The sequence below is a fragment of the Danio aesculapii genome, chromosome 11 (genome assembly GCF_903798145.1).
Source record: "Danio aesculapii chromosome 11, fDanAes4.1, whole genome shotgun sequence".
In the NCBI taxonomy this organism is placed as follows: domain Eukaryota; kingdom Metazoa; phylum Chordata; class Actinopteri; order Cypriniformes; family Danionidae; genus Danio; species Danio aesculapii.
The window spans coordinates 33,977,591-34,121,769 of record NC_079445.1 but is presented as its reverse complement, the minus strand read 5'-3'; the positions used below and the strand labels follow the sequence as shown (position 1 = coordinate 34,121,769).

The 144,179-nt window shown below is 35.5% G+C and overlaps 1 protein-coding gene and 1 long non-coding RNA gene across 3 annotated transcripts; both read right to left on the bottom strand.

Moving 5' to 3' along the window:
* Positions 1 to 27,314: 27,314 nt before the first annotated feature.
* thsd7bb (thrombospondin, type I, domain containing 7Bb) lies at positions 27,315 to 138,655 on the bottom strand. The gene is made up of 28 exons (XM_056468854.1): positions 138,529 to 138,655; positions 117,727 to 118,606; positions 112,112 to 112,360; positions 110,584 to 110,744; positions 108,581 to 108,736; positions 104,636 to 104,836; positions 89,431 to 89,622; positions 82,215 to 82,455; positions 82,018 to 82,133; positions 78,785 to 78,917; positions 75,514 to 75,617; positions 73,291 to 73,482; positions 71,070 to 71,378; positions 68,132 to 68,310; positions 64,482 to 64,487; positions 64,210 to 64,367; positions 60,349 to 60,502; positions 58,390 to 58,528; positions 56,097 to 56,212; positions 55,910 to 56,024; positions 54,312 to 54,457; positions 52,134 to 52,308; positions 46,406 to 46,579; positions 42,351 to 42,446; positions 42,182 to 42,264; positions 39,374 to 39,566; positions 30,778 to 30,865; positions 27,315 to 27,851 (listed from the first exon to the last, which is right to left on the bottom strand). Exons 1-28 carry the CDS (start codon positions 138,653 to 138,655, stop codon positions 27,773 to 27,775), a joined length of 4,962 nt encoding a protein of 1,653 aa, XP_056324829.1. The 3' UTR covers positions 27,315 to 27,772.
* Positions 33,632 to 37,713, bottom strand: LOC130237612 (uncharacterized). 2 transcript variants are annotated; one of them, XR_008838560.1, is made up of 9 exons: positions 37,563 to 37,713; positions 35,528 to 35,725; positions 35,400 to 35,444; positions 35,083 to 35,124; positions 34,657 to 34,836; positions 34,378 to 34,565; positions 34,144 to 34,232; positions 33,986 to 34,051; positions 33,632 to 33,710 (listed from the first exon to the last, which is right to left on the bottom strand). It is a non-coding gene; the product is annotated as an uncharacterized LOC130237612 (long non-coding RNA). The 2 variants fall into 2 exon arrangements; XR_008838561.1 differs by lacking the exon at positions 35,083 to 35,124.
* Positions 138,656 to 144,179: the final 5,524 nt, after the last annotated feature.

Below are 144,179 nucleotides of genomic sequence, written 5' to 3'. Positions count from 1 at the left end.
TAACATTACCAGCGATTCGATATGTACATTTGATAATGTTAAAAATGTATTAATTAGATTATAAACCTTACCATTTTGTTGGAGTGCAGTACATGCACTATTCTGTGCTTCTGAATAGCTGTATTAAATTTCTGTCGTGTTTTGTCTGGTGCAAATAGCCAAATTGCTTATCACTGCAAATCTAGTCATGTAGCGTGTTGTTAGGACACAGAAGACACCTTATGTGGAACTCTGAATCTGTGTCTCATTTTGGAGGCTGTTTTCAGTCATGGGCACATGCTTTGAGAACCTTCATGACTGAATTAATAAAATACACTGTTTTCCACCAAGGCAAGTTAGGATGCTGAAATATAATGGGCTAAACTGGCAGTGAGCGAGTTAGAACCAACGTAATGCACATTTCCAAAGCAGAATATCTTATTTCAGCATTGTTTTGCAGATAAACAAGAATGTTCACTTAGCATGTTTCTTAAATATCAAATATCTTAATAGCATATTATGATGTTTTTATGCTTTAGAAGAGTCCAAAACTTACATACAGCACCTTTAAAGGACCATTCATACACAATGATGAGGACAGAAATGTTTAAAGGTGTCAAATTTTTGCCAAAAGTGTTGATATTTGAAAGCACCAAACAAACCCACCTATATCCCCAAAAGACCTCGCCGGTTTTTGATATTTCCTCTATAGCTTACAGACACATCTCTTACTGATGATTGGATAAAGTTTTAGAGTAACATGACATACATTTACGAAACTTCATTCTTCTGAATTACCAGCTTGCACCATGTCATACGCCATTGTGACATTTTTTTGCTTCATTGCACATCCGATCAAGTGTTTAGATGTCCTCTCAAACTGATTAGAAACATGTCTACACCAGTCCAAATGAAATGTAATTTGGTTTAAGCTCAGTCAAATCTATTAAGGTGTTTATATCAGTCTGATTAATCTGTCAATCTGATCACTCCAGTTATTGATTTGATTATTTGGTTGCATGTAAATATGGCCATACAATGGCATTATACATTGCTTCAATAAAGCAATAATACATTTTCAATCCGATTGCATCACAATGATAATTCAATGTTTACCAATATTCGCAGTAGGAATACAATTGGTTCACATCAAGAGAGAGAACTATATTAGTGTTGACACAATCACTATATTACATTGTTTTTTATATGCACACTGTGCGACTTTAAAAGCTTAAGCTCTTTAAAAGAATCATCAACTGTTTTTTTTTTCCATTCTCTGATGTCCACTTATGATATTATCAAGATTTTTACATAAAAAAAATTACAGTTTGTTAGTATTTGGGTATTTTCTGTTTTGTTTTGACCTCCCTCACACAGTTTGAATAGGCATGGCAGATTGTAAATGCTCACAGCTAATAGTTTTGCATATTTTTAACTTTTCAGCATGCTGTTTATAGGATTAGGTTCCAATATAAATATATAGTAACCTGTAAATATATCTGTAATGCTGAATGCTTTTCCCCAGAAGTTACTTGGAAAAAAAATTAAGCTGACATTTTACTTACATTTTATATGCTTTCTGTGTATCACTTTTGTAAATCTAATTTAATGTAGAGGCCAAGGTGGGATGTGCCATGTTGTTTAAAAAAAAAAAAAAAAAAAACATTTAAAATATTAAAATTAGCTACTTAAAATAAAATAAACTTGAACTGAAATAAGTTATGGTCTGAAGTGAAATATCCTATTGTATAAAAAGTATAAACTTATTCTTTTCCAAACTCATTTGATAAAACAGAAATAAAAATACGAAATGTGGAGTTTTTACGACGCGTCCAGGCATTTATATCTCAAAATTAATTTATTTTTCTTACAAATGCCACAAACTAAACCCGATCTTCTCTCTTCCTGTGTGACTTTACGTAAGCAGGTGAACTGACATGAAATGTAGGTGGAGCTAATCCTTATCACCAAACCACTCGATCCATGACACAGAATAATTCAGCATAATATTATTAATCCTAATTACTCAATAATCATACAAAAAATAAAGTATTCAACAATATTTGTGATACAGTTATAGACCAATGAAATAACTTAAATTGAAATAAAATGAACAACCGCTCTATTAAAATTTTTAAAACATAATAAATCTGAAAATAATAGTCTTAATCATATTAATTAATGTGTTGAATTAATATTATAAGAATGCTCTGACATTACAATTTATTTTAATGTTAGTTTATTACATTTTGTATTTAATAAAATGTCTGTATTTTACAGAAGAAAATTGAGGTGAAATCTGCTTTTTCCTTCTCTCGCTCTCTCTGTCTCTCTGGATTTAATAGACGTTATCCTTTGATTTTGTCCTGAAATGTATCCTGGACATGCAGGTTTCTGTGTGATTCATCTTAAAATGCTTCAGCTCTGCTGCTGGGAGCTTGAAGTGAGAGCTGAAGCCTAATCTTAATTAAAGGGCTTGATGGCAAAAAAAAAAAGCAGGGCTGAAAAATCCTGCAAAAACAGATTCGCTCCTTCATTCGTGAGCAGAGAAGAGAGAGAGAGAGACAATGGCTTCCTGAATCCCATGCCGGATTGATCTTCCAGCTTGTGGTGTTGGGACTTCTGTAATTATGGCTGAACCGAGTCCTTGACCCACTTTTGCAGTCTTATCTCTTTCTGTCTTTTCCGTATTTCCCCCCGTCTTTCTTCAGCTCGCTAAACTGCTGAAGAAGTGCACGAGGCAGTGTAGATGCTGTTATGCGAGACGGAGATGGCCGAATGCCTGGGGTGTTTAAATGGGGAGAGTTCGCTCCAGCAGGGGAGAATTACTCTCAACGCCACGTTTGGCACCTGAGGCCTGGCCCGGCAAAAGCACCTCATCATCCCCCAAAACCCAGACACAATTCAGCATGGCACTGCAATCCACCCGCTAATGCGAGACCTCAACCAGAGGCCCGCTGGCCAGCTAATATTTCATTTGATCCATTTCTTCAGTCGATAGTCTTGCTCAGGGCGCTGTTTGCTGGTAAAGATGTTCTCTTTTAATACTATGCAGCAAATGTGCCGAGACAGAAGACTCAGATCTGGCTTATTCTAGCTGGGCTGAAGGGGTGAAACGCTCGACTTTAACTGGCAACCTCATTTCATGTATGTCATACTGGATAATTTTATGGCATTGCAGAGTTTGAGATTCAGAACGATCTTGGGGGGGAAAAGGTTTATAAAACAGCTAGGTCTTTTGGTTTTATTTTTGGGGAAGCCATCTCATAGGTTTAAACTAAAGATATTATGAAAGCTTTTTTGTGTGACCATAAAAAAGTCCCAGTTATCTATAATAAATATAATTATATATTTATTCACAGAAATTATACTGTAGTAAAACAAAAACAAGCACAATATTAGATCAATACAATACAATCATACAAATACTATATACACTCACTGGCCACTTTTTTAGGTATGCCTGTCCAACTAACACAAATTTCTAATCAGCCAATCACATGGCAGCAACTCAATGTGTTTAGGCATGTAGACATGGTCAAGACAATCTGCTGCTGTTCGAACCGAGCATCATAATGGGGAAGAAAGGTGAAGTGACTTTGAACGTGGCATGATTGTTGTTGGTGCCAGATGAGCTGGTCTGAGTATTTCAGAAACTGCTGATCTACTGGGATTTTCACGCACAACCATCTCTAGGGTTTACAGAGAATGGTCCAAAAATGAGAAAATATCCAGTGAGCGGCAGTTCTGTGGGTGCAAATGCCTTGTTGATGCAAGAGGTCAGAGGAGAATGGCCAGACTAGTTCAAGCTGATAGAAAGGCAACAATAACTCTAATAACCACTCATTACAATCGAGGTATGCAGAAGAGCATCTCTGAACACACAACACGTTAAACCTTGAGGCAGATGGGCTACAGCAGCAGAAGACCACATCAGGTGCCACTCCTGTCAGCTATGAACAGGAAACTGAGGCAACAATTCGCACAGGCTCACCAAAATTGGACAAAAGAAGATTGGAAAAACGTTGTCTGGTCTGATGAGTCTCGATTTCTGCTGCGACATTCGGATGGTAGGGTCAGAATTTGGCATCAACAACATGAAAGCATGGATCCATCCTCCATTGTAACAACAGTTCAGGCTGGTGGTGGTGGTGTAATGGTATGGGGGATATTTTCTTGATACACTTTGGGCCAATTAGTACCAATTGAACATAGACTTATACCATTAAAATATATACATTTATAATAATGCACATTCATTTATAATTTATAGTGTTGAAAAAAAAAATATATAGCACAATATAACACAATTAATAATCACGATAATATTGTGTATATAGTCAATACAATCAAATGTATAAATATAAATAAAATCGATATAAAATTGTCTATACGATTTCATCGGAACCTGGACATATTCCTGATATCATTCAGTTATGTATGTAACATCTATGTTTTTTTTTCACTGTACAGCTATCTAACTAACAGACTGAGTAGAGTTTCCACATTCAGATTGTCAAAGTAATCAACAGGCAGACGCTGTTCTGCTCGAGGAGCCATATATCACTGTCAGACATGAACACTGATCTAAACTATACCACACTTCTCCAGCAGGATGATAATCGAAACCACATCCAGAATGCACTAGAAAAATAGGGATTACTGCAGTTAACACATCTAGTGTCTGCTGTCTAAGCTTCTTTCTTAAGACGCTCTATTAAGGCTTTTAATGATTTTATCTCACAATGTTAAATGTTTCCTTCTCCGTTTTTCTGCATGTGACGATGTCCTGACAGATCAAAATTAAGCTAAAAGTAACTCTCAGTCAGTTTTTACTATGCTTCCTTATTATTTGAAGTGATTTGAATGGAAGTTCCCTATAACCGAAAGTGCATGATTTGATATCAATAACATTTTGCTTGTTTATTAAATGTACCATCAGTATCACAAGCATATCTGTGTCTGAAGCTCTTTTGAGTTTCTCATATCGTCTATTTTGTAAAGTAATAAGACTATTCAATATGACTAAGTCTTATTTAGAGTTCATAATCTCAACAGTCATGATCTGCAGAAAGTCATTTGTTAATTATAAGAAGTGGTGTGTTTAATATTCTCTGGATGAACTGCGAGGAGAATAATGACAGCTCATTGAACAAAACACCACTGATTGTTTACAGTTTAACAGAAGTTACTCTTATAATTTATGCAAAGCATTATCGCAGGGGTGTCCAAACTTGGTCCTGAAGGGCCAACACAATCTCACGGCACTTCGTAATTTTTTTATTTAGTGGCTAATTAGTACGAATTCGTACAGTCTAATTTGTACAATTTTTTGCTCATCCCCCCAATGATGGTTGGGTTTAGGTCCCACGCCTCCTTTTTAAAATCGTACGAAATTTACGACTGAACTCGTACGAATTGGTACGAATAAGCCACTAAATTGACAAAACGTAAAATACTTACGTATTCTCATGAGATCAGGCTGGGAGGGCCAGTGTCCCTCAAATCTTAGTTCCAACCCCAATTAAACACACCTGAACCAGCTAATCAAGCTCTTTCTAGGTATACTAGAAACTTTCAGGTAGGTGTGTTGATGCACTACACCGGCCCTCCAGGACTGAGTTTGGACATCCCTGCATTATGGGGCTTTAACTGCCTGCAAAAAGAGAATCAGTTGCAATAAATGGTTACATTTTGCATCTTGTTACCTCATGTCTTGCATAATATTGGCTGGGCTCATGTTGATTTGTTTGATAAAATGCTTGCTATGTTCTTCATTTGTTAGTCGCTTTGTATAAGATCATCATCATCTTCATCATCAAAAAATAAATAAAATAAAAAAAGAAGAGATGTAAATTACAATGCCCTTCTCTGCTCACCCATTGGGGGTGGAGACAGCATAAATGTTGTTTAAACAGCGCTGGCAGTCTTGCGTTTTCCCCTATGTGGACATTGACAGCACCATTTATTCTCTTCTGATGGTGCTGATACCAGGCCTGATGCTACTGCTGTTTTCAAGGCATCATGCAAAATTCCTTCGCTTAAGAAAAAGCACCTTGGAGAGCAAGTTGGTCTGGAGAGATAAAGATGCCTGTGTTATTGGAGAGATATTTTCAAAGCCGGTTACATAGACTGCATGGGGGTTTTAATGATAATTTCCAGTGACCACAACAAACCATAAAGAGATACTGCGAACAGTCTCTTTTAATCGATATATATATATTTTTATATACCTATAGATATTTGGTCACACTTATAATAAGGTTTCATTAGTTAATGTATTAACTAACGTGACCTAATAATGAACAATACATGTACAGCATGTATTAATCACAGTTCAACATTTACTAATGCATTATTAAAATTCCAATTCATGCTTGTTAACATTAGTTAATGTACCAAGAGTTAACTTGAGCTAATAATGAACAACTTTATTTACATTAAGATTAACACGGGGTGGCATGGTGGCTCAGTGGTTAGCATTGTCGACTCACAGCAAGAAGATCGTTGGTTCGAGTCCCGGCTGGGTCAGTTGGCATTTCTATAAGTTTGCATGTTCTTCTCATGTTGGCGTGGGTTGACTCCGTGTGCTCCGGTTTCTCCCACAGTCCAAAGACATGCGGTATAGGTGAATTGAATAAACTAAATTGGCCGTAGTGAATGAGTGAATGAGTATTTCCCAGTACAGGGTTACAGCTGGAAGGGCATCCGCTGTGTAAAACATATGCTGGATAAGTTGATTCCTGATAAATAAAGGGAGTAAGCCAAAGAAAAATAAATGAATGAATAAGGTTAACAAACATGAACAAATACTGCAATAAATGTATTGTTCATTGTTTGTTCATGTAAGTAACATTAACTACAACCAAAGTAAAGAGATATTTTAAGATTTCGATTTGAGTAAATGGATGAAAGGGCCTGTTGCACCAAGAACAATTGCAATATAACTCTGACAATTGTTTTAAAAAGCTTTTTCTTTATATTTCACTTGTAAAACTATAAAGGGTAATTTTTGTGCAATTTGAGGGCTGAGATTTGGCAACAGTGAAGAGAGATAGAGGCCAAACAGCATGTAGTTCATCTGATTAGCCAATATTGTCTTATATGGTCTGTGCATAATATACAGTTGAAGTGAGAATTATTAGCCCCCCTATTTATTTTTTTTCCCCAATTTCTGTTTATCGGAGAAAAGATTTTTTCAACACATTTCTAAACATAATAGTTTTAATAACTCATTTCTAATAACTGATTTATTTTATCTTTGCCATGATGACAGTAAATAATATATTACTAGATATTTTTCAAGACACTTCTATACAACTTAAAGTCACATTTAAAGGCTTAACTAGGTTAATTAGGTTAACTAGGCAGGTTAGGGTAATTAGGCAAGTTATTGTAAAAAGAAGGTTTGATCTGTAGACTATCGAAATAAAAATATAGCTGAAAGGGGCTAATAATTTTGACCTAAAATGGTTTTTAAAAAATTAAAAAGTAATTTTACTCTAGCCGAAATAAAACAAATAAGACTTTCTACAGAAAAAAAAAATTATCAGACATGGTCATTTGAAACATGAAATTTCCTTGCTCTGTTAAACATCATTTGGGAAATATTTAAAAAAGAAAAAAAAAATAATTAAAAGGGGGTTAATAATTCTGACTTCAACTGTAATATATATATATATATATATATATATATATATATATATATATATATATATATATATATATATATATATATATATATATGTGTGTGTATATATATATATAATCTTCTATAAGTTATGAGTTCTTGGCTGTTTAAAGAAGCAAATACAGGACAGAAATTCGATTAGAGTAATCGATTTTTGATGGCAATGTTAGATGTCTATTTGATGTCGTTTTGACATCAAGGTAGTCTATGTGCATTGTAGGGATACAAAATCCAGAGTAAATGTGTAAATTGAAACTTTCAGATGAATAAAACTTTATTATATTATAACATTTTTGTGTCATTATTTTGGTGGCCAAAAAGGTATCAATGTGTGGATGTCACATGAATGTCAAGGTTTTTACACCAAATTGATTAGCATTTTTGACTTGTTTATTGGTGTGTATATTGATGTCGTTTTGACACCAGGGTGGCCTGCTAGGTATTCAGTCTTCATTTTGTACATTAATGTTCATCAATGTTTCTGTTTTGTGAAAAGTAACAGCTTTATATTAACGATTAGTGTCCCAACACAGGCTTAATTGTATGCACGGTAATATCTTTGCTTAAAATTCTTCCTTAAAAAAACTCCACACTGTAAAATTTATGCGATTATTAAGTCATGACAATGTATTTTAACAAGTTAAATTTAACAATGATGAATGTTAACATACTTCAACTTAAAAGTTATACAAAATTCGACTTGATGTTTTAAATTAATGTAGTATTAAATTGAAATTACTCATAAAACACAATTTGAAGGCAGCTATACTGTTAAAAAATCCTTGTTGCTTTAAATTAAGGTAAATCAGATTAACCTTATGAGTCCTTTTAACTTAATACAGTGGTTGAAATCACTCGTAAACTTAAAAATGTAAGGCGGCTGTACTGTAAAACATTCCTGGTTGATTTAAAATATAAGTTGAATCAGATTAACATTATGCTTTTAACTTAAATTACATTAAACGGACCTAAAACAGCTCGTAGAACTTAAAAATAAAGTTAGATTAATATAAATACCTGTGTGAGTGTGCCTCAAACAGGTGAGTGGGCTTAACAAACCACCTGTAGAAAACACACTCTTTCATCTCTCTGAGACTTTAACCTGCACTTGCACATTTGCATCAGAAACGTTCTTACAAAAAAATAAAAATACACTGCATTTATGAAGTATGCTTCACACAGGTGAATGGGCTTGACAAACCAACTGTAGAAACACCTTCTCTTAAAAAAAATCCTTTACTCTAGCACCTAATTCTTTGAGCACTAACAGTTCCTTTGTATAATTAGCATTTCTTGTGTGTATCGTCTCTTCTTGTTGAATCACTGCTCCTCGGTTGTAAATCGCTTTGGACAAACGCGTTTGCTGTATGACTAAATGTAATGTAAATGTAATTAACTTTTAAGTTTAAAAAGTCATAATTAGCACAAAACACTATTGATCATATAACTGTTTATTTTTACAGTGCAGGACCCTGTTTGACCACACACTGTATATTTTGTGAAGAGCTTCATCAGAGGCTGCAGTCACAATGGCCCGTGGCAGTTTTTCTCTCAGTGTTTTATGATCCAGGATAAACACTCCATTCCCAATATCTCTCGCCGAGCTCAGAGAAATGACAGCAGGCTACAGTGACTGAATGTGATGCCACAGGTCAGGCTACTGCTGCCGTGTCTAATGGATTCACATGACATTCACATTGGCAGGTATTATTGACAAAGAGGCCGTTCTGCCATACATTTTATACGTGACACACTTGACGTGGCATTGTTGCCCATGGGCTGTGATTCTGCAGATCTTCCGTTAATAAAGAACAGCAGACAGCTTCATCATGTCCTCAGAGCCAAAAACCAGAAGAGAAATATGAAAATCAGGAAACCATTAATTGCAAATGATGCATTTGTTTTCATGAACATTTGTAACAGGTTTGTTTGTATATTTGCACAATTTCGTGTAATAAACTACAGTAGATGTTAGATTTTTGTAACATCTAAAAACATTCATTCTGAATTTTTGTTCTGATTACTAAAATAATAGTGAAATGAAACAATGAAATAAAACAAAGCATCACTACACAAAAATGACTAAAATATAAAAAACTAAATCTAATTAATACAATTATAATAGTATGTCAGTGATATTAAATTGATAACACTGGTTTACAGGTGCTGTATATACGTTTTTGACTCTTAAAGAATAAAAATACCGTAATATGTTTGCAGATATGTCACCTATGTAGCAGATCTTGTTCCGCCCACTAAGGTAGCGCTCATGCTACTGTGATGGTTGGGTTCAGGGTAGGGGGAGGTGTAGGTGATCGTCAACTATGTTCGAACCTTGTACCGCCCACTAAGGTACCACCTATGCTACTGTGATGGTTGGGTTTAGGGAGGGGGGAGGTGTAGGCGATCATCAACTATGTAGCGGACCTTGTACAGCCCACTAAGGTAACGCTCATGCTACTGTGATGGTTGGGTTTAGAGTAGGGGGAGGTGTAGGTGATCACCAGCTATGTAGCGGACCTTGTACGGCCCACTAAGGTAACGCTCATGCTCCTGTGATGCTTGGGTTTAGGGTAGGGGGAGGTGTAGGCGATTGTCAACTAAGTAGTGGACCTTGTACTGCCCACTAAGGTACCGCCCATGCTACTGTGACGGTTGGGTTTAGGGTAGGGGGAGGTGTAGGCGATCATCAACTACATAGCGGACCTTGTACCGCCCACTAAGGTAACGCTCATGCTACTGTGATGGTTGGGTTTAGGGTAGGATGAGGTGTTGGCAATCGTCAACTACGTAGCAGACCTGATCAACTACGTCATCAAATAAAACTAAATGCTTAGTAAAAAGCATTTACTTAAAAAACATTTGTAAAAAAAAAATTAAATAATAACTATTAAAATTAAATATGACAAAACACAATGCTATTAAAGCAAAATAAAATAAAATAAAAGGAAAAAGAAAAATGTGAAAAAAAAAAAAAACTGAATGGTAAAGTCAAATATTACCAAATACTATTATAGTAAATACTAAAATATCCTATGAAATGACATCACTGCACCTAAAACAATACTTTCGCTAAATGTATAGGTTGCATTACTAAACTCCTCCTCTTCAGTCAAATCCACTTAGCACATGTAGAGTTCCACACAACAGCTTCAGCAAACATCACAAGTCTGACATGCAGAGATTGAAGACTTCAGCCTATGGCTAACACACAACAGCAGCACCGCAACCTGTGGGCATTAGTGTAAAGCTGCCCGCTGAAGCTCATCTCTCAAGTGCAGAGGCCAGAAACAATGTCCCTGAGAAAGACTGACTGCACATAACTCTGGCCATTCTCTGGGTGTGATTGATAATGCCTGTCCGGCGCGAGGTGAAACACAATGGCATTTGGCAGCCACCTGATTCGAATGGATTGCAGAAAATGAAATCGATGTGGCTCTGCGGAGACGGGTTGCTCGAACCGCCTCTATCGGGACTGTCATCAATACAATTATTGATCCCGAGGGGGAAAATGTTGGCTCGTGCACTCGGCCAGACTAACTGATTAAAATTACCGCACGAGAACAAACGTGAGGTTTGATTGGGGGAGAAAACACAGCCGTTTTAAAGCAATCTGTCATCAAGATAAGGGGATTCTTATTCATGCTTCATGAGCTGCAGTGCTACGGTCCAAAAAAAAAAAAAGAAGTGACTATGGGCTTTTTTCCACTAATGATGAAAAAAAAAAATTTGCAAACCGTATTGAACAAAAGGTCAAACTTCTTTCAAATGGTAATTTACTCACCAGTAGTTTTGTGAAGTAAGATGAGTATTAAAAAGTGTTATAACAGCAATAAGTCAGTCTTCTCAGTGGGCTGTTATTTGGAATCAGTTAAAACTGTACAATAATCTTCAGACTGGTGGCTCAACCAAGAGTGATTCATTTGTAGATCCGGTTCTTGAGTCAGAAGTAATAATGAGGTGACACTTAGTGGAAAAATGTGATGTTTTTTTTTTTTACTCACTAAAGATGGGAAACACTACTGAAGTGAGTGGGTAAGTATTAAATATAGTACATAGTAGACACATATGAAACTCGTTTTCACGTGTTTACATGGACAAAAACTTCCACTTTGAAATTTGTTTTAGGCAGATTTATGGCTGAAAATGTTTTCATGTAGGCATCACGGTGGCTCAGTGGTTAGCACTGACGCCTCACAGCAAGAAGGTCGCTGGTTTGAGTCCCGGCTGGGCCAGTTGGCGTTTCTGTGTGGAGTTTGCATGTTCTGACTGTATTCATGTGGGTTTCCTCCGGGTGCTCTGGTTTCCCCCCACCGTCCAAAGACATGAGGTGTAGGTGAATTGAATAAACAAAATTGTCCATAGTGTATGAGTGTGTTTCTGAAGGAGAGTGTGTATGGGTGTTTCCCAGTATTGGGTTGTGGCTGGAAGGGCATCTCCTGCGTAAAACATATGCCAGAATAGGTGGCGGTTCATTCCGCTGTGGCGACCCCTGATAAATAAGGGACTAAGCAGAATGTTGTCATGTAAACGGCCCCTTAAAGTGTCATAAAAGTATATTTCCAGTCAAAAGTCTATCTGTTTTTTTGAGGTGTTTAAAGAGAACTGAGAGTCGAGTCAGTGAGTTGAACCAAGAATTGAATCAGTTCAAATCTTACAGACAAGTATATTGTGAAGTGGATCAATTTGAAAGTTGGGGTTGTTCGCTAATCTGTTTTGTTTGAGGCTAATGATGTGACTTGAACTGGAGGCATTTAGACAAGTTGTGGATTTGATTAAGAACTGGACTGAAAAGATCTGAGTCAGATGAACGATTCATTTGCTTATTTGACTATTGATTCAACTCATGAGAGAAGTGATGAATAAGATCATGAGATTTGTAAATGAATCATTCAGACTAAAAGGGTGATGTGAATTACTGATACTTTAAAAAGATTTTAATAAAAGAACAGTTCCTTTATAAGCCACTTTTTTCACAATATGGTTTGGCAAGGCTCAGCTCAGTTTGCATTTCATTTCCACTGCCATTTAGTATCACTTAATGTGGGTGAGATTATTACTATAGTTGCACCACCTCTACTGGCGTGACATCATTGTAAACGCCACATAAACAATATTGCTAAAAAGTACCAGAATCACTAGGGTTCACTAGGGTAAACACAGTGAAAAAGCCTCCAAAAATGGGCTGTACTGAACCAAACTGCACTTGACTTGTAAGTCTTAAATCTTTTTAAGCTGGTCTTAATTTTCCAGTGTCCATGTAAAGCTGCCCAATCAAGACAACACTTGTATCCAGTATACACCTGTACAGTATACCAGCCTGATCTCAATAGGAAACGTAACTATTTTTCGTTTGGTCAGTTTAATGGCTAATTCGTACACTTTCAGTCGTACGAAAATGTATTTTAAAAAGGAGGTGTGGCACCAATCCCCACCCCTAATCCCAAACGTCATTGGGGGATGAGCAAATCGAACTAAAGTGTACAAATTCATACGAGCTAGCCACTAAATTAAATTGCCGTGAGGTAGCATTGAGTATACAGTCACCAACAATACATCTCAATAAAGCATTGAAACAAAACTCTGTTTAACAATATGGTTCCTCACAATAACATTTGTGAGTTCTCCATGGATTTGTAGACCATATGTGGTGAGGACACCAACCTGGACAAACTGTTGTACATTTAGTTTATTATAGTCTTTTAAAGCTCGTCAAAGAAAAGTTATATTGAAGAAAAAGTGTACGTATGGTTTGCCCTTCCAGCCACAATCCAGTACTGGGAAACACCCATAGACACTCATTCACACACACACACTCATATGGCCAATTTAGTTCATTTAATTCACCTATAACACATGTCTTTGGACTGTGGGGGAAACCGGAGCACCCGGAGGAAACCCACGCCAACACAGGGAGAACATGCAAACTACACACAGAAATGCCAACTGGCGAATTTTTCAATTTCATTTATTGAAAAGAGGAGAAATATCAATAATATTGGGAAAAATAGCTCATAATATTATGATTATAGTAGAGTATCATAAAATCCCCTCTAAAATATATTACATACCAAAAATGTATTACCGTTAAGTGGAGAGAGACAGATGCTTAATTGAAAAGAAGCAATGCCATAAACATGAGAGCAACACACAATAGCACAGTTTGATTTTTGATTGAACCTCTGCTTTAAAACTCCAGCTTGTCAAGCCACACGCTCATAATGACTTTGTAGTTAAAGCAGCTTCCTCAACACTGGTTGTCATTTTATAGCAGACTTCCCTACCCTTGGGGACTCAGTATTTTAAATAGTGTCGCAAGTCGCAGACTTAATTTCCCATGCACAATTACACTTTCTCTTCAGAGTCTTCAGCCGCGGGCAGAGGAGCTGGAAAAAGCTCTTAATGGAAGAGAGAAGGGAGTAATGAAGAGATGGGAATTATCTCCTCCAACACTACTCTTTCCTTTTCTTTTATCTCTCTCATTACTGGCCTTCTACTCAGCGCTTGGGGTTTTATATTGGTTTACTAATATTGGGAAGGTGAGCTGCCCTTTTTGTTGCTGAGGCAGACTTTGTTGTTTTTTTAAATGAAAAGGATGACAAGAAAAACATTTCTTTCCAACTGTAGCTCTGTGGCCCTTTCAAAATATTGCTTGTTTGAGCATTCGTGATTCAATCCAATAGCACAAATTTAATAGTGTAGCTGCCTATTTCACTGGAAAATTTCAGTAGTATCTGGATGCAGACTTGGATTTGCAAGCTGAGACTGCATATCTCAGAGATGCAATAACAGACACAATGCACTCAATGAAGCTAGTGATGTCACAGTGAGGGGTAGGGTTAGGGATAGGCATTAAAAAGTATTTCCCCCCAAAGAATATGCCATTGTTTTGGGTGCAATCTTTGATAGTGTTATACCTTTAGTCAAATCTGGCCCTAAAGTTCTTTTCAAGCATTCACACTTAGCTGATGATTGATTATAGAGCGTGTTTGGCATGCTGTCCCAGGAGAGATCCCGGAGCTCATAAGATCCTTGAGCCCGGGGCTCCCTCGCATTTGCAGGGTGAGAGGGGAGTTTGAGCTCAGGTAGGTCTCAAGAACTCCCCCCTTTGTTAAAGGCTGATGGCAGATTATAATTGCTATGCAGAGATGTACTGCTGGTTAAGGAGCTCGACTATAGTGCTAATTTAGATTGATCAATTCACTTATGATGCATGTTTTTAGACTGTAGGAGGAAACCGGACAACCTGGGAGGAAACCCACAGGACCACGCGAACAACATGTAAACTCTGCACAGAAAGGCTTGTTAAGGATTCGAACCAGTGACGTTCTTGCTGTGAGGCAACAGTGTTAACCACTGGGCCCCCTTGCCGCCCTATAAAGGGAAAGGTGGAGGAGTAGGGTTGGAAGGGGGGATTCGTCAAGGTGAAGATAACTGTAGTAAGAAACTCTGGTTATTTATAGTGATTTTGGAATCATCTGATTGGTGAATCGTGCGTTAGTTAATGCGAGGCCAGCCATGTTCAATCATAATCATGTGCTCCTCTTGAAATTAGTTTATGAACTAATTAGTTTACTTATATTCTTTTATTTTTGACAACACAAAAATAAATTATTGTTGACCAAACTCTTCTCAGTTCGATGTCAAACAAAGATAATCGCTTAGTTATTAATAGTTCTCAGATCTCTTTACCTGCTTGCATAAGTTTTTGGAATAATATATTTGGTGACAGACCCTGACCAGTTTTGGCTTCTTCAGAAAAAAAAATGTTATCTAATAAAGGTGTTAAAGTCTCAATCAAAATCATTCATAATTGCTACCCAATTAATACCAAATTAACTAAATTTAATAACAATATTTTCCCTAATTGCTCATTTTTACTCAATGTGACGAAACACTTGTGAGTGCACTTACTGTAAAGTGTTTTGGTTTGACTTTTCCAATTTCATTTAAAAATTCTTATTCCCAAACTGTTTCTCCAAATATTGTATTCTTTGGTTACTCCCTGAACTTAGATCCCTCTCATTGTAAATATATTATTAATGTATTGCTTTTTATGGCTAAATTTTACATCCATAAATGTAAATTTTCAAAGAAACACCATTACTTTTTTATTTTTCAGAAAGGGGTTTGATTTATTTGTGAACTCCTTAAAAGACTCTAATAATTATATTGCATGTAAAACTCTTGGTGTAAATAATTTAAACTTTTATTTACATAACCCTTTTTGTCTATTTGCTCATGTTGTATCTTTGTAAATGTTCTTTCTTGCACAATTAAAAAAAAAAGCATTAAAAAGCATTGCATGCAGCTCACCTTCCAACTGCACCAAGTCTGCATCCAGACCCCTCTCACAAATTTAGAGAATAAAGACGATGACTGGAAAGGTCTGTGCATGTGTAAAGAAGCAAAAATGGCATAATGATATACAATGTGTGGAACAAACTGTTGTTGATCAACTTAAGTGTCAAAAATGAGTCAATGAGTGTCATTTCACACTATTCCTTTCTCAGTCTGTGAAATAGTGCATAGAAGTTTTGTTATGTTCACCAGATGGGGCATTTTTTACTGCTTAAATACAGTGAGGGCAGCTCTAAGATACCTAGTATTTATGGTTATAATTATTAAAACACTTCTATAATAATAATACAATTGATAGAACTAATTATAATAATAAAAATAATCATTGATATTATTAACATGATGGTGGTTATTATTATCATCTTGATATATAAATTGCAACAAAATTATGTGGTCCATACAGGCAGCCTGATTGTGCACCATATTCCATTTTTAAGTAATCTTATTATGTTCACAGACATTCAAGATGTTTTGGAGATCTCCTACAATATTGGTTAGGTTCAGATCCATCTAAAGAAAACAGTTATAATACACATTATTCATAAACTGTTTTCTCACAGTGTTTGGAACTGGTCTTTCTTAACTCCTCTTTCCTTACTCTGCTCTGATTAGTCAGTTGACCAAGTATGTGATTGATTTAATCACTGTAAAAAATGCTGGGTTCCACATAATTCCTTCATGTTGTTCCAACACAAATTGATTAAGCTAATGTAACTGTTTTTACAAGTTTAAATGTATTGAACATAAAACAATTAATTTGTCCCAAAACACTTAAGAATTGTGTTGTTTTGGCTCATTTTAAATAAGCAGTTTGAACAAACAGCAGAAATATTTTTTTTGAGTGCTGCTAACATTGCATGTCAGAAACAACCTGCTCATATCTGAAATTTAGCTCTTCCGTAGCACTTATAAACCCGGCGATATGAACAGTAATGATGAATGAATGAATATTACCATATCAATTCAAGAACTTTCACTGACAAGCTACTCAAAAATCACAATTACGATTCTAAAACTGAAGACAATCATTCTGCAATTTGACAGCTTTTGGTGTCTATCTTTGTGTGACTTATGGCTGAAAGTAGTGATGTGACGTTGTGCACCGAGGCTTCGAAGCATGTATCAAAAAAAGATACATCTCGTAGTGAAGCAGTGTACCGGAGCTTGATTCATTTTGCCATCATCACGTGATCAGTGATGTCTGAAGCTTCATTTTCGCCTATACCCACGTGACTGCTTCAAAGTTTGATTCAAAGGTTTAAACAACCTTGTGGGTTAGTATAGTGTATAGTGAGAGATTAGGCGCCGATTACATACATTTCTACTGTTTTAAAGCACTGCACCAGACCTAAACACTAGTAATTCAACTAAAATACAATAGTAATTCATAGTAAAAAGTTTTGAACCTTACTAAAGTGTATTACTGTATTTACAATTATTTTTAATGAATGCCACAACATATTGTAGTGTTACAGGGGCCACCTGGTGAGTTCAGTGCAAAAGCCTCACTCCCATTGCCTCCTCCTTAGAGCATTCGCCTACCATGCAGGAATCCCTGCTCGAAATGAGACAGTGCAGGGCTGGTTGTAGATAAATAAACGAAAATATTTTTGAATACCTTAGATTTTACTACAGTCATTGGAGGTGTAAAACATTATATGTAAAAAAAAAAAAACGCCAGCAACTGAGTAATTTGTTTATATTACTATTGTTGTATTACTACATTAATGAGTTGGTCAGCTTGACATTTCTGCGACACAGTGCTTCCCCACCATTTAACCAGCAGAGGTTCTCATTGAGCTCTGATTTGGAAAACTTGGAGTAACGTACCTTTTTCCGATACAGTTGAGTTGAGTGGTTCACTGGTTCAGAAAGCTTAATTTCACCATCACAAGCTAAAAGTATAGGTGAAAATACCATATTACAATAGCAAGGGTTTACTTCTTAACTTCAGTAGTGAAGTGTCTAAAATAAATCCTTCTGTTAGATGATTTCATAGTCGTGTCTTGTTGAGTAAATAAAAGCAGTTAAATCTTCTATTTGGTTTCCTGGGTTTCTTCTTTGTAGCATATTTTCAGTTTCCACACGATAGCGCCCTCTGGACTTCGGAGGAGATTTACTACTGATCACAGAGACATACATCCCAGACAAGTTGCGCAAGTCAATTGGAGCTTTTGCTAAATAATGCTTTAATTTCATTAAAATATATTGTGCGTCCCTACTAGATTCAGAGTTATAAAAATCCACATGTGGTGGTTTTTATTTTGCGAACAATTCAAAGATTACAAGCGTAAATATTGGCAGTGTAAGCTTTGATCTTCATGCATGCTCGCGATCTGTTGGTGTCATCAGTCTGGCAACCTGCATTTGCATGGAGTCGTTAATGTAGGGGCAGAGTGGAAAAAACCCTCTCCAGTATTTAGAATTTGGACTGCAATACATAGGTGTCAGTCCTATGTTCTGCACCTTTAAAGTCAGAATGAAATCAAAATTTACTCTACTTTTTAAAATATGTAAATAGTAACGCATGTCATTATTTTGTAACAAAAAATTATTTGCCCTCATAACCTCATTGACATCCACAGTAGAAAAAAAATACCATAAAAGTCAATAGATGGCCGAAACCGCCTAATACTCGAGTAGGTACTACATTTGAATAAAAATTTACTACACGGCCATTAGAAAAGTACATTCTATATAGTATGAGTGTGAGTATATCAGTGGAATTTGGACATACTACATTCACCATTAGTCATTATCACATACCCTCTTCAGTTGCTTCACTCCCATTCATGAATTCTCTCATGTGGCCTCATAGGATAACGTAGCCTCTACTGAATGCACACTTCAGAATTAGTAGGTCATCCAGGTAATGCTGCATTCTGATTCGCATACTATCCGTCCTAAATAGTATTTGAAAATAGAATTAGTATGTCTCAAATCGTAGTATGTTGAAAAGAGTATGCCGAAGGTCCCCGGATGGTTTACTATTTCCGGTAAAAATTCAAAGCGTAGAAGCGTCCATACTCTAACCACTAATATTGCCCACAATACATTGCGTGTTGGACGTGAATTCGATTAGAACTACAAACACGGGTGAAAAGTGTAAATAAACTACAAACATGGTAGATAGGTTTCGGTTATAGATTTTAATTAAAAAAATTCTTGTGTTGTGAAGAAAAAATCTAATTATGTATGGAAAGCATCGTCAATGCACCGAGATATCGAATTGATGGCATGATAATCATAACCGAACCAAACAGTGAGACCAGTGTAGATTCACACCCTTACTCGTTACAATTATAGACCTTTTTCTTGGCTACTGCATGGAGGGCGCCATAGTGACTAGCGTCTTTCGGTAGAATGTTTAATTAGTCCAAAAATGGGTTTCAATAGCGTTTTGAGTGGATTACAGAGTGTTTTTGTGACACACAACTTTCGAAAGGTGTGTGTTAAAGCTGTTATAATCTGTCAGATCTGTGGTTCAAGCGCGAGAGAAAAACAGTATTGTAAGTCATGTTTCTTTTCGTTCTGCTTAATCACGTGGCCCAAAAAAAGATATTTAAAATAAACAAAACAATATGATGACTTTGACTGCTGTATCCAGTAACTACATTACACAATACTTGTACTTTTACATTCAGTACTTGAGTAGTAAATTTTGAAATAAACAACTTGCAATACTTAAGTACAAAAAATGTTGAATACTTTAATGCTTCCACTTGAGTATGGTGCTTAAATAGCACTTCAACTTCTACTCAAGTCACTTTTTTGATAGAGTACTTGTACTTAAGTCTGGGTCTCTAGTACTTAACGTAACGACCTTCCTACAACATTGTACCAACCTTGTAAAAAGGTTGAGGATGTACGTTGTTGCTGAAGGTTGTCACAACAGTGTCATAATGATACCATTTACCTTCTCAATTGACGTTTTAATTTAGCCTACCCTTTGAGTTTAATTATATACAGTTAATTATTCAATAAAATCTACACTTTATTTTACACTGTTTTCTTATAATTAGACGTGTACTGTATGTATTAAATGTGAAATATATAATAAAAACGTTTGATTATATTAATTTGTGTGGCATTTTTACACTTCAAAGCTTACACATGCAGTTGTTAAATTAAAAAGGAAAAAAGAATTAACAATATTTGAAATTAAGCAATACTGGAAATATATTACTGATTATCCAGTATTCTAGACAGTATTGATAAACTGCCAGGAAAAAAGCATTAATACATGTAGTAAGAACATCGTCTCACGGTTGCTGAATGTCATACAACAACGTTGCTACAGCCTTCTCCGGTCTTACATTTCTACGTTGTAACAATGTAGCGAGCACGTAAGTCGCGACGTTACCTTTAAAAAAATGTAACATTGTACAGACATCGCTACAACATTAAATAAATGTGTTTGTTGAGCTGTTAACAAGTAGTATGTTCCAAAGCTTGCATACTCTTGTTACACTCTCAAAAGTATGTACTTTTCCTTCACAAAAAGTACATACTTTTAGGGCATAGTATAAGTATGTGAATTGGGAAGCAGCATATCAGACACACTCGGACACACTACTCAGCTCACATATACTGTTTTTAATATGCTATATGGGCAAGTATGCGACTTTGGAAGCAGCCAATTACTACAAGTTTCCAACATTCTTCAAAATGTCTTCTTTTGTATTTGAACTGAACATAAGAAGAAAATCAAACGTATTTGTAAGTAAATAAACCAGTGAACTGTCTCTTTAAGAGCAGACTCTTGGCATTCTCAGGTGCGTTCAGTAAACTGGGATCTTGATGGTTGAGTTTGTGGTTGATTCGGCCGGTGTCTGCAGTGATGTATGTGTTTGTTGTTCTCCGAGCACGTGAGGTGAATCCCGCTGGGCTGGAACCCTATTAGAACCTCAGCGCTCAAGCTTATCTCATCTGATAAGACACCCAGAGACACGAGGCAGAACGAGAGCTCTCTAATGCACTTCTTCACTGATAGAGGAGAAACTGCAGGAATGAGAAGACGAGAGGGCTTCGGTGTGACCCAAAAGTAAATTAATTTCGCAAACGCTGTCTAAAACAACCACATATCGCCAAAAAGAGAGGCCTCAGAAAGTCTGATCCGGTGTCGCAAAAACGGACATGTAAAATTAATGTCGTCCTTCAGCGGTAACCAGATTGTGAGAGACAAAATACATTTTGATGCAAAAAGACTGCTGCTGTGGGCCGCCCGTTTGCCTATAATGGGTAATTTGATCATCTTTGGGTGGATTTAGCTTGATGGGAAATAATTCAAGGTCCAAATAACCTACCATATTTTCCTTTGAGAGTAGTAAAAAGTCGTTTGCCTTCACGCGTAAATCAATGAATGCAATTCGAAATCTGGGCTGTTGGAAAACCTTATCAGTGACCTGATGCAAAGCGAGGTGTGAAGAAAAACTCCAGCTCGATCAACAACTTTCCAAATCAATCACATTTGCTAATGTCGTTTTCCTCTCATGCATTTATGCCAACTTTCCAGTATTTAACAGCATGCAGATGCTAACATGATTGCAACACAGCAGGCTGTTGGAGAAGTGTTTGGAGAAAATTAAAGAAAGGATTAGTTAAATTAATAAAAATAAAAAAACTGAAAAGATTTAAAATGATTTCTCACATAAAAAAATGATTATATATAAATGTAATGCATGATACAATGCTCAGCATATATGAGTACACCCCTCACAAATCTCTCATTTAAATTAATATTTTCTATAGGATGCTTTACAATGTTATATTTGTGATTATATACATTAGATTAGTCAGTACTGAAGACAAATCTGGAGCTAATCTAACAAAATAACTTACATTAATGGTTCAAAAATTAGTAGGCCAAATTTATCAAAATTATTATAAAATCAGATTAAACAAACAAATACAAATTAGGTTAAATTTAATACAAAATACATTTAAATTAATAAGTGTAAAAAATAGCCAAGGAAATGGATAAAAACAAAAATGTTCATATACTCATGTATATGTTGAGCACTGTATATAATAGTATACAATTTATATAATTATTTTACTTTATATTCATATAAAAATGATTCCTGTAGTTATTAGATTCATATAACTATAAATAACCTCAAATATGATTAAAAAATGAAAATCAGATAAAAAAAAACAAATACAAATTAGGGTAAATTGAATACAAAATAAATTGTAATTAATAAGTAGAAATACAGCCTAGGTAAATAAATCATACAGTATTTAGTAGGACAAAATGGGAATAACTTAATAGCAAATAATATTTGAAACCCTTCTAAAATAAGATGTAAATAAAATAAAAATAGCAAAAATCAAGAGAAACAAAAAATATCTACAATTTTGTTGAAATGTTGTAGTTTGTAATTTTATTTGCAATATTTTGCATGAATTTAAATTCATAATATTTCTATTTCTAAAGATGTTTTGTGACTAAAATATTATTTTAATAAGTATATCTGTTTTATAAATCTGTTTTGTTTAATCCACCAATATATGTTACCCATATTAAGAGAAATGGATAAAAAAATTGATTTTCATAATAGGGTGTACTCATATATGCGGAGCACTGTATATAATAGTATATCATTTATTTATATAATTATTTGACTCTATATTAATATAGAAATATTCCTGTAGTTATTAGATTCATATAAATAACCCCAAATATGATTTAAAAATTGAAAATCAGATTAAACAAACAAATCCAAATTAGGTAAATTGAATAAAAAATAAATTGTAATTAATAAGTAAAAAAATAGCTTAGGTAAATAAATCAGTATAGTATTTAGTAGGACAAAATGTATGGGAATAACTTAATAGCAAATGCAAATAATATTTGAAACCCTTCTGTAAAATCTGTAAATATGATATTTTATACAAGACTTTCAATCATTGAGTTGCACAGTGAGGGCATTTAAGCATAAACAACATGCTCAAAAACTCTACTGATATTTGCTTAGGATGCCCTAGATATTCCTTGTTATCTATTTGTACGTTTTAAAGCATTATATCAGCATCCTATAACCAAATCCTCAGCTGTTTTCTATGATTGTGTCCTACTGCCCCCTACTGCTCCATAGACACACATGCAGCTGCCCGCCACCTGTGTTTTCCTCATCTGATCTCATCTGTTGTAACTAATGCAAAGTCTAATTACAATTCATGAGAGGAATATGACAATCTGGGCGAAGTTGGCTCAGCGTGTTGATGCTGATCAGAAATGACAGCAGCTCCGTTCCAGAACCAAAAAAGGCAGAGAAATCGAAAAAAAAAAAAAGAGTACAATTAGAAATGAAGTCTCTGAGACTCAGATTTATTTAGAAACCACTCGGAGACACGGATAGAAAATATTCACAGCGTACACATTTACAAAAGAACATGGCACAACCTTTTCAGTGGTTTTAAATGCAGATCAGGGTGATTCAAATGAACTGTTTAACACCTAAAGGCTTCAAACAGGGAGGCTAGTTTTAAAGGCTATACAGGTTTTTAAAACATTTATGATATATGACAATTATGGCACTTAATATGGCACTAATGTAGTGCATTAGAAAATATCCCCCTTTTTAGGGATTATTAAATGAACAGTTGAACCAAAAAGCAGAATATTGTCATTCTTCGCTCAGTCTCATGTGGTTTCAAACTCCTTTTAGAAATTTGGCATATGAAGATTTCAGATGCAAAAACCTCTAAGGGAAACTTTCTTCTAAAATTAGCATTTTTCTTAGCCTCTTTTGTTTATCTTCAGTTATTTTACTTTAAAGGAGAAAGAAAAGAGCATATTCTTTGTCTTAAAAGTCGAACTGCTGAACCTACACTACCAGTCAAAAGTTCGGGGTCAATGTTTAAAAATAAGCTTATCCAGCTCACCAAGGCTGCATTTATTTCATCAAAAATACAGTCCAAATTGTAAAACTGTGAAATGTCATTGCACAATAAAATAACTGTTCAGAAGTAGTTTATTATTAAAATAATTTAATTTGTTATAATTTAATTTAATCATTTGTTTCAGTGATTTTAAAGATGATTTTTCAGCTTCATTACTCCTGTCTTCAGTCACATGACCCTTCAGAAATCACTCTAATATGAATTGTTATCATAGTTATTATTATTATTATCATTATTATTATTATTATCATTATTATTATTATTATGATTAATGGTAATTGTTAGTTAGTTAGTTAGTTAGTTAGTTAGTTAGTTAGTTAGTTAATTTATATAGCACGTTTTACAACACAACGTTGCCTAAATTTCTGAACACAATCAATACAAAATAAGAAAAACCTACATCACATACATAACAATTAAAACATAATGCTAACCCCTCAAATAGTTAAAAAGGCTCAAATGCTTAAGAACAAAGATGGAGTTTCAAGAACTTTTTAAAAACAGATAGAGTTGGAGCATGTCTGATGTGGGGTGGAAGCCCGTTCCAGAGTTTTGGTGAGATAAAAGCCCGATCCCCACTTCGTTTACACCGGGACCTTGGTACAGAAAGAATAAACTGATCAAAAGACCTTAGTGCCCTACCAGGATTATATACATGTAGGAGGTCCGATAAATAAGGGGGTGCCAGATCATTTAAGGAATTAAAAACAATCCATGATTAACAGGCCTAACAGGCAGCCAGCCCAGAGAGGAAAGAACTGAGGATATGTGCTCATACTTGCGAGTCCCTGTCAGAAGTTTCGCAGCTGCATTTTGGACTAATTGCAATCTATTTAGGGCATTTTGACTAATACCCACATATAATGAAAATTGCAATAGTCAAGTCTTCCCATAATAAAAGCATGGATCACCTTCTCAAGGTCATTAAAAGAGAGGAATGACTTCACTTTTGCCACAAGTCATAGATGGTAAAAACTGGATTTAACAACTGAATTTACTTGTTTGTTAAATTTCAGATCACTATTGAAATCAAACCCAAGGTTTCTAACAACTGGTTTTTGATAAGTTGATAGCTCACCAAAACCTAATAACGCAGAGAGTTATGATCGCCAAACCAGACCAGCTCAGTTTTTTCTTCATTGAAATTTGAAAAATTTGACGACAGCCAGGACATCCTCGATTAGACATCTCATAAGGGAGTCAAGCCCATTTTTATCATTACTTAAGGGACATAAATCTGAGTGTCGTCAGCATAAAAATTAAAAGCCACCCCATATTTACGAAAAATAGATCCTAAAGGCAAAATACATAAAGAAAATAAAATAGGTCCAAGGATAGACCCTTGCGGAACTCTACATGTCAGGGGTCTAATATTAATAAAAGCAATAATGACTGGAGTAATAATTTTATTTGATTTAACCATTTCTTTTACATTTAATAAATGCCACAGAAATGAACAGAATACTTTTCTTAAAAAACATTTTAGAAGACATGTATTTTTAGATGGCATGTAGAGGCTTTTGTATCTGAAATCTTCATTTGGTTTTTTGGTTTGTTTAGTCTGGACCAAAGTAAAATTTAGAAACTGATACAGTCATTTTTAAGATCATCGGAGGATACATGACAAAAAGATGCATATTTAAGAGAAAACTACTTAACATCTAAAACATTGCTGTATGTGAAGCTAAATGCACTTGTGTGTGTATTAAAGCACTGGCACTGCTGCCAATAACTTGATGGTGACTGACACCTGCTTGTTTAGAGCTGCACATTTGTTAATGATTTTAAGTTTTGACTCTTAGAAATGCATATTTGTCAGCGCCAGTAGCCTAGTGATTAGTATGTTGACATATAGCACTGAGGTGCTTGCAGCGACCGGACGAAGCAACGCAATCAAGCTTTGCTGGTACCATGATGCTAATCATCAACTTTCTCCATTAAATCGAGCTTTGATTCTGAGTTAATGAAGGCGGGACATCAGCAGCAAACAGCCAATCACATGCCTTAAAACAAACATACTGCATCTGACTTCTCACAAGAGAGTTAGCTCAATTCACATAAAAAAATATGAAGAATTTATAAATATTTGTACGGTAAGATGAAGACAGCTTGCTTTAATATTACAAGTGAAATCACCTTATAGAGTAATATAGAATAATTATAGAAATTATCAGGAAAAAAATGAATTAAAACTCACTGATTAAACTGATTAAACCTTTCATTTGATTAACCAAGCTCAGTTTTTGTATTGTTTGGTTTGTTTGTGCTGTGTTATGTAGTATTCTGACCCAAACACAGACTTTACAAAATGTAAATCATTGTAATATTTTCTTTGAATTTCTAGCCTACAAAGCTGGTTACTCTAGTCTTTTTCAGGCCTGTTCAGTGTGGTTATTTCAGCTACATTTTTTTCTCCAAAACATACCAACCAGGCGTAAAATATTTTTTTCTAAAAAAGTATTTCTCACATAATATTGTAGCAGTTTGTTTTGACTACAAAAAATACATGTTAACCAATACTATGTAATAAGTAGCGGAAATAAACTGTCAGGGCATGTCTAAACATTTTAGGGACCCCAAAATCAGACCTCGGAGGGTTAATATTTGAGCCAAATTGCCCTAGAGTTTGTTATTAAGTAAACGGAGACCTAATTTTTCAGGGGTCACAGTCCACTTGTTTGGTGAGCTCCAAGGTTCAGATGACAGTGTTCACACTTATTCAAATAAACTGCACTAATTCAGTTCACTAATATGTTAAATTATATGTTTAAATCAAACCAATCCAAACCTGCCAGATGTGAACACACCCTTAATTAAAGGTTTCTGACAATGTTCAGAAATCTTCGAACTTCAAAAAAGGACGTCAACACATCACTTGACTTATTACACGGCACAAAATGTTTTTCTTACTTACATTTTTTGTCTTGTTTCTAGTCTAAAAATGGTTTAATCAAGTATTTACTAGACAAGCAAAACATATCGTCTTGTTTTAAAAAATAATATGGCAAAATTAAGTGAGCTTTTCTGTAAAACAAGCTAAATATTCCGCCAATGGGGTAAGCAAATTAATCTAGTTTTCCTTCTGACATACAATTATTTTGCTTACCCCTTTGGCAATTTATTTTGGACTAGAAACAAGACAAAAAAATCAAAGTAAGAAACACATTTTTTGCAGTTTAAATTGGGCCAGGAATATAAAATGTCATTACTGTTTGAAACAACATGAGAGTGAGTGAAGAAAAATTCCTTAAAGGGATAGTTCACCCAAAAATGAAAACCCTGCTATCATTTACTCACCCTTCACTTGTTCAAAACCTATTGAGTTTTTTTTTCTTCTGTTAAAAACAAAAGATAGTATTTTGAAAAATGCTGGTAGCTTGACATCCACCATTTTCAACATTTTTCAAAATACCTTCATTTGTATTCAGTAGAAGAAAGAAACTCATAAAAGTTTAAAACCACATATGGAGAATAAATTGAGCTGATTTTCATTTTTGGGTGAACTATCCCTTTAATGAGTGAACAGTTGTTTTAACATACAAAAAGCATCCTCATGATAAACATTTAACAAAATGGATGACTACCACACACCTGAACTCGCACACACAAACAGACTGACAGACACACACACTCACTCACACTATGGTACATTCGGTTGATGTTTTGTCCTCTCTGCAGTTCTTCAGCACAGCCTCTGGTTCAGTCTTTGTGCTGTTTAAACATCAGTACTTCATCTAGCTCAGCTTGTGTGCTGCTGTAAACGATGATGTTGTGGCCTGAAGGAAAGCAGCCGTTTGTTTTGACATGTTTCAGGATTGCATACACATGCTGGACTCACATATCCATGTCTCCGTCATACGCCAGAGCCAGGGCCTTCTGTGGACTGCTGCTGGGACTGTCCTCAGGGTTTTTACTGAAACAGAGCACATACACATACAGTGTTTTTGAAAGAAGTCTCTTAAAGCATTACGAAGCTACATTTACTAGATGAACAATACAGAAATATTGTGAAATATTACTTTGTTTTCTATTTCAATATAATTTAAAATATTATTTATTCCTAAGATTTAAAGCTCAATTTTCAGCATCATTACTCTAGTGTCACGTCATCCTTTTAGATTTCTTTGCCATTATTATTATTTATAATTTTTTTTTTCATAATCAATAATGAAAACAGCTGTGCTGCTTAATTTTTCTTTGGAAAGCATGACACACACTGTAAAAATATCTCTTTATTAACAGTTTCCGCATTTTGTGATTCACAAGTCTTTTCCATTTATGTATGTTTGTGAATTGCATTATGGCAGTGTTTCCCAACCCTGTTCCTGAAGGCACACCAACAGTCCACATTTTCAACCTCTCCCTAATCAAACACACCTGAATCATCTTATCAGAACATCAGAAGAGACTCCAAAACCTGAAATGAATGGGTCAGATAATGGAGACATCTAAAATATGTACTGTTGGTGTGCCTCCAGGAACAGGGTTGGGAAACACTGCATTACGGGAACTTGATCTCTGCTCTGTCGAGTTTTGATGTTAAAAAAAATTACCTCAACAGTTTAAAAAAGTGACTTTTATTGACATTTTAGTAGTTTGAAACAATATAATTACAAATAATAAATACAGAAATAAGTCTGTAAAGTGTGCTGGCAGTTCAATACAAGGATTTTGTACTGTGATTTGCATCACCAACTCAGACAATATATCACGTCAAGCTATTAGTAATGTTAATAAGATTAATGTTTTCAAACCTTTTTAAGGTTACAAGTTGTTTCAAAAAAGATCAAAGATCCCATAATGGAATTCAAAAGCATAAATAAACATTAGACACAAAATAAAAACATGAACAACAAAATACGACTGTATATGAAAAAAAACCTGATAATTTATGGATATTTTTTACAGTGTACTGCTCTTTAAAAAATGGTAATGATTATTAATATTATATGGAGCATTATTATTTAATTAAATATGTAATTGTATAGGGCAGCACTGTGGCGCAGTGGGGTAGCACAAACGCTTCACAGCAAGAAGGTCGCTGGTTCGAGCCTTGGCTGGGTCAGTTGGCGTTTCTGTGTGAAGTTTGCATGTTCTTCTCGTGTTCGCGTGGGTTTCCTCTGGGTGCTCCGGTTTCCCCCACAAGTCCAAAAACATTTGCTATAGGTGAATTGGCTAAGCTAAATTGTCCATGATGTATGTGCGTGAATGAGTGTGTATGGATGTTTCCCAGTGATGGGTTGCAGCTGGAAGGGCATCCGCTGCGTAAAACATATGCTGAATAAGTTGGCGGTTCACTCCACTGTGGTGACCCCAGATTAATAAAGGGACTGAGCCAAAAATAAAATGAATAATTGTATATGATATAATTTTAATTATAATTTTAAATAATTGAATACCAAATGACCATATACAATTTTTAATTAAAGACTGTGTGACAAAGAAGACTTCAGTAATGATCAGGCATGGATTTAACCAATAAGCAAGGTAAGTGCTCTCTTAGGGCACCAGGAAATCTGAGGGCCCCCAAATAGATACCTAGAAGTATAAGTTATACCTATAAATTATATATAACATCGTTTTCTATCATATTTTGAGCCCAGCGGTCAAAATCTGTAAAGATTATTTAAAAAAAAAACAAAAAAACCCCGAAAGAGTTCATTTATTATTTTCAGCTGTAAATTCATTTTAAGAAAACAAATCATTTAAAAACTTTTACAAGATGCTTTATCCTCCTAGGGCTTGAGTGTCCACATACATGGCCAGCACAATTTAGCTCTTAAGTGGCTATTTAAAATACTTTGAATGTTTTATATTTTGTTACAGACATACAGTGACATCCTGCAACTGTTTTGCAGCATATGAAATGTCCCAAATACTATTTTTAACTGTCGAAAAAGGGAAAAAAATGTTGTTTTTACTCTCTGATAGTCAAAGCAAGTTAAAAAAAATATAATTCTATGTTATATACGCATAAATAAAAAAAAAAAATCAGGAAAAAGTGTTTTATGTCAATTCGGACCACGAGTCCACATATTTGGACATAATTTTTCTCTAAAATTACATCATATCAAAGATGATTTTTATTCTAATTAGGTTCCGATAAGCCCAAATAGCAAAGAAAAAAATGCATGTAAAAACACATTGGGCCTTAAGAAGTTAAATGTCATTATTATTTTGCATTAAGATAACATGTAGAAAAAGAGATTGAGTGATTTAAAAAAAAGAAAAAACAGCTAAATAAATTAAAGTACAAATGGTGCATTTTAGGTCTTTTGGGCCACATTGGCTGTAATTGCTTAGGGTCCCTAAATCACTAAATCCGCCCCTGGTAATGAGGCTAAAAATTCAGCATTGAATAACAGAAATAACATTTAAAAATATATTAAAATATAAAACATTTCTTTAAAAATGTAATAATATTTCAAAATTGTAAGATTTTACTCTATTTTTGTCTAAAAACATTAATATGATCAAAAATCCTAAAGTTTTAGCTGTACATGTATGCAAAATATGTAACTATAAATAAACTCGCAAACACCACTTAACAATTTGCGTCATGGTTTGTTGCAGTTTAACCATTCACCACCAGAGTGCAGAGCAAAGTCATCTTCCAACTGACATTTACCAATTAGAGAGTCATAAATGATTCTGTATTGCCTTAAAACATATGGTAATAGTTTATTTAAGGGATAATGTTCAGTCAGGCAATCATGAGCACAAAACAAGCAAGCAGGAGGGCAATTAGACCCTGATTGCTTTATTATAAAGAGAAGAAAGAGACCATAGAGGGATATGAACATTAAACTAGCAAAAGCCAAGTGAAAAATCAGCCTCACCACAGCAGGAAGGACATTACGATGAGGAGAAGAATCACAACAAACCCTGCCGCCATCAGTCCATATACCCACAGCTTCACACGCCCATCTGTCGATCAAAAAACATATTATATACATAGTTGCTAATTATTCATATTTTATTGAGACCCTACTGTAATTAGGATATTCAAATGTCATCGTCATGCTCTACAAAAGCGATCGGGCACATCAAAGTGTAAGTTGTAGCAATCTGTAGAGTCTAGAATGTTACCAAGCCGCTTGGCCACTTTTACTTAAAAAGGCTGTAACTCTTAAATTAAATTAAACATCTTTTCCAAATTCAGAATACTTATGAATTCTCAAGCCGAATTCACATTGAAACAATTGTTTAGTCTGACCATATCTATAATATAACATGAAAAAACTTTATTATACAGCTATGCAACCATTTGTACAGTTGGCTTGAAATATGGAATACAGTATCTATGTCTGAGGTGTCGGTCATATCTATGAGGGCACTGGTTTACCTCGAGAAACATGGATGCCAATGGCCAAGGAAATCAAAAACTAATAGTCAAGCAAAACAAGCTGATTAGAAGGAAATTTGGTATGCATGTTTGACTCGTGGTCTGTGAGGTCTGTGAGAAATTTGAAAAATACTCAGCCATCAGGTGGGGCTATTGAGGCTTTTAAAAATCATCTTGTGTATATTCATATTCAAATTATCAATATGAAATAATAGATAAGCGAGAATAGTGATGCAATCTCAGAATCAATGTTCATAGTGAGCTGTGTTTACATTACTGTGTCTACAGCTGTGTTTACACATCTCGTGACATAAAAAGCAACTTACAGGACTCTGCTGCCAACTTTGGCATCTGCTGTTCTAGAGCGCCATCTGCTGTTAAAAGCTATTCTAGAGCGCCATCAGCTTTAAATTCTTAACCAGAGCGCCATCTGCTGTTAAAGACATGCCTAGAGCACCCTATCATGTTAAAAGCTAGGCTAGAGCACCATCTGCTGCTAAAACATGCCCAGATTTTTATCTGCTGTTAAAAACTGTACTAGAGCACCATCTGCAGTTAAAAACTTGTCTAGAGCACCATCTGCTGTGAAAAACTAGGCTAGAGTGCATTCTGCTGTAAAAAACCTAGTCTAGAGCACCATTTGCTTTTAAAAACTTTCTTAGAGCGCCATTTGGTGTTAAAAACTTACCTACGGGGGCCATCTGCTGTTAAAAACTCGCCTGGAACACCATCTGCAGTTAAACTAACACAGAGCCACATCTGCTGGTAAAAATTTGCCTAGGGTGCCATCTGCTGTTAAAAATTTGCCTGGAGCGCCATCTTCTGTTAAAAATTTGCCTCGATCGCCATCTGCTGTTAAAAACTCACCTAGAGCGCCATCTGCTGTTAAAAACGAACCTAGAGCACAATCTACTGTTAAAAAACTGTTATAGAGCATCACCTGCTGTTAAAAACTAGCCTAGAGCGCAATCTGCTGTTAAAAAGTTGCCTAGAGCACCATCTGCTTTTAAAAACTATCCTAGGGCACCATCTGCTGTTAAAAACTAGGCTAGAGCATCATCTGCTTTTAAAAACTAGTCTAGAGCACCATCTGCTGTTAAAAACTAGGCTAGAGCATCATCTGCTTTTAAAAACTAGTCTAGAGCGCCATCTGCTTTTAAAAACTAGTCTAGAGCATCATCTGCTTTTAAAAACGAGTCTAGAGCGCCATCTGCTGTTAAAAACTAGTTTAGAGCATCATCTGCTTTTAAAAACTAGTCTAGAGCATCATCTGCTTTTAAAAACTAGTCTAGAGCGCCATCTGCTTTAAAAAACTAGTCTAGAGCATCATCTGCTTTTAAAAACTAGTCTAGAGTGCATCTGCTGTTAAATACTAGGCTAGAGCATCATCTGCTTTTAAAAACTTGACTTGAGAGCCGTCTGTTGTAAAAAATTTTCCTAGAGCGCCATCTACTGTTAAAAACTCACCTAGAGCGCCATCTGCTTACTGTTAAAAAACTGTTATAGAGCATCACCTGCTGTTAAAAACTAGCCTAGAGCACCATCTGCTACTAAAAACTAGCCTAGAGTGCCATCTCCTGTTAAAAACAAGACTAGTGCACCATTTGCTGTTAAAAACTAACCAAGAGAGCCATCCAATAGTATGATCCTGCACAACTGGAGTGGCTGCACTTTCAGGACCGTACGTTTAGGACCGCATCTTTAGGACCCTAGTTTTTTGTGACATCGCCACCTACTGGATTGGATGACATTGTAAAACTGCATTTCTAGGACCGCATTTCTTTTCGGCAGCGCCACATACTGGATTGGATGACATTGTAAAACTGCATTACTAGGACCGCATTTCATTTCGGCAGCGCCACCTACTGGATTGGATGGCACGGTGAACTGCATTTCTAGGACCATATTTAACAACGCCACCTACCGAATTTAATTATATAGTGAAAACTTCAGTTGCAGGACTGGATTCCCAGCGCCACCTACCTGATTGGATGATATAGCGGAGACTTTTAGGAGCTTTTTTTTTTTCAAATTGTGCTTTTTGATGTAAAACGTACCAGAAGTTAAAGTGTGAAACACCTGTTGTGAGTAACAATTTTAAATTAAAACAAATGAATTTACAGATAAAAAAATAAATTAAAAATGTTTCTTAACTTTACACAAATTAAAAAAATGAGTGCCTTAAAAGACTTGCATTTCTTGAAAAATACTGTATATGGATGAATCCCCTTGGATTAAACTAATTAGCTCAGTATCAGGACAAATACATTGAAATAAAATGTAATCAGCATATGCAGTAACTAATTTAAAACCAGTTTGTAAAGGATGTAGAGAGACATGACAGAGGATTTATTCAAGAATGTACATTTATTTAAACATCCACACACAACAGCCACAACAGCACAAAAAGCAGCATTCCTTTAGCTCCTGTGAATGAGAGAGGGAGAGAGAATCTATATATATATATATATATATATATATATATATATATATATATATATATATATAAACTATGAAAAAGTTGAACCATTTGTTATGCAATTAAATTTAAATTAATATTTATTATAAGTAATAAAAAATATATTTTACCATGTTTAACTGTAATATATATTTCTGGTTTAAACTTATGCACTGTTAGGAGAACCAAAAAGGACACCCAACTGCCATCTGCAAATTTTTAGGTATATAAGAGCAATACCCACCTATTGAATGGTCTCCCTTCTTTCCTAGATTTTTTGTCAATTTTTCGACTAAATTATTCTACTTCACTGAAATAGAGAACAAGCACTGATGGGTTAATGTAAATATCAGTAACAAAAAGTTTCTCTGAGCATTGTGTCAAAATAAATCATATTCTGACCTGTAATGATATTTTGTGCCAGAAAGGTAGACCTGCTCAGCATCATCTAAAGACAAACCCCTCAAGACCCCCAGAGCATGTAGGATGGCCTATGAAAAAATGATTCATTTAAATGAACTAATATACCACCACTGAACAGCAAATATCATTATACATGGGTCGATAAATGAGTAACACCCAGCATGCAATTTATATACAGTAGATTTTGTAAGTGCATTATTTGGTCTGGCATACCTCTGGAAAAAGAACATCACAGATAAGCTGCACTTCATCTGTAAACCTCAGTTTTGTTGGTGTCCTGTGCAGTACGTCTTTAAGATAAGCAAAGGGATATCTTGCTCTTCCTCACTGTCTATGTAGACAGGCACCTGGAAAGATGCTTGCTTACGCAACCACTTAGAGGGCTTCCCGTTGAGTACACCCTATGGGCAAACAATGGTATAAAAACAATTATTTAGAGAAACGTATTACACTAAAGACAAAGATGGATAAATGTGAAGATCGGTGAAGTACCATCAAATGCTCCTCAGACCCCTTTAACTTTACAATAAAGTCGACAATTCTTTTTTCCTCTGTTGTGGAACAGCCTGAATGTGAAGTGGGATTTCCTCAGAGATAGCACACTTTTTTGTACACTGGCTGAAGTTTTCCTTGGAGCAAGTTTCTGGCCTCATCGGTCCAGAAGGCAAACCGCTGATTAAAAATAACAAGATTACTCTTAAATACTGCATAGCTTTTCCCTACACTACACTACCTTACAGCTGCATATAGCATGAAACAACTATTGCAAATATTTCCTATGTATCTTAAGATGACGATGACAGTCATTATACTTTATTATACATTATCCAGCAAACACATATGATAACATCCAATATATATATATAAAATGGAAAACAGCACATGAAATTTTTCAAAAGTGTTACAGAGGTGCCATACCCTTCTATTTTGAAGTCTTATAATTCATGATGTGTCCATTTTCTTCAAGATAAAGAGTATACAAACAAACATTTAAAGTGAGAATTTTTTTCTAACATTTTCTCTAAATCAGGGGTGTCCAAACTTAGTCCTGGAGGGCCAGTGTCATGCAAATTTTAGTTCCAACCACAATCAAACACGCCTGGGCCAGCTAATCAAGCTCTTGCTAGGCTTTCTAGAAACATCTTTACAGGTGTGTTGAGGCAAGTTGGAGCTAAAATCTGCAGGACACCGGACCTCCAGGACCGTTTGGACATCGCTGCTTTAAACAAACTTACCTCCTGGAATTCAATTGCCACACCAGTCACAGAGCAAAGGGTATACTGCAATAGAAAAGATGGAAAAGCTTTTATTCACAGTGTTGACAAAGGCTTGTTTATACTTAGTTAAAAACCTTAGACCTCACCATAAGCATAAAAACCCCACATTCATTACCACAGCTCTGGCGTGGCAAGCCCTAAAAGTAACAAAAAAAGATACAGATAAAGCCACTGTCTATCTCTTGTAGTTATATTTGTTTGAAATAGCCATTTGTTTAGTCACAGCAACATCATGCCCAGTCTTCTCAGTCCAGTTTCCAGGATCAATTTGTTGTGCAAGATTTCTACAAAAAAAGAAAAGGATAAGAACGCAGGCTGAGAATATCAGTACAGTCTATAGGAACGTAGGCAAAATATACCAGTACAGCCTATAAGAACACAGGCAAAATACACCAGTACAGCCTATAGGAACGTAGTCAAAATATATCAGTATAGCCTATAGGAATGCAGTCAAAATATATCAGTACAGCCTGTGTACTGTATCATACAGCATGTGTACTGTATCATACAGCATCTCTTCAATTCAGGCAGGGATCTCCCTTGTTGGATCGTTATATGCATCTTGAAAAAGAGAGAGCCTAATAGTTAGTGTATTTGGTAATTAAATAGCTGCATACTATGAATAATTTCTTAAGAATTAACAAATAGTTAGTTCATCATTGCTAAGCATTAAATCTACAATAACAGACATTAGTAAGTAGTTTAAATACAGCTGCAGATGCTGTATTCTTTATTTATAATGCGATTCTTTTTTCAATAATGAAGTATTGCATTATTTACATACCAGTTATTTAAGAGTAATTGGTGCTTTAGTGATTAATGAACATGTATCTTATTTTTCAGGCATAGAGTAATAGTTACTCTGTTAATTAATAAATCTGGTATTAGCTCAACTTCTTAGTTTTGTGACCTAATCTAAAGTGTGGAATATTTATGATTTGTAGATCTCTTATAAATGACAAGGCTCAGTATCAAATGAAAAAAAAATCTTTGCTATTTTTAAGTAAGAATAACATTACATTTTAAAATTTTAATTTGATAAAACATCAAAATATCACTATTTCGCAATATGATAAAACATTTTTAATGTTATGCTGTGGTTTAAACTGTACAGTAATTTTATCTTTAGATTGCAAAGATTTGCTTTTTATTTGATTTTGTAAAGTTTTATTTTTTATTGTTTTGTTTTAATCACTGTCATTTATTTGCTTAAATAATACTTAATTTTGTAATGAAACAAAAATAATGAAATGAAACAAATAATTAATAAATACAAAAAAACAAGCAAGCACATCATAGAGGTGCTATTAATTCAAGAATACAGCTAGCATTTGTAACTGTATTTATAAACTGCTTAACTATGTCTATTAATGTAGATTTAATGCTAAACAAATAATAAAGTAATAAGTTAACCATTTGTTAATGCTTAATAATTTATAGTATGCAGTTTTTATAAAGTGTTACCCAACAGTTTGAGATAACCTCAGCGAAAATATTCCTATAGTTTGTTTTCAATTATATTGGCCATCACTTCATATTGGCCAGGTAGATAGACATTAACATGCCTACACAATAAACATAGATATTAATGTGTAGACATAATACATGATAATAAGACTCTATATGGTCAAGGCCTGATTTATACTTGGCTAATGTGATAAAACAATGAGTAGAAGACGTTTTCACACAAAATATAGGTAAATCTGAAACATCTCACACATCAACGTAGTTTTTCAAATGATTAGCCGTTAAGTCAACACGCCATTAAATCTACAGTTTCATTAAACCATGGCCACGAATTGAGAACGTTGTAATATTTAATACAATTAGAAAATGTATTGCCAATTCGTGGGAATAATTGATTAATAGTTAGCAGCTCTCATTTTACCTGTGTAAACTTCTCCACACTCAATATTATTAGATTTCTTCTGGAAAAAAATCGTCGCATATCGTAACATAACTTTCCACAATTTTTGTCCGAGACCCTTGAAACTGGGGTAAATCGTGCGGGCTAATCGGGCATTTTTGCATAAACTTTGCACAGTATAAAACAATAACAGTACTAAATAAACACCTTCTTTTACAGTTTAAAATAAAACCTAAAAGAAAATCGGTACTCACATTATTCTTGCCATCCATGTCGTCCATCTTATTAGAGCGTCTATGATCTAATCCGGCAGGTGGCGATGTCACAAAAAACTAGGGTCCTAAAGATGCGGTCCTAAACGTACGGTCCTGAAAGTGCAGCCACTCCAGTTGTGCAGGATCACCCTTCTCGAGCCATCTGCTGTTAAAACTAGCCTAGAGCGCCATCTGCTGTTAAAAACTAGCCTAGAGTGCCATCTGCTGTTAAAAACTATTATAGAGCATCAGTTGCTGTTAAAAACTAGGCTAGAGCGCCATCCGCTGTCAAAAACTAGGCTAGAGTGCCTTCTGCTGTTAAAACTAATCTAGAGTTCCATCTGCTATGAAATTCTTGCCACGAGCACCATCTGCTATTAAAAACTAATTTAGAGTTAGTTTAATTTACTAGTTTAATTAGAGTAAAAGCTAATTTACTGTTAAAAACTAGGCTAGAGTGCCATCTGTTGTTAAAAACTAACCTAGAGCGCCATCTGTTGTTCAAAACATGCCTACAGTGCATTTGCTGTTAAAACTAGCCTAGAGCGCAATCTGCTGTTAAAAAGTTGCCTAGAGCGCCATCTGCTGTTAAAAACTAGGCTAGAGCATCATCTGCTTTTATAAACTAGTCTAGAGTGCCATCTGCTGTTATAAACTAGGCTAGAGCATCATCTGCTTTTAAAAACTAGTCTAGAGCACCATCTGCTTTTAAAAACTAGGCTAGAGCATCATCTGCTTTTATAAACTAGTCTAGAGTGCCATCTGCTGTTATAAACTAGGCTAGAGCATCATCTGCTTTTAAAAACTAGTCTAGAGCATCATCTGCTTTTATAAACTAGTCTAGAGTGCCATCTGCTGTTATAAACTAGGCTAGAGCATCATCTGCTTTTAAAAACTAGTCTAGAGCACCATCTGCTGTTAAAAACTAGGCTAGAGCATCATCTGCTTTTATAAACTAGTCTAGAGTGCCATCTGCTGTTATAAACTAGGCTAGAGCATCATCTGCTTTTAAAAACTAGTCTAGAGCACCATCTGCTGTTAAAAACTAGGCTAGAGCATCATCTGCTTTTAAAAACTAGTCTAGAGCACCAACTGCTGTTATAAACTAAGCTAGAGCATCATCTGCTTTTAAAAACTAGTCTAGAGCACCAACTGCTGTTATAAACTAAGCTAGAGCATCATCTGCTTTTAAAAACTAGTCTAGAGCACCATCTGCTGTTAAAAACTAGGCTAGAGCATCATCTGCTTTTAAAAACTAGTCTAGAGCACCAACTGCTGTTAAAAACTTGACTTGAGAGCCGTCTGTTGTTAAAAATTTGCCTAGAGCGCTATCTACTGTTAAAAACCAGTCTAGAGTGCCATCTCCAATTAAAAACATGCCTAGAGTGCCATCTGCTGTCAAAAACATAGCTAGAGCACCATCTGCTGTTAAAAACATGGCTAGCGCACCATCTGCTGTTAAAAGCTAGCTTAAAACGTCAGCTGCTGTTGAAAAGTCGGTTAGACTGCCATCTGTTGTTAAAAAAATTGGCTAGAGCACCATCTGCTGTTAAAAACAAGACTAGAGAGCCATCACCTGGTAAAAACTAGCCTAGAGTGCCATCTGCTGTTAAAAACAAGCATAGAGCGCCATCTGCTGTTAAAACTAAGCTCTGAATCAATTTAAGAGAGAATAGTGATGCATTCAGAAAATCTCAAAGCAAAAACCAATGCAAAATAATTTTCTTGATTGCTTTTTGACCACAGCTGTAATATGCAGGCAACATTGCTTTAGTGTTGCACATTACAGAACTGTTGCAGTATTGCAGTACCAGGTCCGAGAGGCTGCAGAGCCCAGTCCTTAACATGGCTCTTGTTTCGAGTGTAATCTGGCCTCAGGCGGCCTGCTGTGCTCTTCACATCTGCCTTCTTATGGTCCAGTCCTGGGGTTCTGGTGCAGTAATCGAGAAACCCGTGAGACGTCATGACCTCCGTGAAGCCCCTCTCACATCCGCAGACTCCATTCTGACAGAGAGAAACACAGTCACACGAGACATCATTATAGTGAAGGGCTGCATGGTGACAGCTGGATTCTCAAATGTGCTGCGCTCTTCATATGCAGGCCTACAGCTGTTAAGAGCATGGCGTTAGAGGCTGAGATGAGGTTGTGATATGTGATAATGAAGGTATTTACATCTCACCATAACTGGGTGAGACACTGTTGTCAAGTCAAATGATACGAAACTGAGTAAAATCTGCATCTGTCAAAGCTCAGAATATAGCACTAAGAGATTTAACGTTAATTAATTAATTAGATAATTGACATACAGCTTATATTCTTAGAAAAAGAATATCCCTCACAGCTAATAATTTGTGTATTATAACACATGCAAGTGATTTATGCAACATTAAATTATTAACAATTATTAATAAAATTATGAAGTGATCCAACACAAATGTATTAGCATGTTATTTATTAAAATTTTCTTGTTTAATGTATTATTATTTTTAAATTATTATTATATAATAAAATATTTTTTACTTGTATGTTAATATAAAAATAATTCTGAAAATACCATGCATTAAGTTACAATAAAATAACAAAACTAAGATTCCTATAGTTGTTTAGTTACTAATAATATCATCAGCAATTATTATTGTTACTTTAATGCAAATACAAAATATTTGAATAATTATTTGAATAATTTTTTTTGGTCTTTTTGGTTTATTTATACATAGCTTATATTTATTTTATTTTTAGTTTAAAAAAAATTAGTTTTTCATTTTTTTATTACAGTTAGCTGCCAAGGCACCAGTTTTTATATATATATATATATATATATATATATATATATATATATATATATATATATATATATATATATATTTATTAAATTATTTATTATTTGAGATCTATTTAAATAAGCAAAAGTTTTTAATATATTCATTCATTCATTCATTTTCTTTTCGGCTTAGTCCCTTTATTAATCTGGGGTCGCCACAGCGGAATGAACCGCTAACTTATCCAGCAAGTTTTACGCAGCGGATGCCCTTCCAGCTGCAACCCACCTCTAGGAAACATCCACACACTTTCATTCATACTCATACACTACAGACAATTTTGCCTACTCAAAATTCACCTGTACCGCATGTCTTTAGACTGTGGGGGAAACCGGAGCACCCGGAGGAAACCCACACGAATGCAGGGAGAAAATGCAAACTCCACTGTGTGGAGTTTGGCAGAAATGCCAACTGACCCAGCCGAGGCTCGAACCAGTGACCTTCTTGCTGTGAGGCGACTGCACTACCTACTGCGCCACTGCGTCGCCCAATAGTTAATAAGCATCGGGGAAATGTGGTTCTTTAAAAAAAACACAATTACACTAAATCAATCAATTAATTAATAAACAAAAAAAATAATAATTAAATTGTAATTTTAATATTTTACATTTGATTAAATAAATCAAAATAATAAATAAAATGTATATTTTATTTCTCAGAGGTGGGTTGCAGCGGGTGCTCCGGTTTCCTCCACAGTCCAAAGACATGTGGTACAGGTGAATTGGGAAGGCTAAATTGTCCGTAGTGTACGAGTGTGAGTGAGGGTGTATGGATGGTGTCCCGCTAGAAGGGCATCCGCTGCCTAAAAACATATGCTGGATAAGTTGGCGGTTCATTCCGCTGTGGCGACCCCGGATTAATAAAGGGACTAAGCCGAAAAGAAAACGAATGAATGAATGAAAATGTATGTTTTACATTTTATTAAATAAATAAACAAAAATAATAATAAATAAATTGTATGTTTTATTTTTTTATATTTTATTAAATAATTAAATACATAAATGAATAAAAAGAATAAATAAATTGTTCATTTTATATTTTATTAAATAAATAAATAAATAAATAAAAATAGTAATAAATAAATTGTATATTTAATTTTTTATATTTTATTAAATACATATATAAATGAAAATAATAATCCATTGTATATTTTATATTTAATAAATAAATAAATAAATAAATGAAAATAATAATAAATTATATATTTTATATTTCTATATATTTTAATAAATACATAAGAAAGAAATTATATATATTTAATATTTTAACATTTAAGTAAATAACTAAAAATAATAATAAATAAATTGTATATTTTATATTTTTATATTTTATTAAATACATAAAATAATAATAACAAATAAATTGTATTTTTTTATTTTAGATTTTATTAAATAAGTAAAATAATAATAATAAATAAATTGTATGTTTTAAAATTTTATATTTTATAAAATAAAGAACTAAAAATAACAATAAATAAATTGTAATTTCATATTTTTATATTTTCTATAAATAATTAAATAAAAAGAATATATCAATTATATATTTAATATTTTTATATTTATTAAATAAACAAATAAATAAAAATAACAATAAATCAATTGTATATTTTATTTAATAAATAAATAAATAAATAAATAAATACAAACAGTACATACATACATATACATGCATACATACATACAATTAATTTAGCTTCTTTCAGTTCTGGGTTGAAACAGGAACTTTAACCTGAACTGATCGTTAGTGAGATTGAGTTGATAATGTCTGAGATGGTGGGTGGGTGTGTGTGTGTGTGTCACCTGCGTGCAGAAGGAGAAGGGCTTGGTGCAGGGAGGATGACACTGTCGTACCGCAGACGGTTGGTTCACAGCCATGCAGCCTCCTAATGCACAGAAACCCTCATTACATTTGGATTTTCTCATGACAGGCTACTCATTTAAAGAGAGAATGTGTTTCTCCTCTGCACACCGGTGACGTTGACTCCATCCGAGCGCTGACACCACACCAGTCTGCGGTTATGCCTCCATTCACCAGTCATCCATTCATAACTGAGACACGTTCCTCCTGCAAGAGCACATGAAAACACACTCTTCTGCTTTAGTGGCTCAACAACACTTCCTGTCTATCACTTCTCAGCCCTCAGAGCTATTTTCACAAACAGCCAGAGAGGAAATAACAGCTCTGCAAAACAACACTCTCCCAATGTCCAAGACCAAGAAAGAGGAGCAGGTTTATTTGCTCAGATCCTAAAGAAAGCAAGTAATGTAATTCTCAAGTGATGGCGGACTGCTACTTTATCAATTTGTTGATCAAAATGATGAAAATAAGAGTATGTGCTCAAGCAAATGTTATATTTGTGACTCTGGAAAACAAAACCTGCTTATGTTGCACGGGTATACCATAGGCGGAGGGTGAACAAACTCCAGGGTAAGGCTAAGATATGCACTTCCCTTTAATGCATTTAAAAAGATTTGCGACCGACCAAGAAGAGGTTTCAACAAAAGCACCGCCTATCAACAAACATCTTATATTCAACACGCACATTAAATTATTTTATTAGATTCATTTAATTATTATAGTCACTTTCGATATGCAGCCAAGGGCCAGAAAATGAGTAGACCTAAATAACGTGGCTATGTATAATAGCTAGTTTCTTATATTTATGATCTCTGGTAATATAGTAATTTATTTAACAAGTGACATTTGAGTATCCAACCCTTTTGCAAAAATAAATAAATTGCAAAAATGTGTCAAGAATTCGAAATCATTCACTTTGCCACGAGGCCAATCGAAAACTAAACTTGTAATTCAGCAATAAATATATAAAGCTAAGCATTTTTAAACTGTGATTAGGATACTAAATGTATTTTTATTTATTAAGCTAGACACAACAAAAAAGACAATGAAAATATGACAACATAAACTTGGTGTTTATTTACGTTATCACGGGCTGCGGTAAACTTATTTGCAATTAAATTAGAGGCAACCATTGCAGAGTAAAGGTGATCCAGTAGCCATTAGCTAGCGTGAGTAATTATTTGTTTAAATTAGATTCATATTATTCAAAATACAAATTAAAACATAATTAAAAATCTTGACTTCCCATTACCCCTGTAGAAAACACAGCATAATTAAAATGTAAAACAAGATTACTACACTAGGCTAGAATACTACGTTACAATGAAACAACCAAATTAAGGCATTTCATTTAATACTGAAAACTAATTAAACCAGAATAATATATTATTATACCTCTCTCGTAATACTCATTTGTCAGTTTATTTCTTATGTTCTTGACCAGCAAATCAGAAAAGTCCGCTGGCCAGCACTTTCTGTTTCGTTTTCAGAGCTGCTGGCAACTCCAGTCAAAAACAGCGCTCATCAGTGCAAAGTGCCGAGTTGGACAGTTCCATTTTTGTGTGGAGGGGGACTTTGAATTTGATTGGCAAACTTACAATAACTAAAGTGTTGTGTTAATCATTAACATTAAATTACATTTATATTACACCTTACACCCATTACATGTTTTCAATGCAGTTTTTTTTTTGCTACTATCTCCGTCGTCTCTGGCCAGGGGGAGGCTAAGCCATCGCCAGCCTTACACACGCTCCGCCAATGGGGTATACTTTTAGTAAAAGCTAAAAATAGTCTGTATGGGACAAAACTATTCATTTTTCTTTTATACCAAAATGGAGAATTAGAATATTATGTAATGATCATGTTCAATGAAGATTTTTCACATGAGTCTCTTGAAGCAGCGCTATATCCACTTTTTTACTCTTCAAAAAGGAAATGACTTTTTTCTCTTGATTGGATTATTCATACCCCGTACATTCCAAGAACAGATTTTTAAAGTCGACTGATCCATTGTTGCTGAGACATTTTATGCTGACATTTCAAATACTTAGAAAGCTTAATGTAAACTGTGGTCTTCATCCAAAAACAACTATGTACTATTCAATTCAATTTAATTCATCCTTATTTCTATAGCGCTTTTACAATGTAGATTGTGTCAAAGCAGCTTCATATAGAAGATCATAGTAAACATGAAACACTGTCAGTTCAGTTTTCAGTGTTGAAGTTCAATTTAGTTCAGTTCAGTGTGGTTTCATATTCACAGCTGAGAGTTCAAAAACTGAAGAGCAAATCCAACGATGCGCAGCTCTACAGATCCCGAACCATGCAAGCCAGTGGCGACAGCGGCGCCTTTGTTACCCTGTGTGGGCACCACATTGCGCTTAGGGCACCCTTTTAGCCAGCAGCGAGCCTGTTCTTATATATTCTAAAATTAATTTACAATTTATCGATAGATCGTTAACTGTTGCCACCCCTAGAGGGAACACATACATTCCTCACTGGCTATGGGAATGATTAATCAATAAATCGTCAATAATCCTTTCATTCATTCATTTTCTTTTCAGCTTAGTCCCTTTATTAATCCAGGGTCGCCACAGCGGAATTAACCGCCAACTTATCCAGCATATGTTTTTAGGCAGCGGATGCCCTTCTAGCGGGACACCATCCATACACCCTCACTCACACTCGTACACTACGGACAATTTAGCCTTCCCAATTCACCTGTACCACATGTCTTTGGACTGTGGAGGAAACCGGAGCACCCGGAGGAAACCCACTCAAACGCAGGGAGAACATGCAAACTTTAATTCAATGCACTTTATTTTAATTTATAATAATATTTTAGCCTTTATTTAGCCTTAATTTTTAACCTTTATTAGATATAACAGAGGGAAACAGGAATGTGTCATGTCAAACAATCATGACAAACTACATATTGTTGAAAAGGTCTTGGAAAGATATTGTTGGAATATTTTACTGCAGTTTTTTTTTGTTATGTACGTAGAGTTATAGATTAACGTTTACTCTCAGCATAAAAGCTGTGGGACCATTTATGGTTGCATTTTTAAACCAGAACATTGTAGTCTAAACATAAAGCAATGATGACAAACTACAGTGGGGGAAATAAGTACTGAACACATGATGTTTTTTTTCCTAGGAATAATATTTTCTAAAGGAGATGCTGACATGAAGTTGAACCTAAAATACATACATAAAAATGAAACAAATCTGAAAAAATTAGTTATGTGTAACAATGGAATGACACAAGAGGAAATTGCTGAGCTACTGAAATGTACTGTATTTAATACTTTATATAAAAGGCTTTTTTGGAGATTGGATTCAAGTCAGGTGATTGGTTGGGCCATTCTACAGCTTGATTTTCTTTCTCTGAAAAGCATTTGAGTCTCCTTGGCTGTGTTTTGGATCAATGTCTTGGTGAAATGTCCACCCTTCATCTGTACCATCCTGCTAATGTAGATGTCGGACTGAAGCAACTAATATTAATTTACAATGATGAAGGGCAGAGGGTTGCTGAATTACTACTGAGAGATTTCAGCTGCTGTCTGGGCTTTCACTGGCTTTCTACACATCCCTTTCTTCATGTGTTTAATACATTTTCCCTGCGTCATTTAATTTTATTACACATAACTTCATTTGTAAACTAATAAGATTTGTTTTCTTTGCATATATGGATTTCTTTGGTTGTTTCTAACACCTGGAAAAAAAATCAAGTTAACCGCTCCTTTAGAAATATGTTTTCTGAGAAAAATGGTGACGTGTTCATTACTAATATTACTAAGATTTCCCCCACTCTATAAATCATTTGAAAGCTTAAAAAAATCTAGTTTCCATGTCTGGTGACAGTTTTGTGATATTACTGAGCAACAGTTATTTATTAATTTGCAGCAAGGATACTCATTAGAATCGTAAAACATTCGTTTGCTTCAGCAAGCATTTAAGATTGCTAATCATTTAAGTTGAACATATCATTTTCATGTTTGTGTTCAAAAAGTGGGGGCAACAGTTAAGGGGTAAAAGCCACTAATGTGAACAGTTTGTGCATTTAGCATGTGGCGAAAGATGTGAGCGAAAAATTAAAAGAGCACGAAATTTTCACAAAAAAAAAAAAAATAAATACAATCTTAACTACTCATGGAGAAGCAAACCTTGGCATGGCCGTGTCTCATAGGTTTGGCTGGGACAAGATTCCTGGTTCTCCTGCACCTGAGTGACCACAGCTCTGGATCGAGCCTGGCGACCCCACGTCTCAAAGCTCCGTCCATCCAGACACATCAGCTGACACGAGCTCCACGGCGACCACTGGGTCAGGTGACACTCTCCTAACATTACAGCAGTCAGACAAAGAGCACTCATTAACCCTCAATTTAGGCAGATATAATTATCAGAAAGTCACTGATAGTTTACATTACAAAGTCATTAAATTGATCAAATGTACTATTTAAATATTATAAAGCAAGTAATTAATTCTATGTTAAAATGCATAAAAAATCTAGATTTTATCATGAACTATTTATGTGATAAAAAAAGATGTAATTAAATGCTAAAATGCAAAAAATAATATTTTATTTATAATGAATAATTATACATAAATAATTATAAATTATATAAACAATTATAAAATAATTTATTACAAATTAATGTAATTTTATTAAATTTATGTAATTATTCTAAAATAACAATATTAGATATACTGTATTTTTGAAAATGATGAATGAAATGATGACAATAATAAACATTATACATGTTTTTTATTATATAGTTGAAGTCAGAATTATTAGCCCCTGTTTATTTTTTCCCCAATTTCTGTTTAACCGAGAGCAGATTTTTCAGAATCAGAATCAGAGAATCAGAATCGGTTTTATTGCCAAGTGTGCTTCACACACACAAGGAATTTGTTTTGGCTACAGAAGCTTCCAGTGTACATAAAGTGACATGTGACAACACAAAATAATCTGAAAAAATAAAATAATAATAATAAAAAATGATAAACATTAAACAGATGCGGTTAGTGAAGAAACCTGGATGTTGAGTTGTATGTACAGATTGTTATAAATATACAGGTTACAAGGTGCTGTGTACAAGTGCGAATGTAGAAAGTATTGCATTGTATATTGATATAAGGTGCTGTGTACAAGTGCGTATGAGAAAGTATTGCACATATTTATTGCACAGTAGGGGAATATTTAACTGTTCATAAGGTAGACAGCCTGAGGAAAGAAACTTTTCCTGTGTCTGGCTGTTTTTGTGCTCGGTGCTCTGAAGCGCCGACCAGACGGTAACAGTTCGAACAGGTAGTGTGCTGGGTGTGAGGCGTCCAGAATGATTTTGCGAGCCCTTTTACTCACTCTGGAAGAGTACAGTTCTTGAAGTGTAGGAAGGGTTGTGCCAGTGATTCGTTCAGCAGTCCGGACTATTCGCTGTAGTCTACGGAGGTCAGTTTTGGCAGCCGAGCCGAACCAGACGGTGATTGAAGTGCAGAGGATGGATTGGATGACAGCTGAGTAGAACTGTACGAGCAGCTCCTGTGGCAGGTTGAACTTCCTCAGCTGACGAAGGAAGTACAGTCTCTGCTGGGCTTTCTTCACAATAGAGTCTATATGAGTGTCCCACTTCAGATCCTGAGAGATGGTGGTGCCCAGGAACCTGAATGACTCTACTGCAGCCACAGTGCTGTTCATGATGGTGAGTGGGGGGAGTGCAGGGGGGTTTCTCCTGAAGTCCACTATCATCTCCACTGTTTTGAGCGTGTTCAGCTCCAGGTTGTTGTATCTGCACCATAACGCCAGCCGCTCCACCTCCTGTCTGTATGCAGACTCGTCACCGTTCTGGATGAGGCCGATAACAGTAGTGTCGTCTGCAAACTTAATGAGTTTGATGGAGGGGTCTTTTGCAGTGCAGTCGTTGGTGTACAAGGAGAAGAGCAGTGGAGAAAGAACACATCCCTGGGGGGCACCAGTGCTGATGGTGCGGCTGTCGGATGTGATTTTGCCCATTCTGACTAGCTGCTGTCTATCTGTCAGAAAGCTGGTGATCCATTGACAGACAGAGCTAGGAACAGAGAGCTGGGCCAGTTTGTACTCAAGCAGTGATGGGACGATGGTGTTAAAGGCAGAACTGAAGTCCACAAACAGAATCCTTGCGTAGTTCCCTGGTTTGTCCAGATGTTGTAGGGTATAATGCAGTCCCATGTTGACTGCATCATCCACAGACCGGTTTGCTCTATAGGCGAACTGCAGGGGGTCCAGCAGGGGTCCAGTGATGTCCTTCAGATATGCTAGCACCAGTCTTTCGAATGACTTCATGGCCACAGATGTTAAGGCCACAGGTCTGTAGTCATTGAGTCCTGTGATCTTTGGCTTCTTTGGGATTGGGATGATGGTGGAGCGCTTAAAGCAGGATGGAACTTTGCGCTGTTCCAGTGATCTATTGAAGATATGGGAGAAAATGGGAGCCAGCTGGTCAGCGCAGGTTCTCAGACAGGCTGGTGAGACACCATCTGGCCCTGGTGCTTTCCTTCTCTTCTGTTTACTGAAGATCTGACGCACATTTTCCTCACTGATCTGAAGAGCAGGGGGGGAGAGGAAGATGGCTGGAGGTGTTGAAGGCTGTGTAGGGCGATGGTCCGGGCTGTGTTGATGTGGTGTTGATGGCTGTGTAGGGAGATGGTCCGGGCTGTGTTGATGTGGTATTGATGGCCGTGTAGGGCGATGGTCCGGGCTGTGTTGATGTGGTGTTGATGGCTGTGTAGGGAGATGGTCCGGGTGGGTGTGAGGTGTCTGGTCATAGGTGTCAAACCTACAGTAGAACATATTCAGCTCGTTTGCAATATGTTTATTGCTGTCGATACTGGGGGACGGTGTCTTGTAATTAGTGAAATCTTTTAAGCCTCTCCACACTGATGCAGGGTCGTTAGCTGAAAACTGGTTTTGCAGCTTTTTGGCATAGCTTTTCTTAGCCACACCAATCTCCTTTGTCAATGTGTTCCTGGCCCGATTGTACAGGATCCTGTCACCACTCCTGTAAGCATCCTCTTTGGCCTGACGAAGCTGTCTGAGTTTTGGTGTGAACCATGGTTTATCATTGTTAAATGACAAGTAGGTCCTGGTAGGGATGCATAACTCCTCACAGAAACTGATGTATGATGTTACAGTCTCTGTGAGCTCGTCCAGATCTGTGGCTGCAGCTTCAAAAACATCCCAGTCAGTGCATTCAAAACAGGCTTGTAAGACCTGCTCTGTGTCGTTGGTCCATCTCTTGACAGTCCTTAATACTGGCTTAGTAGTTTTAAGTTTTTGCCTGTAAGTTGGTATAAGATGAACCAGGCAGTGATCGGAGAGTCCTAGAGCTGCTCTGGCGACGGAGCGATATGCATCCTTTATTGTGGTGTAGCAATGGTCCAAAATTTTATTGCCTCTGGTGGGGCATGTAATGTGCTGTTTGAATTTAGGCAGCTCATGTGTGAGTTTTGCCTGATTAAAGTCCCCAAGTATGATAAAAGCAGAGTCCGGGTGTTGTTGTTCTGTCTCTGTGATCAGATCAGCCAGCTGTTGCAGCGCAGTACTCACGTGTGCTTGCGGTGGAATGTAAACACAGACGAGAATGAACGAGGAAAACTCTCTTGGTGAATAAAACGGCTTACAGTTAATGAAAAGCACTTCCACATCAGGACAGCACATCTTCTTTAACACAGTTACATCCGTACACCACCTTCTGTTGATGTAAAAGCATGTCCCACCACCGCGCGTTTTGCCCGTTGACTCCGTATCGCGATCTGCTCTGTACAGCTGAAAGTCTGGTAGGTTTAATGCGCTGTCCGGAATGGCTTCGTTTAGCCAGGTTTCCGTGAAACACAGGACAGCAGAGTTGTTAAAGTTCTTGTTTTTGCATGTGAGCAGAAATAGTTCGTCCATTTTGTTAGGAAGAGAGCGGAGATTCGCCAGGTGAATGCTGGGCAGCGCCGTTCTGAAGCCGCGCTGTCTTAGCCTGACGAGCGCGCCGGCTCGCTTCCCACGCTTGCGCGTCTTGTAGCGTTTCCACAATGCGGCTGCTCCGCCGACTACAATGTTCCGCAAAACGCCACAAAAATCAAAATCCAGTTCTTGATTAGTTGGTGTGCACTGCCGAATGTTCAGCAGCTCGTCCCTGGTGTAACTGATCGTGTTTGACAAACATAAAACAGGACAGACTAACAAAAACAGTGCAAACACTGGAGAGCCCCCCGCCGAAGCGGCCATCCGCGGCGCCATCTTGATGAGGTTTTCAACACATTTCTAAACATATACACACACACATATATATATATATATATATATATATATATATATATATATATATATATATATATATATATATATATAAAATAAGAAATTAATGTGAGCAGGGGAAGGGTCGGCAAAGGACCTCGAGCCGGGAATCAAACTCGGGTCGTCATGAGCACCATGGTGCTTTATGTCATCTCACTTAACCACTAGGCTATTGGTGCGGACATGTAAGGAAATAATATTAGACTAGATATTTTTCAAAACACTTCTATACAGCTTAAAGTGACATTTAAAGGCTTAACTAGGTTAATTAGGTTAACTAGGCAGGTTAGGGTAATTAGACAAGTTATTGTATAATGATGGTTTGTTCTGTAGACTATCGAAAAAAATTATAGCTTAAAGGGGAAAAAATATTATCAGACAAACTGTGAAAATGTTCTTGCTCTGTTAAACATCATTAGGCAAATATTTAAAAAAGACAAAAAAATTCAAAGGGCGTCGAACAATTCTGACTTTAACTGTATATATCTCTCATTACTCATAGTATTTACAAAAAAACGACTTTTTTTTTTTTTTCTTTGATAAACAAAGTTAAAAGGTTTGTTTAAAGTGACATTATTAATGACTTAATTGTCAGCAATGACTTATATAATGCATCTTTAATTAAAGAAAAAATATCACATCAACCCCATACCCCATACTCAACATTGAGAGCCAATAATCGATAAATTTTTTCTAGGTCAATTATTTCAATTACTTTCCCTATTGTGTGTGGAGTCACGTGACCGTGCAATGTTTATACTTCTGCATCAAGCTCGAGCATTAGGTCCAGGGCAGTCTTCATGCGGTTTATACCCCTCACCGTGGCTGATGCCAACACTGATTTATACTTCTGCATCCACTTTGAAGCAACATTTGATGTCTAGTCAAGCCTTAATTTGCACTACACTGACGATGATTGGAAGTTGCGCCAGAGATGGTATATTTTCCATTACATTAAAATTATTATTTACATTAAAATATTTGTTTACAGAAGATGCAAGAAATACACTGTTATTTTACAATGTTATAAAGTAAAATATTTTTACAGGATATACAAGAGTTACTTATTTAGAAAAGTTACTGCTTATTTTGTACTTTTAATATGAAACAACATTAAAAATATTTTATTTTGTTTCCAAAAGTGCAAGTTTTTATCAGAAAAAAGTGACTTGGTTTTCGGCAATGTGTGTTTTAAATTCAGTTGTTCAAAACTGATGTTAAATAAATAATCATAGATAGTAGATAGTGTGTGTTTCCTAACCGTGTCCGTAATCAAATCAAAATGATCAATTAATCGAGATTTTGATTTTAGACCAAATCACCCAGCCCTAATTGTAGTGTATTACATTGCCAACAATTAATATGATTGTTATAAGTTTTATGCTGTGCTGAGTTATGTTCTTAAAGTGATAGTACACCCAAAAATAAAATCTCCATTTAGTTTCTAATCTCCTTTCTTCTGTTAAAAACAAAATATATTCTGAAAATGTCTATATTAACCTATCTTTTTTATTTAAACTGAGGGAAAATGTATTAAGTATTGTTTAGTATTCATGTTAGATATGCACACCTGGACAAGGGACAGTGCAGGGCTGCAGAAACTCAATCTCACTGACTTTACTCTGTAAATGTCCAACACACTTCTCATCCTCTACTGGTACTGGCTGAGGAGGACCTGAAAGAGAACCCCAGTGCAGCACACATGACCTTTCTCTGCGACTCACTCCTTCGCCACAGTCAGCGCCCTAAAAAAACCCAGACAAACCAACATTCAGCATTAAACACATCTGAAGATCCATGGAAAAGCGATGCAGATCTAAATAGTGACAGTTGTTTATTTTGTAATGCCTCTTTTGTGTGCCGCTGAAATATCTCTGGTCATTTTTCTACATTACTGTCATTCTGAAAGTGTGGGTGGAAAGAAACGCTCTAGATTTAACTATAATATAATTGGCTCATGATAGTGTGATGGAGCCTCCGCATGGGCTTCTGTCCAACACAATAATGATGCACTGCCAGAGACGCTTTCTGATTGCCTGAAAGAAAATCGCTCCACTCACTCACTTTTTTTCTGCTTACAAAAGTGTATTACGTCTATGATAATAATAATATTAATAATAATAATAATAATATTAATAATAATAATAATAATAATAGGAAGAAGAAGAAGAAGAAGAAGAAGAAGAAGAATAAACACATTAAATATAGCAATATAAAATAAAATAACAATAATAAGCACATTTAATTAAATATAACAACATTACATAAAATAATACATAATAATAATAATAATAATAATAATAATAAACATGTTCAATTAAATATAACAATATTAAAAAAATATTAAATAAAATAATAATAGTAAACACGCTTAATAAATGTATACAATATTAATAAAGTAATATAATAATAATAATAATAATAATAATAATATTAACATTAAACATGTTTAAATATAAAATATAAAATAAAATAAAATAATAATAATAACAATAACAATAAACACATTTTCGACGCAGTGGCGCAGTAGGTAGTGCTGTCGCCTCACAGCAAGAAGGTCGCTGGTTGGGTCAGTTGACCTGAGCCCGAGCCTCGGCTGGGTCAGTTGGCGTTTCTGAGTTTGCATGTTCTCCCTGCGTTTGCGTGGGTTTCCTCCGTGATCTCCGGTTTCCCCCACAGTCCGAAGACATGCTGTACAGGTGAATTGGGCAGGCTAAATTGTCCGTCGTGTATGACTGTGAATGAATGTGTATGGATGTTTCCCAGAGATGGGTTGCGGCTGGAAGGGCATCTGCTGGGTAAAAACGTGCTGGATAAGTTGGCGGTTAATTCCGCTGTGGCGACCCCGGATTAATAAAGGGACTAAGCCGAAAAGAAAATGCATGAATGAATGAATAAACACATTTTATTAAATATAACAATATTAAATAATGATAATAATAATAACAATAATAATAACAACAATAAACATGTTTAATTAAATATAACAATATTCATTCGTTCATTTTCTTTTCGGCTTAGTCCCTTTATTAATATGGGGTCGCGACAGCGGAATGAACCGCCAACTTATCCAGCATATGTTTTACCGGAACCCCCCCACCCTCACAAAAAAAACGGAGCACCCGGAAATGCGGGGAACCCACGTGAACGTGGGGAGAACATGCAAACTCCAAACAGAAACGCCAGCTGACCCAGCCGAGGCTCGAACCAGCAACCTTCTTGCTGTGAGGTGACAGCATTACCTACTGCGCCACTGCGTCGCCTATTTAAATATTAAATAAAATAATATATATTAATAATAATAATAATAAATAAAAAATATAATAATAATAATAATAATAATAATAATAATAATAATAATATTAATAATAAACCTGTTCAATTAAATAAAACAATATTAAATAAAATTATATAATAATAATAATAATAATAATAATAATAATAATAATAATAATAATAATAATAATAATAATAATAATAATAATAAACCTGTTCAATTAAATATAAAAATATTAAATAAATATAATAATAATAATAATAATAATAATAATAATAATAAAAATAAAATATATAATATAATAATAATAATAATGCTTATTATTATTATTATTAGTAGTAGACGTATTATCATTATTGTTGATTATGATTATTATATATGATTATTATTATTGTAATTATTATTATTATTATTATTAAGTAATATTGTAATTTTTTTGCTCTGTGTTTTCCTTTACTGCATCAGTAATACCTTCACCCTGCAGGGGCTCCAGTCCGCCAGTGTCCAGCTGTAGCAGGGCCTGATGGAACAAGGTCGCGTTTGAGAGAGCTGAGATGGACATGGTCGACCTCCATCACTGGATGCCTGCAGAACTACCCTGGACCGTGACTTCTGACCTGTATGATACACACACACACAGAGTCTAAGCTGTGCACTGTATGTATGCATGCTGAATTCAATGAGCGCTGTGGGGGAAGAGTTTACTCGTGGGACTGGCAGAGCCTTGAATTAAGATAAATGAGGCTGATAAATGCTTTAATTAAGGCTCCAACAATAGCCCAGTTCAAGGAAGCATGACTGAACTCTCAAGGGTGTAAACATACAGGTGTGTGCTGACTTTACAGGGATACTAAGTTCATTTTTACAGGCCGACTTTGAAAAAAAAAATTGACACTTATGATTTAGAATAAGTTTAAATATTTACAATAAAATGTATAAATGTAATTACTGATGATAAAAATATGAAGATTAATCGTAATATTGTTATTGTCTTTTCTGTTGTTATTCTGTTGTCATTATGTTTTTTCATCCACAAATGGTATAAAAACTTGTATTTATTGGTGTTTTATTACTTTAATTATTAATAAAAAAATATTTATACTAATAATTATAATAGTTATCAATTTACCATTTAGAATATAACATAATGGCAATATTATATATTATTGTGTTATTACCCTTTTATGTTAAACAATATATATAATTTATAATAATATAATAATAATTATATAGGTATATATTTTAGGTATATATTTTAATTATATAGGTATATATTTTATAGGTATTATTATTGTATGCTGCTATGCAATACATGATTTGTGTGTGTGTGTGTGTGTGCATATAAATATATATATATATATATATATATATATATATATATATATATATATATATATATATATATATATATAAGGGATAATCAATGGCTTGCCGTGCGTTAAAAGATTTTAATGCACGATGTGGAGGCAAAGGATCACACGACGTACAGCAGAGTGCATTCAAATCCTTTAACGCACGGCAAGCCGTTGATTATCCTGCTTATTCCATGGTCATTTTCCAATGTAGGCTTAAGTTTAAAATAGTTTTGCTCTTCGCAGCGCAATATTTGTCCGATTTTTTGTCAGTTTTGACATGTTAGATTTTCTAGTCCCTCCACTGAATCCGCTGTGAAATGCTGACAGTCAGACCCCAGTGGAGAGAGTGAGAGCACGCGCATGTGCGTGTTGTTTATGCCTGCTAATATTAAGATGCGATTTCATCAATCCGATCACAGGAGGACAAATAAGACATTCCGAGTCACACCTGGAGTGTGTTTCCAGTCACGTGTTTTTTTTTGTCTCTATATATATATATTAGTTAATATAAAAGCCAAAACTGAAACTAATCTAACAAAATAGCTTGGTTATCATCAAAATATTATGGTGCAAAAATGACACCCCAATGAAATGGTCGGTAAAAATAATAATAAAGAGGGGAAAAAGAAGAATATAGCAAGAAAATTGAAAAATGTTAAATGTTTCTAATAGAAATTACAATACGAATAATAACATATAAACTGGGGATCATACTTTGGCTTCCACAGGTGTGTGAGCACTCAGACCAGGCAGACCACTCAGTAATCAGGCAATTAACAGGACAGGCCACTTCACAGGGGGCTGAGAGCTTTCCACGTGAAGGACCCAACTAGAAAAAGAGCAGAAAAGAGTCAAACATCTGCATTCCCAGAGGGGATTCCAGTGAGAAAAGCACAGTCACCTCTTTGCACAGGCTGAGCTCCACCAGTTTCCCATCACTGCGCACACAGTTCAGGAGTCGAGTCTTAATCCCTTGACCACACACTGCGCTTTCACTGAGCTGACAGCTGCTCCAGTCTAAAACACACACATGCACATGCACGCACACACACACACGCACACACACTCAGCTGTGACAGATACTGTTTTTTCTCCATGCCTCTGCTCATCTGAATCAAGAAAACTCAATAGCCTCGTAATATAATCTCATTTATGAGCACTGTTTAGTCATACCAAACATTAAAGCGGATCTTTTACAAAATCATGGTTCCTTCACTACAGCCGCTGGACTTTCTGCATACCAGACACTAACACTTGAATGATTTATAACAGATGAATCACTGTCTGAACATCTGAGGTTAGGCATGGATATAAACTCCACTGTTATGATTTTCTTTTCTATCTGTTTTTATGAAGTTTTTTTGGGTTTTCTGGAATGTTGATATTTAGACACTTTACATTATGCCATATTATTACAGGGAAAAACAGAGTGACAAAAAAATAAATAAAATTACAACAAAAATGACTAAAATACAGGCGACGCAGTAGCACAGTAGGTAGAGGTTGCTGGTTTGAGCCTCAGCCGTGTCAGTTGGCGTTTCTGTGTGGAGTTTGCATGTTCTCCCTGCGTTCGCGTGGGTTTCCTCCAGGTGCTCCGGTTTTCCCCACAGTCCAAAGACATGCAGTACAGGTGAATTGGGTAGGCTAAATTGTCCACAGTGTATGTGTGTGAATGAGTGTGTATGGATGTTTCCTAGAGATGGGTTGCAGCTGGAAGGGCATTCGCTGCGTAAAAAATGTGCTGGATAAGTTGGCGGTTCATTCCACTGTGGCGACCCCGGATTAATAAAGGGACTAAGCCGAAAAAAAAATGAATGAATGGACGAATGAATGAATGACAAAAAAAAATAAAAATAAAAAAATAGAAAATAAAAAATTATGTTTATCAAAGGTTAAATGCTCTCAGGAGCATAAATTCATGAGATACAATTTCACAGATTCACTGATTTCCAGTGTCTTAAAATAATCCTAATAGGTCATTGTAATGGGCGGCAAGGTGGTTCAGTGGTTAGCATTGTCAACTCAAAGCAAGAAGGTTGCTGGTTCAAGTCCGTCAGTTGGCATTTCTGTGTGGAGTTTACATGTTTTCCCCATGCTCTTGTGGGTTTCCTCCAGGTGCTCGGTTTTCCCCCAAACTAAATTGGCGGTAGTGTATGAGTGTGTGTGTGAATGTGAGAGTGTATGGGTGTTTCCCAGTACTGGGTTGCGGCTGGAAGGGCATCCGCTGTGTAGAACATATGCCGGAATAGTTGACGGTTCATTCCGCTGAGGCGAGCCCTGATAAATAAGGGACTAAGCCGAAGAAAAATGAATGAATGAATGAATGAGTTTTGTAATTCCCAAACATATGACAGAAAATCCAAACTTTAAAACTTCCTAACAGACAGTTTATGATTTAAACAGATTTTAAACAAACCAACAACTTAAAACATCTATAACCTGTCCACAATGGTTTACCAAAACTATATACTGTATATGTAAATATATATGCATATAAAGGTTACATTTCCAGTACTAATGATTATGTGAACTTCCCTAATTGCTACTTTAAGACATTAGCCAAAACAGCTATTTCTTCTTACAATCATCTCAAAAAAATTATCATAGAATTCATCAATAATGCCCACCCAGGCTCATTCTGAAAACATACCACTATATACATTTATAGAGAGCGCCAAATACATCCCAGGAGCTATGATTTTTGCAGTTTTTTTTTCCAAATTGACTAGAGGCCGCTGTATACGCTTTTTCAGATCTCAAATTTCTCTTGCGAGTACAATTCGTGCCTGCTGTTCTAGCGTAAATCCACCAGAGGCCGCTGTCGAATGACTGTTTGACTAACTGAACGACTGACTGACTGATCGACTGACCCACCCTCCTCCTTCCCTAAACCCAAGCAATAGTGTTTTCAAAAGCACCGATTGACCCATAAGTTGCGATGTCCGGAAATGTATATAGGGCTACGTTTTCAGAATGAGCTTATGTTGAAAAAGGCATTACAACACTGAACTGTGAACACTGTCAACTGTGAACATATATTAGCACCAGTTGCTGTTTGCTTTTGGCATCTGATTTGACACTTTGGACCCAGAATGTGACATGTGTGACATCATATTTAACAAGCAGATACAGTCCCTTATGAGAACGAAGGACATTCTGACAATCAGTGTCTGTACATATATTTGTTACAGTACCTGAGTAAACGTAGGAGTATTTGAGGCAGGTCATATTGGTGCAGGGTTTAGTCTGGTTGAGTTCAGGACAGGTGTGATCTCCTTCAGGCCACCTCAAAACACTTCTGCTCCTCCAGCTCAAATCTCCATCATTACAGTCCTGCAGGAATGAACACATCAGGCAAACTGACCAATACACAATATCCTGCCCATAGAAATCCCACAGATTCATTGTATGTATATATATATATATATATATATATATATATATATATATATATATATATATATATATATATATATATATATATATATATATATATATATATATATATATACACAGTTGAAGTCAGAATTATTAGCCCCCCTGAATTATTAGTCTCCCTGTTTATTTTTTTTCCCCAATTTCTGTTTAACGGAGAGAAGATTTTCTCAACACATTTCTAAACATTATAGTTTTAATTACTCATTTCTAATAACTGATTTATTTTATCTTTGTCATGATGACAGTAAATAATATTGTACTAGATATTATTACTATTAATAAAGCACTAGATAATTACTAATATTTTTTAAGACACTTCTGTACAGCTTAAAGTGACATTTAAAGGCTTAACTAGGTTAATTAGGTTAACTAGGCAGGTTAATATAATTAGGCAAGTTATTGTATAATGATGGTTTGTTCTGTAGACAGTTGGAAAAAAAAATTAGCTTAAAGGGGATAATAATCTTGACCTTAAAATGGTTTGTAAAAAATTGAAAACTGCTTTTATTCTAGCTGAAATAGAACAAATAAGACTTTCTCCTGAAGAAAAAATATTATCAGACATACTGTGAAAATGTCCTTGCTCTGTTAAACATCATTTGGGAAATATTTAAAAAAGAAAAAAAAAAGAAAAATCAAAGGGGGCTAATAATTCTGACATATAGTGATGCATTTACAACAGAAGTTTAAGCAGGATTTATATATTTATTTATTTACAGGAAATATTTATAAATACAGTAGCTAAAATTGCCTGTGCATACCGATTTTCCCTCACGATTATCATCAGCCTTTTTCACGACATTATTCAGCATTCATACATATATATGATATTAGATTTTTCATATATGATTTTAGATGCCGCTTAATGGAAAACAGAATTTCCACGGTACACAAGGTGGTGCTGTGCAACTTTACGCTACTAACACAGCATGCCAAATCCAAAAAAAAAATAATAATAAAATAAATAAATAAATAAATAAATAAAAATGAGGCTTGATGCACTTTTAGTAAAGAAGCATTAAACATCCGCAATAGCTAAGCAAAAATCATGCTCACGCGTTTACCAGTTAACTTTCTATATGACTTAAATTTTTTTAAAGGAGTATTTCAGCCAAAGGTTTACATTTTTTAAGTATTTCTTTTCACTCTCAAGTGGTTCCAAACCTTTATAAGATTATTTTCTCTGTTGAACACGAAAAAGATTTTGAAGAATGTTGAAAACTGGTAGCCGTTCATAGCAAAAATAGATAAATAAATAAATAAATAAATAAATAAATAAATAAATACAATGGACGTCAATGGCTGTCGGTTTACAACCTTCTTCAAAATATCTTATTATGTGTTCAACAGAAGAAAGAAAGTCCAACAGGGTTGGAACATGTGGAGAATCAGTACATGATGACAGAATTTTCATGTATGGGTGAACTACCCTTTTAAATAAGGTAAAATCAGCATTGTATTAAGTTAAATCCTCTACAAATCAATACTTCTTTATTACAGTACGGTTTTGTTTACATCATGCTGTTTAAAGCAAAGTAAAACAGCAGAATCTCAGGGACTGAAAAAGTTTCTGAAATGCTGAAGGAATAAAAACTTTGCACTTATTTAACTGTAACAAGCCCATCATTACAAACTTGGCCCCACCCTGACATTAATTATCCATTCATTAGTTAACCCTTAATCATCCATCTGTCAGGAAAGTTTCAGAAACTGACCACACTACATCTGGTCCACTGGCTCCACTCCGATGTCACACAGTGGGCGGGGCACGGCAGCAGACAGGCCTTAGCTGTGATTGGCCGTTCCTCCAGGTCGCATAGCGAATCATCAACAACCTCATCCTGGTTCTCTCCTCCCCTTTTCAAGCAGCTTTTAGTCAGAGACAAAAATACTATTATCATTATTTAATATTCAGGATTCAGACGCTTTCATGAACAGCAGATTCAAAGACTTTTTAAAGCACCATTCATTTTAAATCAGGCACCTTTGTAATTCACACCCCAGCATATGTAGTGCAATGACAGTCCTCACAGTAATTACTTCAATCACGCTATATATTTATTTTAGAAATGTCATTATGACTTTTTTAAATAGTCATGTTAAAATAACTGTTTTCATCCTCAACATAAATGTCAGTTTTTCCATTACCAGAATATCTTCAATTATCTCAAACCACTGCTTACGTTTTAACGTTGAGTCTTTAAGCCAGTTCCTTGTTAAAGTCTTTTTGCATCCCACAAAAACAATCTTACACAAATACTGGTCACCTCTGGGGACAATGTCCTTAATATCTCCCATAAACAAAAATAAATTGCACAAGATTTCAATTCAATATATTTTCAAGAGTTCACATTTAGATATTGTTTGACAACTGTTAGCAGGTTTGGCATGCTGCCCTAGGAGAGAACCCTGAGCTCGGAGATAGTTGAGCCCAGGGCTCCTGCCTGGTCCATAGAGCATGTGAGGGGAGTACGAGATCAGGTGGTTCTCGAGAGCTCCCCGTGGTAAAGGAGGAAAGAAGGAGGAAAGGAGGTGATGGGGTGGATGGGGGGTTTCTTCGGAAAACGAAGATAAGAGAGTAGTTCTAGCTAGGCTACTTATAGTGAGTTGGGATTAATCTAATTGGTAACTAATGAATGTAGATGGGTGGCCAGCTGCAGTCAATCATATCACATGCGCCTCTCGAAATTAGTTTGTGAAACTTCACTAAGAATTAAGAGTTAGAATCTCCAACTAAGATTTTCTCAGTTTTTTCATTTTGTTTTTGACAATTGAGTACAATTTTTGAAATAAAACCTAATTAAAAGTTATTTTAATTCAAGCACTTTCAAGGACCTGTGCTTTTACTTACTTTCCAGGCTTTAAATCCGTGTCTTAAATTCAAGTACTTTTATGAAGCATTTAAACTGTGATTTTTATTATAACAATAATGTGAATAATGTAAAATTGAGCACTTATGCAAAGGAAATGTTACCAAGGCAGGGTCAGAGAACAAACACGACCATAAAAAGGTGTTGTTCAGTTACAACACTACCCACAGTATCCCATCATCCCCTTTGACCTCACTTTAGTCTGAAGGGCAGAGTTACGACCTCACTTATCTTTAAGAAGCAGAGTTATGACCCCATGAATCTGCTTGGCACTGCTGTGACCTCTCCTCGCTTTTGAATGCTGACTTATGACACTATTTTGCTGTGTGACACACACAGGATTTGTTTTATCATAGAAACAGAAGTAAAACACTATATATTCTGCTGTTCTGTGGCAGAATGGGGACATTTTGGGAGAAAAAAAGTAGATATGATAAAACTAGTTCCATTTTTAAATATAAAAATCATTTGAAAGGCTTGAGGAAAGGGAAAAGAGAAGTAAAAAGTACAGTAAATAAATAAAAGAATGGGCAAATGAATTGAAAGGGAAGAAAGAGGAAAAAGGAAAGACAAAAGGAAAAGCAAAACAATAAATAAAACTGAACAAATACAGAAGGCTAGGATTTGGAAACTGCTGTAGGAAAAAAGGGAAATGGAGTGAAAATGTAAAAGAAAGAAATGAGTGAAAGGAAAATCGAAGAACACAAAAGCAAAATACTGTTATCAAAAGGGTGACACGGTGGCTCAGTGGCTGGCACTGTTGCCTTACAGCAAGAAGGTCGCTGGTTCGAGTCCCTGCTGAACCAGTTGGCATTTCTGTGTGGAGTTTGCATGTTCTTCCCATGTTGGAATGGGTTTCCTCCAGGTTCTCCGGTTTCCCCCACAGTCCAAAGACATGTGCTATAGGGGAATTGAATAAACTAAATTGGCCGTAACGTGTGTGTGTGTGTGTGTGTGTGTGTGTGTGTGTGTGTGTGTGTGTGTGTGTGTGTGTGAGAATAAATGTGTATGAGTGTTTCCCAGTACTGGATTGCAGCTGGAAGGGCATCCGCTGCATAAAACATATGCTGGATAAGTTGGCGGTTCACTCCATTGTGGCGACCCCGGATTAATAAAGGGACTAAGCCAAAAAGAAAATGAATTAATGAATGAAAAAGGCATGCATATTGAAAATGAAAAGGTAATAAGTGATCTGTTTTATCAATATACCAGAGGTAAAACACAATATACATGTATTTTGCTGTTCTTTGACAAAATGACAAAATTATATGAGACAACTGTAAATTTGTTTAAATACAAAGACTTGGGGACTTGAAAAGGCTTGAGGAAAGAATAAGGAAAAGAGGAGGAAAGCGTAAGAAATTCACAAGTACAGTAAAGAAATAAAAGACAGGGGAAGTTAATGGAAAGGAAAGGAATGAAATTTATTTTTTAATTAAACTGAACCAATACAGAAAGACAGATTTTAAAGGAAGAGGAAAGAAGGAAAGAAAGTGAAAATGTACTGTAAAGAATAGAAAATGGAGGAAATGTTTTAATAAAAATACAATAAAAAAACACAAAAGGAAAAAAGACAATTCATTTAGAAGGAAAAGCAAAGACAATGGAAAATGAAAAGTGTAGTAAATAATCAATCAATAAAACCTGACATAAAAGACAACATATCCTAACATTTTAATAGTGCAAACGTCAAACAATTAGTTGCAATTACTAATGATTAATTGCTTGACAGCACTATTAAAATGTCAGGATATATTGTGTTTTACTTCTGGTACACTGATGAAACTATTATTTACCTCACTTAATTTATCATTTCACGATTAATCACATTCAAGGTAAAAATTTTAATTTACATAATATATATGTGCACTCTTAATATTTCTGTATATGTGAATAAATACACACACATGCTGAACATAAAATACAAAAAACTATATACAAAGGAAATATACATACATTCATTCATTCATTCATTTTCCTTCAGCTTAATCACTTTATTCATCAGGGGTCGCCAGAGAGGAATAAACCCTCAATTTATCCAGCATATGTTTCACACAGCGGATGCCCTTCCAGCTGCAACCCAGTATTGGGAAACACCCAAACACTTATTTACACACATACACTACGGCCATCTAAGCTTATTCAATTCACCTATTGCGCATGTCTTTGGACTGTGGGGGAAACCGGAGCACCCGGAGGAAACCCACTCGAACATAGGGAGAACAAGAGGTGTGACCACAGAAATGCCAACCTTGCTGTGAGGCGACAGTGCCAACCACTGAGCCACCGTGTCACTCTTATTTACATAAATATTTATATATAATTTGTATTTATAATATAATATAATATAATATAATATAATATAATATAATATAATATAATATAATATAATATAATATAATATAATATAATATAATATAATATAATAAATATGATATAAAATATAATAAATATAATATAATATAATATAATATAATATAATATAATATAATATAATATAATATAATATAATATAATATAATATAATATAATATAATATTTATACAGTATAGTCATGCATACATTTCTATATACAAAAATATACACAGTACACACAAATATATTTTGTAAATATTAACTTTTAATTTGGGTGCAATTGTAATCATTGTAATCATTCACTACATTTTAACAATTTTCTCATTGAAAATCTCGTTCTGATAATCGTACCGGATTTTAGAGGTCCGGAAACCCTCTCCACAGACAGGCTGATGGTTTGGTTTAGTGTTGGAGAGGTTATTCGGTGGATTTATGATGCACACGGACCAGGATTGCACTTCCCAAATATACTGATTGCAGTCAGAGTAACAGGGCAGTACCTCAGACACCTGATCACACACAAGACATGCAGCTGTGCTTTTAGTTAGGACACTACATGAGCGTCTCAAACAGAAAATAAAATACTGTTGTTTAAATCAAATACAGTTGTCTAAAGCACTCACCTGAGCCTTTGTAGAGATCCACATCAACAGAACACGAGCAGCAGCAAAACCACACGCAGGAACAGAAATAAAGGAAGAGGAAGAAGGAAATGAGTGGAAAGGGAAAGAAAAATGGGAAAGAAAATGACATCAAGAACGAAGCAGAAAAAGAAAACCAAAGGAGTTGGAAAATGACAAGGAGAGGAAATGAAACAAATGGATGAATAAAAAAAGACAAAATAACAAAATAAAAAGTAAAGGAAAAAGAATGGAAGAGTGAATTATAAAAGAGGAAAGTAAGAGATGAAAAAGAAAAATAGAAGTAAAAATGGTGAAGAAAAGAAAAAAAACAGTGGTATGAATGCAGAAAATGGATGTAAAGGGGAAATATATAAAAAACAGAAAATGAAAACAGGGGAGGAAAGGAAAAGGACAACCAAAGAAGTTGGAAAATGACAAAGGAAATGAAACAAATGCATGAATAAAAAGAGAGATGAAAGGAACAGGATTCAGACATTAACAAAATAAAAAGTAAAAGTAAAGGAAAAAGAATGGAAGAGCGAATAGTAAAGTAGTGAAACAGAGAGGTAAGAAATGAAAAAAAGAAAGAAAATGAATACAGAAATAGAAATGGTGAAAAAGACAAAAAACAGTGGTATGAATGCAGAAAAATGGAAATAAAAAGAAGGAGGAAATATACAAAAAATAAAAAACAGAAAATGAAAACATGGAAGAAAAAGAAAACAAAAGAAAATTACAAGGAAAGGAAATGAAACAAATGCATGAATAAAAAGAGATGAGAGGTACAGGAAGCAGAAATGAACAGAATAAAAAGTTAAAGCAAAGGAAAAAGAATGGGAGAGCGAATGGTGAAACAGGTAAGCATGAAATGAAAAAAAGAAAGAAAATGAAAACAGAAATAGAAATGGTGAAGAAGACAAAAAACAGTGGTATGAATGCAGAAAAATGGATATAAAAAGGAAGAGGAAATATTTTTTAAAAAATCAGAAAATTAAAAAAAATGTGAGGAAAGGAAAAGGAAAACCAAAGAAGTTGGAAAATGACAAGAAGGGGAAATAAAACAAATGCATAAATAAAAGGAGACGAGAGGAACAGAAAGCAGAAATTAACATAATAAAAAGTAAAAGTAAAGGAAAAAGAATGGAAGAGCGAATAGTAGAGTAGTGAAACAGGAAAGTAAAAAATGAAAAAGAAAAATAGAAGTAAAAATGGTGAAAAAAAAAACAGTGGTATGAATGCAGAAAAATGGGAAAATATATAATTTAGGAATAAATAATAGGAAATATATAAAAAACATCAAATGATAAATTGTGAGGAAAAGTATTTGGTAAAGAAAAGAGTGAAAAGAAGGAAAAGGAAACAGGAAAATGGAAAAAAAGAGATGACAAAGAAAATAAATGGGAAGGGAAGTGGAAAGTGGAAAAGAAATTAAAAAGGAAATGAAAGAAGAATGGAAATGAGTGAATATAAAAACAAATCAAGGAAATAAAATGATAAATGGAAAGCAAATGAAAAGAGTGGATAAAAAGGAAAGGAATGGAAAAAGGAAATAAGAAATGGAAAAGGACATGAAATTAATACAGAAAAGAATAAAAGTAGGGGGGTCAGGAAATTAAAAGTGAGAAGAGAAACCAGAAAAGAAAAGAAAAAGAAAGATTTTCCATTAGTTTTGATTGGAACATGCTTCCCTCGCCGTAGATTGGTTATTTACTGATTCATTTATATGAGGGAAACTGAGCTGAAGGAAATGCTTGCTGACTCCAGTTCAGATCCATGAAACTTTAATGCTGCTTGACCTGCCCTGATGGAATATAAAATAAAGAGAGTGAAATAAAAGGGGGGAAAAGAGCAAAAAGCAGGGATGGGGATGAGAGATTTAGTCCCCGGAGCTCGTCATCCTCACTAGGCTTGTTATACCAGTACAGAAAAAGGTTAAAACATAATAGAAATGACTAAAAATGGAGAGACGGGGGAAGACCACCAAAGACTGGCCAGATCAATAATTTATCATACTGTTGTGCATGCACACACACACATATACACAGCCTGTCCTAAATATATATCAACAAATAATTTGAACAAAGACATGTATAATTGAACAGCATGCCATTTTGTTAGATTAAATGGACTCAAAGAACCATTATCAATCAGTCTAATTGGCGGTGTGCGCAAATATTTGAATAGTATTTACATTATTGCTTATTTACGTTTTTTTTTCAGTTTGCTCTGCACACTATTGTTTTCTGTTATGTCCTTTATTTATTAGATTTTTTTCATCTAAAAGCAAAAAAAGGACATTATGCGTACGAATTTAACTTAAAAACGTGTTTAGAAAGATAGAAAAAATGACGTTTGATTAAAAATAACATCTTAAATTACATTTACTTACAAAAACACATCATAAATTTAAATAAGCACACATAATTTAAACACAAACATGCATAATTGAACAGCATGCCATTTTGTTAGATTAATAGACTCAAACTATTATCAATTGATTATTATTATTATCAAAGTAATTACAAAATTTACATTAATACTTATTAAAAAAAATTGTTTGCTTTGCACAATGTACAAATATTTGTAATAATTTTTAATATCTTTATTTATTTAAATTTTTTTCCATCTAAAACAGCAAAAAAAGGACATTAAGCATTTGAATTTAGCTTAAAAATGTGTTTAGATACAAAATATTGTTTGATTAAAACAATATTTTTATAAATATTAATAATTTTTTATTTATTTAAAAATGTGAAATTGCATTTACTTAAATAAACACGTCTTAATTTTAAATAAACATAAATTGTTTGTTTTTAATAGCACAAATATTCCAACATAATCTCACTGCAATTCGTAACTTTTTCATTTAGTGGCTAATTCGTATGAATTCGTACGATCTAATTCGTACAATTTAGTACGATTTGCTCATCCCCCAATGACGGTTGGGTTTAGGGGTGGGGTTAGGTGCCACGCCTCCTTTTTAAAATCGTACAATTTCGCACGACTGAACTCGTACAAATTCTTACGAATTAGCCACTAAACTGACAAAACGTAAAATACTTACGATTTCTTGTGAGATCAGGCTGAATATTCAGATGTAATATTTGTGAAAAATACCCATCCCTTAATCAAGGTCTCTCGATATTTTAATTTCCCAGAACAACTCGTATTACCTGCTTTGAATGTTATCACTTGATTGAATATGCATTATCAGTGGTTGTCAGCTAATAGATATGGGCTAGTAGATGTCTTTGGCACCTACTGGTAGGCTCAGAAGGCTGTTATCATCCATCCACATAGTTAATCAGCTATACCAATAGAGAAGCCTCCAGATCCAGATCTGTTTTTACATTATTGTGATGGTTGGGTTTAGAGTTGGGGTAATAAATAATATAAATAATTATCGTCAACTTCCGGCCGCAGATGTATGTGATCTATAGCTAAATTTCCATGTGCATGAAGGTCCCATGAAGGCACAGAAGGTCCCTACTGGCCCATATCTATCAGCTGATAACCACCAAAAATGGCCATTCAATCGATTGATAACATTCAAATCGGCTGCTCGTATCTTATATAAACTAACTAGTTCATTAATTTCTTACTTGGTTGATAAAGGACAGAAAAATTACTTCTCTCAAAAGCTTTCTCACCTGATTTTTGGAGTTGAGTTTTGGGCAGGGTCGACCTCCATTGAAGGGCTTCTCTCGCAGCCATTGAGAGCGAACTTTCACACCTCCACCACAGGAGGCGCTGCAGGCAGACCAGTGCGACCATTCACTCAGCTTACAGTCTGTAGAACAGGACACATGACACGACTCCTCTTCATAACCTGCCGCAACAGACACAACAGTTCTTTAGAGATACATCTCATAGAAATGGTCCAAAAAAAAACAAAACACAAGAGTGTAACTGTATATATATAATGTTTAACAAAGCAAGGGAATCATAGACTAGAATAAAAGCAGTTTTAAATTTTTTGAAAACCCTTTTAAGGTCAAAATTATTAGCCCCTTTCAGATATATATTTTTTCCGATAGTCTACAGAACATTCAATCATTATACAATAACTTGCCTAATTACCCTAACTTGCCTAGTTAACCTAATTACCCTACTTAAGCCTTTAAATGTCACTTTAAGCTGTATAGAAGTGTCTTGAAAAATATCTAGTCAAATATTATTTACTGTCATCATGGCAAAGATAAAATAAATCAGTTATTAGAAATGAGTTATTAAAACTATTATGTTTAGAAATGTGTTAAAAAAAATCTCTCCGTTAAACAGAAATTGGGGAAAAAATAAACAGGGAGGCCTAATAATTCAGGGGGGCTAATAATTCTGACTTCAATTGTATATATCATTCATTCATTCATTTTCTTTTCGGCTTAGTTCCTTTATTAATCTGGGGTCGTCACAGCAGAATGAACCGTCAACCCATCACTGGGAAATCCATACACACTCATACACTACAGACAATTTAGCCTACCAAATTCACCTGTACCACATGTCTTTGGACTTGTGGGGGAAATCGGAGCACCCGGAGGAAACCCACACCAACAAGGGGAGAACATGCAAACTCCACACAGAAATGCCAACTGACCGTGCCAAGGCTCGAACCAGTGACCTTCTTGCTGTGAGGCGAATTGTATATGTATACATCTATATATACAAATATATGTGTGTGTGTTTCTGTGTATATTTGTTATTTGTTAATCATTATAAATATGAATGAGTAAATACTGAAAAATCTATATATTACTTCATATAATATATTAGACTATATGTAAATGAACATACTTATAGTTATTAACATCAAATTTAAAATCACATACATCAAAAATTTTAAATAAGTGTATATATGCAAAAACACACACACACTCACACAGGCACGCACACGCACACGCACACGCACACACACACACACACACACACACACACTAATAAAAATAAAATAATTAAACATTTCATACATATTATTTGTTATTTTTGTTTATAATATATAATATTTATTTATAATTATTATAGTTATACAGTATATTGGTATTATTATAAAAAATGTTTTAGATTTATGAAAAATATTATTTATAATTATAAAAGTTATAATATTATTAAATAAATTAAGGATGCTCCGATCAGGATTTTTGCAGCTGATACTGAGTACCGATACCTCGTCATGGTGATCAGCTGATATAGAGTACCGATTCTGATGCTTCAAGCTTTATAATAAATTAAGCAAATTTTCCCTCCAAGTATGATACTTAAGTGGAGATCTCTCCTTACTTAAGACAATAAATGGCGATTGCGGCATATAATCCCTTAAGCACGTCTCTTTTAACCATTTAGGTGTGAACATGTCATGGCCAGAGGCAGTTTTACAGAACTTAATAGATAGCACAGATAAAAAAATAAAAAAATGGTAAGAAAATTTACTAATAATGCAATTTGGAAACAATGAAAATGATGAAAGAAGAATTCAACATGTCTCAACCAAGAAAAAGTTTGGAGTGCATATTTGATGCAAAAGTCAAAGGATCTATAAATCCATTACTTACTAAAAGGAAATAGTTTTATAAACTACTGTTTATTGCAATAAGTATTTTACAAGAAGTTATATATTATTAGATATCCATGTTAACAATGTAATAAAAAAAAGTATCTAATATTTCCAGCCAGGTTTTAGTAAAGTTGCATTATTGTCAAAAACACAGAACTTTAAGTACTTACATGTAAAAAAGCCTAAATACATGCAGTAGCTGCTGTAAGTATAACCCGAGTACACATATGCATCTTCGTCTGCTTGTAAACACATAAACAAACATTTGGGATCGGTTCATGAGATCGGCCAGATCAGAGAGTACCAATCGAGTCATTAAATGTGATTATTGGCCGATAACAATCGATCGGAGCATCCCTAATATAAATATGACTTATTTATTATAATGACATTCTAACATTACAATTGTTAGAATTATATACAGTTGAAGTCAGAATTATTAGTCCCCCTGAATTTTTAGCCCCCTGTTTATTTTTTCCCCAATTTCTGTTTATCGGAGAGAAGATTTTTTTTTAACACATTTCTAAATAATAGTTTTAATAACTCATTTATAATCACTGATTTATTTTATCTTTGCCATGATGGCAGTAAATAATATTTGACTAGATATTTTAAGACACTTCTATACAGCTTAAAGTGACATTTAAAGGCTTAACTAGGTTAATTAGGTTAACTAGGCAGGTTAGGGTAATTAGGCAAGTTATTGTATAAAGATGGTTTGTTCTGTAGACTATCAGAAAAAATATAACTTAATGATTTTGACCTTAAATGGCTTTTGAAAAATTAAAAACTGCTTTTATTCTAGCTGAAATAAAACAATTAAGACTTTCTCCAGAAGAAAAAATATGATCAGACATACTGTGAAAATTTCTTTGCTCTGTTAAACATCACTTAGGAAATATTTAAAATAGAAAAAAAAAATTCAAAGAGATGCTAATCATTCTGACTTCAGCTGTATAATTAGATTACATTTAAATTAACATACTTATATTCATTGACATTACATTTAAACTCATTTGTGAAGTGTTCCTCCTCACCAGAGATGCTGCAGAGCATCGGCTCCACCAGCTGCCTTAGATGATCCAGACAGACCAGAGCTCTGTAGCGTCTCCCGTGCCCACACTCACTGCTCCTCCTCAGGCCTCGCCAGTCCTGGACTGCCTTCTGGCCTTGGTGGAAAACTCCTTGAATGAAAGGCTGTCCAGCAGTGCTCTTCACTGTTGAGAGTAAACATGGAGACCAGGGACCCTGAGGCCTGCTGTGAAATTCAGAACAAGGACAGGCTTCTTTCTCCAGCAGAGGAAACAACTCCTCCTGTTGGCATCGCCAGCGTTTCTTACTGCGACCTGAGAGAGTGAACGAAAGTCAGGAGAGCGTGCTTTCAGAAAACATCACGTGAATAATTCATCAACCAAAAAAAAAAAAGTTTTTTTTTATATTAATAGTTTTTAAGAAGTGGTCGATCGAATATTGATTCTCAAAAGCTGTGAACATTTTTTCCCTATATTCTCTATTCTACTGTAGGTAGTTTTCGGAGTGTAGCACGTAAAGTGAAGTGTAGTACACATGTAATAATGGACATATGTAATAATGTCAACTGACAGAGATATCTGTGAACATATTCATAAAGTGCAGCACTAAAATACATTAAAGCAGCAAAGAAACATGACAAACATTAAAAAGGAGCAGCATCTTTTGGGTAACACTTTACAATAACAGTACATGAATAATGATGGATTAATATGTAAACTAGATATAACTTTATTATTGGGTTGTGTCGGGGAGGGAGATCACAAGAGTTTCTACACTGTTCTACACGGGAAACCGCCCAATCTGACCATACTGCTCTCGCTGGCCTGCAGGTATTGATGCTAGTGAATGCTGCTCTCTCATTGGCTGTAGGCGATCGCCGATGTTACTTTCAGTCAAAACTCATTTCACACGGCATGATTTGAATTGCTGACAGCTCCAGATATTTACCATGCCAAATATCTCACGGGCATCAGCGACTCATCAGCCATTCTCTCAGATACCGTCTTTGATAATTCACATTGTGTGATTGTTACTTGCGTGCACCAGCACCGATTTACCTGTGATTTCAGGCATTTGTCTGCGATTTCTCAAAACCTGTCGGCGAGTCAGAATCGGGGCTAAAATCATGCAGTCTGAACTCGGCATACCTTTAACTACAACATGAGTCACAAGAGTTTATGAGTAAATAAAGGCTACTTTAATTACTTGTTCGTACATGTCCTTAATTAATGTATTAATTAACATTTAAGTTTTAGCTAAATATAACCAACATGAACTCATGTGCTGTTAATGTATAACTATGTCATGATTTTACTTGGAGGGACACATTATCATTAACTCATCCTTAACTCCTCATGAACTCCTGTGTTTAAACTGTTTTAACACACTCAGGGCTGACGCGTCCATAGAGGCGACATAGGTGGCCGCAGGGCGGCATAATAGTGAGGGTGGCAAACGCGCCCTAACCCCCCCCCAGCAACAAGCAACGTAAACAAACAAAACAAAGCAAGGGTCAGAACAAGGCAAGGCAAGGCAAGGTAAGGCAAGGAAAACACGTCATAATATTCACAATACTGTTTAACAAGACTTGTGTGTGTGCTGTATAAATAGTCCTTGCAATCAGTTTGTAATCATCCTCTGACTGTATATGTGCACATGTAATCAAACTGAAACAGGAACAGCTGTGTGCGAGGTGCATGACTAGAACTTGTAGTTCATGTTGATCTGCTTGTTTGCCAGCAATCTGTCAGGATTAGATTGCTGGTGATTGTGACACATACATGTCTTGTATGTCACCAACTATATATACAGTCGAAGTTGGAAATTTTTGCCCTTCTGAATTATTATCTGCTTTTTATATTCATTTTATAGACCTTAAAATGTTTTCAAAAATATTTTAAACTGCTTTTATTGTAGCTGAAATAAAACAAATAAGACTTTCTCCAGGAGAAAAAAAATATTATAGGAAATACTGTGAACAATTCCATACTCTTAAACATAATTTAGTAAATATTTGAAAAAGAAAAAATACAGGAGGGCGAATAATTGACTTCAACTGTATCTGACATAAATTGTTCACACTGATCATTTAAAAAAATATTATTAGTATTTGTATTGCATCTATACATACTGAATCAAATTGAGACTTGAACTAAATCGAGAGCTTATGTTTTTGAATCTAATCAGGATATCTGAATGGATCCTCAGCTCTACTGACTGTGGTACCTATGAGAGATCGGGTACGGGTGCGCCAGCTTCCACAGCCCTGACACTGGCTGAATCTGCTCCAGGAGGTGAAGCTGCATTCATCTCTGCATGGCACACGACACTCCCTCACTGACACCGGCATCAGTCCTGCCCAGCTCACACACTCTGCCATTTCTGCTGGAGCATCATCTGCACTCACACACGTCACCTCTGAAAACACCAGAAACAACAGTTTAATCAAGAGTTCAATGACAGATCAAATGTTATGGATAACAGTCAGCTTGAACAATCGAATGTGATCCTGAACCACAAAAACTTCAATTAAAATAAAGGGACTATCAGTTTGATCAGTTTTGCTCTTATGCCAAAAATCATTAGAATATTAAATAAAGATCATGTTTAATCAAGATATTTTGTACATTTTCTGCTGTGAATATATCGAAACTTTGGCTTAGTCCCTTATTTATTACGGGCTGGGATGAGCTGCCATGCATATGTTTTTTTGCAGCGAATGCCCTTCGAGCCGCAACCCAGCACTGGGAAACACCTAAATGCTCATTCACACACAAACACATACTCTACAACCAATTTAGTTAATCCAATTCACCTAGCGCATGTCTTTGGACTGTGGGAGTACCCAGAGGAAACCCACGTGAACACAGGGAGAACATGTACACTCCACACAGAAATGCCATTCGGGAATCGAACCAGCAACCTTCTTGCTGTGATTTGACAGCTAACCACTGAACCACCATGCCACCCAACTTTCCAAATGTTTCAGATTCCAAATGTTCAAACAGCTGTATGTCTCGGCCAAATATTATCCTTTCCTTACAATGTAAGTCTTGTTTAATTAGCGTTATTCAGATGTATAGATCACATAAAAAAAGAAGACTTATTTTTATGGTTTTGTGGTCCAGGGTCATAAATGCGTTTGGATTAAATCATAAAATACACTTTGGAATAAAAACTAATATATAAATGTAATAAAACCTATAACATAACACACATGTTGCTGGCTGGATATTACAAAATTTACACTTTATTATTGTTGAAATGAATGACTGTAATGCAAATTGCTAAATATATTTAACATTAACAGTGTCAACCTATATTATTTGTTTAGGTGACTAGAAAATTACTAAACATCTTAAGTGATAAAAGTAAAACTGTAACTGAGTAATTATGATGGTTTTTAAGTAAAAGTGTGAAATATATTTTATAGGAAGATAGACACAACATACTGATACTATTATAACATACTGGCCATCATCCATTCTCAAACGTGAGCTGAATCAATTTGTATAACACATTTATACATCCTAACTGTCCCACTGAATCAAATTCAACAGTATAAGATATGCAGTTGAAGTCAGAAATATTATTTTTGTCTTCCAATTTCTGTATAAAGGAAAGATTTTTTAACACATTTCTAAACATGACAGATTTAATAACTCATTTCTAATATTTTTTTATCTTTGTCAACATGACAGTACATAATATTTTACTACATATTTTTCAAAATACTAGTATTCAGCTTAAAGGCTTAACTAGGTTAACTGACTGGGAAAATCAGAATAATTAGGAAAATTATTCATTAGGCATAGTCATTGTATAACAATGGTTTGTTCTGTAGACAAAAAAATAACTTACAGGGACTAATAATATTGACCTTAAAATTGTATTCAAAACATGAAAAACTTTTATTCTAGCCGAAATAAAACAAATCAGACTTTCTCTGAAAGAAAAAAAATATTATAGGAGATACTGGGAAAATGTCCTTGCTCTGTTACACATGATTTGGGAAATATCTAAAAACCAAAAGAAAAACATGGGGGCTATTAATTTTGACTTCAACTGTATATGATTTATGTTTCCCAAACCCCACAGTGAGCATCCAGAATGAACAAATTTCCAAACTAAATCCAAAGTTTGCTCCTGTGCAATTGGTGCAAAATGCATTCTGAAAGGATCCTGACAGTGTCTTCATAGGTCGCTGCTTGCCTTTAAATTTACATGAAGCACCAGCGGGGTGTTTGAAAAGAGGAGATGTCAGATATCACACCACGCAGTGTGTGACATTTTGGCAACTTTCTATAAGCCATAAATATTGTGGAAAATTGCAGCCAAAGAATTCCCTCTGAAAGCCTAAGGTAAATGATCGCCCTACAGCTACCCCAATTTTGCATAACTTCGCTTATAAAACTTAAAATCATATGGAGATCCTAATCTGTCACTTACCTCTTGTCTCCAGGCCAGAGCCGCATGCCTCCGCGGGCCCTCCAACAGCCTGCCGCACTGAATCGAGTACCAGAACACACTGATGCCAGCGGTGTGTCTGCCATCTGCCAGCAAACATCAGGACACAGAAAACACCTTGGCGGATTTCCACTTATATCTTAAGAACATTTTGTGCTTTGATGGTGAGTTAGTAGGAATACACATTATCACACTTTAACGGATTGACAACAAGGGGTTGATTTTAAGGATTTAAAAAAATGCTTTAAATGTCTAGTTTTAAAGTGAAATTTGGCTACATTAAGGGTATGTTCACACTTTTAGTTTGGTTCATGTGGTCCATACCAAAAGACAAATAGTCCCGATTGTGCACACTCTTTTAAGTTAGAAAGTAAAGATTCATAAATGCTTTGAGAACATCCAAAACAAAGCTGAGCTGAACCAAAGATCTTAGAATGACCAATTGGCGATACTCAATAGAACTTTCCATTGCAACAGCAGCGCCCAGAAACAACCCCGGATTCTGCCATTTTGGATTGAAAGCGATCAGCTGTCCATTGGATCTTATTGCTGTCGTGATAGCAAGCAGCTGCTTTGTTTTTTATTCATTTATTTAAAAAGCGCATTAAAGCTGAGTTACATCCTGAAAGACGACAATACAACACTTACAATCACAATCATCAGCACTTTTAATAGTTTATTTTACAGATTTATAATATGCTGTTGTTCTATTGGAATTTTTATTCCAAAATGGCTGCCGCGCCATCAAGTGGTTTCCCAAATTGCACTAGAGTGCCGCCTCTTGGTGATTCTATGCTCTTTGGCTGAACCAAAGACTATAGAATACAAAAGATGTGTCACTTGTATACTTTCGAATGGGGAAATGTGTAACTGTCTATATGATGAATGAAGCCCCGCCTTCTAGTACAGGAGCCAATCAGCGATCACTATAAGGTGAATAAAGCCCACCTTCTAGTACAGTAACCAATCAGCGATCGCTATAGAATGACAATTCTCCGGGGGAGGAGCTCGGACCAGACGCAAGTTTCTGCAGATTTTGTGTGATATGAACATTTAGAAATGAAACTAAATAGACAGTTGTTGTTTAATTTTATTGGTAATTCCAAATATGTAATGTAATCATAAGCTTGACAAGTAGTTTTGGAGAATTTGATGTTTCCCCATTCAACTCAGATGGCTGCCGAGTGAATTGACTTGCCTTAAAGGGACCTAGGCTGAACTTGCTCATTATATGTGTGTACTGTGTATATGTTATGGCATTATTTGACTCATCTGGGAATACATAAAGAGCTAATAAACTGTGTAGAGAAGTCAAAACAGAGTCAGGAAATCCTCTGTAACACAAACTAATGGAGATCTGCAGCAAGGAGACATGATTCCACTGAAATGCACAACATTCCAAGAAAATAGCTATGCTTGTGCATTCTGTAATTTTATGGTCTCATTTTGTGACACCATGTACTGTTTTTGGCTCAGATGTCTTTGGTCTGTGTTACATTCATATTTAAGTTGAAGAACATCAGAATTTGTTTGGAAACATCTCATCTTTTGAGAAGTTTCACACTTGTTCAGATGAACCACAATAACAGAGACAGTAATAATAGCGAAAATATAGCTTTCATACTTTAAAATACACTCACTGGCCACTTTATTAGGTACACCTGTCCAACTGCTCATTTACAGAAATTTCAAATCAGCCAATCACATAGCAGCAACTTAATGCATTCAGGCATGTAGACATGGTCAAGACCTTCTGCTGCAGTTCAAACCGAGCATCAGAACGGGGAAGGAAGGTGAATTAAGTGACTACGAACTTGGCATGATTGTTGGTGCCAGACAGGCTGGTCTGAGTATTTCAAAAACTGCTGATCTACTGGGACATTCAGGAGCAGAATGGCCAGACTGGTTCCAGCTGATAGAAAGGTAACAGTAACTCAAATAACCACTTGTTACAACCGAGGTATGCAGAAGAGCATCTCTGAACACACATCACATCCAACCTTGAGTCGGATGTGCAACAACAGCAGAAGACCACACCGGGTGCCACTCCTATCAGCTAAGAACAGGAAACTGAGGCTACAATTCACACAGGCTCAGCAAAATAGGACAATAGAAAATTGAAAAAATGTTGTCTGGTTTGATGAGTCTCGATTTCTGCTTCAACAATCAGATGGTAGGGTCAGAATTTGACGTCAACAACATGAAAGCATGGATCCATCCTGTCTTGGCCCATTATTAGTACCAATCGAGCATTTTGTCAACGCTACAACCTGAGTTCTGTTGCTGATCATGTCCATCCCTTTATGAGTACAGTGTACCCATCAACTGATGACTACTTGCAGCAGGATAACGCACCATGTCATAAAGCGTGAATCATTTCAGACTAGTTTCTTGAACATGACATTGAGTTCACTGTGCTCAACTGGCCTCCACAGACACCAGATCTCAATCCAGTAGAGAACCTTTGGGATGTGGTGGAACAGGAGATTCGCATCATGGATGTGCAGCCGACAAATCTGCAGCAACTGCATGATGCTATCATGTCAATATGGACCAAAATCTCTGGGGAATATTTCCAGTACCTTGTTGAATCTATGACACGAAGGATTATGGCAGTTCTGAAGGCAAAAGGGGGTCCAACCCGGTACTAGTAAGGTGTACCTAATAAAGTGTACCTAATAAATCGATGATGTATTGCAACCTCAATTTTCAATTTTGCTTCTAATGCAAATATATACAAATGTACAAAACTCTACAAAAAATGGAAGTGCCAAAGATAAACACGGCATCAGCAGAGGCTGAGATTGCTTTGCTTTTAATGTAAATAGTTCTGCAAACCAACATCAGCATTCAAACACATTGAATTCAATGCGTTTACTCAGTGAGCCATACTTTGTATAGGCAGAGATTGCAAGCGACAAAAATCTGTTCAGTGAGTGGAAAAGATGGAGCATAACAAAAAGCAATGACATAGGGGTCTTGGGTTATACTGTACCTTCAGTTTCACAAACAAACTCACTAGCAGCGTGAAATTTGCCCTGAGGTTAGCTTTTAAAATAGTTGGAGAATTTTTAATTACTCGCATATGCATCTCGCCTCCCTTGCCATAGCATGTTACCGTGGTGAATTACTTCAGTAAAGAATCAGTGAATCATAACTGGTTATATTCTGTTACTAAACCAATACCAAATAATCCTCGCCTTTTCCTCCAATGTATCACCCATTTATATTATGAAGTAATTAGTTTTTTCACCTGTATGTTGGGCACAGAGGAGGTGGATCGCAGTCTCTCTCTTCATAAAGAGTATCTGGACACTCTTGACCTCCGTTAGCATGTCTCTGGATGATGATCCTGTGCCGGGACTGGGTTGAGACAGTAGCATTCACTACAGAAGTGAAAAAAACAAAACAAATCACAATGATGAAACATACGGGCGAATTTATGTGCTGTTAAGGGGATGCTGACGATCCCTGCATATGAAATGGCTTATTTTCCTACTATAAAGTGTGTAAAAAAACATTACATGAGTTGAATAATGGCATTCAAAAAACTGTAGACATTAGTTACCCACAAGATATATATTTTTTCCACCTATTCAATGGACACTCTCCTATACTATCCAATGAGGCCATGAAAGGAGATGAAAATGAAGTGACATTGATGCTGGTAGGTCATGTGATAATGACAACATGATGGATGCAGTTTGTTTATATTTTATCTGACCTCCCCATGTTATTCCATGTTATTTTAAAATTCTTGATTCTGACTGACTGGAAGTTGTGTAATATAGTCATTTCCAGTTCCAGTCAGTTTTGATCACAGTTTGAAATAAAAGTGCTTCCCCAAAACATTAGTAGTAACCATATTAACTCAGTGATAGTTGACGGAGCCCTCATTCCTCTGTGTAATCTCAAGGACACTGACGTGTGCTTCAACCAAGGCCCTGATTGGGGATTAACCAGCTCGGAAACATGCTTGAAAATATAGAGGTAGCTAACACATTGTACTATGAGCTATTAGATATGCCAGTGTCATTTACATTCACACACATAATCTCTTTTGCCTCTGCTTAACATTCAGTGGTTCTTTGCCTCTGCAAGGTGCATTTAAATACCTATAAATGCACAACAATCTGTTGATTATCCCTTACTTAATACATGGTTGTATAATAATAACTCCTGTACAGCAGTCCCACAACATTCTGACACTCAATGACACTCAAATACCCTGTCAGAAAAGTCTAGGGGCTGAGAATGGGCATTTTTACAGTGTCTGCTATAATGTTAATGTTGTTTTCATATGTTTTAAATGAATATGGCTACTGTGTAAATACACAGTATAGTTACAATTTTATTGCCACATTATATCGTTATGATAACATGATATATACCTTCAGTGATTTCTTGAAGATAAATACCAAATAAAGCAACTGGAATAACTACAGCAGTCACGATCGTCTGATCTCATATAAAGCAAGAAATCGTGAGGTCATATGATGACGTGTGCAGGTGCTTTAGTGCTGTCCAAATTCTTTGGGGTAAATTTTGAAGCCCTTCCCATTAACCCTCAGTTTTAATTTGTGGGTAGGGGTACAAAAATAGAATTGGGATTGTGCTTTAGCATGTTAAATATTCCAGACCAGTCAACCCCATGTGCGGTCAGATGTAGTGACTAGCTGCATAAAGAGCATATCAGCATGAGCTGAATACTCGTTGTGTTCAGGAGCTGAACAGAAATGTCTCTGATTGGCCAAAATGGGCATCAATGCACTTGCTTTGCTCTGGGTTTACACTCAAAATACTATCTTTTTGGTTATGCAGCCTATAACTAGTTAAGCTACTAGAACACCTGCAAAGGTCTGGGCCTCGCTTTCATTTTTACTTTCATAAACAGGAGTTAATTCCCGGCACAGAATATGCTGCTTTGAAAGACAAATCCAGCAGCACGGTGGCGCAGTCTCGCCTCACAGCAAGAAGGTCACTGGTTTGAGCTTTGGCTGGGTCGGTTGGCATTTCTGTGTGGAGTTTGCATGTTCTCCCTCTGTTCGCGTAGGTTTCTCTGGGTGCTCCGGTTTCCCCCACAGTCCAGACATGCGGTATATGTGAATTGGGTATAGGATTTATTGGGAATTATTGGGTATAGGATGCATCAGCTGATTGACAATGGTTTTAAACGCTCCCTTGAAAGCTTTCAGTAAAGTTTGAAATGCTGTCAGTGATGTCATTAGCACACAAGCGTTCAACTTTTTCTGACAGCTCCTCCCTCAACCTTTCTGTGGTTTGGTAGATTGACACAGCTGTTGGAAAACTAGTTATCATATCATGTAGTGTGTGACCCCCACCACACACCACAAAATATTTTAAAGACAAAATCAAGTCATGTAGTGTGAACGGCACAGTGATCTGCCAATGTTTAAAGTCATGTAGTGTGAACTAGGCTGTTAATGTCAATTAACAAATTCTCATCAATAAATATGCTTGTCTGTCTCATCTCTGTTTTTGACTGAATGGGGCAATCTTGTGACTGAATAATATGTCAGTTAGTATATGCTCCATTGAGCCATTTTTGTTTCTGTCAGCTTTGCTTTAGAATTATTAAATTATTACGGCTCAAAACAATGTGTTGTGTCTAATATTCATGTTTTGTAGCAAATGGCCATGTAATATGTGGGATAAAGTACATCCAGGTGGTTGTTATCGCAGAATAAAGCCCTTTAGTCTTATACAACAGTGTTTTGCTTCACGTCGGGCTGCTGATAAGCCTGTCGGACTTTATTCTGTGATAACAACCGCCCGGATGTACTTTATTCCTTACATATTGACCTTATTCTACAATGTGGAAGTGCGATCATTTTTGCAATTGTAAGAAATCGATCAAAGTGCATCCATGACTATACAAATAGTTGAATAAATACAATAATAAAATGTCAGTTTGCAATATCAAGCATGTTAAAAATCAACGGAAGTAAATGAGACGAAAAGTCTCGAGCTTAAAAGATCAATTATAAGGTCAATACTATGTATTCGTTTATTCATTCATTTTCCTTCGGCTTAGTCCCTTTATTAATCAGGGGTTGCCACAGGAATGAACCACCAACTTATCCAGCATATGTTTTACACAGTGGATGCTCTTCCAGCTGCAACCCAGTACTGGGAAACATCCATACACACTCATTCACACTCATACACTATGGCCAATTTAGTTTATTCAATTTACATATTGCGCATGTCTTTCAACTCTGGGGGAAGCCGGAGAACCCACAGGAAACCCACGCCAACACGGGGAGAACATTCAATCTACAAACAGAAATGCTAATTGGCCCAGCTGGGACTCAAACCAGTGACCTTCTTGCTGTGAGGCAACAGTGCTAACCACTGAGCCACTAAGTCACCCTAATACTATATATTATCACAAACAAAATATATCTGTATTAGCTACTCAGACACTGTGTGATTTCAGATGCACCATTGAATGAATATGCTTACCTGACAAACAAGAAGTGGGACAGATACTCCATTCACTAAAGGCTGTAACAATGCAGTCCATTTTGCAAGGTAGTGAACAGGCCCGGACTGAGTCTGGACGAGAGGACTCAGGACACCTAAAGGAAGATGGGAGATACCAATGATCATCATAGAAGTCTAAACAGAAGTTAGTATGTAAGATTTTTGTGTTTCTTTACCGTTTTGGCAGCACGTGCCCATTTCCAACCCTCCTGCACATGACTTGGCGCGTCTGTAGCCCTGTCCCGCAGGTGCTGTCATCCTCCATCTGGTCTGTGCTGTTTCTTTCAGTCTCGTCTGTGATGGTGTTTGGCATGCAGGGATCCCAGGGTGAAGCGTCCCAGTAGTAGACGGTGCATGAGTGGGTCCCGCAGGATCTCCACTGCTCCAGCTCAGAGCCCGGAGGACACGGCTTTCCATCTACAACCAAACAGAGGATTCTGAGGTTCTGTTTATATCTGTCAGAAATGACTACTGTGTGTTTATTTATAACTTCAACTGCAGTGCTGCAATATGGATTCATTCAGCACACTTATTATTGGCTTATTGTCAGCTGAGGCTTTAGTCATTCAAGAGTATTCTAAAGGTTCATATTTTTCACTTCTATTACCAACACTCTATATTTTTTACCAAACAGAGCACGTTTTTGCATGATAATAATATTAATGAGCAAAATAATAGGTAGTGCTGTCGCCTCTCAGCAAGAAGGTCGCTGGTTCGAGCCTCATCTGGGTCAGTTGGCGTTTCTGTGTGGAGTTTGCATGTTCTCCCTGCATTCGCGTGGGTTTCCTCTGTTCATGTGTGTGAATGCAAGAATGTGTGGATGTTTCCCAGAGATGGGTTGTAGCTGGAAGGGCATCCGCAGCGTAAAGTATGTGCTGGATAAGTTGGCGGTTCAATCCGCTGTGGCGACCCCGGATTAATAAAGGGACGAAGCCGAAAAGAAAATGAATGAATAAATGAATAATAATAATAATAATAATAATACCTAACCATTATATAGCGTTTTTCTGGACACTCAAAGCACTTTTTACACATTTTTTTGTGGAATCTCCTTATCCACCACCAGTGTGCAGCATCCACCTGGATGACGTGACAACAGCTTTATTGTGCCAGACCACACACACCAGCTGATTGGTGGAGAGGAGACAGAGTGTTGAAGCCAGCTATGATATGGGTTAAACCCCTACTCTTTATTGAAGAACATCCTGGGATTTTTTTATGAGATGTTAAAGACCTCGGTTTAACATCTCATTCGAAAGACGGCGCTCACTGAACAGTATAGAGTCCCCATCAACATAGTGGGGCGTTAGGATCCACACAGAATGTAGGTTGAGTGCCCCCTGCTGGTCTCCCTAACACCACTTCCAGCAGCAACCTAGCTTTCCCATGTGGTCTGCCATCCAGGTACTGACCTTTTCTTATTATTTATATTATAGATAATTATTAATATATTATTTTTATACTTATTATTATTTAAATTAGATTATATTACTATATTAGACATTTGATTTGATTTATTTATCTCCAATAGAAAAATCATACATGAAAATTATTTAACAAAAATACATTTCAACATGGACGAAATGGAGTAGGATGAAGCACAAGCCTATTATTTTCCCACCCTATTACCACACACATCATTCGTCTATTACTTCAACTTATTTCTTCTATTACTTATCTCTTCTTTTTACATGAGACATATGAGCTTTATATGAGACATATTTTATCCTTTTGGCATCTTTGACATATTATATGTTTGATTCCCTTTGTACATTTTCATTTTATAACATAGACCCAAAACTACATATTGCAAACAGCCATTAATTGAAATGTCATCATACCTTTCTCAATTTATTCTTTTTCAATCACCTATATTCATCATAATATTCCCTTAATAATATATATTTATACAACTTTTTAAATTGATTATTATCCTGACATTGTTTGAGAATCTGTTCCAGACTGTTCCATCATTTCCATAATGTGTGTATGGGTGTTTCCCAGTACTGGACTGTGTCTGAATAGGCATCTGCTGTGTAAAACATATGCCTGATAAGTAAAGGGACAAAGCCGAAGAAAAATAAATGAACGAATGAATGCATGTAGACAAAAGTCTCTTATGTTTAGGGTCAGACATAATTTTTTTTTGCTATTTCTGCACAGAATTTTGTAAAAAAATCTGCAGATTTAAGCGTAATGATTTTGGGAGTAACTAAAAACTTAATGAAATAAAAAAATACCTTTTTAAAATACCTAACAAAGCAAGTCTCTCATATAATATATCTATTTAAAGATAGAAAATATCACTTAAAGTGTATTGTAGATAAATCATATGAACGTTATCATATTAGTCAGTAATATTAATTAAATGAAATGAATATACTCATTGAAGTCTGTGGATTTCTGCAGGTGCAGATTCCGTGTGGGCCTACTAATGCTTAATCAAAAATACAGTAGCACAAAATATTGTGAAATAATACCTGCTATCTTTTTAAAACATAATTTATTGCTGTGAAACATAATATTCTTTGACTAACAGAAAGTTTAAAAGAACAGCCTGATTTTTTCTTCACTGTCACATTAGATCAATTTCATGCTGAATATATCTCCGTCTGGTCATATTTAAAGACAAAGGAGCATGTGTTTGAGGGTCAAATGGAGGTTATGTGCCTGATGAGTGTGTCATAAAGGAACAATCTATAATTCATAGGAAAGATCTGCTTTATGGGGACCGACATGAAAGAAACATGTCTGGAGATGACAGGACAAAGACTAATAAAACCACATTTAAAAGTGGGAATTAGAGATTTTGACTTTAAAAAAGGTTTTAAAAGAGGCTTTGTGAATAATTCAACTGAAAGAATCTCAAAAGAGGGCTTTGATAAAGACTGTACGTTTTTCTTCATCAAATATTACATTTTCACCAGGTTTTTGTGAATTCTTTTGCTTAACATACTTGATATTTTCTACTTTAACTCAAAATATTGTATCTGTACACGTGCTTTAACTTGACCAAACGCTGGTCCAACATTTACGACAGTGAATGCCTGATTTACTTGAAAGGGACTTTTGTTGGGAACCAAATGCTTAACCCTTGTGTGTCAATTTGGAAAGGTAACTCATAGGTCCATAAAGGACAAAAATGTCTATGTATTAATGTATCAAAATCCTTTACAATTTCACTAGATTTATTAACCAGCATCAGCCCTGGCTGTCATTTTAAGGATGCACAATTATGAATGCATAAATATGTAATTAGTTTAGCCAACAAATTTTACATTTAAAGACATTTTTACATTAAATAATTTTGTCTATTATTTAGAATAAATAAACAATATTTAATTATAATCAGCCTTGCCAACAAATTAGAAACTAAACAAGATTAATAAACAATACATCAAATAATAATAATTAACGTAATATAATAATAACATTCAGTCATTCTTTCATTTTCTTTTCCTTTATTAATCAGGGGTCACCACAGCAGAACGTACCGCCAACTTATCCAGATTATGTTTTACGCACCGGATGCTCTTCCAGCCGCTTCGGACAATTAAGCTTACCCAGTTCACCTATAGCGCATGTCTCTGGACTTGTGGGGGAAATCGGAGCACCCGGAGAAAACCCACGTGAACACGGGAAGAACATGCAAACTCCACACACCCAATTCACCTATAGTGCAGAAATGCCAACTGACCCAGCCAGGGCTCAAACCAGCAACTTTCTTGCTGTGAGGTGATCATGCTACCCACAACGCCACCATGACGCCCATAATAATAACAATTATTTATAAATAATACATTTTGTTGACTTTTTGGGATGAAATATTGCAGCTTTATGGATTTTAAAGGTATGATTTGAAAGTGGAGCTATCGTTGCACCTAATATAAATAGGCCTACATTATGAAAATTAAATTTTATTAAATACACTTATTTACCAAAATGTATATTAGCAATAACACAGTCAAAATCATAGCAAAAATTAAATATATGAGGAGTTTAGATTGAAAAACCTCTAAATGACATCTGAAATATTTTTCTAAAATGAGCATTTTTATCAGGCTTCAGTCTGTAGGTTCAGTAACATCACTTTTATACCATAGAATAAGCCCTTTTTATGGTCTTCAAAGTGAAATAAATCAACATAAACAAAGGGGGTTGAGAAAAATATTCATTTCAGACGGCACTTAGAGGTTTTTGCATCTGAACCCTTCATATATATCACATATATATATATATATACAGTTGAAGTCAGAATTATTAGCCCCTTTTGATTTTTTTTCTTCTTTTTTAAATCTTTTCCAAATGATGTTTAACAGAGCAAGAACATTTTCACAGTGTGTCTGATAATATCTAGTTGTCTTATTTGTTCTATTTCAGCTAGAATAAAAGCAGTTTTAAATTTTTTAAACACCATTTTAAAGACAAAATTATTAGCCCCTTTAAGCTATATGTTTTCTTGACTGTTTGAACAAACCATCATTATACAATAACTTGCCTAATTACCTTAACCTCCCTAGTTAACCTTTAAATGTGACTAAGCTGAAATAAGTGTCTTGAAAAATATCTAGTCAAATGTTATTTACTGTCATCATGGCAAAGATAAAATAAATCAGCTATTAGAAATGAGTTATTAAAACTATTATGTTTAGAAATGTGTTCTCTCCCCTAAACAGAAATTAGGGAAAAAATAAACAAGCGGTCTAATAATGAAGGGGGGATAATAATTCTGACTTCAACTGTATATGGATATATATATATATATATATATATATATATATATATATATATATATATATATATATATATATATATATATATATATATTCGATTATATTATATTTTATATTAAGAAATCAGTATTTGATGGAAACCCCGTGATTTTCGCAACAAATTAAACCATTTGCTATTGTGGTAAATTGTATGATTCTGAGAAAAAAAACAAAAACAAAAAAAACAATATTTATTTTTTAATTTGACAGAAATGCTACTAGACCAGGTGGTGCAGGGTAGTACTGTCACATCACAGCAAGAGGGTTGCTGGTTCGAGCCTCGGCTGGGTCATTTGGTATTTCTGTGTGGAGTTTGCATGTTCTCCCCGTGTTCGAGTAGGTTTCCTCTGGGTACCCCTTTTTCCCCCACAGTCCAAAGACATGCGCTATAGGTGAACTGGGTAAGCTAAATTGTCCATAGGGTATGTGTGTGAATGAGAGGGTGTGGGTGTTTCTCAGGGTTGGGTTGTGGCTGGAAGGGCATCTGCTACATAAAACATATTCTGGATTAGTTGGCGGTTCATTCCGCTGTGGCGACCCCAGATTAATAAGGAGACTAATCCAAAAAGAAAATGAATGAATGCTACAGACCTTTACAGATTAAGCCAATTATAAAATTTACATTGTACTCAAACCCATGCCTAATAAATCCAGTAAATGCAGAGTAATTGGATGAACTATTGTTGTACTTAATATAAAATACACTGTAATAAATACAGGGTTCCACATAATAACTTCATGCTGTCCCAACACAAATTGATTAAGTTAACTTAATTGATTTTACAAGTTTATAAATAGATAGCCCACATAAAATAAAACATGTAATTGAAATACACATATTTGCCAAATTGTAAGCAAAATAATCACAAAAATAAAATGAAAAATTGACATTAAACATTGTATCATGTTTTAACCTAAGAAAACAGCATTTGGTGGAAAAACCCTGATTTTCACAACAAATTAAACCATTTATTACTCTGGCCAATTGTACATTTCTGAAGAAAAAAGACAATAGTTATTTTTTAATTTGGAAGAAATGCCATCAGACCTTCACAGAACAAAACTCATTATAATATTAGCATTTTTCTCAAACTCATGCCTAATAAATCCAGTAAATCCAGAGTAATTGGATGAAATATGAAACTGGATGCACATCTTCTTTTAGATGAAATATAGCAGTTTTTATACATTTTAAAGGGAACATTTTTGTCCTGAAGGTCCTGAGAGGAACTATTGTTGTACCTTAGAAATTTTTCCAAATTGTATGTTATTGGCAATAACACAGTCAAAATCATCACAACCATTTGTTATTTTGGCTAATTGTACATTTCTGAAGAAAAAAGCCAATATTTATTTTATTAATCTGGAAGAAATGCTATCAGACCTTCACAGAACAAAACTAATTATAAAATTAACATTTTACTCAAACCCTTGCCTAATAAATTAAATAAAATCCAGAGCAATTTGATGAAATATGAAAACCAATGAACATCTTTTGGATGTAATTTTGCAGTTTTTATGAATTTCAAAAGGGACATTTTTGTTGTGAAGGTCCTGGGTGGAACCATTGCTGTACCTAATATAAAATAGATAGCCTACATTATAGAATAAAATTGTAATTGAAATACACTTATTTGCCAAATTGTATGCTTTTTGCATTAACACATTCAAAATCATATATATATATATATATATATATATATATATATATATATATATATATATATATATATATACATACATACATACACACATACATTGTTGAATTATTAGCCCCCCTGAATTATTAGTCCCCCTATATATTTTTCCCAATTTCTGTTTGACGGAGAGAAGATTTTTTTTTCAACACATTTCTAATCATAATAGTTTTAATAACTCATTTCTAATAACTGATTTATTTTCTCTTTGCCATGATGACAGTAAATAATATTTTACTAGATATTTTTCAAGACACTTCTATACAGCTTAAAGTCACATTTAAAGGCTTAACTAGATTAATTAGGTTAAGTAGGCAGGTTAGGGTAATTAGGCAATTTATTGTATAATGATGGATTGTTCTGTACACTCGAAATAAAATATAGAAGGGGCTAATAATTTTGACCTTAAAATGGGTTTTAAAAAATTAAAAACTGCTTTTATTCTAGCCGAAATAAGAAAACATTTTTATCAGACATACTGTGAAAATTTTCTTGCTCTGTTAAACATAATTTGGGAACATAATTTATATATATAAATTATATTATATTATATTATATTATATTATATTATATTATATTATATTATATTATATTATATTATATTATATTATATTATATTTAAAGTTTTTTGGTGGAAAAACCCTGATTTTCCAGAGTAATTGAATGAAATATGAAAATATATTATTTGATGAAACATTGTTTTTATGGCTTTCAGAGAGATAATTTTTGTCCTGAAGGTCCTGAGTGGGACATTTGTTGTACCTAATGTAAAGTAGGCCTACATGATGAAATAAAAAATGTAACTGAAATACACTTATTTGCCAAAATGTATGCTTCTCAAAATCATCAATCTTCTCAAAAAACAAATAAAAAAAAAACAAATGACCATAAGAGTGAGGAAGGGTTCATTAGACCAAACTCACGCTCTCCAGGAAGAGCCAGAACTAGACGCGAGCGACTTTGTTTCCCCTCTTGGTGTTTACTGGAGCAGGACTGGGAACAGGAGGTCCAGAACCCCCAGTGTCCGAGCACACAGTCTCCAGGACAGGGCATCTCACATAACCGCTGGACAGCAGGAGGATCTCCCAAACACTTATCATTAGGGACTGGCTCACCTAAATAAAGCAAAACCATTGATCATGCGTCTAATAATAAAATAAACATTGTTGTTTTTGAATAGCACATACTCTTTCTCAATAACCATGGATATTTAATAAACATCTCATTTAAATACATGAAAATATGCAATTAAATGAATTGCTATGAATCAAAATAAGTACATCGAAATAATTATTATGGTTTGTTCGAAGAGCAGGAATATCCCGGTTTCCTTTTATCTTGCAACTAACAATCACTTTTCCTTAATTAAAGCAGAATAATATGCAAATAAGATGTTTAATAGCAGCCTGATTGCTCTATTCTCTCCTCAAAAGACTGTGATTGTGAAACATTAAGGCAGTTTTTTAATTAACGGACAGCTTGAAAAATAATTATCTGCTAATGAATGCTGAAGTTAAATATCAGTGCCGAACTTCACACAATTTAGGTTGGGGAAAATACCCTGCCCTAAACGCTTCAATGAAGCATTTAAAACAAGATTCAGTGGCATTTTTTAACATTAACTATACTTTATGTATTAGTAAAAACAAGGGTTAATAATAAAAGGGGCCATATACTTTTTTTGCATCTTTTTAAAGAAGTCAGATGTTTCCTCAAAATGTTTCTGTAAACTTAAAGTATCCCACAGATCATTTATTTTGTAAAGGTGCAGTATGTAAATTTGACACCCAGTGGTCAAACTTGGTATTGCACTCCTAGTTCAAGCGCAGGTTGCCAGATTAACAACACTAACAGTGTGTGGTGTGCCTGACTATCGAGTCTAAATGCTGATTTAAGTCGTGTTCTCTATAAAAGCAAAGGTACCTGATAGAAAGAATATTTCCCATATTAAAGGGAGTTTTTGTCCTAACCAACACCTCTAATTGATATATTAGAAACGGCTTCTATTTCTTGCAGCTGAACAACAGAAAACTGACAATGGTCCCCTCAGGTACACCTCATGTGCTTTATTCAGTGTTAAATGCTAATAATGTGTGTTTGTATGCCATTTTCCATGACATATATTGCCATATTACTGAAAGCAGCAGCAGAGAGTTCACCTCAGCTCTTGAAAATAAACCGTTTGAAATTGAACTTTAGAGCTGTGACTCAAAACCAACACATATCAGTGATTCAGCATGTACATTTAATGTTAAAGAGGTTTAATATGTATTAATTCAGTTGTAAGGCTTACCATTTTGCTGGACGGCAGTAAGTGCACTATTCTGTGCTTCTGAATGGCTGTATTTAAATTTCTGTCGTGATTCGTCTGGTGCAAACAGCCAAATTGCTTATCACCACAAATCTCATCACGTAATTGTTGTAACACAGGGTTACAATGTAACCTGCTCACCTAATGTTTGTGTTCATAATATTTATATTGTTTGCTAATTAATAACCACCTCAAGCGGAACTCTGAACATTGTAACTTGGAACTGTCAAGTTTTTATGATTATGCTAATTGTATTCACCTTTTTGGGATGAAATAAACTAATCACTTTTTTCAATACACCTTTATTATATATATATATTTTTTTTTTCAGTTTTTCTGTATCTAGCAAAATGACAGAAGCTAAAATTAATCTGCTCTTTCAAACTCCAGTGTGTCTTCTAAATTCAATATAGACTATAAGTGTAGATTTTATAGACTTAATGAAGCTCCAAAAATTTTAGATTGTAATAATTGCAGTAATTATCTGAAAACAGACAAGCTAACATAGCCTGACACTGTAAAAAGTGATTAGTTACTTAAAGCGAGTAAACCAATTGCCTTAAAAGCAACAAGTTGACTTCACAAAAATAAAGTAAACCCACTACAACTTGGAACTGTTAAGTTGATTAAATTTTTTTATAATTATGCTAATAGTACTCACTTTTTTCAAGTCAACTAATCCCTTTTTACAGTGTCAGACTATTTTAGCACTTCAGTTTTCAAAAAATTACTGTAATTATCATAGTATTATATATTTGAAGCGTCAATAAGTCTATAAAATCTGCATTTATAGCCTGCATTGAATTTAGAATACACAATGCAGTCTGAAAGAGCAGATTCATTTTACTGTGTCATAGATGTAGAAAAGCTGGAGAAAAAAACTTATATAATAAAAGTGAATTGGAAAAAAAGTGATTAGTTTACTTTTTAAAAAGTGACAATGGGTTTACATTTTTGTAAAGTCAACTTGTTGCTTTTAAGGTAAATGGTTTACTCGCTTTAAGTAACTAATCACTTTTTACAGTGTACGTTGTTTTCCACCAAGGCAACCCAGGGTGCTGAAATATAATTGGCTAAACTGGCATTGGGCAGGTTAAAAGAACCAAAACAAAGACAGTTCGGGCAGGCATAGTGTGGGTTATTTTGATGACAAAACAAAATAAAAGCCACTATCCAACACCATTATACAGCATAAAAGAGCCACACTGTAAAACAAAAATCATGTGATAAAAGTTTATGACAACAAATGTCTTTACAGGTACGTTACTTTAACTTATTTTAATAAGTTAATAGGTTTAACTTAATATTTTTAGTCAGCTTGACTAATGCAAGTTGAGATGACTAGAACATTTCATTTGATTCAACTGAACAATGTAAAGCAGTAATATTTTTTTAAAGTGCAGGATACATTTTACTCCAACTGTACAAAAAGAAGTCATATAAACCAGGGATGACTTGAGGTTGAGTAAATTATGGGGTAATTTTCATTTTTTGAAAAAACAGTCCTTTATGAACTCAGTTGCTAACAATTCTGCTACATTTCTTAAGAACAAATTAATTCAAATCTTTAAGATATTGGTAAACGAGGCTCTGCGTTCCTTAAAAAATGTGAAATTACTGTGATAACTTTCACTTCAGTGAGGAAATATGAGCTCACAAAACAATCGTACAGAAAATCTTTCTATTTGTGATATTGGTCTGAACAAAGGACACACACATACACCAGAATCAACTAGTAGAAGAGGCTCTTCAGGTTGTTTGAGAGATAAAAGAACAAAGATAAAAGGCGAGTAATAAACCAAGACAGACTCTCCTCTCAGAATCAGGTATTGAGGTGCAATAGTTCATTTCTTCATTACATCTCAGATGCAGGAAGGGCAACATTTCTCCAATTGATATTAGGCTCTAAAAATCAATCTCTCTCTGAATTGTATTCATTGCCAAAGATATAAATGCACAAATGAAGCTTCTTCTCTCTTTTTTTTCAAAGAGATTGTCCCTTTTGAAGATGCATGGCTCTTAATATGTATTTTTATGACCTCTGTAATCACTGTCTTCCCTGCTGTGTTATATATGTTCATTGTATTTTCTCTTCACGGTGGCAGACGGAGATTTTTTCACCAATTTATACTGTTGGAAGAAGCAATTTCCCAGAGTGATTATTTACCTAGAGTGCTAAAAAGTGTATTATGGAACTGTTGATTCAATAGCATGCTACTTCATAAAAATCCATTCAGGAATCAGATCGTTGAAATTGGAGTGATAACTTTTGCAACCAAACCAATGAACCAGATCTGTCTAGTGAAAAATCCTGTAGCTGTGCAAAAACAATCATCATACATTAACAAACATATGAAGGGATGCAGGGCGGCATGGTGGCTCAGTGGTTAGCACTGTTGCCTCACAGCAAGAAGGTCGCTGGTTCGAGTTCTAGCTGGGCCAGTTGGCATTTCTCTTTGCATGTTCTCCCCGTGTTTCGCATGGCTTTCCTCCAGGTGCTCTGGTTTCCGCTACAATCCAAAGCCATAAAGATGAATAGAATAAACTGAATTGGCTGCAGTGCATGAGTGTGTGTGTGAGAATGTGAGAGTGTATGGGTGTTTTCCAGTACTGGGTTGCAGCTGGAAGGGCATCCGCTGAGTAAAGCATATGCCAGAATAGTTGGCAGTTTATTCCACTGACGACCCATGATAAGAGACTAAAATTAACGAATGAATGAAGTGATGCATATTTAACAGTCTAGGACAGTGTTTCCCAACCCTGTTCCTGGAGGCACACCAACAGTACATATTTTGGATGTCTCCCTTTTCTGATAAGTTAATTCAGGTGTGTTTGATTAGGGAGAGGTTGAAAATGTGTTTTGTTGGTGTGCCTTCAGGAACAGGGTTGGGAAACACTGGTCTAGGCCGCTATACAGGCAATCAGAAAAAACATATGAGCAACTCAAGATACCCTATAACAACCATGTAAAAAAACTCCAGCATATATAAACAATTATTTTTCCTGTTTATTTCAAAGATATGCAAAAAATGCAGTAAATTATTTTTCTTTATAATTTAAAAAAAATATTTTATTTAATTATTAATTATTTGATTAATTGTATAATTATTTTTATAATAATAATAATAATTATTATTTTTTTTATAATAATAATAATAATAATTATTATTATTAAATAATTAAAATATATTTGGTTTAAATCATCATTTGCCAAAATACATGACAAAATGTACAGATTTTTTTACATGTACAATATTTAGAACAAATAAAACTTTGCTGCACGGCGCAGTGGCGCAGCTAGTGGGAAGCGCCTCACAGCAAGAAGGTTGCTGGTTCGAGCCCCGGCTGGGTCAGCTGACATTTCTGTCTGGAGTTTGCATGTAAAATGAAAACTAAAACCATAAGAACTAAAAAGACACCTGTCATTTTCTGAATTATTAAATATATTCACTATTTAACATTTGTTTAAGCTTTTCACCAAGGAGATGTTTCTTATCTTTATTTGTTTGAACTATGTACTAAAATAATTACAAATAAAAAATATAAAATTATATAGGCACATTAAAAAAAAAAACTACTAAAAATACCAAAAACACACACTATATATATCCATATACAGTATATTGAATGGCATGAAACACCATCAATCTATAGAGATTTCCCAGTATTTCTCTGTTGAAATTGAGAGATCACAATAATTAACCCCGAAAAACCCAAAGCACAGCAAACACTAGCAGATTATTATGGCATATATACAGTTGAAGTCATTAGCCCCTTTAAGCTATATATTTTTTCGACTGTCTACAAAACAAACCTTTGTTATACAAAAACTTGCGTAATTACCCTAACCTGCCTAGTTAACCTAATTAACCTAGTTAAGCCTTTAAATGTCACTTTAGATATTTTTCAAGATACTTCTATAAAGCTTAGTCAAATATTATTTACTGTCATCACAGCAAAGATAAAATAAATCAGTTATTAGAAATTAGGTATTAAAACTGTTTAGAAAAATGTTTAGAAATGTGTTGGGAAAAAAATCCTCTCTCCGTTAAACAGAAATTGGGGAAAAAATAAACAGGGGGGCTAATAGTTCAGGGGAGCTAATAATTCTGACTTCAACTGTATATGTAGAGCAGTGAGTCTATTGATCTGCTGTCACTCTATGTGGGTGAAGTAATACACAAGGGTGAAGAGGCTTTACGAGTACTGTTATTGCAGAGTATCGCACAGCTATCAGCACAGCAATCAGATTCGAGAACCAGACAGAACTGTTGTATAAATAAAAAACATAACTAATATATATATATATATCTATATATATATATATATATATATATATATATATATATATATATATAATATTTTATATATAAAGATTATTTTTCTCATGTACTGTTAGACTGTTATATCATCCTGGCAGTGAAAAAAGCCCCTTATATTCTCTTCACAAAATGTACAAATCTATTCTGTGTTTTATAAGCTCACATTGAACATGATGTTCAGTTCCATTTTTCATGTAATTCTGTTGTGGGCGAGTCAGATAAGGTGACTTTAACTGAGCGTTATGTGACTTCAACTCGAATCTGCAGCAAGAAAACATTATCACTTTAAGTCAACAGCACTTCAACTTTAATGGCTTTGGCATTTCAGCTTCACTTTGCATTTTGCAGAACATTCCAGGTGCATGCTGGGATGATGATGCTGTCAGATTGAATGCATATGTGTGTGTGTGCGCGTGTCACTTTTAGAGCTCCAGCTCAAACATGTTCAGTCATGCTTAACGATAGCCTCACCACAGACGGACATGTTTTAATATAGATGCAAACCCATTAAGACCACTCGTATATAGTGTCCTCCATTAACATTGGCACCCCTGGTAAATATGAGCAAAGGGTGGGGGAAGAAAAAAGATCTTTAATATTCTTTGATATTCTCTTTCGCTCTCTAGTTTTGGGGTATGAATAATTTTGGGCTGGACTGCATACACTCACCGGCCACTTTATTAGGTACACCTTACTAGTACCGGGTTGGACCCCCTTTTTCCTTCAGAACTGCCTCAATCCTTCGTGGCATAGATTCAACAAGGTACTGGAAATATTCCTCAGATATTTTGGTCCATATTGACATAATAGCATCATTGATGCGGTTGCTGCAGATTTATCGGCTGCACATCCATGATGCTAATCTCCCATTCCACCACATCCCAAACGTGCTCAATTGGATTGAGTTCTGGTGACTGTGGAGGCTATTTGAGTACAGTGAACTTAGTGTCTCATGTTCAAGAAACCAGTCTGTGATGATTCGTGCTTTATGACATGGTGCGTTATCCTGCTGCAAGTAGCCATCAGAAGATGGGGAACACTGTGGTCATAAAGGGATGGACATGATCAGCAACAGTACTCAGGTAGGCTGTGTTGTTGACAATAATATTGTCACTAATGGGCCCAAAGTGTGCCAAGAAAATATCCTCCACACCATTACACCACCACCACCAGCCTAAACCGTTGATAAAAGGCAGGATGGATCCATGCTTTCATGTTGTGGACACCAGATTTTGACCCTACTATATGAATGTTGTAGCAAAATTCGAGACTTTTCAGACCAGGCAACGTTTTTCCAATCTTTTATTGTCCAATTTTGGTGAGCCTGTGTGACTTGTAGCTTCAGTTTCCTATTCTTAGGTGACAGGAGTGGCACCAGGTGTGGTCTTCCGCTGCTGTAGTCCATTTGCCTCAAGGTTGGATGTGTTGTGCAATCAGAGGTGCTCTTTTGCATACCTCAGTTGTAACAAGTGTTTATTTGCGTTACTGTTGCCTTTCTATTAGCTGGAACCAGTCTAGCCATTCTCCTCTGACCTCTGGCATCAACAAGGCATTTGTGCCCACAGAACTGCCGCTCACTAGATATTTTCTCTTTTTCAGACCATTCTCTGTAAACCCTAGAAATGGTTGTGCATGAAAATCCGAATAGATCAGCAGTTTCTGAAATACTCAGACCAGCCCGTCTGGCACCAACAACCATGCCACATCGAAAGTCACCTAAATCACCTTTGTTCCCCATTCTGATGCTCGGTTTGAACTGCAGCAAATCGTCTTAGCCATGTCTACATGCCTAAATACATTGAGTTGCTGCCATGTGATTGGCTGATTAGAAATTTGCGTTAATAAGCAGTTGGACAGGTGTACCTAATAAAGTGGCCGGTGAATGTCCATTTATGATCTATTTAAATCATGACATTTAATTCAACCCTAATATATTAAAAGTAAAAATACCCTGGTAAACTGGTTCATCATGGACAAAACTGTGTTTGTGTGATGCTACTGTACTTCCTATAGTACATTGTATGGATAAACTGTTGCCTTGTAAATTCTCCTTGTTTCATAAGTGTGTTTGTGACTTCATGTGGTCATCCCATTCTTATGTTTGGATTCCGTGATTCCATCTATGCATGCAGTATCACAGGAAATCACAGGGCTCTAGAATACTGATGAGCAAAATGTTTTTTTAAGTATATTCCCATTGATATTTTACATCCTTTTAGTGCACCTGGGTCACTAGGATCAGGAAATTGTTCAGCCATGGCCTGCTGTTTCACAGGGCTATAAATATGAAATAACACATGGACAAATCTCACTCACTCATTTGTCACAGCGTGTAAAACCATGATTTGCAGCAAAGGGTTGTTAAGCTTAGCAAAATTGGAAACGGCTAAAAGCAAAAGCACTGAAAAATGTCCATTTCCACCATCAGAGCAATAATTCAGACATCCAGTCGACTGCAAGTGTGATGAATCAGCTGAAAGAGGACACGTTTCTGTCATCTGTTGGGAGGAATAAAAAAAAAAAAATCCCCAAAATCTAAAGTGGCAGAAGTTTCAACACAACAATCCAACATCACCAACTTCACCACAATTTGTTGAAAAGAAATTCAAGAAGAAAAAAAAGCCTCATTTCAAGAGTTCACACTTAGCTCACGATTTATACATAGCTTGTTTGGCGTGCTGTCCCGGGAGAGAGCCCTGAGCTCAAGGTATCCTCGAGCCCAGGGCTCCCTCCTTTCACAGGGCGAGGGGAGACTGAGCTCAGGTCGATCTGAAACTCCCCCGCTGCTGAGGCCAAGGTGAACTTCCTGAGAGTAAGACATTAGGAAAAAGATTTAGGCTTATTTTATCTATAATATAGAGCACATTTGCATGGTGGGAGGAAACCAGGGAACCCGGGGGAAACCCACACGGAGAACATGTAAACTCCGCACAGAAACACCAGATGGCCTAGTGAAGACCCAATGCCATTGGTATTCTTGCTGTGAGGCAAACGTGCTAGTCATTAGGCCACCATGCCGCCCATTCTTGATAAAGGTGGAAGAAGGGGAGGAGGGGGGTTTCTTCCAGACGAAGATAGTTGTAGAGAGGAAATGAGGATATATATAGTGACTTGGGATCCTTTGATTGGAGGATCATGATTAGCTAATGTGGACCAGCTGGGTCAATCATGAGCACATGCTCCTCTCGAAATTAGTTTAAAATTTAAACTTCACATCTCATCCAAAACAAACTCAATCATCTTCAGTCTTTAAGATAATTGAGAGATCTTGAGATCTTTAAGATCTTGAGATCAAATCTTTCAGTTTTGTATAATGTTTTGTGTTTAGTTAGGTTTTTGCTGTGTCATTTATTTATGCCTGTTTAAATTTTGTGACATTTTACACATCTACATCTTCACATGTGCCCTTCTCCAAGCAAACTATGGACTTTACTTTGTAAACAGATAGCAAAGTGATTAAAATGGTGCCTTTCATTCATTCATTCCTTTATTCATTCAGTCATTTTCCTTCGGCTTAGTTTCTGATTTATTCCAGTGTATGTTTTACACAGCGGATGCCCTTCCAGCTGCAACTCAGTACTGGGAAACACTCAATGCATTCTCTCATTCACATACGCACTCAAACACTACGGTCAATTGACCCTTCGCTAAGCCCCGCCCTCCTTAGTTACTGTTGCTATGCCTGTCAAGCTTTCGTGCCTGGCACGGCTTTTACAATGTGTATGCGCCGGTGTCAGACATTGCCAGGGATATAATGTCATTTTTGGCGAACAGGTGAGATATCCGAGAACGCCAGACAAAAAAGGACTGCAGTATGCATTACAGGGGTATATTCATGACATAATAGGCAACCGATTAGAGAATAATTCAATCAAAATTGAAGCTAGCTTAGCCTAGCTGCCTCATACGCTGACCATTCAACAGCTTAGTTCATGCACAGCAGGTGAGGTGAAATTAAAAAATAATCTAATAATAACAAACTAAATAGATTTTTAGGATACCGGTTGTCAGATTTGCACAATCCATATGCACAACGCTTTGGCCTGTTTCCCTCACTCAGAAGTTTGACAGCCCCTGCGCGTAGCCAAAGAGCTTAGCATGACCTTTGGCGTAGCTACGGTTGCTAAGCCGCGATTGGTTGGTGGCGGTTTTTATGTGTGGCTTAGCGAAACCGGAGCACCCGGAGGAAACCAACACAAACACAGGGAGAACATACAAACTCCACACAGAAACGCAAACTGGCCCAGCTGGGACTCAAACCAGCAACCTTCTTGCTGTAAGGTGACAGTGCTAACCACTGAGCCACCATGCTGTATTGTACTGAGCCCCATTTCTGTATTGTACCAGTAAAGGGATCCTGGCATGCACTCTGCTCTTATGTTCAGATGTAAATGCTCAAATGAGTCCTTAGACAGTATCTGAGCTTCAACAGAGGTAAAAACACAATGAATACATTTTATATATATGAAGAGAATATACAAGAACTTGCTTGTGTGCGCAAAACATTTTTCACAGGACTGCTTAGGCAACAGACTCACATAAAAAATGCATTTAAAATATGGAGCTGTACAGTTTGTCTGCAAGTCATTTTTTATATATAATTTAAGTTTGTTTTATTTAGTTGTTGTTATCAAACGTCAGCTTCTGTTCACTCATATTTAGAATCAGACCATCATCATTCATGTCCAGAGCTGTGTTTGTCAGTAGCCATGTTTCCATCCAAAGATGCAAATTGAATTTATGCACAAAACTGAAATATCGCAAAAAACATCTGCAAATAAAGCAGCGTTTCCATCCAACAAGTCCAAGGGAACAAAATTGGCACTTCCTGACAAACTGATGCCAAGTATAAAAATAAAGATAGAAGTTGCTAAGGTAGGAGAAGGCTTTTTTTCATATATAACAACTTACATCTTAGATTGCATCTTAGAACACATAGACAATGTCAAGCTCGCACTTTTTGAAAAGATTTGTGCGTTCTGCTGATGTTTTTCATCAAGGCTGGTCGTCATTTCTTGCTTGTATATAACCATTTTTATTTTCACATGATCTGTTAAAGCAAAAATCACATGACTTTTTTGATGCGCATGTGGGAATTTATTCTGTAAATGTGTTTCCTTCATAGTTTATGCACATTTTTTTCTAATGGGATAAAAAGTTTATCCTACTCAGTTGTATGCATAATTTTTTTTCATAAAACTATGGAAATATGGTGGATGGAAACGCAGCTAGTGTGGTACTGTGGTGTTTACACTGACCAGCCAAACACTCTTTAAATAAACTAGTGTTTTTTTTTCACAGATGTCTGTTTGAACACATTTTACATTGATAATGGCAGGCTGCAATGTCAAGCAATGATACATTATATGCTGTTGCGCTTCATAGTGAGTGTTTTATAAACACAGTCTAACATAAAAAGGGATTGACCCGTGTTGTTTTAAAACCCTATACATCTTGCCTTATTGTAATGTAGTCAAACAAGCATGCTTAGCTGTTACGAGTGACATTACATATAAGAGGAATTCCCCATACGTCATTCATTACTTGATCAGTGTTCCATGGGATGATAGGCTGAGAGAGCATTTATGAAGGATGGTTTGCTCCATGCAGGAGGAAGATTTGAAAAGTTGAAGAGATCATGATCGGTCTGAAAAACTGCTGTTTTCGCCTGAGGGTTATTTATTGGACTTTCCATGAGAGGATTTAACAGACTGTTTATTGCAGTTGAGAAAGAACTCCAGGACAACGCTATCGCGCTCCCGTTATAGACTTTATAACAGTGAGGAAGTCCATACACACACACACACACTTGAATTTTTGCCGAACCCAGTCAAATTGTTTCATTTTGTAAATATTGTGTATGTATGGTGGTTAATAGGCCAAATCCCAAGCTGATGCTTTGGTGGTCATTGAGGAATGGAGTGTATGTGTATGGAGTGAATGTGATTCCTGAAAGACCACAATGACAAACGAGTCCCCGCATTGATCCTGTGGGCCAGCCTGACCACCCACCGGTGCCCTACTCACACCTGCAGTTCTCCACAATGGACGTCCAGCTTCTCCAGCCTCTGGCGCTTAGACTGCAGCTCCACACAGGAATTTTGGCCAGAAGAATAATGGTCGTGCCCAACAGAGTATGGTTTCTCTCTAGGTTTTTTTTCCTTTCACTTCGTCAATTGGTGAAGTTTTTTTTGTTCCTCGCCATTGTTGCCACTGGCTTGCTCGGATCGGGACTTGTGGAGCTGCGCATCAATAGATTTGCTTTTCAGTGTTTGGACTTTCAGCATTGAAATTTAAACCACACTGAATTGAACTGAAATTCAACTCTGAAATCTGGACTTTACCAGAACTATGTTAAGCTGCTTTGACACAATCTACATTGTGAAAAGCGCTATATAAATAAACATGAATTAAATACTGTTTGGGATCATTGTAAGTCAAATATACTGGTGGGTGTCAATTCATCTGTTTGTTTCAGTTTGCTTTCTGTCCGTTATACAATTAGACCAGTGTTTTAATGAATTACAAACTATTTGCTTTTATGTAAATTGCCTAATTTAAGGTTAAACATTACAACGCAAGGATTACAGACGGTATGGCGTGATCTCAAATTTTGTCACCATAATCTGGTAACATATTCAATTACTCTGTCATGTCAGACATAAAGACAAAATTCTGCAGAAAACCAAGGTTTGGTGGAGCGCTGTGTGCGTACTGTGCTGGTTTAGCAAATCAAGAATGCATCCCTATTCCTGCAGTCTCAGAGAGGGGTGGAGCAAGCAGCAACTCATTAGCATTTAAAGAGATATGTTGACTGAGGTGTTCTTGACAAGGCAAAAATGGTTTATTTACACTACCACTGATAAAGCAAATTAACATATAGACATTTTACTAAGACCCAAAAGAATCATATAAAGGTGGCACAGTGGCTCAGTGGCTAGCACTGTCACCTCACAGCAAGAAGGTCGCTGGTTCGAGCCCCGGCAGGATCAGTTGGCATTTCTGTGTGGAGTTTGTATGTTCTTCCTGTGTTTTCTACAGGTGTTCCGGTTTCCCCCACAGTGCAAACACATGTGAATTGGATGAACTAAATTGGCCGCAGTGTATAAATGTGTGTGAATGCGAGAGCGTATGGGCATTTCCCAGTACAGGATTGTGGCTGGAAGGGCATCCGCTGCATAAAACATATGCTGGAATAAGCCAAAAGAAAATTATTGAATGAAAAAAGAATCATATCAACTTACGTGAAATGGGCATTCGATATAAATGGCATCAAATGGTTAAACAACAAAGATATTTTTTCCACAGCATTCGTTGCTTATATTTGCCAAGGGTGCCAATTTTTAGTGGAGGTCAATGTACTTTTTGTTGATAGACAACACACAGTGGCAGTTGACGTGGATGAGTGACATTACAATAAAAGACCTCAGAGGACTCCTCGGGCTATTTGGTGCTTGTGTCTCTGTGCATTTGTGTGTCAAAACTGCATTACTGTGACACGGATCCGTCTGTCAGTTCAGATCTCAAGCTCATCTCACTGAGAAGCACAGAAGACAGATAAGAAATATGCCACATCCTCGCCTGGAGAATAAGAGGACATTAAACGATAGCTGATCATTTGCTTATGCGAGTAAAAATAACGAATGACTTAAGAGCTTGAGGATAACAGGAGCTCAGAAGTAATTAAAGGGATGAAGGTGAAGAACGGTGGCATTGAAAGAGATAATTAAAGGGATAGTTCTGGAAATGCATTATTAACTCACCATTATGCAATTTTTTAAATATTTGTCAACACTGGAAGGAAATATTTTGAAGAACGTTTTCAATTAACAATAACAATCTTCTTTTTTTACTTGTATAAAATGATAATAATGATGTATATTTTTATTCAAATATTTTCCAATTGATGTTTAATAGAGCAAGGACATATTCACAGTATTTCACAGTATATCCTATGTTTTCAATATAATTTCTGCAGGAGAAATTCGTATTTCTTAAAAGCAGTTTTTAATATTTTTAACTTGCCTATAACCCAATTAAGCCTTTAACTTGCACTTTAAGCTGAATACTGGTATCTTGTAGTCAAATATTATGTACTGTCATCATGACAAGGACGACTGAAATTAGTTTTTAAAAATGAGCTGAACTTTAATATTTAGAAATGTGCTGATTAAACAGCATTTGGGAAATATTTTTAAAAGAAAAAAATATTTTTTTTTACACTTCAAGTGAATATGTAAAATATTGTGAAATAATATTACACTCTCAGAAGTAAAGGTGTGTGAGCCGTCACTGGGGTGGTACCTTTTCAAAAGGTACGAATTTGTACCTAAAAGGTCCATGTTAATACTTCAAGGCAGTGTTTCCCAACCCTTTTCCTGGAGGCACACCAACAGTACATATTTTGGATGTCTCCCTTACCTGACTAATTAACTTCAGGTTTTGGAGTCTCTTCTTATGTTCTAATTAGGTGATTCAGGTGTGTTTGATTAGGGAGACATTGAAAATGTGTACTGTTGGTGTGCCTTCAGGAACAGGGTTGGGAAACACTGCCTCAAGGTTACATATTAGTACCTCTTGGGTGTTCCTCTTAAATTTTTTTGCAGGTATTAATATATACTTTTGGGGTACCAATATAGACCCTTTAAGTACAAATGTGTACCTTTTGAAAAGGTACAACCCCAGTGACAACTCATGTACCTTTATTTCTAAGAGTGTACAATTATTTTAAAAGAATATAATTTCATTGATTCCTTCATTTTACTTCGGTTTATTCCCTGATTTATCAGGGGTTGCCACAGTGCAATGAACTGCCAATCATAAAATTTGAAAATCTCAAATCTCTCAGCGAGTGTCATTTGCGCCTGCTCTTCTCGCGTAAATCCACTAGAGGCCACTGTCGACAGACCTAATGACTGACTGAGTGATCGACTGGACCACCCACCCCCTTCCTGAAAACCAACCAATAGTGTTTTCAAAAGCACCGATTGACCCGCTCACCCCCTTCCCTAGACCCAACCGACAGTGTTAATAAAACAACCAGAAAAAGAAAAAAACCCAATTTTAACCACGTTTTCAGATTTTACCACATTCTCACCCTGGTATTTACTTGTTTATTTATTTTTTTTGCATTTGCTTTTCGTTCTTCGCAAGACTCGAACCCCATCGTCCCGGTCAACTCCAATGTATGCGACGAGCCACATGGACAAACTGGTAACAGCAGGAAAGCCATCCACACAGAGGTAAGCGGTCAGTTGTTAAGCACGAAAAGGAATGGCGTCATACCATCCCCGGTAGCGTTCGAGAGCAAATATACGTACTTATTGCTACATAATTCTCAACCTCCAGAAACATTTATAGGGCTACGTTTTCAGAACGAGCCTATGTTGATTCCATGATACTTTGATGAACAGAACAAGATTTATTAAAAATAGAAAATTTGGTTCATCATAAATGTATTTGATGTAATGCATTTAAAAGGGAAGATCTGTATACCTGAGGCAGACAAGCACTCCAGAGTCTGCTCCTGTAATCCTGGGCCACATGATCCGTTTAGAGGAAGACAAGGCCCCAGTGATGCCACTCGCCACAGGAAGCAGACGGGGTCATCGCAGGTCATCGCTTCGCTGACGTGAGGGCAACTGTCAGACTCGACCCAAGACTCTGTAATTACAGAACGGCTTCTAATCCTGAAACCTGCGAATGCAAAACATTCATAAGCAATGACTCAAAGTGAAGCAAGCTAAATGCCAACGTTTAAGAAGATACTGCTCCCACATTCTGGCAAAACAAGCTGTGTTAGAGCCAGATTTCTTAGCCAAATATAGTACAGCAGAGATTAAAATTAGAGAACAACCTACAATTTACTAAATTTCTAGGTCACTGCTTGGTTCTATTTGAAGTTATTCTTTCAAAAGCAAGAAAGCAATTTTTAAAGGGGTTGAAACCAAAATTGAACATCAATTAAGACAACATTAGCATCTGCTAGATTTAATTGTAGGCAATAACTGGATCATTTCAAGCTCTTCACCATTAATTTCATTTTCTGTGTTTAAAATATTTAAGAAATTGCTTCTTAATAATCAACATTGTCAACACTCATGTTGTTGTTGTTTTCTGTTGTTCATTTGTATTTTGTTTACACTTTGAACTTGTATTTTCATTGGTTTATAGGCCTAAAATATGTTAAATATTTATAATAGGTGTGTATATTAGGTTCAAAATGGCTTTAAATGCATAGTAGCACTGACACTTCTCTCTGTTTTAGTGTTTTGCTGAATTTTATTCATATTCCTTGAATTGTTTTTGCGTTGTTTGCTTTTTAGTTGTGTTGTTTATGTTGTTTTACTGGTGTAAAGCACTTTGGTCAACCTCAGCTGTAGTAAGGTGCTTTATAAATACATGTTGATTGATTGATTGATGGATTGAGGTTGATATATTATTATATTATATTACTAACAAGCAAATCTTTGATGGCGAAGATCACCCTTGTGATTGGTAAACACAACTGACGGCATTAAGATGAACCATGTTTCTTCCAAAAAAATAAGCGTTTTGCGCCATCTCAGAAGTGCATTTTAAGTGTGCTTCAAGATTTACACTCACCGGCCACTTTATTAGGTACACCTTAACAGTACCGGGTTGGACCCCCTTTTGCCTTCAGAACTGGAAAATTCCTCAGAGATTTTGGTCCATATTGACATGATAGCATCACGCAGTTGCTGCAGATTTGTCGGCTGCACATCCATGATGCGAATCTCCTGTTCCACCACATCCCAAAGTTGCTCTATTGGATTGAGTCTGGTGACTGTGGAGGCCATTTGAGTACAGTGAACTCATTGTCATGTTCACGAAACCAGTATGAGATGATTCGCGCTTTATGATATGGCGTGTTATCCTGCTGGAAGTAGCCATCAGAAGATGGGTACACTGTGGTCATAAAGGGATGGACATGATCAGCAACAATACTCAGGTAGGCTGTGTCATTGACACGATACTCAGTTGGTAGTAATGAGCCCAAAGTGTTCCAAGAAAATATCCCCCACACCATTACACCACCACCACCTCCAGCCTGTACCCTTGATACAAGGCAGGATGGATCCATCTCTCATGTTGTTGATGCCAAATTCTGACCCTATCATCCAAATTTTGCAGCAGAAATCGAGACTCATCAGACCAGGCAATGTTTTTTCAATCCTCCATTATCCAATTTTGGTGAACCTGTGCCAATTGTAGCCTCATTTTCCTGTTCTTAGCTGACAGGAGTGGCACCCGGTGTGGTCATCTGCTGCTGTAGCCCATCCGCCTCAAGGTTGGACATGTTGTTCATTCAGAGGTGCTCTTCTGCATACCTCAGTTGTAGCGAGTGTTTATTTGAGTTACTGTTGCCTTTCTATCAGCTGGAACCAGTCTGGTCATTCTCCTCTGACCTCTGGCATCAACAAGGCATTTGTGCCCACAGAACTGCCGCTCACTGGATATTTTAACCTTTTTGGACCATTCTCTGTAAAACCTAGTGGTGGTTGTGTGTGAATATCCCAGTAGATCAGCAGTTTCTGAAATACTCAGACCAGGTCGTCTGGCACCAAAGTCACAGTTCAAAGTCACTTAAATCACCTTTCTTCCTCATTCTGATGCTCAGTTTGAACTGCAGCAGATCATCTTGACCATGTCTACCTGCCTAAATGAATTGAGTTGATGCCATGTGATTGGCTGATTAGAAATTTCCGTTAACGAGCAGTTGGTTATTGGTACCTAATAAAGTGGCTGGTGAGTGTATATTTATATGGCTTTTCTTCTTCCAATTAATGACAGTTTTGAACATTTAATCAGGAATGTAGCAAATGTCTTGCTAGGTAGATCAGTATCGGCTACAGTTCAAATGTGAAACATTCAAATGACTGGATCGTTTACCAAATTGTCCTCTATTGACATTTTCGTTTTATCTTTATTTTGTTGACTATAATGTCAGCCAGGCCTGGGTGATCAATCAAAAAGGAATTGAAATTGATATTCAGAACCTATAATCGATCAAATTTTTTCAGGTAAATTTTTTAAATTACTTTCTCTACCGCATGTGGAGTCACATGGAAGCACTTTGTTAAGGCTGATTTAAACTTCTGCATCGAATGCACGGGTGTGGTCTGGCGCAGCCTTTGCGTGGTTGCAAACCCACTCACCTCTCAAAAAATGTAACTTCACATCGCACGTTTGCACTATATTGCAGATGATTGGAAGCTGCACCAGAGATGCCTTGAGACGGCATATTTTCCATTACAATAAAATTATTATTTCCATTGAAATATTTGTTTACAGAAGATGCAAGAAATGCACTGTTTATAATATTATGTCCAGAATAAACATAATATGTATGTAATATGTGAGCATATTTACTTGTTCAAAACTTGTCAGTAAACTATAAGAGGAAAAATTAAATAAATTAATAAATAAAATAATCATTCATTAATCATAATCGGTTTAAAATATTCAATTAATCAACATTTTGATTTTAGGCCAAATCGCCCAGCTCTATGTCAGCATATTTTTGTCATATTTTTTTTGTCATTTAAAATGTATACGATTCCTGGAAAACACTTTATTTATGGTATAATATGGTATATTTAAGTCTTAGTAGAGTGTCTGCTTAATATCTGTTGATACTGCTCCTTCAATAGACATTTATCTGACTACAAGAAACTTTGCAAGTACATGTCAACTTACAATAACCCTAACCACAACCTAACAGTCTGCTTATAATCTAATGAGAATTAGTTGACATGTAGATGCAATGTCACAAACAGACCATCAAAATTCATCACATTATTTGTTAATGATATTAACACTGGTTCATAATGGGTTGTTCACCAGTAGTGTTGTCACAAATGCCAACTTCAACGAGTCTGTACTGAAATTTAAAAAAATGAACACTACTAATTGGCCATTGTGTTCACCGACTGAAACCTGTGATGTGCTGAAGTTATTCAAAGCAAGGGCTCCTACACTTCCAATTCATTTTTGATTAGCTGTAACCTTCAAAGAAAAGACTTGTAATCTTTCTTTGTATTAAATCATTACTGTTTTCTCATTATGTCCAATTGCAATTTCAACAAAATAAAGTTGTTTTGTTCAACTGGCACTGTCCTGCTGGCAAGACAGATCCACATCTAATATTCCTTATTATTCATCACAAATCAAGTGTTCATAAATTGTGCTCCAAGTCTCATCTGACTGTATGAATGTTCATTTTGGAAGCAGAGAGAATTAATAGAAAACAAAACACCAAGAAAAGTTATTATGATAAAAATATGTGCACCTCTGAGATTTGCACACTCTTTACAGAACAGAGAGGATAAACCAAGGACACAGGGTGTGAATCAGAGTCTGTGTAATTCAGATTTGGATGTGTGCAATCTAGTTTTATGGGGTGTTTTCGTCTCTCACCTTTTCTCCCCTGAGGCTCCAAACAGTTGTCATGGAGACAGGGCCCCCAGGGCGACCAAGGCGTGAGGGGACAATGTTTCTGACAGGGAATGAAACAAAACTCAGCCAATGGTGGCAAAGGCCCTGTGCACAAGTTCTTCCCAACAGGCCGAGTGGCTAATAATGTAAAACACAGAGAGAGACAGTTGCATAAAAAAGTCTGTTTATTTTCAAAACTGTATAAAAAGCATTTATTTGGAGACCTACCAAAAATAAATGTAATTCAAATCCGCCTTTCTCACTGTGTGGCCAGAGATTACCATTTAAATCAAAAAACATAAATGCAAAAGAAAGTAAATCTTCCCCTTAGCGTTCTGCTAAGAGTCTCAACAGCCTATAAAGGATTAAAAAAAATGGGAGTGATCTAGAAAATCTTTTTTTTCCTCTCAAGTGTTTCTGCTGTTAACGCTCTTGTTTGAGTTAATCACATTTGCTTATTGTATTGGGAGATTTAACCCAAAATCAGAAGTTCTTCTTAAGTTTCAGTCTTGATGAAGTTGAATCTCATAACTGACTTTGATCGCACTTCATAGACAACAATATTTTACTCTTCATGTAAAGTGTATGTGAGATTAGTCTAACATCATCTGTCACTTTCCAAGATCAACCACTTTATCAGTCAATGGGTGTGCGTTGATAGTAATAATGCTGTAAATGGGGTAGTAAAGGGGTAGAAATTTTCCAGTAAATTTCTGGAAACTTTCCACACAAACTTAATTTAGGAAATTTACCGGAATTTATGGGAATTAATTTGAAATTTGGACAAATTTATTTAAAGGTCACATGAAGTGCTTTGAAACATGCCTTGTTTTTCGATGTTTGACAATCTAGACATAACAGAGAGAAAAAAAACAGCCTATAGCGTTTTAAAAAACAGCCAATGGTGTTTAAAAAAACAGCCAATAGCGTTTCTTTTTATCACAGCTCTGCCAGTGAGAGCAGTTGAGCTTCAAGCACATCAAATGAAAAGCGTCTCAAAGGGGGCGGGACATGTCAGATGCTAGAAAGTATTTGATTGATCAAGATTTGGTGAGAAAATGTAGTATGAGGTGATGTGAAAAAAAACTATTGATCAATTTAGGTGGAAGTGACAAACTGCAAACTTTACATGTTTACACTTGTTTTATATCTTCTAAATGAATTTCTAACTAATTTTGTCACTGTTTTGGAGCACACCAGCCAATAGCTATCCTTAAAACTAACAGACTAAAATGATCATTTCAAAAAATATTAAAATTTTCACAGGACCTTTGAGTTGTATCATATACAAACATAAATATAAACATTTTGTTTGGTCTTAAGCTATTGATAAGCTGAGATGCATGTAGATTTTGAAAAAAAAAATCCACAGCTGTAAGCTAATATGCATGCAAACTACAAAATTTCACTTTAAATAAAATGTGTTTACCCAAGAATTATCAAATCTTCTCAAATAATAATAGTAAGTCAGGGGTGTCACGGTGGCGCAGTGGGTAACATGATCACCTCATAGCAAGAAGGTTGCTGATTCGAGCCCCAGCTGGGTCAGCTGGCATTTCTTTGTGGGGTTTGCATGTTCTCCCCATGTTCACATGGGTTTCCTCCAGGTGCTCCGGTTTCCCCCACAGTCCAAAAGACATGCAGTACAGGTGAATTGAATAAGCTAAATTGGCCGTAGAACATGTGTGTGAATGCAAGAGTGTATGGGTGTTTCCCAGTGATGGGTTGCAGCTGGAAGTGCATCTGCTGTGCAAAACATATGCTGTGTAAAACATTACGCTGTGGCAACCCCAGATAAATAAAGATAAATAAAGGGACTAAGTTGAAATCCACACGAACACGGGGAGAACATGCCAACTGACCCAGCCGAGGCTCGAACTACCTACTGTGCCACCATGCTGCCCTCTTTATTAAACTGACTTTAAAAAAAGTCAGTCACTTGTACATTGCTAATAACCCACGATAATCGAAACCAGTGTTCTTACTATGAGAAGGAAATGTGTTGTCCTGAATCTGAACACAATATGCCTCTCGGGTCCTGATGCCACCTCCACACAGGACACTGGTATTGGTACGGCGATGGTCCTGCTGACTCAAAAGCGGAGTCACTTGGCACAGGTACCAGCTGGTGACTCTCCACTCATACCTGTGTTCACAGCCAATTCAAATACAAAGGCAAATTAAGGAGACATATTAAAGGGGTGGTTGGACAAAAAATTTAAATTCTTTCATCATTTACTCTCCCCTAAAAATGCTGAGTTCCACACAATTCATTCATGTTGCCTCAACACAAAAAAGTTAATTTAATAGTTTTTACAACATAAAACAATTAAGTAGTCCCTTAAAAAAACTTAGGAACTGTCTTGTTTCAACTCATTTTAAATAAATAGTTTGAACAAGCAGCAAAAGTCATTTTTTGAGTGCTGTTTGAGTTTCTTTTGCTGAAAACAAAATAAGATCTTTTAAAGAGAGCAGGAAACCTGTAACCATTGGCTTCCATAATATGTGTTGTTCATACTATGGAAGTCAACGGTTGCTGCTTTCTTTAAAAAAATTTCTATTGCGTTTACCAGAATAATGAAATGTATAAAGGTTTGAAACCACCTGAGGGTAAGTAAATAGTGAGTACATTTTCATTTTTGGGTCAACTATCCCCTTAATTCAGTCTTTTTAAAGTCAAGACAAATCCAATGTTTTAAGGAAGAAAATGTCTAGGCTCTTGGTTTTATTCATAAGATCTTGATTTGATGAAAGCAGAATGTTAATTGTAAAATAAATATTAAAAAAACATTATATTGAATTGAATTTGAAATTTGAAATTCCTGCTTTAATAATGAATTAGCTACAGAAAAAAAATCATGATTTATAGTAAAAATTTCATTTGTTTTATTTTGTCAACTACTGTTTGTTATTCTGACCAATTATCATTTTCTGTCAGATGTTTTTTTTAATTAGGATGAAATTGTAGCAGACCAAAAACATGTTCAAATATAATATTGTATTTTAATATTGAACCACCTAATAAACATTTACCCAATGAACCCAGAAAATCCACAAAACTGAGAATTGTCAAGTAGTGTCTTCATTTTTTTTTCTAAAGCTGTACAACTGCCTTCCTCTGATGAAGCATTTAATGGCGTGAGATCAGCCAATAGCAAACCACAATGATACAATAATCCAATCAATTCCCAACAGACAAAATTAGGTCCCGCCCCACATGTTTTCAGTTCAGGAAGATGTCTCTTTTAAAAAAAAGTCACAATAGTTGAGAAAAAAAATCATCACCACTTCCATTTCATGCTGGCTTTCAGTGAACTAAATCATTAAATGTCAAAAACAGAAGTCCACCATTTAACTGGAAGCTTGTGACATCTGATAAATTAATATGAGGTCTACATTTTGCACAATTATTCTTAACAACATGCATTTAGAAAACACATGGGGTAAATTCTAATTTCTTGCCAATGTTTGAAAAGATTTGCCTGCACAGTTCTGGCAGCGCAGTCTCTTCACCTTGGGCACAGCGGTAGTGCATCTTCCAAAATATTACAGTTTGCTTTTTCCTCCAGGACGGGGCATGGCTCTGCTCCACCAACGGCTGCTCGTATGAGGCTGCGGTTCCTGCGTCTGAAGCCCGGCGAAGGGTCAGATGTGCGGCACGTCTTTGAACACAGACTCCACTGTGACCAATCAGACACTTTACAGTCTCTGGGCATCACACACGAGCGAAAGTTCACTGCGCTGTTATCGTGGTCACAAAGGCTGGAGGTGAGAAAGAGATTTACAGTCATCATTTTGACCACATTTTTATGATTGTAAAATGAAGAATGGTTAGGCTGTAAAAAGATGATTGATATTCTGCGGCCATCTGGTACACGTTTTAATGGGTAACCTGGTGGGTGGTAGATAGATAGATAGACAGACAGACAGACAGACAGAGGGGGAAAAATGTTTTTTCCTGAGAATAATATTTCTAAAGGAGCTGTTGACATGGAGTTGAACCAGATTTTGGTAAAAAAAAAAAAAAAAAAACTCACATAAAAACAATACACACATTAAAATAAAACAAAACAAACAAACAAACAAAAAAGAACAAATGTGTCATGTTTAATAACAATGAAATGACAAAAAGAGAAATAACTGAACTACTGTATTTAATACTTCATATAAAAGGCTTTTCTTTGGTGATGGCAGCTTAAAGACGCCTCTCAAATAAAGAATGAAGTCACATGAATTGCTCAGGTGTACGTTTTTCACAGACTTCAACACTTCTTGATGGTTCTGTGGGTCTGGTGTATCAAATTTGATCTTTATTTTGTAATTTCTATTGGATTCAAGTCAGGTGATTGGCTGGGCCATTCTACAGCTTGATTTTCTTTCTCTGAAAGCATTTGAGAGTTACCTTACCTTGGCCGTGTTTTGGATCATTGTCTTGCTGAAATGTCCGCCCTGGTTTTATCTTCATCATCCTGATAGCGAAGATGTTGGACTGAAGCAGCTAATATTCAATTACAATGATGAAGAGCAGAGGATTGCTGAAGAACTACTGGGAGACTTCAGCTGCTGTCTGGGCTTTCACTGCCTTCTACACCTCCCTTTCTTCATGTGTTCAATACTTTTTTCTTACATCATTTCATTTTATTACACAACTTAATTTATAAACTAATTAGATTTGTTTTCTTTGCATATATGGATTTCTTTGGTTGTTATCAGCATTATGAGAAAATTTTAAGTCAACAGCATCTTTAGAAATATGTTTTCTAAGAAAAATGGTGGTGTTGAATACTTATTTTCCCCACGATAGATAGATAGATAGATAGATAGATAGATAGATAGATAGATAGATAGATAGATAGATAGATAGATAGATAGATAGATAGATAGATAGATAGATAGATAGATAGATGTAATTTCTTCCAAATGTAATATAAAAAAGTTGCAGTTTAAGTGCCATGTTTTTGGACACATTCATATAAATAACATACATACATAGAGAACATATACATAAATACAGTACATATACATACATCCATACATACATACAGTTCACATACACATACAGTACATATACACAAACACATACATGCATATACACACACACACATGCATGCATGCATACATACATACATACATACATACATACATACATACATACATACATACATACATACATACATATATGTTATTATATATTATATGGAATATGGTCAACAGATTACAATTATAAAAACAGTTTGGTTAGTTCAAAGTATTTCATTATTTTTTTTGCCAACAAATAGAAGTTTTCATCTGCTAACACTGAAGCTGTTGGCATGCATTTAGCCTCTGGCTACCATAACAAAAAAAGGTAGCAACATAAACAGAACATTTTTCAAGCTGTCTCTTGAACTCTCCAAGGCTTTAGCGTTGCTGCTGATTCTCACTGAATATATTGGCATACAAAACTAGCTAAAGCAAACTATGAAATCCTGGGAGAGAGAGGGATGGGGTGGTCTGTGGGTGTTCAATTTATTCAGAAGTTTAGTCTGGCTTAATACAAATGCAAAAAAAAGTTTGCAAACCGCCAGGGAAATCTTGTAATCTGCAGACAAAAAAAATTATGTTAATTCATTATACCGTGCATAAACAAGCGGTTCGAATAAAGACTGGCATTAGCATTGTATTGTTGGTAACAATCTTAATGTTTGCAGCACAGCATAGACAACAAAAGGCTGCTTGAAAAATGCTGATTGTAAAGCATGCTCCTTTATCCACTGAATTGGCATTTGATAAATATTAGTCGATTTAATGACCATCAACATACAAAAACAAAAAAACAAACAAACAAAAAACTGTGCTAAGGTTTAAAAAAATGATTGAAAAGATACAAGTTAGAAAGTCGAAGTTTAAGACACAATCTATGATGTTGGCTTGAGAGAGTCTAGCCTGAAACTGAAAAAAATGACAGCAATATTTCAGCATATTTTTAGTTTTAGCACAGTTTTTCTACAGTTCTAATTTTTAGTTTTCTCATAACATGTTACGAACATGTAATAACATGTTTGTTACATTTACAGTACATGTTTTAATAACTGAATTAGCTTGTTAGGAAGATTGCGTTGATAGCTTGTACAAGGTTACCATATTGTTATCAAATTAACATTTTGCTATTATGATTTTACTTTTTGCTACTTTAGAGCTACCATGTTTCTAGCACAGTTCACACTTCATTAGCATGAATTAGCAATTTGTTAGTAACAGTTAACATGAAAAAAAAAACATGTTGTTAGCATCCTTACTGAAAAAACCAGCCTAGGCTGGTTGGCTGGTTTTAGCTGTTTGACCAGCCTGGTTTTAGAGGGGTTTTAGCCACTTAGAGGCTGGTTTCTAGCCATTTCCAGCCTGGTCTTAACTGGTCAGGCTGGGAAATGACCAGCTAAAACCAGCTTGATCAGCTTAGCCAGGTGAGAGCCCAGCCAAAACCAGCTATGTCCAGCTTAAAATCAGGCTGGTCAAGCTGGTTTTAACTGGTTTTAGCTTAGGCTGGTTTAAGCTGTTTTTTTTTTTTTCAGTAGGGATAGCTTTGAAATTGTGACCTGACATAGTATTTTCATGTTTCTTCCACAGCTAGCATATTGTTAGTGTATACTGTTGGTAGCATGTAGATAACATTGTTAGCACGTTTCTAGCATGGTTACAACATTGCTAAAACATATTACAAACATGTCTTTAAACTTTACATGTTTGAACACATTATTAGCTTGTTTGGTAGCATTTAACTCATTGTTAACGTTTACCATGTAACTACAGTGATTAACCAAGATGTTAGCATATTCTAGGCTAGTTTTTGTAATTACATATAGCTAGACAGAGATAAAGGTATACGATTTAATGCTCGAAAGTTTTTACACCCTTTATTAAAATCTGTTGTTTTTTCTTAGATTTGATTGTCTGTTAAAAAGTTAGATTTAATTAAATATCAATAACAGCCTGAATTTCTCTGCCACATTTGGTGGTTGTAGCTTGAAAGCTTTAGGAGGAGACATGTTTTTAATCCCAGAAAAAGACTAGTAGATCAGTACATCTTTACTAAGACAACATACAGTAATAAGAATGTGCAAATGTGAAACACGTAACATTTCACTTGACAATAAAAATTAAATTCCAGTGGGATATTTATATTTAGACTCACACTTTTCATTAAATCTTTACATGCTATCATAAGCGTTTGATGCTGATAGCATGAAACATATTTCACATCAAATATTTTGTAGTCAGTTCATCATCTTGTTTCTTTTTCCACCAGATATTTTGTCTATAGATCCAATTCTTATGGCTCTCAGCGGATGTTATGAACTATAGTTACATGAATTATAAATACAAAGAGCTTGAAAATATCTGAAGCGAATCAAAAAGCATAACTCATCGTCTCACTAGATTTTAGCTGTTCTATGGTGTGTTTGGTTATTTTCAGAACGGTTTCTTCATTTTTTATGTTCACGCTGCTCTCTCTGGAGCTTATTATTGTAGTTTTCTAGGTGCAACAAGCGCTATTTCCATTAAAATCTAATAAAAAATGAATAAAAACCAGCAGGCTTGGGATCTTCCCGGAGCAGAAAAAAGAAAAGGCTATCTTTTCCGTATGACCCACAACAGAAGGTAAAATTTAGATTCTGTTATTTGACAATGTAACCAGTACTGCATATAAATAACATCATGTTCTCTAATGTAAACAGCATCATATGGCACAAGGCTATCAATCTGCGCTAAGAGGATAGCAGTGATTCATAAAGCAGACTCTAATGTCCTCACTGTTAGGAGGCATTAAAAAAATACATTTATTGCATAACATTGTTGCATAACTGTGTGCTAATAGTGCTGTATTATTTATTAATGGTCTGATCAGTAATGAGTATTCATTGCAACTCTGTTTGGCCGCAGTCCGTTCTGGCTACATCTTCAACAGTTCTTCAAAAGCTTTTGTTTCTCAACTCTTTTTATTCTTATTAATTGCAGCAATCTGTGGGCTGGTGTTCTGTGAAATGGTAAGCCCATTAGTTGGCCAGTTACTGCATACAGTTTAGCTGTGTTAGTTTCATGTCTGTTCTTCCACTTCACAGTCTTTTTTCATGTGTAATAATTTAACTTGAATCAATATTTTAAGTCTAAGGCTCATTCAAGAATGTAGCTATGGGTTCTGTTTATACACATACAAACATACATACATACATACATACATTCTGATTTAAAGTTATTTATTTATATTTATATTAAATTATTAAAACTATTAAAACTAATAGTTCGAACTTCAACGGTTTATCTTCCCATTATTTTTAACACATCGCATACACTGTAGTTATGCGTTGGCACAAAGTTACACCTCTTTCTTGACTTCACAAAGAAACAGCAACGCGTGTGACGTGACATCACTTTGTTGCAGAGACGCTATGGTTTAAATGCGGGCAAAGTAGAACACTGAAGTAACTGGAAGAGGAAAGCATGAGTATGTCTGCGGTCTGGAGTTTTTTATAAAGTTGATGACGACAACATTGCCAAAGCAAACTATGAGATATGTAAATTTGGGATTGCCTGCCGGGTAATTTAAGTTGAGGTGCTATTTGTAGTCTGAAACGTACGCAGAAAAAAATGCTGTTTTTCTCCCCTAAAGACTTGACATGCAGTCTCTGTCGCCATCTTGTGGCGGAACGTCAACCGTCTTTGCTCTGCTCAGTATGACAGGCTGGTCTCCAACATGCTGAATATTTAAAAAAGACTCTATCCCTCTAAATAAACTGCATAGTTGCATTCTGAACAACTATATTCTCACCTAAAAAAGCCTCAAAAGTACATTATGTTGCCCAACAGCTGCAATATTTGTCAAACTGTAGTCCTCTGCTTGCCACTCGTGTGGGCAGAGTAATACGCAAGGGTGAGGAGGCTGTACGAGTGCTGATATTACTTTAATATCTCAGGGCTTCCAGCCAACCAGAATCCAGAACCAGACAGAACTGTTGTATAAATATACATGGTAAAATAATAATAATAATTCATAAAATAAAACAAAAATGACTGATTTTAATGTCTTTAGTGAACAGATAACAACCTTATAAAGGACTATCAACTCATTCATTGACAGAATAACTGCCCACCTCAGCATGGCGTTCTTCCCGTCGCTCCTCAAACAGCGCAGCTGCCTCGTCTGATACCCAATGATGATCTCCCAGGACACTTTGTGGCCTTTTTCATCGTAATGGTTTTGACGATGAAAACCTTCAGTGTGCCGCTTTATTGTATAGGAAGTCCTAACTGTACTTTTCCCTAAATTAAAATCCACTGTTGTTTTTCCAACAGGTGCCACCCCTTTAGTTCTGCAAGGGCTCCAAGGCCCTGCCCACAAACTGTAGCTGTATTCCTGTTGGTCAGAAGGACAGAGGGCGGGGTGGCCTTGCTCATGTTTACAGGGGCGTGTCTGAGTCAAACTGGGACAGTCCATTCCTCCATACAGGGGTGTGGCCAGTACATCCCGTGTGCGCTGTTGAAGAGCCGACCCACACGTGCGGCTGCAAGTGGACCAATGGGTGAAAGCAGAGACGACACAATCCATCGGACAGGGTAACAGACAGGCCTGTTCTCCTTCTGGAGCTGAAGAAAACGCTTCACACACATGTAGGCTCACAGAGGAGTTGTTATTACGCTTCACACACTGCATATTTCGGCTCTGCACTCCACGTTGAGCGGTTACGCATCGATTGGCTGGGAGGAGAGGACTCGGAGTGCAGGGGCCCCATGGAGACAAGCGCCACTCAAACAGATCCTTTTGCCACTCGCACATCTTCACACACACTCTCTGATGCGCAGGGCGATCGGATGGAAAGCAGTTAGACTGATGTGTGCTCCAGCCTTCAGCATGGACACACCACACTGAGCGAGTCTGGAGGCCGAGCGAACCACAGTCACTGGCCACACACACACCCCATACACCTGAGGGAAACACACACAGAGACAGAGAGAGATGTGAGGTGTTGAACTCTTATAAGCACTGAATCTTTAAGGCAAAAGTTAAAGTATTCGCCCTCCATGTGAATTTATGTTTTCACATATTTCCCAAATGATGTATAAAAGAGCAAGGAATTTTCACAGTATTTCCTATAATGTTTTTTCTCCTGGAGAAAGTCTTTTTTGTTTTATTTCGGCTAGAATAAAAGCAGTTTTTAATTTTTTAAAACCATTTTAAGGTCAATATTATGCTCTCTTAAGCAATATTTTTTCCCGATTGTCTACAGAACAGACCACTGTTATACAATGACTTTCCTAATTACCCTAATTTACCCCAATTAACCTAGTTAAGCCTTTAAATTGCATTTTAAGCTGAATACTGAAAAATATGGAGTAAAATATGTGCTTTCATTATGGCAAAGATGAAAGAAATCAGACATTAGAAATGAGTTATGTTTAAAACTATTATATTTAGAAATGTGCTGATAAAATCTTCTTTCCATTATACAGAATTTGGGAAAAAAACAAGGGCGAATGAGAGTGTATGTGTGTTTCCAAGTGATGGGTTGCAGCTGGAAGGGCATCCGCTGCCTAAAACATATGCTAAATAAGTTGATGGTTCATTCCGCTGTGGTGACCCCTGATTAATAAAGGGACTAAGCCAAAAAGAAAATGAATGAATGTATTAAATGAATGAATGAATAATTCGGAAGGGCTAATAATTCTGACTTCAACTGCACATTCAGATAATCAGGTTTAATCATTTTACAACTGCGCTGTCAAAAAAAAGGAGCTGAGATAAAGTACACTGACGAAATCTGTCATCTTTAAATATCACCTGATAAGAATGTAAAATTAGAGAGCAGACAATTGCAAATCTACTTTCCATCTTGCTTTCGATATACACCTAAAGGCCACATATTTTAGCTCTCCTGTGAAATATTTGTTATTTTTTAGATATTTTTTAAAGTGTTGTTTAATGTTTTTAACACATTTTAAATGTAATATATTAATATTATAATACTTTACGCAAGGGAGCGTCACAGTGGCGCAGTGGGTAGCACGATCACCTCATAGCAAGAAGGTCGCTGGTTCAAGCCTCGACTGGGTCAGTTGGCATTTCTGTGTGGAGTTTGCATGTTCTCCCCGTGTTCACTTGGGTTTCCCCCACAAGTCCAAAGACATGCGGTACAGGTGAATTGGGTAAGCTAAATTAGTGCATGTGTGTGAATGAGTGTGTATGGATTGTTCCAAGTGATTGGTTGAGGCTTAAAGGGCATCCACTGCGTAAAAAACATGTATTTAATAACTGATTTATTTTGACTTAGCTATGATGACAGTGCATCATAATTTACTAGTCATTTCACAAACTACTAAAGTATTTAGCTTAAAGTGCAATTTAGAACTAACTACACGGTAAAAAACGATATGATCAATTAGTCCTGACAGTATATGTTTTTAGGTCATTGTAACTTAACAGTGTTAAGTGTTAATCATGTTCAAACTTAATTTTATAAGTTATGTATGCATGTATATGTATTATATATATGTATTATATATATATATATATATATATATATATATATATATATATATATATATATATATATATATATATATATATATATATATATATATATATATATATATATATATATATAAATTAAATCTGAAATATTTGGGAAATAATTACAATTTCTAATAATTGTTCATTTTTTTTCCATCTCAAATAAAATCAAATGTATTTATATTTACATACATGTACACAAACACATAGACAGTACATAGACAAATACATAAATAAACAGATTTATTTATTTATTTATTTATTTATTTATTTATTTATTTATATTTTTCAACAGAAAGATATAAAAAGATAAACGTCCCTGACTTTTTCAGCAGGTTCCTGCTCTGCAGAACATAAAAACATACAGACACCCTTATCATTTCGTCCATCAACACATGAGAACAGTACAAACAATCACCAAACATACAAAATTAAGAGAAACAGACTGCTATCTCAGTGCCTACAGTGATAGTTGACCATCACATGACGAGCATGGGATTTTTAAAAAAAGTCTCAGTGTTGGTATTGTTCTCATTCCAGGCTTTTGTGAATACATAAGAGAAATATCTCTGTCCATTACAGTTTTTAAAAGCTGGTAAATGCAAACATCCATTTGTTACAGATCTGGTGGAATGATCAGTCATTGTATTAAGCTTTGGTACCAAAGCACTAAGGGCTGCTAAGGTAAAACTAAAACTTAAAACTAAGTCCCTGTGAACCGGAATCTGCGATTGTTATTCTGTTATTATATAATGTGACAATTTCTAGAGAAAAGGAATATTAAATGAGACAACAGTGGGCATGGCTCGGTTTATTTACTGTGGGCTGAATGGATGCAGTAAAGTAGGCATTTATTTTTGAAAGATCGGGAAAGAGGTTTTAGAAGAGTTATGACAACCTGACAATCTGATAAATTAACTGAAAACAAACAGGAAGTGCATTTCCAGATTTCAATTACAGATTTGACAGGCAAACCTATTTTTTTCTTAATGACATGCACAGATGAACTGTTTACCACTAAACTAGCAATGTGAGCTAACAAAATCATATGGTTAGTAGTGATTTCTTGGGGACTTTAAAATTTGATAGTACAATTTAATCCCTGTATATAACAATAAAATATTATATGACAAAAAATGCTTATTGTGCTACTTTAACATATTTTAATAGAGTAATTTAGATTTAAGGGACATTTTTTTAGGTTTAACTTTATAGTATTAGTCAGCTTGACTGAGTTGAGAAGACCAGAAAAGTTAGTTTGATTCAACTAAATAAAATTAAAGCTGCATTTTATACACTCTACACTTATAAATAAAGCACCAAAAAAAAAGTAAATATTTAAACTCAGCAAAACAGCAACCTGAGATAAAAACTTACTTGTTAAAAATAAGACGACTGAATAAAAAGCTAAGAATTAGGGACATAAAAAGACACAAAGACAGAAATGCACAGATGTTTCAAGCAGTCACTGTAAGTCTGACATCACTGCTATCATTCCTCAGGGAATGTCAAATGTCACCGCTGAGGTCACTCAAGAGACCTACCATTTCCCAAATGCCGCCTAATGCATGATGGGACAGAGAAACAGAGCCATATGGGCTGACATAATTTCTTCTATGAACATGAGTTCATGCAAAAGCCTCCAGTCAGAGCCCAACACACATGTAAAGAGGCTGTCGGTCTTCACAGCGAGTTAATTACTGCTCGTGAGCTCATCCTCCGCAGTCAAATATCAATTTACTCTGAGGCAGGGGGTTCAGGTACAAGTTTAAGTGCAGAGGCCTGTCCTATAGAGATCTCCCGGCTAATCAGGATTCTGATGGATGACATGCTGATTAAAGACTCGAGATGCGGGAATAATCACTTTGAACTGAAGCCGGGTGAGAAGCACCTCGAGAAAAGGGCTTTTGGTTCTGTTTTTCTCTGTTTGAGCTAATATCTGTGTGGAGGGAAAATGTGAAGCTTTTAATCCTGATGAGTGGTAGATCTACAAGCTTTTCCTGAAAATGTGCTATAAAAAAGATCTATATATATTGATTTTTTTTCTTATGTCCTTATGAAAATTATGTATTGATTCGACTTCAGTCACTTAAAGTATGTACACTAGCATTAAAAGTTTGAAGTTGGAAAGTTTTATTTGTATTTTTTAAGCTTTTGAGAGCTCACTAAGACTGCTTATTTGAAAACAATATTATGACTTGACTCAAAATACTCATAATATCTATGAAATACTCAATAATAAATGAAAATTACTCAAAATACTCGCTTAGTCCCTTTATTAATCTGGGGTCGCTACAGCGGAATGAACTGCCAACTTATCCAGCACATGTTTTACGCAGCGAATGTCCTTCCACCTGCAACCCATCTCTGGGAAACATCCATACACACTCATTCACACGCATACACTAAGGACAATTTAGCCTACCCAATTCACCTGTACCACATGTCTTTTTGACTGTGGGGAAAACCGGAGCACCCGGAGGAAACCCATGCGAACTCAGGGAGAACATGTAACTCCCTGAAACGCCAACTGACCAAACCAGTGACCTTCTTGCTGTGAGGCAACAGCACTACCTACTGCATATATATATATATATATATATATATATATATATATATATATATATATATATATATATATACACATACATACATATATATATACACATACATACATATACATACACATACATACATATATATACATACATACATATATATATACATAGATTTTTTCTTATGTCCTCATGAAAATGTTGTATTGATTTGACTGCAATCAAAATTAAAACATTAAGAATTGCATTGCATTACATTTGTGCTCTTGACCCCATCTGCCAATACTGATTCCCAATCTAATCCTTGTAATTTCCAAGTGCAATCAACTAATTCACTCAAAGACTAGATTTGATTTAAAAAACATGTTTTTTTTTTTTAGAACCTTACCAAAAATAACCATGCGAGTCAAATCCTTAACTACAGTATTCCACAAACTTCTACCTCTGTTTCTATAGCAGTTCTGGCCATGATCCAATGCAACGATATTCAGAGATTTTCAAGCATCCAATTTTTTTGGTAAAGGCACATTTTGTTGGAAAGGACACACGTCCACAATCACTTTGACAGCTGTGAAAATCCCCTTCCAACTTTCAGCCTGACTTGTATGTCTCGTGGGGAGCAAATTCTCAATCTCCCCCAATCTCTCATGTGGTCATCATTGAAACGCAGCAGGCAGGCGAGAGAAACAGAATCGAGATACGAGCAGGACCCCGTCCCACAGTGTCACGCCAACTTAAAGCTGTGAGACGGGATGAGGTCATCACGAGGTCATCGCCAGCAAAGCCACTGTCCGCAAGATCGAGAGCGGTTTGACTCAATTTTACCAGCACAATGGCAGACAGACAGTTCCAACTAGAATATCTTATCTGGTTGAATCCGCGTTATCAGTTTATATTCACTTGCAAAAAGCAAATTTTGACTGAAAACTGAAATTGGTTTTTCATTTCTCGAGGACTCTCCCCAGGCAAAAAACCATCAGGTTGCAGAGCTGAAAAGATTTCATTAGCACCAATCAAAAGCCTCGGTTCCACTACACCTGAGGTGGGTTATTTTCTGCTGTTCAAACTTTCAGAAGCTTTAAAACATACAAGCAAGCCTTCCATATTGTAGTTCCCATGCTATAATTCTCAGTATAGTGGCTGAAAACACTATTGGCTATTCCACCCTGCACTGAAAACAGAGCTCATTATATTGAACGTTTTATGCATTTGGCAGACGCTCCTTGTTCAAGTTATACATTTTCATCATGCATTCCCCGGCTCTCTAACCTATGACCCTAGTGTTGTTATTTGGCAGACTCTCAGATGAAGTCTACTTCAAGAAATCAATGCTGCCTAAAACATATCAAGTTAAGAGTTGCTGAAAGTTCTTTAGTGTTTCAATATAACATTTTATCATGCAGAACACTGCAAACTGCAGCATAAAAAGTCATCTGATTGTTAAAGCAAATGTAGAAAGAAAACAAAGATGGAGCATTACACTGGACAACAGTTTTGCAGTTTGGAATATTGTGGCTCTGAATGGATCACTTGAATCAGTGCTTCAGTGATTCAGTGATTGGATCATTTGAATCAGCCAGACTCGGTGTGAATTAATCATTTAAATCAGCAAATCGTTAACTGGAGATTTTCTCTGACTAGATCATTTGAATGAACTAATTACTCACTATGAATTTGTTCTGAATAGATCGTTCATTCATTCATTCATTCATTTTTTTTTCAGCTTAGTCCGTTATATATCAGGGGTCACCAGGGCAGAATGAACTGCTTCACTTCCAGCATATGCAGAGAATTTCAATGTTGCCAACTTAGCAACTTGCCCACTTAGCAACAAGTTTTTAAAAAAGTGACTAGTGACAAATCTAGCAATTTTTTTGGTGTTACTGGAGTTTTATAGACTCATGTGTCCATATACTGTACCGTTCCTACTCTTCTCCATGGGCTTCAGGTAATGTCGTCAGCCCCTTCCCCTCCTCAGAGCACTTACTTGCGGCCCTACATACAGCAGTCTCTCCTACCTGCAGCCTGAGAGCAGATCACCCCTCTGCGTACCGACGGCAAATGATTTAGCACCGTGAGTGTGAGGTATTTCCATTTCCATACAGTCAAACTGATCTGCTTATCTTTTGTTTTAAATTGAAAAATTTTATTTGACATTTATTATTTTCTTGTTCACAATCGCAGAGATTTTAGTGACAGTTTTGGAACTTGTCTGAGTTTATTATGTCTGAGAGATTACTGCAAATTCACTACACACCTGTACTGATATACTGTATTCAAACAGCAATGAATTTAGTTAAATTGACATGTATACATAAAGTGTAGCGCAAATATAAATACCCCTTTATTAATCATAGGCTGTTAAACAAACAGAAATGGTTGGACGTGATGACGTCAGTAATATGTAAATTGATGTAATCTAGCGACATTTAACAACTATTCGGGCAAAGCTTAGCACCATTTGATTGAAAATAGTTGGCAACACGACAGCAGATGCCTATCCAGCCGCAACCCAGTACTGAAAAACACCTATACACTCTCACATTCACAAACGCACTCAAACACTACAGCCAATTTTGTTTATCGAATTCACTTAGCGCATGTCTTTGGACTATAGGGGAAACCAGAGAACCTGGTGGAAACGCACGCAAACAAGGGGGCAACATGCAAACTCTACACAGAAATGCCAACTGGCCCAGTGGGAACTGGAACCAGTGACCTTCTTGCTGTGAAGTAACAGCGCTAACCACTAGTCACCGAGCCACCCCGAAAAGATAATTTGAATCAGCAAATTGTTAACTAGACTTGCTCTAAATGAATAATTTGAATCAGCAAACCATAACTGTAGACTAGCTCTTTATGGATCATTTGAATCAGTGAGTCGTTAACTAAACACTCAGTAGTATGATTACAGATCATGTGAATCAGTGACTCGTTAACTGGAGACTCACCCTGAAAGATTATTTGAATCAGCAAATCGTTAACAGTGGACTCGCTCTGAACACAACATAAACTGTGGACTCACTCTGAATGAATCATTTGAATCACCAAATTGTTAACTGTGGACACGCTCTGAATGAATCATTTGAATCAGCAAATCGTCAACTGTGGACTCGCTCTGAATGAATCATTTGAATCAGCAAATCGTTAACTGGTGACTCGCTCTGAAAGGCAAATCGTTAACTGGTGACTTGCTCTGAATGAATCATTTGAATCAGCAAATCGTTAATTGTGAACTCGCTCTGAATGAATCATTTGAATCAGCAAATCTTTAACTGTGGACTCACTCTGAATGATTCATAATAAACTGTGGACTCACTCTGAATGAATCATTTGAATCAGCAAATTGTTAACAGTGGAGTCTGTTTGAATGAATTATTTGAATTAGCAAATCATTAACTGTGGAGTCGGTGTGAATGACAAATTTGAATCATAGACTTATTAGTAAGGAAACAGATCATTTGAATCAGTTATTCGTTAACTGGAGACTCGCTCTGAATGGTCCTTTGAAACAGTGAGTCGTTAACTGTAGTCTTAATAGTATGAATAGATACTTATGTAACTATCTGTTCACACTAATGAATAGTAAATAACTAATCATTACTTACTTATGACTTGAATGCTTTTACTTATGCCACTGAATGTTATCTAGATGCTAATATGCTACGCTACACAATTGTTAAAAATGTTGCATATTTGTGACATTATTCCCAAAACAGATGAGTACTTCATAGATGCAATGCTAAACCAACCCACATTCCACTTGGCTGAATTACAGAGTTACAGTAAGTATAATTGGACACTGGCTCCTGCATCTTGCTAATGAACATGTGCATTGATACAACATGACTCAACAACAAAATGATTGCAAATGATTATATATAAATACACACAGTTGAAGCCCCCCTGAATTATTAGCCCCCTGTTTATTTTTTTCCCCAATTTCTGTTTAACCGAGAGAAGATTTTTTCAACACATTTCTAAACATAATAGTTTTAATAACTCATTTATAACAACTGATTTATTTTATCTTTGTCATGATGGCAGTAAATCATATTTTACTAGATATTTTTCAAGACACTTCTATACAGCTTAAGTGACATTTAAAGGCTTAACTAGGTTAATTAGGTTAACTATGCAGGTTAGGGTAATTAGGCAAGTTATTTTATAATGATGGTTTGTTCTGTAGACAATCGGAAAAAATATATAGCTTAAAGGGGCTAATAATTTTGACCATGAAATGGTTTTAAAAAAAATTAAAACTGCTTTTACTCCACCTGAAATAAAACAAATAAGACTTTCTCAAGAAGAAAAGATATTACCAGACATACTGTGAAAAATTTCTTGCTCTGTTGAATATCATTTGGGAAATATTTAAAAATGAAAAAATGTTCAAAGGGGGGCTAATAATTCTGACTTCAGCTGTGTGTATATATATTAATTCCTGACCCAGACATCTCTACAGACAGCATCATCATCCTTCTCAACAGTGGGAAGAAATGTTCTAGTTAGACACTCACACATGTTTTAGAGGCATCCTGAGTGAAACAATGGGGCACATGACAGATTAATTACTTGCTGATGGTCACACTTGCAATTACAGAGCTTTTCTGCCTATCAAAGACACTTCCGCAAAGGAAATTGAGCTGTTTTTGGCCAGTCACGATTCGGCTGCAGATTAAGGACTGGTTGATATTGACTTCTAAAATGCAAATGACTATACAGCGTTGTTTTAAATTTGATTGTTGAGTTTCTGTATCTCAATACTGTTAGAATCAATGAAAAACCTTGAAGGGCACTTATTTTACCCCTTTTTCAAGATTTAATGTAAGTCTTTTGTGTCTCCTGAATGTGTCTGTAAAGTTTCAGCTCAAAACACCCATCAGATGATTTATTATAGCTTTTAGAATATTGGAAGTTTCTGCTCTAAACACAAAGTAGCTGTTTTTGTTGCCTGTGCATGTAATGGTAGTTCTCCCAATCCACCGTTCCCACGTACCTGTCAGAGTGAGCCTTAATCTCAATGGGAGAGATTTGGATCCTATTTTAACATAAGGAAATAAAAAAAAGACACCTATTGGCTTTATATAACCCCAATATGACTGTGGACTCACTATACCTACACACAGTTCTTTCCAAACAGCTTCCAAAAGATAATTTTCATCAAAGGTGCCCTTTAAAGCACTGTTTTATTGTACGACTGTGATTTGTTTATTATATTTTATGCAGATGCACTCCTCCACAAAATCATCCCAATCAATGTAAAATTATGAATTCTTTCCATAACAATGTCATTTAGGTTATCTTGATTAATTATATACATATCGCAATATATAGTGCAGAAAAACGAAACATCACAATGTCAGTTTTTTTCCAATATCATGCAGCCCTAATTGTACATTATATTTTTTCAACATTGCACATTAATACAATGCTGGAGGCACGAGAAAAATGTCAACTGAATTAATATTCTCTCGTTTCTTTTTTTGCTTAGAAATACAATAAGTCATGAGGGTTATTTACAAATCCAGTCAATATACAGAATGACTAATGTTGACTGGATTTGAAAATAGCCCTTTATTTAATATTTTGCTGACTAATAAACATAAATCAAGACGATTTTGTAATATTTTTAAATTTGGAGTCAAGTTTGGACCAAAAATAAAAACAAAATAATCCATTAAACATGTGAATGGATTTCTGGGTTTCTCAGTAGCGGAAGGTGTCACAGTTGGGTAAACATAGGGCGCAGTGAATCGGAGAGTACAACAGATAATTTTTTTACAACCGTATTTGCTGAAATAATAAAATAAAAACTCCTCAATGGTGTTATCAGGACATGATCGAGACTGATGACAGCAGCCAGAGGAGAAAATAACAACAAATTTACTCTGAGCCCCATTGACACTGCATTAGTAACACCTCGAATAGGCAATAATTTGTTTTTTTTTGTAATTTGACGCATATATGTTATACAGTAATACATTCATAAATGCATAGAAATAAAAAAAAATCTAAATATTAAAATCTTTCTAGGATTTAAGATTATGATGACTGTTAATCGCATCATAACAGTCTTGTGAAAAGGGTCCATGGTAAAAAACAATCAAATTAAATCAATGGAGCTATTAAGTAAATAATAAGGTGAAGCTGCTTATTTTTATTTTTACAGTGAAAGTGATATGATCACATTTAGACAGTTGTCCTGACAGAGTAATACAGGTCAACAATGACTGTGCTCTACCATTTAACAGCAAAAATATATCTGTAAATGTATATATGGTTATACATCTGTTCTGTCTGGTTCTTAAATCTGATTGGCTGATAGCCGTGCGATATTCAGCAAATAACAGCACTCGTCCAGCCCCTTACCCTTCACCCTTGTGTATTACTCATACATTTATTTATACTAAGATTTGAAAAAAACGTTCATGTTTCTGTTCAAATAAAATAGTCACTGTCAAATAAAACACCTTGTTTTTCCACTGTTTGAATATATCAATGTCCTTGCACTGTAATTGAGATCTGTTAACTAAGAGTTTCTGTATTTTGTGATTCGCAAGTGTTTTCAGTTTATTTATGGTTGTGAATTGCATTATGGGAGCTTGATCTCTGCTCTGTTGAGTTTTGATGTTGAAAATTCAGCTCTACAGTTTAACAAAGTGACTTTTATTGACATTTTAGTACTTTAAGACAGTTTAGTAGTTTGAAATAATATAATGTATATTAAATAATATAGTGACCCCTGATTAATAAAGAGCCTACGCTAAAAAGAAAATGAATGAATGAATTAATTAATAATATATAGGGAGAAAATAAGTCTGTAAAATAACAGAAAAATGTACTGGAAGTTTATTACAAGGTTTTTGTAGCGTATAATATACAACATCCCAGACAATTTATCACTTTAAACTGTTAAAAATGTTAATTAAAGTCACTTTTTTCCAACTTTTCAGGGTTTCAAGTTGTTGGAATAAAGATCAAGGTCTCATAATGCAATTCAAAAGCATGAATAAATGGAAAAATAATAACATGAATCACAAAATACGAAAAAACTGCTACTTTACAGACATTTTTACAGTGTGTTTCCAAATTTCAATGAAACGCCTATGTGCACATGCTGTATACAGTTACTTTAAAGAGTCCAAAATATAGAGTTCATTATATTTAACATTTTATCTATTTGGCAGATTCATCTTGTCCAAACAATGCAGGTTATACATTTTCATCAGTACATGCATTCTCATTCTCATGCATTCTTCATCTAACCTGTGACCTTAGCGTTGTTAGTGGCTGACTCTGAGATGAAGGAAACATTCTCCAAAAAGCTAATAGCAAGATTTTTTATTCCAATACTCAATATTTTCCATGTATACACAGCAAACATGTGTGTTTGTGTGAACTAGAACTCCTTTAGTCTTGGGATATAACAGGAACCCTCCGCTTTTAATGAACACCGGCTTTTGTGAAAGCTCTGTGAATGTGCTCATACTTCTGAGTGCGGTGCAGCTTTCTCCTCATTTCCTTCCACAGTAATCAATCAAATTAAGCAAATGAAAGAAATTAGCGATTAAATGATGAACCGAACACAATAAACTACAAAAGAAAAATGGATGAATTAAACTGCATTCACAGGGGAAGAATCTCACTTATTTACTGTGGGCTGAAAAATAAGAAGAAAAAAACAACACTCCATCGTATTTTACACAATACAATTTGTACTCATGTCTCATCACTTATTATCCAGTGTGAGGTCGCTGCTGGCTGTCACACTATTTTATTCTTGCTTTGTAGTGCATCTGACTCCTATTAAAATATATAATTCTTTCTGTTTACATATTTCTTACTTTTGCATTAAAGAATCTATTATATATTGTGTGATATTATCTGTGAAAAATAAACAAATAAATAGATAATGTAAAAAAATAAATAAACAGTAAAAATTTAATAAATAAAATTAAATAAATTGAAATTAAATAAATACAATTTTGTTACAAACATAAAACAAATATAAATAAATAAATAGGAAAAAATAAACAAATAAAATAAAATTTATTTAAATAAATAAGTAAGTTATTTTATTTCAAAAATAAATAAAACAAGTATAAATAAATAAATGGTAAAAATTAAATAAATAAATAAAAATAAACAAAAAATAAATAAATAAACATTTTTAAATAATTTTTTTATTACAAAATAAATAAAACAAATACAAACAAACACAGACAAACAAACAAATAAATAAATAGTAATAACTCAATAGACTCAATAAGGGAAACAACGTTTACTGCACCATTTTGCACAATATTGTCCTGTATTTAAAAGAATTGCTTTTATAGTCTGCCTTTGGTTATGTGCGTAGTTTAAGTATTTATTTATGTTATATTCAGAGGCTGGCCATAGGGAGCATCGTTACATTTCATGGTGACCTGATGGCCAATTATATTGGAGTTGTTCTACATTGATACAAAATAACAGCTGATTTTGATAGACCAGTGGTCCTCAATCACCGGGCCGTGGATCAATTGGTACCGGGCTGCACAAGAAATCATTAATTATTTCCGTTTTATTTATTACCAGAGTCTGAACGATCTTTTATTTTGAAAAATGACCGTATTCTCTCGATTACATCTCAGTCACTTGAGCACCCAAATATAACCCACAAGCAGCAAGGTGAGTAAGAAACCAACGTCTTTGGAAAGTTTCTTTGCTAAAAGGGAAAAGGCCCAGTCAAGGAACCCATGAACTGCTAAGGAATGGATCCATAACACATTTGTCAACAAATCAAGTGAATGCACCAGTTTGTCCAAGAAGATTAACTGCTGGAGATCGCAAATGATGGTGGCCTTTTAGGGGCCATTCATATATCTCTTTTCTAGAGTTCATGCAAGTTCCTTGTTTACAATGGCCTTTTAGACACACCCAGTCGAATGAATCCCGCGAGCCAACTGTGAGTCACAGGACAAGAATCGACCAATCAGCTTCATACTTTGTATGCAAAATACACATTTTGGTTGACTAACGATCTCAGACAAACACAGAAAACCCAAACACTGTAGTGCTTTATAATTTAATCCATAAATTAAACTAGTATCAGAGTTGCAGGAATGTTTTGTCAGCTTGTCTTCCTCTGAGAAAATTGTTGATGGTTGCCTAGCAACCTACGAAACACTGCCCTTCATCCCCCCTCTCCCCCTACTCCATCGCAATGCCACAAAGTAATTAAAAGAACGATGACCATAAACAGTTTTAAAACCACATAAGATAAAATCCATAAGTCTCCTTTCCTAATACTGCTCCAAAAGCAGCACCTAATCTGCTCTAGTCAGTCGGGTGTCACTCTTGAAGGTTAATTTCCACCTTCTTGTTTTGAGAGACAGAGTCATTTTCCATCCGGCTTGTGACGTCAGATAGCAGAACTCCAGGGAGACTGCAAAAAAAATCTGCTTTTCAAGCCACCTGAGTGCTTTTAAGACACAAAAAAAACTCAAGAGTTCACTCTCCAGTCTCCTTACACTCCTTCTCATTTCCAGATTGAGGAAACAAAACAATTAAGCACACAAAAAAAGGAAATTAGATGTTGAGTGAACAAGCATGTGTGTGTCTGTGAAAAACGAGTGCTTCTTCATAGACCGAAAGAGAGTGGACTCACTCCTTCAGGATGATACCAGTATCGATTTTACATTCCTGGAATCATCACCCCTGTGGCCCTGCAGAGCCGCTCTTCGATCCACATGCAGTACGTGAGGAAACTCGCTCGGAGCCGCTGAGAACTGACCAGCACTTCACACCTCACTGCAGACAAACTTCTTCATCCTTACATCACCTCCGCTTCTCCCATGAAGCATTTACACCGCTGCGTTCATCAGCACTGGAGTTTTACTCTGTCATGGTGTGAGTCGTTTCATCAGTAACTTTCAATAATACACCATAACTGGTCCATGTAGACCAATAAGTAGGGCTGCAGGATATTGGACAAATGTGATATTGCGATATTTTATTTGTTTGCTAAAAATATTGCGATATGAATACAGTTTCACAAGATAGTTTGAGGTCATCACAGTGGAGCAGTGGGAAGCACAATCGCCTCACAGCAAGAAGGTCACTGGTTCGAGTCCCGGCTGGGTCAGTTGGCATTGCATGTTCTCCCCATGTTCATGTGGGTTTCCCCCACAACTCCAAAGACATATGCTGTAGGTGAATTGAGTAAGCTAAATTGTCCGTAGTGTATGTGTTTGAATGAGGGTGTATGGATGTTTCCCAGTGATGGGCTGCTGCTGGAAGGGCATCTGCTGCGTAAAACATGTGCTGGATAAGTTGACGGTTCATTCCGCTGTGGTGACCCAAGATTATTAAAGAGACAAATCCGAAAAGAAAATGAATGAATGAATGAATGAATGAATTAAGTTTGAATAGCAGTATTTGATGGTTTTCTGTTGAGTGTAACAGTATTCAGCTACAGAAATGTAATAATAACGAATGCAAAAAATGCTTTTCTTACTCGTTTTTAGTCCAAATATAAAAAAAGAGCAAGTAAAAGAAATAAATCAAAATTAAGAGTAATTCCTCAAAAGAAGCCAAATTATCTGCCAGTTGGATAAGTGAAATGATCTTGTTTTTGCTTTGAAATGTATGTGATTTATAAAAAAAAAAAAAACGAATTTCAATACATTTTGTACAAATACAATAATTTAATACAATTCTGTAAGTCCTGGTTATCTGTAATTAAGACTCGACATTGCATATCTTGCACATTGTGATATCTATGCTGAAACAATATATTGTGCAGCCCTACCAATAAACTTTTACGCTTCCAGGTTTCTCAGAAGTCATCATAGATGGGTAAACTTAGCGCGCAGTGAATGGGAGAGTACAACAAATAATTAGTTACAATACTATTTGCTAAAATAATATAAGAAAAACGACATGGGGGCTGCACGGTTGCGCAGTTCGCCTCACAGCAAGGTAGCTGGTTCAAGCCTCAGATATTTGCGCATTGCTCTACATCCTGATAAATTTAAATATTTATAATTTTTGAGAGACAACGCGCCGGCATCCACCAGCCTGTCATACTGAGCAGAGCAAAGACGGTTGACGTTCTGCCATAAGATAGCGACAGATACTGCATAATAAGCCCTTAGAGGAGAAAAACTCAACTACAGCTAATCAAATCATTATAAAACAGGTAAGTGTCTTTCTAAGTCAATCTCTCTCTTTTGTATGTTGTAGTGCTGGATTTATATAGTCTGATAGTGTGTCTGGTAGTGTTTACTTTGCTTTTTCAGGGATAATTATTGTGATGTCCCGTGTGATTTCTACAGTAAGTGTGATTTCAACAGAGATTCGACATTTCATGCTGTTTAGCCTTATAATCTTAAAATGTCAGCAAAAATCACCTGTTTTGTCATGACTTCAGATGTTACACTAGAGAATCATTCAAATACTAGCTCTAAAGTGAGTTGGTAAAGTAGCAACAGTTTCTGCTGTTCTGAAATCAGCTGCAGATGTGAAGGAACGGCGGAAGAAAGCAGTTCCTCATACAAATAGACTTTTAGACTCTTTGATTTTCTTTTTCATACACACAATTATACCATCAAACTGTATATCGTCACTGGTGGGACACTAAGGCACTCTGCCTGTATTTTTCGGCCTGTTATTTATTTATTTATTTATTTATTTGTTGCTTAAATAAGAAACAAAAAAGAAATATTGCAATTCTTTTGAAATAAATGAATTATTGTAACCCAGCTGGAATATATATATATATATATATTTTTAGTTTTACTTCCGCATTGCCTTAATTTAAATACATTATTCATAAAACAAAATTTAATATCTTAAGTGTATTCCCCCAAGGTCAGGCATAAGAGCCAGACCACTCAAACTCCTGTCTCAATCCAGCCGTGTTTATTTATTGAGGCAATGGCAGCTGCCTAAGGTCTTCACAGCCAAATGTTGGATGTTTTGTTACAAGTTCTGAAGAAGTGCTTAATTGCGGCATCTTGAAAATGTAAGCTCGCAGTAGCTTGGATGCGCCGGACGGCATTAACAGGCCAAGTAATAATCTTCTGTTCTTCTGCGAGCTGTCAATCTCACACTTAACAATTGTTGCCATGGCGACATGAGCAACTCCAGCTGGATATAAGATTGATCAGACTTCACAGATAACACAGGCAGATGGTCTCACAGTTTTCTGAAGTGCACTGCATACATGCCTGCTGATCCCAAATCTGACAACAAGGATCAATATCCAGCTTGGACCACTTATTTTTTTTCACTTACTTTCCACTTGTGTTCTCCTCAATCCAACGCAGAACAGAAATCTGCACTACCTTACCACTTGACAGACCAAACATTGTCATTCACACATTGGATTACGCAATTCTAATATAGGACTTCTCCAACTGGATCTAGCTACAGAGAAACGGCTAGAAATGTGTCAGAATTCTGTGGCTTAAACTGTGGATGGATTTCACTAACTTGGCATTTCTGAAAAATCTGAATTTCTTTATTGTGCTTTAGTGAAATAATACACTATATGCTCCACACACTATTAAAAGATCAAATCAAAGATGATAATTCTGTTACCAAAAAAGAAAAGCAAATATTTGTTTATATTTTCAATTAAAAAATGACTTGTGACGTGCTCCATGTGAACTGATAAAAAACAACTAAAAAATCCCGTTAACATATATTTTGCAGTGTTTTTTAATCCAAGCGTGACCAAAAAACACCACATATAAGTATCTTTTGCACTATATTACAATCCAAATTTGACTAAATAAGCAGTGTTTTGTGTGCAATATTTCCATCTAAAAATGATCATAAAGTTCATACAAGGAATCCACAATGACTATTAAAACCTTATTGTGCCCTATACAAAAAAAAGCGCCTAAAACACGCATCTTCTGTACAGTTTCAATCCAAATGTAGCCAATTACATGCACATTAAATTTCAATCCAAAATGGCCATTAAAGCCTTTCTGTGCACTAAATGTATATTTTGCACTGTTTTTCAATTCTAAATTGACCAAAAAAGCACACAAGCGTCTCGTGTGCAATATTTCTATCTAAGAATTATCATAAAATCCATATAAGGGCATGTTGTGCACTATATTTTAATCCAAAAATTACAATTAAAGCCTTTTTGTGCACTATATACCAACTTAAAGATGACTAAAAAGTCCCATAAAAGTATATTTTGCACTGCATTTCAATCTAAAATTGACAAAAAAGCACACAAGTGTCCTGTGTGCAATACCTCCATCTAAAAATGATCATAAAAGCCATATAAGGGTATGTTGTGCACTATATTTCAATCAAAAAATGACCATTAAAGCGTTATTGTGGACTATAAAACCCAATAAAGGTATTTTGTACTATGTTTCAAAGCAAAAGAGACTAAAAAGGTCAGAAAAGTATCCTGCACAATTTATTTAAATGCAAAAATGACCATTAAAGCCCTACTGTGTTTTATATACAAATTTACAAATGACTAAATAGTAACATAAAAGTATATTTTGCACTGTATTTCAATCTAAAATTGACAAAAAAGCACACAAGTGTCCTGTGTGCAATACCTCCATCTAAAAATGATCATAAAAGCCATATAAGGGTATGTTGTGCACTATATTTCAATCAAAAAATGACCATTAAAGCGTTATTGTGGACTATAAAACCCAATAAAGGTATTTTGTACTATGTTTCAAAGCAAAAGAGACTAAAAAGGTCAGAAAAGTATCCTGCACAATTTATTTAAATGCAAAAATGACCATTAAAGCCCTACTGTGTTTTATATACAAATTTACAAATGACTAAATAGTAACATAAAAGTATATTTTGCACTGTATTTCAATCCAAAATTGACCAAAAAAAGCACATAAGTGTCCTGTGTGCAACACCTTCATCTAAAAATGATCATTAAAGTCATATAAGGGTATGTTGTGCACTATAATTCAATCCAAAAATGACCATTAAAGCCATTTTGTGCACTATGATGCACAAAAAAACGTAACATGTATATTGTGTACTATATTTCAATGCAAAAGTGACTAAAAAGCTCCAAAAATTACAAAAAATACAATTAAAATCCTACTGTGCATTATATACCAACTTAAAAATGACTAAACAGTCCCATAAAAATATATTTTGCACTGTTTTTGAAATTTATTATATCAAAAAAGCACATAGTGTCCCACATGCAGTATTTCCATCTAAAATGATCTTAAAAGCCATATAAGGGTATGTTGTGCACTATATTCAATGCAAACATGACCATTAAAGCCCTATTGTGCAGTATAAACACAAAAAAACGCAATAGAAGTATCTTGTGTACTATATTTCAATCCAAAAGGCAATAAAAAAGTAACTAAAGTATCCTGCATATTATATTGCAATCCAAAAATGACCTATCAACCCCTACTGTGCACTATATACCAACTTAAAAATTACTATAAAAAAAAAAAAAGTCTCATTTTGCACTGTATTTAAATCCAAAATTTACCAAAAAAAGCACACAAGAGCAATACATCAAGAACAATCCATCTAAAAACATATAAGGTTATATTGTGCACTATATTTCAATCCAAAAATGACCATTAAAGCGTTATTGTGCACTATATGCAGAAAACTCAATACAAGTATCTTCTGTACTATATTTCTATGCAAAAGTGACTAAATGACTAAAAAGCTCAGAAAAGTATCCAGCACACTATATTTAAATGCAAAAATTACCATTAAAGCCCTACTGTGCTCTATATATCAATTTAAAAATGACTAAATAGTACCATAAAAGTGCATTTTGCACTGTCTTTCAAATTTATTGTATCAAAAAAGCACAGTGTCTCAGGTGCAATATTTCCATCTAAAATGATCATAAAAGCCATTAAAGGGTGTGTTGTGCACTATATTTCAATCCAAATTATGACTATTAAAGCCCTATTTTGCATCATGATACACAAAAAAGCTCTCTTCTGTACTATATTTTAATGCAAAAGTGACTAAAAAGCTGAAAAAAGTATCCTGCACACTATATTTCAATCTAAAAATGACTATGCAAACAGCCCTACTGTGCATTATATACCAATTTAAAAATGACTAAATAGTCCAATAAAAGTACATTTTGCACACAATTTAAATCCAAAATCGACCAATAAAAGCACATAAATTGTATCACGTGCAATTTTCCATCTAAAAATTATCTTAAAATCCATATAAAGGTATGCACTACATTTCAACCTGAAAATGACCATTAAAGCCCTGTTGTGCAATAGAAACACAAAAAACCCAATACAGTATCTTGTGTTCTATATTTCAATCCAAAATGGCATAAAAAAGCAAATAAAGTATCCTGCACACTATATTCTATCCAAAATTACTATTAAATCCCCACCATCAAATTAAAAATGGCAAAAAACGTCTTATAAAAGTATGTATCACACTATTTTTCAATCCAAAGATGACTAAAACCTATCATTAAAGTATCTTGTATCATAAGGGTATCTTCTGTATATTTCAGTGCAAAGGATTTTTGCATTACATTCCAAGTGTTGAAATACGCTTAGAGAAAAAGACCTACATTTATATTATATTTATTATTTCCTCCCTATGGTGATCATGATACCAAAATTGAAACTGATATTTCTCTGTATCACATATTTATAATATGCAATTTCCCTTTGATTGAAAAAAACAAACAAACAAACAAACAAACAAAGCGAATCAAGTAGAAACAAGAAACGAGTAAATAAAGTACTAAATCTCATAATTCAGCCAGTATACATAAGAAAAATCATCCAAGAGAAACTCAAAAGTAAAACACACTGGCATCTGACCTGTTTTCCACATGAACTGGCTTCTTTTAGGTGCCTCTGCTCCCAGGGAAAGAGACATTAGTGCTACATAAAGGAGGGAAGCCCACAGGGAGAAGACAAAGGTAATCTCTTCTTTCAGAAATGCCATCTTCGGTCAGCCTGTTGGAATCAAACCTGAAACAGAAATACACACAAGAGCTGGTTAGTTAAAAGATCTACTACTGTATGTATAGAATTCATTAAGTAAACCAATGATTTACTTGCGTTTGTGATCACTTAATGTATAAGAGATCAAATGCCAGTAACTTACAGTAAATCAATTACAGCAAAAATACTGTATTTACATTTACAGCACCATTTATCTGGCTGTATATATATATATATATATATATATATATATATATATATATATATATATATATATATATATATATATATATATATACAGAAGTGTATGTATACATTTACTGTAAACATGCAGTAATTTTTACAATGCAACTTTAAAATACAGTAACATACCGCATAACTGGCCTACAGTATAATATAGTTCATATTACAGTTTAATACTGTGTAATTACAAAAATTCTTAACAGTGTGTGACAATTCCATTTGGTTTTGAAAACGTAACATAAAAAAACTGTAAATATTTAGTTTTTGTTTATTTTATAATATAAAATGCATTACCCCTATGAAGAGTTCCTGTAAACCAACATCACCAAAGTGTGTCTCTCTGTGTGTATACCTTGTATTCTTTAAGTTGTTAAAAGTATACCAAACGTCCCCACAAGTATAGGAATACCAGTAATTTTTGACCTTGTGGGGAATTTATTTATTTTTGGTCCCCTTGAGGAAAACAATTCACACAGAATAAAGAATCCTAAAAATGCTAAAATCTGGCGTATGTGTGTAACCAAATGTCCCCACAAGTCTAAGAATATCAGTGAATGTTGACATTGTGGGGACTTTTCTGGTACCCATGAGAGAAACAGCTCACAAATCACACAGAATTATACATTTTGATGATGTTAAAATATGGTGTCTGTGTGTGTACGTGTGTGTGTGTGAACAAATGTCCTCACAGGAATACCAGTATAATTTGACATTTTTGGTCCCCATGAGGAAAATGACTCAATCAAATAGAATGAAGTATTGTGAAAATGCTATAATGTGTCGTGTGTGTGTGCATGTGTGTGTGACCAAATATACACACAGCTATAGAAATACCAGTAAATTTTGACTTTGTGGGGACATTCTTTGGTACCCATAAGGAAAACAGCTCGATCACACAAAGAAGAATTTTGAAAATACTAAAATGTGGTGTCTGTGTGTATGAAACCAAATGTCCCCATAAGTACCTTGTGAGGATATTATTTTGGTCCCCATGAGGAAAACAGCTCACAAATCACACAGAATGAAGAATGCTGAAAATGTGAAAATATGCCATCCGTTTGTGTATTTGTGTGTGACCAAATGTCTCCACAAGTATAGGAATAGCAGTCAAATTTAACCTTGTGCGGACATTTTTTTGGTCCCCATAAGGAAAACAGCTCAATCACACATAATGAAGAATTTTGAAAATACTAAAATGAGGCGTGTGTATAAAACCAAATGTCCCCATAAGAATAGGAATACCAGTCATTTCTGAACTTGTGAGGACATTATTTTGGTCCCCATGAGGAAAACAGCTAACAAATCACACAGAATGAAGAATGCTGAAAATGCGAAAATGCGCCATGTGTTTGTGCATTTGTGTCTGACCAAATGTCCCCACAAGTATAGGAATAGCAGTCAAATTTAACCTTGTGGGGACATTTTTTGGTCCCCATAAGGAAAACAGCTCAAGCACACATAATGAAGACTTTTGAAAATACTAAAATGAATCGTATGTGTGTATGTAACCATATGTCCAAAAGTATAGGAATATCAGTCATTTTTTACCTTGTGAGGATATTATTTAGGTCCCCATGAAGAAAACAGCTCACAAATCACACAGAATGAAGAATGCTAAAAATGCGAATATCCGAAAATGAGCCATGTGTTTGAGCATTTGTGTGTGACCAAATGTCCCCATAAGTATAGGAATACCAGTCTTTTTTGACCTTGTGAGGACATTATTTTGGTCCCCATGAGGAAAACAGCTAACAAACCACACAGAATGAAGAATGCTGAAAATGCGAAAATGCGCCATGTGTTTGTGTATTTGTTTGTGACCAAATGTCCCCACAAGTATTCAATGTACTGTCTGTTCAGTATAAAAAGCATTAAGTTTATGGGAAGTCCCCAAAAAGATAGCTGTAAATAACAGATTACCAGTAAATACCAGTAATTTTTACCTTGTGTGGACATTTTTTCCCCATGAGGAAACTGTCTTATAAATCACATTAAGAATTTAAAATTTTGAAAAATCTGTGTGAGAAGTCCTCAAAAAGATAAGCTGTACATATGTATGTGTATGTGTATAATATGTGTGTGTGAGTGCAAATACACTGCAGTCAGTGCACATGTGTGAGAGCCAGGAGTGAATGGAGGGCTGTCGAAACTGATTAGCTTTGTAATTACTCTCCAGTCTGCGGTCAGCGCTAACAGACATGTTTAATGCTTTGCATCAATCTACAGTCTCTCGATGAAGCAAGCAGCGAATGCAAAGATAACTGCAGAACGGGATCTCAAAACTGACTTCAGCTGTGACAAGCCTTTCAAACTCAATAGCAAAAAGCAAACGTTTAATGCACATCCAGCCAGTGTTATTTAGTTCCGCTGAACGGAGGTTGATTTACATTTTCTGGATGGAAAATCGGAGTGTAGTGGGGATTATAGGAAAGGGAAGAGACAGATGTGAAGATGCAGAAGGAATTATCTTACAGGAACATCAGGGGAAATAGAGTAAGAAGTTGTGAAGTTGCTGTATAGATGATTACAGAGGATAGCAAACCATTGGTCAAAATCACAGGCATTTTATGAATTTATTATTATTATTAATAATAATAATAATGATGATGACAATAATAATAATAATAATAATAATAATAATAATAATAATAATAATAATAATAATAATAATAATAATAATAATAAAACAATCCACTCACCTTAATGGTTGGACATTGTGTCATATGTATCTAAGGCTATATGCTTTTTATTTCAGTTTTATAAAGCTTCTTTAGACATTGTAATGTATGAATGTCAATTTTTTTTATTATATTATATTATATTACATTATATTAATTATATTATATATATTATATTATATTAATCATATTATATTATATTATATTATATTATATTATATTATATTATATTAATTATATTATATTATATTAATTATATTATATTATATTATATTATATTATATTATATTATATTATATTATATTATATTATATTAATTATATTATATTATAGTGCATCCGGAAAGTATTCATAGCTCCTCACTTTTTCCACATTTTTTATGTTACAGCCTTATTCCAAAATGGATTAAATTCATGTATTTCCTCAAAATTCTACACACAATACTCCATAATGACAATGGGAATTTTTTTTAAATTGTTGCAAATTTATTAAAAATAAAAACCTGAAAAAAAACATGTACATCAGTATTCACAGCCTTTGCCTTGAAGCTCTTAATTGAGCTCAGGTACATTCTGTTTCCTCTGATCATTCTTGAGATGTTTCAGCAGCTTATTTGGAGTTCACCTGTGGTAAATTCAGTTGACTGAACATTAGGCATACACCTGTCTATATAAGGTCCCAGGGTTGACAGTCATGTCAAAGCACAAACCAAGCATAAAGACAAAAGAATTGTCTGTAGACCACCAAGACAGGATTGTCTCGAGGTACGAGGCTGAGGAAAGTAATAGAAAAATTTCTGCTGCTCTGAAAGTTCCAATGAGCACAGTGGCCTCCATCATCCATAAGTGGAAGATGTTTGGAACCACCAGTTCTCTTCCTAGAGCTGGTCGGCCATCTAAGCTGAGTGATCGGGGGAGAAGGGCCTTAGTCAGGGAGGTGATCAATAACCCAACGGTCACTCCGTCTGAGCTCCAGCGTTCTTCTGTGGAGAGAGGAGAACCTTACAGAAGGACAACCATCTGTGCAGCAATCCACCAATCAGGCCTGTATGGTAGAGTGGCCAGACAGAAGCCACTTCCCACCTGGATTTTGCCAAAAGGCATCTGAAGGACTCTCAGACCACAAGAAACAAAATTCTTTGGTCTGATGAGACCCAAAATTGAACTCTCTGGAGTGAATGTCAGACGTTATGTTTAGAGAAAACCAGGCACCGCTCATCACCAGGCTAATACCATCCCTACAGTGAAGCATGGTGGTGGCAGCATCATGCTGTGGGGATGTTTTTCAGCAGCAGGAACTGGAAGACTATTCAGGATAGAGGGAAAGATGAATGCAGGAATGTACAGAGACATCCTGAATTAAAACTTGCAGAGTGCTCTTGACCTCAGACTGGGGCGACGGTTCATCTTCCAGCAGGACAGTGACCCCAAAGCATACCGCCAAAATATCAATAGAGTGGCCAGAGCCCAGCCCTAATTACCTGTCCTATTGAACATCTCTGGAGAGATCTGAAAATGGCTGTTCACAGTCGCTTCCCATCCAACCTGATAGAGCTTGAGAGGCACTGCAAAGAGGAATGGGCAAAAATTCCCAAAGACAGGTGTGTCAAGCTTGTGGCATCATATTCAAAAAGACTTGAGGCTGTAATTGCTGCCAAAGGTGCATCAACAAAGTATTGAGCTAAAACTGTGAATACTTATGTACATGTGATTTTTTAAATTTATTTATTTTATTTTTAATAAATTTGCAACAACTTTAAAAACTCCTTTTTCACATGGTCATTATGGGGTATTGTGTGTAGAATTTTGAGGACATAAATGAATTTAATCTATTTTGGAATAAGGCTGTAACATAAAAAACATGTGGAAAAAGTAAAGAGCTATGAATACTTTGGATTGGAAGCTGGAAGGGAATCCACTGCGTAATATTTAAGCAGATTGGACATAAAAAAATTATGTTGTCCCCCCAAAAAATCTCGTGTGGTTTCAAATCATTTTAAATAAGTATTTTGAACAAGCAGCAAACTCAAATTTTCAGTGCAAATCCAAACAGACAGAAACACTCTTGTATTTAAGCCCATTCAGAGTGGTTTGACTGAAGAAAGTCCTCTCTCATCCTTCATAAAGAGGGTTAATTGGCTACAGTTTCCATTACACAGATGTTCCAGCAAAGATCCACAATTAGCCAGTGCCTCTTTAAATCTTATCATCTCTGTCATTCAGTTGTTTAACAAAAAAAAAATCTCTATCCAGTCAGTGTTTTGTCTTCACTGCTCCTGCTTTTTTATCACCTCCTGACTCTTCTCTCTTCTCCTCAAGCGTTTCTTTCTCCCCTGAGTAACGGATTTGACATGCCGTAATTTGGCTGAGTGGAATCAGCCATGGCGAAAATCACAGAGTGTCCTGTTCCTCTCTTTAAATGTTGTCCTCGAACGGAGCGCACGCTTCATCCAGTCAGCTTTAACTAGCGCCAATGAATTCCCCTCAAGAGACCACATGGATATTTCCCCCTTCACCAAGGTGTTTATGTGAGCCGCAGAGACAGAAAAAGTAGACAAAAAAAAAAAAAAAACAGATACTGGGGAAGGATTTCACACGTTTAGCT

Bases quoted from the DNA above. Each gene is read 5' to 3' on its own strand.
- thsd7bb (XM_056468854.1), bottom strand. From the start codon at position 138,655: ATGGCATTTCTGAAAGAAGAGATTACCTTTGTCTTCTCCCTGTGGGCT. The intron at 82,134-82,214 runs GTAAAGAAACAC...ATCTTCCTTTAG, and splicing joins GGGCACGTGCTGCCAAAACG to GTGTCCTGAGTCCTCTCGTC. The intron at 30,866-39,373 runs GTACTGCAATAC...TTTGATCGACAG, and splicing joins TCTGCAGCCTCTCGGACCTG to ATGGGCGTGTGAAGCTGTGG.